This window comes from Cololabis saira, chromosome 17 (assembly GCF_033807715.1).
Source record: "Cololabis saira isolate AMF1-May2022 chromosome 17, fColSai1.1, whole genome shotgun sequence".
Lineage (NCBI taxonomy): Eukaryota > Metazoa > Chordata > Actinopteri > Beloniformes > Belonidae > Cololabis > Cololabis saira.
The window spans coordinates 1,517,665-1,652,664 of record NC_084603.1 but is presented as its reverse complement, the minus strand read 5'-3'; the positions used below and the strand labels follow the sequence as shown (position 1 = coordinate 1,652,664).

At 43.0% G+C, this 135,000-nt stretch overlaps 3 protein-coding genes across 4 annotated transcripts; all 3 read left to right on the top strand.

The window, feature by feature from the left end:
- Positions 1–1,415: 1,415 nt before the first annotated feature.
- Positions 1,416–7,305, top strand: LOC133463331 (elongation of very long chain fatty acids protein 6-like). Of its 2 annotated transcripts, XR_009784348.1 has the most exons (5): positions 1,416–1,719; positions 4,204–4,335; positions 5,129–5,280; positions 6,419–6,948; positions 6,981–7,305. XR_009784348.1 is itself a non-coding variant. In XM_061744817.1 (4 exons), exons 1-4 carry the CDS (start codon positions 1,499–1,501, stop codon positions 6,832–6,834), a joined length of 921 nt encoding a protein of 306 aa, XP_061600801.1. In that variant the 5' UTR covers positions 1,416–1,498; the 3' UTR covers positions 6,835–7,304. The 2 variants fall into 2 exon arrangements, 1 of the variants encoding a protein (XP_061600801.1); XM_061744817.1 differs by having other exon boundaries at positions 6,419–7,304.
- Positions 7,306–13,740: 6,435 nt separating this feature from the next.
- Positions 13,741–94,006, top strand: psda (pleckstrin and Sec7 domain containing a). The gene is made up of 19 exons (XM_061744816.1): positions 13,741–13,892; positions 22,470–24,515; positions 27,677–27,779; positions 28,810–29,090; positions 29,840–30,132; positions 35,964–36,198; positions 37,259–37,551; positions 64,689–64,886; positions 67,757–67,837; positions 68,023–68,135; positions 68,446–68,504; positions 70,717–70,806; positions 74,251–74,294; positions 80,587–80,777; positions 81,324–81,394; positions 81,671–81,828; positions 86,932–87,076; positions 87,251–87,394; positions 92,032–94,006. Exons 2-19 carry the CDS (start codon positions 22,617–22,619, stop codon positions 92,374–92,376), a joined length of 4,743 nt encoding a protein of 1,580 aa, XP_061600800.1. The 5' UTR covers positions 13,741–13,892; positions 22,470–22,616; the 3' UTR covers positions 92,377–94,006.
- An 18,109-nt stretch (positions 94,007–112,115) lies between these two features.
- On the top strand, positions 112,116–130,324 carry LOC133464067 (NACHT, LRR and PYD domains-containing protein 3-like). The gene is made up of 12 exons (XM_061746034.1): positions 112,116–112,198; positions 114,712–114,816; positions 115,546–115,650; positions 116,096–116,200; positions 119,378–119,517; positions 121,483–121,973; positions 122,789–123,172; positions 123,944–124,845; positions 125,666–125,839; positions 128,289–128,462; positions 128,762–128,808; positions 129,786–130,324. The coding sequence occupies exons 1-12, from the start codon at positions 112,116–112,118 to the stop codon at positions 130,322–130,324; spliced, it is 3,249 nt and encodes a 1,082-aa protein (XP_061602018.1).
- Positions 130,325–135,000: the final 4,676 nt, after the last annotated feature.

The window sequence follows — 135,000 nt, the reverse complement described above, 5'->3', positions numbered from 1 at the left end:
CATGGTCGTACCTGGGGAGGGTTCCACCTGCCGACGTGCTGATCTTTATCTGTAGAACACCAGAGCTGAACTCTGTCTGTTTCTGCTTCTAGGAATCTTCCAACCTGACCAGACCGGATTCCAGCAACAATGTTGGAGTCACTGACTACGTTTACATCAGTCAAAATTGGGGTTCAGGTCAATATTCCGGTTCCTGAAACATTGGGAATAATGTGTTTCCATGCTGAGCTGACAGGGTTATCCCTGTATCCATGGTGATGAATCATTTATCTGGATCAAACCAGCGACGCACGGAGAACATCATAACGCAATTACCGTCATTTCTGCTTTTTCTTCCTGGATCCAAATCCACAACAACAACAATAACCAGCGTGTTTTTGACGTTTTCCAGTCCAGCGTCTTCCAGCGGAGCTTGATCTGGTGTGGCGTTCCTACAAATGCTGCTGAAAACTTTTCTCTCACCTTCTTGTAAATCTTCTATCCCGGTACTTTCTACCGTCTACAAATGCAGAAATGTTCATATCCTTCATTCCATTTATGAAGTGATTAGTCTCCTCCTGGTCTTGTTTTCTCCAGGTTTAGAAGAACTTGCTGAAAAAAGGGAAAAAAAAGAGGAAAAAGATGAAAAAAAAGAGATGAAAAAAAGGGAAAAAAAAGATGAAAAAAAGGGAAAAAAAGAGATGAAAAAAGGAAAAAAAGAAAGAGGGAAAACAATGAAAAAAGAGGGAAAAAAGAGATAAAAAAGATGAATAAAAGGGGAAAAAAAGGAAAAAAAGATGAAAAAATATGAAAGAGGAAAAAAAGGGAAAAGATGAAAAAAGTGAAAAAAGAGATGAAAAAAAGAGGAAAAAAATATCAAAAAAGACAAAGAGGAAAAAAGATAAAAAAAGAAGAAAGATGAAAAAAGAGGAAAAAAGTTTTTAAAAAAATGATGAAAAAAGAGGACAAAGGAGAAAAGAGATGAAAAAAAGGAAAAAGTGATGAAAAAAAGGAAAGATGATAAAGAGGAAAAAAAGGAAGGCAAAAGTGATGAAAAAAAAGGAAAAATGATAAAGAGGCAAAAAAGAAAGGAAAAAAAGATAAAGAGGAAAAAGAGAAAAAAATTGGAAAAAAATGAAGAAAAAAAAAATAGGAATGACGCAATTCCCGTCATTTCTGCTTCTTCTTTGCTCTACTTTATATATATATATATATATATATATATATATATATATATATATATATATATATATATATATATATATATATATATATATATATATATATATATATATATATATAAATATATATAACTATACACACATAGTCGTTCTTCACCACCCGTGACGTCACGGATGGAGGTTATAACTTTATATCCAGTAAATTTCTTGATGTGTGAACTTTCCACACTGGTGGTGAGCTCATCAGCCAGGTATGAATGACACGCGGACAGGTGTGTCTCCAGGCCCCGCCCCCGACAGGTGTGTCCCGAAGCCCCGCCCCCTCGACAGCAGCTTAAATGCGGCAGCAGGTGCGCGTGGGACAGAGGATCGAACCTGCGAGAAGTGACTGCTGTTTATTACCCACGAGGATCGCAATGATGCTGCACCTGGACCTGGACCAGAACCTGGACCTGAACCAGAACCACTCGGACCTCCAGCCTCACCTGGACCTGGAGGAGTTCGGGTTCGAGCAGCGCTTCGACGAGCGCGGGGCGCATGCGTGGATGCAGGAGAACTGGTGAGTGGACCGAAACCCGCGTGGATCCGTCCAGGTGTGTCGGACCCGCGTGGATCCGTCCAGGTGTGTCGTGACGCGGCTGGTCCCGTCACCGTGATTGAAGCTTGATTTATGGTTCTGCGTTAAATCGACGCCGTAGGTTACGCGGCGACGCACACCATATTGTTTGCGTCGCCGCGTAACCTACGCCGTAGGCTCTGCGTTTGTGTGACGCGGAACCATAAATCAGCCTTCACCCGCTGCAGGTTCTGAATCAGGTGTCGGACCCCAGTCCTCCAGGGCCGGTGTCCTGGACCTGGTTCTGGGCCGGTGTCCTGCAGGTTTTACATGCGTCCCTTTTTTAATCACACCGTGATAAAGGAGCTGCGTCCTCAACAGAACTATCAGACTCTGATGAGCTGGTGATTAATCAGAATCAGGTGTTAAATCAGTGAAACATCTGAACCTGCAGCCCAGAATTTTTGGCAGGTAAAGACCCACCAGGACCAGAACCGGTACCGTGTCGTGCCAAAAAGTGATTCCTGCCAGAATCTGATTTCTGGCCGCAGGAGCACTACTTTTATTATTATCACTAATAATATTATTATTATATTATTATACAGCAGCCCGTTGAGCGATTGCGCTAAAACGTCAGATTTTCAGATTATGAAGCTCAAGAATGAAATCAAATCATATTTAGGCAGAAACAACTTTTCATTAGCTGTATTTGGCCTTCAATCAATTTTTGGCAGGTGAAAATGCCTATTTTGTGTTGTAATGGCCCTTTTAAAAGAGTTAACAGCAATCCTGTGAGCTCTAGTGTTTATATTATGAAGCTCAAGAAGATGAAGTTTGTTTGGTCGATCAGTTTCCATTGATAAATACATTGCATTTCATTTGCTTTTGTAGGAAAGAAATAATAAAAAAAGAAGTAGGGAATAAATCACAGAGCAAATCATATTTTTAGGTAGAAACAACTTTTGTATTTGGCCTTCAATCAATTTTTGGCAGGTAAAGACCCATTTAGGGGAGAAATCAGATTCTGGCAGGAAATCAATTTTTGGAACGACACCGGTGCTGGTCCCGGTGCTGGTTCTGGTGCTGGTCCCGGTCCCGGTCTGGGTCCGGGTCCTGGATGTCTCCACGGGATCCTCCTCCCTCGTCTGTTTCTCCGCTCCGGTTCGGGGTGACGTCACGGCCCAGGTATGCAGGTCTCACCTGAGATCCAGTCGGTCCGGTTCGTTCTGGTTCGGCCCCGGGCGGAGCTGCAGGATCATTCATGGAGTCATTCATGGACTATCTGGTGGACCCGGTTCTGCAGAACCCTGATTGGACCTGACAGGGGGGCGGGGTCCGTTGGCATGACGACGTGTTTTTAATTGCTTAAATGTGTTATTGTGTCTGAGGTGTGACTGGACAAGCCCCGCCCCCTCCGAGATGGACCAATCAGTGTTACCCCCCCCTCGGTTCTGTCTGGTCCCGGTCCGGTAGTTGGATTAGTGGTAAAAGCAAAAAATAAATGTATATAATAAAAAATAATCAGGCCAGCTGACAGTCCTGCCGGGGCCCCGGACAAAATAATCTAAGATTGGCCCCCCTGGTCCCGGATCTCTCCTTCTCCTCTTCCTCTCCTCTTCCTCTCCTCTCTCTCTGCTCATCAGGTTTTTATACAAGCTAATGGACGTTAACATTAGAGCTAGCCAGTTAGGTTAAGTTACAAGGTTGGTAAACGTAACTGTTTCTTACCTTGCTCTACGCTGACTTTATTAATTCCAGCTTCACCGTCACCACCTTTTTAAAATATTTGTGTAGAGAATCTCTGAGGCCTCTATTTTCTTCTTCTCTTCTTCTCTTTTCTCTTCTTTTCTGAGCACCGGACTTGTGCTGACCGGACATTTTGACCGTTCTAATGGTTGAACGTTATCAGAAATGATAACGTCAAATTTTGATCAGCGGCCAAACCATTTTTGTGTTGGGGGTTCTTGACCGCAAGGACAATTAGGAAGAAAACAAATAACAAGCTTTTATGTAACTCAAATACTACATATTTTCCACAAATAGGCATATTTTGAAACATTTTGAAAAATGATTCCATAATTTAATGAGACTGTATTTTTTTTTTTTTTTTTTTTTTTTTTTTTTTTCCAGTTCTGGGCCCCCACCCTGGGCCCGGGACAACAGACCCGTTTGTCCCCCCCTATCGATGTGTGTGTGTGTGTGTGTATATATGTGTATATATATATATATATATATATATATATCACACACACACACACACACACATATACGTGTGTGTGTGAAATGTATATATGCGCCTTAGGTTTTTAACAACATGGTATTAAGCAGGTGGAAGCAGCAGCGAGATGACCAGAGGCGGGTGGGCATCCCGCTGCTTAGCTCTGGGACCGGATTTGGACCCGGGTCCACCACCTTCAGTCTAACTGGTTCTTCTCTGGTTCCAGGTCCTGCTGGTTCTAACTGGTTCTGTTCTGGTTCTGGTTCCAGGTCCTGCTCGTTCCTCTTCAGTCTCGTCTACGCCGCCCTGGTGTTCGGGGGGCGGAGCTACATGAAGCCCCGCCCCCGCATGGATCTGCGCCTGCCACTGGTTCTGTGGTCGCTGAGTCTGGCCCTGTTCAGGTAAACCACAAACCTTTCAGGTCCAGAACCCCCCGGGACCACCGGGGTCATGGTCCTGGGGGGGTTCTGCTCCTCGGTTCTGGACAGATCTGATTAGAGCCAACGTTGAATCGGGTCAGTTAGCATCAGAAGTTAGCGTCAGATAGCAGAACTGGTAAATTATGATTGACAGAAGTGGGTGTGTCCCAGGCAGGAAAGGTGTGGATGACATCACGGGGGGGGGGGGGTGTGTCCAGTTCGGTCTTGCTGATCAACGAGGTTCTCAAAGTATACTTATGTTTGGCAAACTTTTGAGTAAATATCAGTAGTAGCATTAATTTGGACATACTACTTCCTGCCGTTGGGAGGGGGAGATGTTACCATGGTAACAGCAGCACTTCCTGCCGTTGGGAGGGGGAGTTGTTACCATGGTAACAGCAGCACTTCCTGCCGTTGGGAGGGGGAGTTGTTACCACGGTAACAGCAGCACTTCCCGCCGTTGGGAGGGGGAGTTGTTACCACGGTAACGGCAGCACTTCCTGCCGTTGGGAGGGGGAGTTGTTACCACGGTAACGGCAGCACTTCCTGCCGTTGGGAGGGGGAGTTGTTACCATGGTAACGGCAGCACTTCCTGCCGTTGGGAGGGGGAGTTTTCCGGTTTATCCTGGCCCAAACAAGATGACATTAAATAATATTATTATATACGAATATTATAGGTATCTGACATCCCTGGTGTTTGTGTTTTTAGCACCGGACCGGGTCGTTCTGGTCCAGGTGTAACTGGTTTCTGACGGGTGTTTGTTTGTGTTTTTAGCATCGGCGGCGCGGTCCGGACCGGGTCCTACATGCTCCACGTCCTCCGGTCCGGCGGGTTCCGCTGCTCCATCTGTGACCAGAGTTTCTACAACGGACCCGTCAGCAAGTTCTGGGCCTACGCCTTCGTGCTGAGCAAAGCCCCGGAGCTGGGTGAGTGAGGGGGCGGGGCCTGAGGAGGGGCGGGGCCTGGAGGAGGGGGATAATTATCATATAGAGCAGGGGTCTTCAACCGTTTAAATGTTGTGCATACCCCGCCTGTCAAAGTCACATTTTATGAATCCCAACACCTATGTCTACATTCTGACCAAAAATTATTTGTCTCCTTTTTACGGTTTGGCCGTGAGCTCGAGTTACAAATAAAAATTCAGGTTATTTTTTTTACTGTTTCTCCCACTCTACCAACTGACATTCCGCACTCTAGATTTGACGAAAAAGTGATTTCCAGTCCTCGCTTGAGTGCTCATATTTTGAGAAGTGTACATCTTAGGAAAAAACAGTTTGGTGTTTTGGAGAGAAGAGAAGTTTTCCTCCGTTTTCAAGTTTGAATGACATTTCTATGTGCAAGTATGAGAAAGTTAGGTGACTTAGAAAAAAGGTGAATTTTCAGCTTTTTTTTTTTACCTTTTCCCATCCACTTTGAATGGGTTTTTTTTGGCCTGTTTTTTGGGAATAACTTAGGGTAAAAATGGGAATTTCAACACCAAAAGTCATAGCACACTATTCCCGATCGAGACGCACTTTTTGATACATGATTCGCCTGGGTCCTCCTAAATCTGTAGTAGAAGTAGCAAACCGAAATCTGTCCGGAAAATGAATAATAAACATGCAGGATAACAATAGTGCTCCTCCTCCATTGCTATTACATAGCTGTGGAGGAGGCGTGCCTCGTGGCACAGCTGTGGCACTAATAACATCCTAATATAACATAATTTTATAATACAACAAAATGATATCCCCATACTATATACATACATATATCATGATAATGCCAGGAATATTTATTAGAACTGGTAAAATATGTATATCTTGCCACTAAATATTGGATCTGAGGTTTTTAAGTCATTTTGAAAACGTATTTCTTTTCATTGGCTTGAAAAGAATTGTACACTTTGTCTTATTTTTATTACTATTTTAAAGATCACCCTAGTACATTAGTGATTTCATTGTTTCTGCACTTTGTACTGTATTTTCTTTTGGTATTGTTTAATGTTCACCGTACAGCACTTTGATCGACCTGGGTTGTATTTAAATGTGCTACATAAATAAACTTGACCTCCCTGTATTCCAGGCGACACGGCGTTCGTGGTTCTGCGTAAGCAGAAGCTGCTGTTCCTGCACTGGTACCACCACATCACGGTGCTGCTGTACTCCTGGTACTCCTACAAGGACATGGTGGCCGGCGGCGGCTGGTTCATGACCATGAACTACACGGTGCACGCGCTCATGTACAGCTACTACGCCGCCCGCGCCGCGGGGCTGCGCGTGCCCCGCCCGCTGGCCGTGTGCATCACCAGCGCCCAGATCCTGCAGATGCTGATGGGCGTGGCCGTGAGCGCGCTGGTGTTCACCTGGATGGAGCAGGGCGACTGCCCGTCGCGGCTGCAGAACATCGGCTGGGCGGCGGCCATGTACCTCAGCTACCTGCTGCTGTTCTGCAACTTCTTCTACCAGACATACCTGCGGCGCCGCGCCAAGGCCGAGTAGAGGGGGCGGGGCCTGGACCTCACCTCGGCGGTGCTCATGTACCTCAGCTACCTGCTGCTCTTCTACCAGACTTACCTGCCGCGCCAAGGCCGAGTAGAGGGGGCGGGGCCTCACCTGAGGGCCGGGGCCTTCAGCCCCAGCCTCACCTGGGGTGAGGTGTCTCGTTCCCGCCTCATCCTCGCCCGAATCGTTTACATGGCAACCGTCTACCTGCTACAAACTAGCCCCGCCCCCTCTGTATGATGGCGCCTGATTGGCTGCTGGAGTCTGAGGCTTCCGGGGGAATTTATTTATTTTAAAGATCTTTAAAAGCTAAATGTTTCTTATTTATAAAGACCTTTAAAAGCTAAATGTTGTTTCTTATTTATAAATGTATTTAACGTGATAAATGTGTCTGAGTTCGGTGGAAAACAGAACAATGAAGACCTGAAGTGTTTACTGGAAAAGTCCTCAATGTTTTTTTTGTGTTTTTATTGAGAAAAATAAAGCCTTTTTTGTCACTTTTGTATATTCTGTCTGGACTTGGTTTCTGACATGCCCCTTTTTCACCAAACCGGTTCCAGTTCTGGTTCTGCTCGGGGGGGGGGGGTTATGTTTATGTTCTGGATCTCTGGAAAGCGTCTAGAGACAACATCTGTTGTATTAGACGCTATACAATAAAATTGAATGAACCAACGGCAACAGCAAGACTGGGAGACGGAGACATTTTTAAATAAGAATGAATCTGGATGCAGCAAAGCATCATGGGTCTGAGGAGGAGACAACCTGTCTTTTAGAGATGTGTCCACAGAGGAGCTACGTGGACCAAGTCCTATTGGAGCAGGTTCCTGCTTGTTGCTGCAACGTAACTGACGTTTGCAGAGACGTAGATTATTTACAAGACCTGATAGTGCCTTATGTTCCTGGCAGAGCTCTCCGCTCTCAGAGTGCAGGTTTACTCGTAGTTACTAGAGTATCTAAATGTAGATTTGGAGGGCGGGCGTTCTGCTATCAGGCACCACTACTATGGAACCAACTTCCAATCTGGGTTAAGGAGGCTGACACCACCTCCACCTTTTTAAAACTAAACTTAAAACCTCTCTGTTTAGTAAAGCCTATAGTTAGTGTTTAGTAAACCTCTAGCTGGTGTTGGTGAATCTCTAGGTAGTGTAAACTCTAGTGTTGGAGTCAGTAGTCATATGGCCCTTTTGCACTAGTACCACCTCGGTTCTACCCGCCACGGCCCCGTCTTGCGCTTTTGCACTAGGGGCTGAGACGGGTAGAGCCGCTCCAAGCCGATACTTTTTCTGTAACCATTCTGGCGAGGTTCTATCTGGACTGAGCCGGGACTTTCTTTTTTTTGGGCTCTAGTGGCCCTTTATTGAAGATGCAGACTGGAAAGGGGTAGAGAGAGAGAATGGGGACGACACGCAACAAAGGTGCGCAGGCCGGGATTCAAACCTGCGACCGCTGCAGGAGGACTAGCCTCAGTATATGAGCCGCTGCTTAACCCACTGCGCCACCGAGCGGCCCGAGCCGGGACTATTTCTGACGTCACCACCCTCGGCGCCACTGATTGGTCGGGGGGCGGGGCCGTCAGACATTTGAATCAGGAAGCGGGAGTCAGCGCGGCTCGCGGCGATGTTATACTAAAGCACAAAACATTGTTTGGTGATCCAACTCTGAGGTGCAGATGTTCATAAACCTGGTGACTGACGAGAGAATTAAAAAAGGGATGTAGACGGGCTGTTTTACTCTCAGCCGCTCGCGGCTCCAGCTGATTTCTGATCAGCGCCGACATGAACAAAGCGGTTGCGCAATCGAGTACGTGACAGCAGCTTCACCCCAACCTGCACACTTCTCACCTGGCAGTGGAAAAACACACGGGGACAAAACGGGTAGAGGCGTGACGAGCCGAGGCCGGGCCGAGTAAGGACTAGTGCAAAAGGGCCAATAATTGCAGCTATAGAACAAGACTATAATAGTTAGTCTCAAATATAGCTTGGTGGTAGATATGCTGCTATAGGCCTATGCTGCAGGGGGGACCGACATGATCCGCTGGGCGGTGCCTCTCACCCTTCTTCTCCTCTCCTCTTCCCTGCCTCTCTTCTCCATTACCATTTTTATTTATTATAAATATCTCATAGCTATCATTTTTGTCCATCGCTCCTGTAGTTTCTTGTGCTGCCCCCCTTTTTTCTCTTTTGTGCATGTTTGCAGGCCGGAGCCTCGGGAGCTGCGTTCTGGCCTGGCCTGCCCCCCCCCCCCCTCTGGTCATCCCGCTGCTGCTTCCACCTGCCTGCACCCCCCCCCCTCTGGTCATCCCGCTGCTGCTTCCACCTGCCTGCTGTGCTGCTGACGTCCCAGACCCCCCCAGTCTGGCCTTCGGCAGGAGGGTCCCCCCTTATGATCCAGGTCCTGCTCAAGGTTTCTTCCTCCTAAAGGGGAGTTTTTCTTGCCACTGTTTGGCTTAAGGTTTTTCTCGCACTAGGGGAGTTTTTATCTGCCATTGTTTGTAATAATTGCTCGGGGGTTTATGTTCATGTTCTGGTTCTGGAAACATCCAGGAGACAACTATGCTGTATTAGATGCTATATAAATAAAACTGAAGTTTCACCAGGCTCTTCTGAGTGATGAGTCACGTCACCAGCGGTTTAACCAGTTCTTCTTACACAATCTCTGTCTCACAGTAACTTCCTAGTAACACGCTGCCCCCATGTGGTCGGATGTGGTGTTACACACTTAAGAAAACACAAAGCTGAAATAAATTTCACCAAATGCCACAGTAAATGTCCAGAGAGAGAAAATCACTGAATACTTAGAAATTAAAGTTATTTATGAGAAATCTTCCATTAAAGTGAATTTAAATCCGAACTTTCTTTCTAATTTCCACTGGAGCTTTTAGAGAGAGATAATGATATGATGATAAAAGAGAGACTGAAATCTGTCACATGATGTTCACAAGGAGACAGACAGTTAAAGACACAGGACGCTATAATTATTAGACTAAAATTAACCTCAACAGAGACTTAGTGGTCCTGGAAGAGACGAGGACACGCCCACATTGTGTTTATATATATATATATATATATATATATATATATATATATATATATATATATATATATATATATATATATATATATATATATGTGTGTGTATATGTATATCAATGTGTATACATATATATATATTTACATATGTATATATATATATGTATATATATATATATATATATATATATGTATATATACACACACACATATATATATATATATATGTATATATACACACACACATATATATGTATATATATGTATATTACGTTTAATGGAAAGTGTTTTTTTTTAATTGCGTAATTTGTAATTTGTTTTTATTATTACATTAATTTCTTCATAATTTCTTAGGGGAAAGGGACAGATAAAAAAAGCTTAGTCTTCTTTCTGTTCCCTTTCATTCAAGGAAAGAGATTTGTTGTAATTATATTGAACTGTTTTGTTTTTCTCTTAATGAATGAAATAAAGAATAAATTATATATATATATATATATATATATATATATATATATATATATATATATATATATATATATATATATATATATATATATATATATATACATATGTATATATGTATATTTACTGACTGTTTTCATTACCGACGTGACTTCTGGTTGGTCCAGTTTTGGTCTGGTTGGTTTGACGTCACTTCACATGGCCGTGACGTCAGGCGGAGATGCGGAAGTGGAGTCACCGTGGAGAAACGTAAACTAAAGTGAAGCCGAGCTGGAAATAAACCCGAGAACCACATACAGGGACGGAACCGAGCCGGCCTGAACCGAGCCGGCCTGGACCGAACCCTCGGACCCCGAACCCCTGGTCCCGGTGCAGCTTCACGGTCCACCGGTACCGGTAACGCGGTACCGACGGCGTTACCGTTACCGGCCCCGCGTTACATCAGTGGCCCTGCTGGCCCGGTACATGGACCGAACCGCTGAGTCAGAGTCCGGGTCCAGGTCCGGGTCCAGGTCCCGGTCCGGGTCCTGAAGAACATCCATCCATCCTCATCAAGGTAAGCGGCGCTGTGCCGAACTCCTTTGAAAAACCATGAGATTTAACGTTATTTCCTCGTTACCCAAAATAACTACATGCCAGAATAAAACCGTGACATGCATCCAACGCAGAAGCGTCTCTTAAATAAATCGGCGTGCACGTGATTTCAGTTAAAAGCAGCTTTTTCCAGTAAAATTATGAATTTTACTGTCATCCTTGTTCTGAGATGTAAGCGGCGCTGTTGCGAAACTCCTTTGAAAAACTACCCGGTTTAACATTATTCTCTTGTTACCCAAATTAACTAAATGCCAGAATAAAACCGTGACATGCATCCAGCGCAGAAGCCTCCCCTAAATAAATCGGCGTGCACGTGATAGCAGTTAAAAGCAGCCCTTTCCAGTAAAATTATGACTTTTATTGCGCTCCTTGTTGTGAGGAACCAGGTCCACCCTGCTGAGCGCCGCCGACGGCAGCGCGAGTCCGCTGCAAAAGTCCACATTTCGGCCAGTAATGGCGTAGTTTGGACGACTACATGCTCGCCGAACCGTAAAATAAACCTCTTTGACTCAAATGGCTGCATTATAATGTCCGACCTGATGTTTACTGTTGACCTTTTTTCAGTGGCGGGGAAAAAACTACTAGTTTGTGAAAGGAGATCTGCGGTCCCGGCTGCTGCTCAGAGGGGCAGAAAGAAACGGCTGTATTTATTAAACACAGTCTTCATATAACCACTTTACTTTGCGATAAAGTGGATTTAAGGAGGTTAACTTTTGTTTTTCATTGTTTTTATGAATGAAAATACAGATTAAATGGCAGGAAATGTCCACACTGGGACAGCTCCATCAGTCAGGATGAGGGATGAGGATGAGGATGAGGGTCAGGATCAGGACCAGGATCAGGGATGTAGAATCAGTATCACTCATCACCAGTTCATCTGTTTGTTTCTTATTAAAGCTGAACTTTATTTAGATTGTTATCTTTTATTTGTGGAAATCCTGATATTTAAATTACTTCCAGGGTTCAGGCCGAGGCGGGCGTCATCCCAGATCCACAATCGTTACTAAACACACATAATTACAATAAAACCATCAAAAACTGCTGGAATTAAAGTCTAAAATTATATCTGACAGACACAACTTATTAATAATTATCAATACCTATCGATACTTATTGATACTTCAAGAGTCATTATAAACTGGTGCCGAAGACTTTGAGGTTTGTGATGAAGTTCAAACTCCATGGTACCAGGTCTCTAGACTTCTGGGCGTCCTATTGGTCCGGTCGTGGCTCCGCCCACATCACATACTGCTCTCTGATTGGTTGAACGTTTACGTCCTAAAGTCCTAAAGATCACGTGTCCGTGTCGGTTTGCCGGGTCGTTTTTCCTGCCGGTGACCCGTCACTTCCTGGTGGTCTGGTTGCTTAGCAACCGCGCGGCCGAGCTTGGGGGCGTGGCCTAAAACCACTAGAAACGGGACGTGACCTTTGACCTCTACGATGGCGTGAGGGTCGTCTCCATGACGACGCCTGAAGGACCCGGACCCTCGATACTAGTGTAGTCCCGATCGATCGATTGATCGATCGGCCCGATCACGGCATTTTCAAAACATCAGTATCGGCCAAAAAAGTATCGGGACATTCATAGTTATTAATGTTTTTAATATATATTAAATCCTTTTACATATCGTTGCAGTAAGTGAAACTAACATGGTTTAATGTTTGAATTGTGAAATGTTCCATATGTTCATGTGCATTAAACTGCTGCTATTCATTCATTCATTCATTCATTCATTCATTCATTCATTCATTCATTCATTCATTCATTCATTCATTCATTCATTCAGAATGTTGCACTAAGGTTAAGACAAAAAGTATTTTATTTTCTTGTGTTTGTGAGTTTGACTGGACGTCATTCAACGACCTCTTTTGAAGTTAAATTAATTTATTTTTGTTATTGCACTATTCTACACTTTTAGTTTTAGTTTACAATTTCATGTTTTTACACTTTGTGGCACCAGAGCTGTCCATGTTGTTTCCAATGGACAAGAAAAGAAACATATAATTTGAGATTAAGATAATTTGAGTTTTAGTCCTGTGAAAAAGTTTAAATGTTGAGAAAAAAAGTCAAAATTTTGTGAAAAAAGTTTAAATGTCGAGAAAAAAAGTCAAAAATTTGTGAAAAAAGTTTAAATGTCGAGAAAAAAAGTCAACATTTTGTGAAAAATGTCGAGAAAAAAAGTCGAAATGGCGAGAAAAAAGTCGAAATGTCGAGAAAAAAAGTCGAAATGTCAAGAAAAAAGTCGTCTGGTTTTTTTTTTAAATTCATTGCCAAAATGTATCTGATTGGGAAAAAGTATCGGGAGCCAAAAAAAGTGATAGGATCGGGAAAAATCGGGATCGGCAGAAACTCAAACTCAAGTGATCGGGAGATAAAAAATCCTGATCGGGACAAACCTGCCGGTACTCTGTCCGGGTCTGGGTTCTGGTCCCGGGGGAGGATGTTCTGGTCGGAACCAGACGAGGAACCAGAAGAACCGCCGGTAAGACTGTTTCCTCAGGTTCAGCCCTCTGATTGGCCGCCGGGCCCTGGGACGGTCATGTGACGTGTTGTTGTGTCTCCAGCTGGACCCGGGGCCGAGCAGGTCCGTCTGCCGGGTCGGGGGGGGGCCCGGGGGGCCCGCCGGGCCCCGGCCATCTGCCAGGGCCGCCCTGATTGGCCCAGGGAGCTGATCCCCGGCCAGCGCGGCCTCTGATTGGCCGGCAGGCCTCCTGGCCTCAGATAAGAACCTGAACAGCAGGAAGGGGAGGGGCCTGAGCAGGAAGGGGAGGGGCTTGTGGGTAAATCCATGAGCCGCTCGGCTGCAGACAACAAGTGTTGGGAGGAAGAGGAGGAAGAAGAGGAAGAGGAGGAGGAAGAGAGGAGGAACAGGAGGAGAGAGAGGACGAGGAGGACGGAGGACAAGGTGACTCCAACCAGAGGGGGTTGCCACGGCAACGAGGAGCGAGCGAGGAGAGCAGAACGTACAGGTGAGATACTCGCAGAGCTGAGTGTGTGTGTGTGTGTGTGTGTGTGTGTGTGTGTGTGTATGTATGTATATGTGTGTGTGTGTGTGTGTGTGTGCATATGTGTGTGTGTGTGTGTGTGCATATGTGTGTGTGTGTGTGTGTGTGTGTGTGCATGCATATGTGTGTGTGTGTGTGCTGGCAGATGGAGCGTTGCATGCTGGGAGCAGGATTGAGAAGGGAGTGTCACAGAATCCTATTAACGGTCCTGGAAGTAGCTGTTGCTTATCTGTTTACTTCAGATTACACACACACACACACGCACATATACACCTACACATATACACACACACACACACACACACACACACACACACACACACACACACACACTTACACACACCTACATGCTGAGACGTGACCAAAGTCCAGGTCTTTTATTGTGAAGCCGTCAGACGGTAGACTCTAGGAAGACGGTCTGGGACAGAACCAGGACCAGGACCTGGACCCGGTTCTGATCCCGGGGCTTCTAGGTTCCAGGTCCAGGTCTGGACTCGAGAACTCGGCCAGAACGACTCAGGGAACTGAGACCATGGGGGAGGCTGCTCTCCCTCAGGTGTTTTTTAAACTACCTCTGAGCTTTTAATGGATTTCCCCTGTTGTATTTCGTCCGTGTTACAAATAAAGTTTGATTGATGTGAAAAAAACGTCATTTAAAAAGTCTCCGTCTGCAGAAGCAGAAATATCTGGTTGTATTGACTGTGTTCTTGCATGAAAACGTCTTCCAACTACTTCCTGTTTGCCATTTGCTTGTTATGGGACCGGGTTCAGGACCAGGACCTGCAGGGGCTCGGGGGAGCAGGATGTCCAAGTAATTTGCTGAATAGGCTCCAGCTGATCCAGAATGCAGCAGCATGAGTGCTGACAGGAATCAGCAGGAGAGACCACGTCTCTCCAGTGTTAGCGTCGCTCCATTGGCTACCTGTAAAATTCAGAATTCAATTAAAAATGTTATTACTTGCATATAAAGCCCAAAACGGCTTAGCTCTGCATTATTTGCAAGACCTGATAGTGCCTTATGTTCCTGGCAGAGCTCTCCGTTCTCAGAGTGCAGGTTTACTCGTAGTTCCTAGAGTATCTAAATGTAGATTTGGAGGGCGGGCGTTCTGCTATCAGGCACCATTACTATGGAACCAACTTCCAATCTGGGTTAAGGAGGCTGACACCACCTCCACCTTTAAAACTAAACTTAAAACCTTTCTGTTTAGTAAAGCCTATAGTTAGTGTTTAGTAAACCTCTAGCTGGTGTTGGTAAATCTCTAGGTAGTGTAAACTCTAGTGTGTTAGAGTCAGTAGTCATAGTTGCAGCTATAGAACAAGACTATAATAGTTAGTCTCAAATATAGCTTGGTGGTAGATATGCTGCTATAGGCCTATGCTGCAGGGGGCACCGACATGATCCGCTGGGCGGGGCCTCTCACCCTTCTCCTCTCCTCTTCCCTTCCTCTCTTCTCCATTTCCATTTTTATTTATTATAAATATCTCATAGCTATCATTTTTGTCCATCGCTCCTGTAGTTTCTTGTGCCGGCCCCCCTTTTTTATCTTTTTTCTCTTTTGTACATGGTGCAGCATCCTCTGCCGGTGGTGAAGAGCATCTCTGAATGCAAAACACCGGATCCTGCCGCGTGGGAGTGAGAGGGGCAGGGTAACAGCCCGGTCAGGGTAACGGCCCGGTTAGGCGGGGGAGAGATTTGTCCGTCAAGCCTCCTCTCCCTGGCCCTGCCCCTTCTCAACCTTTCCCCGATCCTGAACCTAACCTGGGGCTTGCCTGGTCATCCCGCTGTTGCTTCCACCTGCCTGCTGTGCAGTTGACGTCCCCGACCCCCCAGTCTGGCCTTCGGCAGGAGGGTCCCCCCTTATGGTCCTGGTCCTGGTCCAGGTTTCTTTCCTCCTAAAGGGGAGTTTTTCTTGCCACTGTTTGGATTAAGGCTTTTCTCCCACTAGGGGAGTTTTTACCTGCCATTGTTCATGTATCTGGAAAGCGTCTGGAGACAACTTTTGTGGTATAAAGGCTGAATTATGGTTCTGTGTCAAACCAACGCAGAGCACATGCCGTCACCGTGACACCGTCATGAACCTTCGGACTTCTCCATCACTCCATTTCTCCACGGTGCAGTTCCCCCCGCGACCGCTAATTCGCGATCTTTTCCTGAATGGTTTATCCGACTTTTTCCGGTCACAGTAAATCAAAGAGATAAGGACAACTATTGTGCAAAAAACCAAAACAAAAAAAATCACACATAAACGAAGAAAAGAGGCTGAAAGTTCACGACTGCTTCAAACCGGAAACTGGAAATGCGTTGCTACCAAGTGAACCAATCACAGCCCTCTCGCCTGCGTGTGGTCTGCGTCGCCTCCACGCGTAGTTACAATTTTTGGGAGGTGGCGTCAGTGACGGCGTCAGTGACGGCGTCAGTGACGGCGTCAGTGATGGCGTGTGGTACGCGTCAATGCAAACCACACGCCGTAGGCACGGCGTCATTTTGACGCAGAACCATAACTCAAGCTTTAGACGCTATATAAATTGAATTGAATGAGGGGACAGCAGCTTGGCTTCTTTCAGCTTCGGTTCGGTCCAAAGGCGTTCACGTCGAGGCTGCAGGGTCCCTAGTTCGGCTCTCTGGGCTCGGAACCGTGTGGGTCACTCGTGCAGCGCTGCAAAACGGACGCTCCTTCGGTCACGAAAGGAGAAAGCCGGTCCTCGGCTGGTCCTGGTGCTACAGCAGACCTGTAGGGGAGAGTAAAAAGCAGAGAAGAGAGAAGAGAGAAGGGCCTTCTCTTCTCTAGCTGCGCCCAGGAAGTCCATGCTCCTTCCTGCAGCTTGGGGTCCTTGTCCAATCAGAGTGTGGTCCCTTATCAGCAAGGGGCCACATATGCAAATCCTGGCTGAGCTTCGTGTCCAGGGGTTTTTCCGTTGTTCCAAGCCGTGTGGCTACGGTGTCGTAAACTTTAGGTAGCCCAACATATGGATGATTGATGGATGGATGTATTTATGGATGGATGATGAATTGATGATGGATGGATGATGGATGGATGTATTTATGGATGTATTTATGGATGGATGATGGATGGATGGATGATGGATGAATGGATGATGGATGGATGGATGATGGATGGATGATGGATGGATGGATGATGGATGGATGTATTTATGGATGGATGATGAATTGATGATGGATGGATGGATGATGGATGGATGATGGATGGATGATGGATGGATGGATGTATTTATGGATGGATGATGGATGGATGATGGATGTATTTATGGATGGATGATGGATGGATGGATGATGGATGGATGGATGATGGATGGATGGATGGATGAATGGATGATGGATGGATGGATGGATGGATGATGGATGGATGATGGATGGATGATGGATGGATGATGGATGGATGGATGATGGATGGATGATAGATGGATGGATGATGGATGGATGTATTTATGGATGGATGGATGATGGATGGATGGATGATGGATGGATGATGGATGGATGGATGGATGGATGGATGATGGATGGATGATGGATGGATGATGGATGGATGATAGATGGATGGATGATGGATGGATGATAGATGGATGGATGATTGATGGATGGATGATGGATGGATGTATTTATGGATGGATGGATGATGGATGGATGGATGATTGATGGATGTATTGATGGATGGATGGATGGATGAGTGAGTGATCTGGTTCCTCCTGGGAAACATGACTCCATTCAGTTTATAATCAGAGCTGTGTGTGTGTGTGTGTGTGTGTGTGTGTGTGTGTGTGTGTGTGTGTGTGTGTGTGTGTGTGTGTTCATGTTTGTGTGTGTGTGTGTGTGTGTGTGTTCATGTTTGTGTGTGTGTGTGTGTGTGTGTGTGTGTGTGTGTGTGTGTGTGTGTGTGTGTGTGTGTGTGTGTGTGTGTGCGTGTGTGTGTGTGTGTGTGTGTGTGTGTTCGTGTGTTTGTGTGTGTGTGTGTGTGTGTGTGTGTGTGTTCATGTGACTCCTCATGACTCAAACTGCTGACCTTCATCAGTGAAACAGCATAAAAACTGGCGCCGTGTAACTGCAGTCTGGTCCAGTTCCATCTGTAATAAAACAACTTTCATATATATATATATATATATATATATATATATATATATATATATATATATATATATATATATATATATATATATATATACAACTTTCAGTTGTTTTATTACAACTTTCAGTTTAGAAAGTTGTAATAAAACAGTTTCCTGAGCAGTTTGAGTCCAGAGTTCTGCAGCGATGAAGGTCGTCCTCAAGTAAGAAAACACTTGATACAACCAGATGTTTCTGTTTCTGCAGACGGAGACTGTTTTAAATGTTGGGTTTAGATCGGACACCCGTAACTGAACCCGGGTCAGATACCAGACCTGAACCCAGGTCAGATACCAGACCTGAACCCGGGTCAGATACCAGACTACAGGAATCTTCCTGCAACCAGAACCATGACATCTGAGGCTGGAAGAGTCTCGTGTTCCACACCAGGAAGTAAAAGAGGCTCCAAAAGCACCTTGGGGTGACATCACCTGGGGGTGTGTTTTAGAAGAAATCTCACTTATGGTTCGGCAGCGGTCGGCTGTGCAAAAATGAATCAGACACACACTCGCTTTTGCTATAATGAATACATTAATTAAAAGCAGTGCACACAAAAAGACTCACACACAACTGCCCTTCGGATAACTCTGTGTCAAGTTATCCCCCGCAAATGACAGAACAACAGACAATTAGAAAGGGGCTAGGAGATGTACCTCTTACCTTAACACAGAAGGACTGGAGAGTCGGAACAGTCCAGGCAGAGCAGCGATAAAAACCCTGGCTGGGCGTCCGTGCACTAGACCCACAGCAGACTCTGATCTGAACTTCCGGCTTTCTCCGTCTTTATACCTTTCCTAGCTGGTGGGGGCGGGAAAAGGCCCCTTCACCCCTACGCGAGCTCCCACACCAAGTCGCTTCCCACGGGAACCCGGCCCCGTGTGAACAAGCCACACATCACAGCTACATTTGTTAACAAACAGCAGGTGCAGACTGTGCTTTGGGAATTCAGGACATCTTCAGGACACAAAATATATTTTTTCTCCCTTCAGGGTGACATCACAGGGGGCGTGGCCTCTACCTGGGGGTGACATCACAGGGGGCGTGGCCTGTACTTGCTCCACCCAGCAGTTTCTCCCCAACATGGGGCTCGTTGGCCGCTGGGGATCCATTCAAATGTTAGGAATCGATTCAATTACGATTCTTAAGATTCAGAATCGATTATCAGGCTTTGATCCGATTCAAATATTGATTTGTGTTAGTGTTATTAAAACAGTTTTTTGAGCTGTTGCATGAATTATATGACTGTAGTTCTGCAACATATTAATACTAGTATTATATTGAGATTCAACAGCAAGTATTGCAGCTAATGATGCTGTAAGGACCAATCAGCTCCCAGAATGCTGATAGAACTGTATATATATATATATATATATATATATATATATATATATATATATATATATATATATATATATATATATATAACAAACATCGTGGGTCAGAATTACCAAACAGATCCAGGGAGGAAACAGAGATCCAGGAAATCGGTTTTATTTTGTCCCAGATTCCAGTTTTATTTTTTTCCATTTTCGGTCTATTTCAGTTTTTAACTTTTGAGAATTTGGTTTTAAGCATTTTATGCAAATGTAACCCCAAGACAGTATATTAAGTAATGAAATATAGACAATTAATGCAACTATAACTGAAAACATTAATGTTTTCATACCTTATAACATATTTAAAGGCAAAAACATGGCACCAGTTATTCTCGTGTCCAACAAAACATTCCTTTTTTGGGCATAAACAAAAAAAATACCAAAAGTTGTAATATAATGATGAGAAAAAAAAAATACATAAATAAATCATAAAAAAAAAAAACATAAAAAAAATCGATCTTTAGACATACGAATTGATTTTTAGGAATTAATATGAGAATATGATTTGGAATCGGAAAATCGTTTATTTTTTTCAACACTGGCCTAGTCAGTTGTAGCTCCAACGTTGGGCTGCAGGAGCTCCAGAGACGCCGGGTCAGAACCTCAGGTAGAATTAAACGCCGGCCGGTTCAGATGGGTCTTAAGAGGAGCTTTGAACACGTAAACGGTTCTGGACCCAGACCTGATCTGGGAACATCCAGGACCGTCTGAGCCCTGGAGCTGTAGGAGGATGGAGAAGTCAGAGGTGAAGCCAGCAAGGGTGACGGGTTCGAGAGCTTCACGCCGGCGGCGGCTCTGATCCCGCGAACAGAGGATTACTGTAATCCAGCGGCGCTTATAGACTCATTCTTACTCACACGGTGTTTCACTTCAGCCAAAAGTCTGAATGAGAAGCTGCTTTTAAACACACCTGATGTGTTAAATTGAAAAGGTTCAAACACCAGCTGATCAGAGTATCAGGGTGGAAGGATCCAACACCTGGACACGCCCCCCTGTGATGTCATCCACAGGTGTCTGAAGGGACTGTCTTACAATGGTTATTAATATTTACCGTATCGGCCTGAATATAAGACGACCCTGATTATTAGACGACCCTATTTTTCAAGACTCAAGTTTGAAAAGACCAAATTCAATTTTTACACAGAAAATAATGACAGTACATCTGAAACAAATGATTATAACAATATATTGGAGAGAAAAAGCCTGTTATTTTGCCTCATGAAACCATCATGTTGAAGTTTGCATCATAACTTCTCCTCAGCTGCCGGTTCACCTGCCGATCTTTCACCCACTTTTGGAGAAAATTGGAGAAACTACGTTTTTCCATTTTCTGTTATCTCTTCTCTCATTTTCTTCTCTTTTCTTTCTTACTGCTATTTTTATTTTTCTTCTTGGTGACAGGGGTTTGCTTTGTCCTGGGGAGTTCAGTTCAGTGTTTACAGATATCTGGCTCCATCTAGTGGTGTAATGGTATAATGTCTAGACCCCGAATGGAAGACGACGCCCACTTTTTCAGTCTTATTTACATGCAGAAAACACCGTCTTATATTTGGGCCAATACGGTAATAAAGAAGATGACTTATCAGAATGAATCAATCACAACAGGGCACACTCTGAATTTATCAGGAAATAATAACTAAACAGCAAAATCAGTCTCAAAGTAGCTGTTATTCCATACGTGCCAGCTAACTTCACATGTAGCTCTGGTCATCCAACTGGGACATGAGGAACTGGAAACCGTTGTGTTTGGCGATTCTGTCTGTCGAGGACGTTGAAGATGCTTCATAATTGGATTTATGATAGCAGGATTTCTCTTGATTATCCCCTTGATAGGAGGAGGGGGATTCCTGGTCTACCGACAAACGCGTAAGTCGTCGACAGCTGTTCTGGCTCTTTCAGAGCTGCCGGACGTGGCTGAAGGGACAAGCAAGGTGACCAACACTCAGACTTTAACGTTGGGGGAGCAAAGCCGTAAGCTGGATGTGATTCTTGAACAGAATCGCAGGCTGGCGGCGTCTTTGAGCTCATTGGCAAGATGGATAAGACCTTGGAGAAGTTGGAAGCTCGGCTTGGCGAAAATTGATCACAAATTCGTCTGATTGGAGTCGCCATTGATGAACCAGAGACTAAAGGCAGACGGAAAATTACTGAGGCTGCCTGTTTTTGCAATATAATTGTTGATTCTATAATCTGGCCTTGACAGAGCGGTTTGGCCGATCGCTCTGGTCACAATCTCCCTGGTGGAATGTAAACAAATGACTCTGCCCCCACTAACCCTCCCCTCTCTCAGGAACATCTGTGGACCTGTTTCAGAACTGACCGAGCCGTCTGATAACATCAAGGACATTGGCTGAGGAGCAGCTCTGAGCGAAGTTCACGGACTTACCGCTACACACACAGACACAATGATAAATACACCTCCCTTCATAGTCAACGCCTTCCTCGGCCCCCCCCTCTTATCAGCCCCCCCCCAACAGTCTCCGGGTTTCGAGCGCCACGAAGTCGCGGCCTCATGAGTGGTGCATTATGGGTACAGCAGCTGGGCCTCCTCCAGCTCCAGGTCGGTCCGAAGGCGTTCACGTCGTCCGGGCAGCAAGGGTTCCTGGTTCGGCTCTTCTGGGGCTCAGATCGTTGGCAGGTCACTGTTCGCAGCGCTGCAGACTGTGGTTGCCACGGCAACCAGACGATTCTTCAGGCACGATAATAGACATGGCCCATAGCTAGTAGCTCTTCATGCTAAAGGTGGCACTGTGGCCTCCTGGGGGTCTATGCACAATGAGGGAGCTATTCCTTATCACCGAAGGGCCGTAAATGCAAAACCTGCTGGGACTTTGAGTCAGTTTGGAGGTTCCTTAGTTACAAACCATGTGGTCAACGTTAAGAAATCGAGGCTGGACTCAGAACTGAGCTGTGGCTGGTGTTATGGGGATGTTTGCTGCTGAATGCTGAATGAATGATGTCGTGAAAGATCTTCAACAATCTAATTGTCCAAGATGCTTCAGATGAACATCAGACTGATTCTGTCTCTCTCTTCTTCTGCTGCAGGTTTGAGTAGAGGATGGATCAAATACTCCGGCCCCCCCTCTGACCCCCAGTCCAGACTCTCTGACCCCCTAGCTGGGTCCTGGGGGGTCCAGGGACCCCCTGCCTGCCTAGCCCGGGTCCCCAGACCCAGTCCCAGCAGCAGCAATCATGTCCCAGGCAGGGAAGGTGCTGCACCTGTACGTGGAGGTGCGGTCCGTCTCCGAGGAGGATGAGAAGCTGCTGGGCCGAGGAGACGGAGGCTCCGCCCACCTGATGCTGCCGTGTCCGGACGTCCTGGCCCGCTCCGGCCCGGCCCGGCCCCCGGAGCCCCCCCCGGCCGGCGGGGACCGCTACCTCAGCCTGCCGTCCCCCAAGCCCTCGTCCCGCCACTCCGTCAGCTTCCAGCTGGACCCCGGCCGGTCCCCGTCCCCCTTCCAGAGCCAGGACCTGTTCGACAGCTTCGGCCACTTACTGGAGGTCTTCGCCCCCAAGACCCCCAACAATCCGGGTCCTGCCGGCCCAGCGGGACCCGGCCCCGTCTCCCCGGACCCGGGACGGGGCTCCGTGTCCCCGTCCTTCTCCGGGAGACTCAGCTCGAGCCTCCGGCCCGGCGAGGACGAGGACGGCAGGACGTCGGTGGTTTCCTTCGGGTTCATAGAGAAGTCCAGCGTCCAGAGCGCGGCCGCGCGCCGCTGCTCGCTGTGCGCTAACGGGCTAACGGACCCCCGGCGGGCCGCCCACCTGCACCAGAGGACCAGTGACCCGGCCTGGTTCCAGGAGGGGGACCCGTCCCGGAGACACCCCCCCCCGGGCCGGTCCGGCGCCCATAGGACGGCCCTGGAGGCCCACAGCGCCACCAGCCGGGCCCTGGACGAGTTCGGGTCCCCGGAGCTCCGGCGGAGGTTCGGAGGAAGCTACGGTCCACGGAACCACCAGGGTCCGTCCCCCCGCAGCCGGTCCCTGGGCGGGTCCCCCGGGGGGTCCCCGGTGCCGTCCCACTGCACCCTGCCCTCCCGGGCCCAGCTCCTGGACCTGGACCGGCAGCTCTGCCGCGGATCCATGAACGGATTACCCAGAAGCCCCGGCTCCGACCACCTGTACAACCAGTCCTTGTACGCGGCGACTTCCACACCGGCGCTGAGCTCGGCACGGTCCGGTTCCAGCCGGTTCCACCCGCCGCTACACGCCGGGAGGCCCACGGACATCCAGCACCAGGTCCAGCACCAGGTCCAGGTCCAGGTCCAGGTCCCGGTCCAGAACCAGCTGCAGGTCCAGGTCCCGGCCGGCGGGTGGAACAGCAGAACCAGCGTGGAAAGTCTCCTCAGCGACCGAACCAGCGCCTCCCCGTCCCCGTCCCCGAACCCTGACCTGCCCGGCGCCGTCTCTCCGGCTTCGTCCCACGCCGAGCTGCCGAGGTCCGAGAGTCCAAACCCGTTCGGTCCCGCTCACTGCCGAAGTGCCCTTGAGCCTCAGCTGGACGACCACAGCGACGGCAGGGGAGCAGAAACCACCAAACCAGGACAAATCTCCCCCCTCGGGGGCCCGTCCGGCCCGGCGTCCCCGGCCCTGGCGGCCCGGTGGACCCGCCCCCCTGCCTGTCACTCATCGGCGCCGGACCTGCGGCACAAACGGACCCCTTCTTCCCCCACCAGAGACCTGGCCTCGCTGCACCGGTACCAGCCGGCACAGTACACCGGGAACCTGGTACCGGCCGGGGACCGGAGACACCTGTCCAGCACCGAGGCCCTGCAGGACCTGAGCTGGACCTGCAGGACCCCGCAGGACTGGAGGGGACCGGGAACGACCCGGGAGGGAGGGGGACCCTCCGAAGAGAAGCCTTGCCCGTTCTCCCCGGGGTACCAGGGGCACCAGGGGCTCGGGTACCAGGGGCAGCCCGTTCCGGGCACCTTGAACGGCCGGGGGGAGGCCCAGGATCCCGGCGGGGGGGCCGGGTCGCCCTCCCAGACCTCCAGCGGGGTGACGGGGAGCCTCAGAGACGGGAGTCTGACCCCTGACCCCTGGAGCCAGTCCAGCCACGACGCCACGGCCGACGGTTCTGGGACGCAGGTCGGCTGGGACGGTCTTGATTGTGTTTGGTTGTGTTCCCTGTAGCGGTTCCCTGTAGCGGTTCCCTGTAGCGGTTCCCTGTAGGGTTCCCTGTAGCAGTTCCCTGTAGCGCAGGGGTGGCCAACCCGCGGCTCGCGAGCCACATTGCCCGGTGTCATGCGGCTCTTTTCCTGGTGTCATGCGGCTCTTTTCCTGGAGTCATGCGGCTCTTTTCCCGGTGTCATGCGGCTCTTTTCCCGGTGTCATGCGGCTCTTTTCCTGGTGTCATGCGGCTCTTTGCTCGGTGTCATGCGGCTCTTTGCTCGGTGTCATGCAACTCTTTTCCCGGTGTCATGCGGCTCTTTTCCTGGTGTCATGCGGCTCTTTTCCCGGTGTCATGCAACTCTTTTCCCGGTGTAATGCGGCTCTTTTCCTGGTGTAATGCGGCTCTTTTCCCGGTGTCATGCGGCTCTTTTCCCGGTGTCATGCGGCTCTTTTCCCGGTGTCATGCGGCTCTTTTCCCGGTGTCATGCGACTCTTTTCCCGGTGTCATGCGGCTCTTTTCCCGGTGTCATGCAACTTTTGCGACTTTATTTGATGGTGCAGTGAAAGACAGACAGTGGGGGCAACATATGCCGCGACTGAAATCGAACCCGCGTCGCTGTACAGGGGAAGGTTTACATAAGTTACTGCTCAACCCGTTGAACCATACGGGCGCTAGCGCTCGTGTTTGTGACAGAAATGACTTGGAGGGAAAAAAATCCACTCTCAAAATGGCAGAGAAAAAATGAATGCAAGTCATCCCGGCAGGCCGTGGTTTACGCTCATTATATCACAGCTGAGCGGCGTCTCCGGCCCGACGACAAGTGATGTGTTGCATTTATAAAACGGTTACCAATAATGTAAATATGAAAGATGAATACACAATCTATTGTATGTAGTTTTTAATTAATCAGAAATACATATTATCCAGTAAAAATATCCCACTGTGTAAAACAATAGTCTCCAGATAGCTCCGCATGTCGGAGACAGGAACTCCTCCATCCATCATCCATCGTTAGCTCCTCCCCGCTAACGTTAGCTCCTCCCCGCTAACATTAGCTCCTCCCCACTAACGTTAGCTCCTCCCCGCTAACGTTAGCTCCTCCCCACTAACGTTAGCTCCTCCCCGCTAACGTTAGCTCCTCCCCGCTAACGTTAGCTCCTCCCCGCTAACGTTAGCTCCTCCCCGGAGATCAACGTTTACCCTCAACATGACTCATTAATGTTAGCGAAAATACAAAATAAACTTTAACACCAGCTACTTTTTTCTACCTGCTGTAACCGTCAATAATCTGTACCAGTTGGTTGTTGTCATGGAAACATTGTTGCTTCCCTGACGTGGAATGATCTGCTGTGGTGAGGCTTTAGAATAGAAGCCGTGGTATAAGCTCATTATACCACAGTTAACAACCAATCAGATCATTATACCACAGTTAACAACCAATCAGATCATTATACCACAGTTAACAACCAATCAGATCATTATACCACAGTTAACAACCAATCAGATCATTATACCACAGTTAACAACCAATCAGATCATTATACCACAGTTAACAACCAATCAGATCATTATACCACAGTTAACAACCAATCAGATCATTTTACCACAGTTAACAACCAATCAGATCATTATAACACAGTTAACAACCAATCAGATCATTATAACACAGTTAACAACCAATCAGATCATTATACCACAGTTAACAACCAATCAGATCATTATACCACAGTTAACAACCAATCAGATCATTATACCACAGTTAACAACCAATCAGATCATTATACCACAGTTAACAACCAATCAGATCATTATACCACAGTTAACAACCAATCAGATCATTATAGCACAGTTAACAACCAATCAGATCATTATAGCACAGTTAACAACCAATCAGATCATTATAGCACAGTTAACAACCAATCAGATTGCAGGATTTCACCTTTCTGTTTTCTAATGGTATTTTTATGTCTCAGAGAGAGCAGGGAGTGAAGGATCATGGGTAGTTGATGGAGTGAAGGATCATGGGTAGTTGATGTGGCTCTTTGCAGTAACACAGTAACCAATCGTTGCTCTTATCCCCTGACTGGTTGGCCACCCCTGATGTAACGGTTCCCTGTAAAGTCCAGATCCCAATAAATCCTTCCCAGAAGCCCTCAATTCTTCTGTCTCCTGGTGTTTTTACAGTTTTCTGCCTCCAGATCTCGTTTAAAATGAGACATTAAAGGGGCGGAGCCTGCAGTCACATGACTGGTTTAGGGAACCAATCAGAGCAGAGTGAGCGGGAGCAGTGGGAGGTCAAACCTCGTTAGGGACCGAAACAATGCCGAGACGTTTCCAGCTGGACCAGAATGATGCTAATGATCGCCACGGCGACGGGGGCGGAGTTACGCCACAACAAATGTTTCAAACGTTTATTTAAAATCCGTCCGTTTGCTGCCAACTTCAATAATTAAATATTTATGTTAAAATAGGTGCGTCAGCCTCCGTCTGCTGCCAGAAACTCTTAAAATTAATAATGTTCCGCCTTTTGAATTAAGCCTTATTATTTTCTTCATGGATGATTTGGAATTTTCTGTTTCTGATATTATTAATATCATTTTGTTACTGGGTAAGAACCATATTCACTGTGCCAAATGGAGAAATTGTAAACCCCCGTTCCCTCCGGGGTTTTATTAACGTTTTTAACATTTTTTTCACAAAAGAGTAGGAAACAAAAATGCGTCTTTTTCTCAAAAGAGTAGAAAACAAAAATGCAAGTAAAATAGGTATAGACATTGCTCTTTATCTGTTAGACTAATTTAATAATTCCTCTCCTTTTCTATGCGCCATTATGTTAATTTAAATGATTCATATGCACCTTTTAATTCTTAGAACGCCTTGTTTTTTTGTTTTTTATATTCCTTACAAGAATCCTAATTTATTTTTTATTTTCCTTTCTTTTCATTTTGCAATTAAATTGATATTTGTCTATTATATTCTTTGAGAGTTTATATATTTTCAATAAAGTTTTGTTTATAAAAAAGAAACAGCAAAATACTATAAATCGCAGTAAATGACAGTTTAGTTGAACGTAAAAGTTCCTTCTTGATGTTTTTGATCCATTTCGTTGGAAAAACCTGATTTTCTTGTTCTGCAGGCTGACGGCTCGGCGCTAACCGCGGCGTCGCGCCAGCAGAGGATCGCCCGCGCCAAGTGGGAGTTCCTGTTCGGGGGCCCGGACGACGCTCGCCGCAGCAGAGGTAGGAAGTGTGGCCTCTGGTGGCCCCTGGTGGCCCCTGGAGGTCCCTGGTACCCTGCAGTAAACTCTGGTGGCCCTTGATAGCCTATGGTGGCCTCTTGTGGCCCCTGATGATATGTTGGTACCACAGCCCATAAAAATGGAAAAATTAAATGAAAAAGTCTTAAAAAGTCTTAAATTCCACTTTCCTAAAAAAAGGCCTTTAAATTTCTTAATTTGTCTTAAATCTCAATCCAAGGGTCTTAATTTTAGAATCTTAACTTGAGAGGGAGTTTATCCGGTCATCATTAAAACGTTTTCTTACACTTTGAAAATGAAAAATGTATTAAAATTAAATAGTTTTGAGGAGAAATAAACCTGTTTCCAGTTGTTCGACGCCTCAGTCAGGGTTGCCAGGTTGGGCGGGTTTCAGCACAATTGGGCTGAAAAATACCAGACTGGGTGGGTTGATAAAATCTAGGCTGCTTTTCCTGTTTTTTACTAAATATTTAGCAGAAATTATTAAGAAAAAAGTTTCTATTATGGCAGAGAAAAGTAGAAACTTACACAATAAACTCACAGATATTATAGTTGCTTTAATATACTCAATTTAATTGTAGTCTTTATTTGGAGCCTGAACTTTTTTGGCTGTTTAGTGGTGTTGTGAAGCTTCATTTGCTTATTCCTCATGTAATAATTGTTGGTTTTAACATAGAGAATGATTCGAGCTGGTTTTTCATTATTTGGGTTTTACGTCGCGTTTGCGCTGGAACCTGTCAGATCTGGCAACCTCGACCTCGGCGCTGGATTTATTAGTCCTAGTAGTCTGGAGACGAGACAAGCAAATTGTATATGGTAAATTTAGCGACAAATGGCTTGAAATTTCCAGTTTCTCTGGACATTTGGTTCAAAATGTCTTTTTGGTCTTAAATTTTGTTTGAAAATGGTTTTAAAAAGTCTTAAATTTAACTTGGTCCAACCTGCAGACACGCTGATTTAAATCCTCTACCAGTATTTCCGTCGCCGTGACAACTGTCCGGTTTGTCTTGCAGGAACCTCGTCGCTCGACGCCAGCCCCTCCCGAAGCCCCGCCCCCCCCGCCTCGCTCCGCCTGACGCCGGCCTATCAGAGGAGCGGGCGGGACCCGGAGGCTCCCAGGGTGTCGCATTACGAGGTCCGGCAGGTGGAGGTGGAGCTGGTGACGCCCGGCCGAGGCCCCGCCCCCCGAGGCCCCGCCCCCAAGACCGGCATCATCCGCCGCTCGCTCAAATACTCGGAGACGGATCTGGACGCCGTGCCGCTGCGCTGCTACCGGGAGACGGACCTGGACGAGGTGGGGGTCAGGGGTCAGGGGGGGTCAAAGGTTAACGTGGTCCCCGTGTGTGCAGGTCTGGGGGTCACCGGGGTCAAAGGTTAACGTAGTGCCGTGTGTGCAGGTCTGGGGGTCAAAGGTTAACGTGTGTTGAGGAATTTATCAAAACCAGTTCAGAAGTCCGCTTTGTGGTATAGTGAGTTTTATTCAGCCGGCGGTGAGCACGTCTACACAGACCAAAGTCTGGTTGAAATGCTGACCCAGATTGATCTGGCCACAGGGTTTTTATACAAAAGTTCAATCAACAAAGACAGGAATAAACAAGCCAAGTGAGAGACAGTCAGGTGTGAACTTTCAGTTTTGGGACTACCCCTGAGTAGTCAGGAAGTCCATATATGGTCCTCGTCCCTGCAGGGGCTGGAAGTCAAATCCACTCCCACGGTGCCTGTCTCGGCAGGGATGCAAGACGCCGGAACTTGCATGACAATGTCTTGAGCATTGAACGAGACTGGAGCTGCCTGCAAGTCCTCGTCCCTGCAGGGGTCGTCAGGAGCTGGAACTTGCATGACAATGCGTCAAGCAGGGTATGAGGCTGGGGCAATCTGCAAGGTGTCGTTGTCCCTGCAGGGGCCACGTGCTGTTGGAATGCTTCATCACATGGTGCCGTGTGTGCAGGTCTGGGGTCACCGGGGTCAAAGGTTAACGTGGTGCCGGTGTGTGCAGGTCTGGGGTCACCGGGGTTAAAGGTTAACGTGTCCCCGTGTCTGCAGGTGATGCGGGCCGAGGAAGCCGAGGCCACCGAGGAGGCGGACTCGGCCTTCGGCAGCAACCGCAGCATCCTGGGAAACTGCAGCTTCAGCCCCACAGACTCCTCCCCCCAGTCCAGGGGGCGGGGCCAGGAGGGAGGGCGGGGCCAGGAGGGGGAGGAAGAGGAGGAGGAGGAGGAGGAAGAGGAGGACGAGGGGGGTGTGGTCAGCTGGGCCAGCGTACGCATGCAGGGGGACCGGCAGAGACAACGGGCCACCAGGGAGGAGGACGAGGTCTTCAGCCTGCTGCTCAAGGGGTGAGGGGTCGGACCGGCGGTTATTAGACTATTAGACAGGTATAAGCGAGGTATTAGACAGGTATTAATAATTGACTACGTTTCCATGCATCAATAACCCTTTTCTAACCGGAATATTAGCAATAAGCCGGTTTTGTACGGCCATGTAAACACCATAACAGCTGATTCTGGGCTTAAATTAGCATCAGTTGGACTTGACAGTGACCCGTACAGTTTCCCCAAGAACCAGTGGTCCATGGACATTAATATTTGGTACAGTTACCATGAACCAGTGGTCCATGGACATTAATATTTGGTACAGCTACCAAGAACCAGTGGTCCATGGACATTAATATTTGGTACAGTTACCAAGAACCAGTGGTCCATGGACATTAATATTTGGTACAGTTACCAAGAACCAGTGGTCCATGGACATTAATATTTGGTACAGTTACCCCAAGAACCAGTGGTCCATGGACATTAATATTTGGTACAGTTACCCCAAGAACCAGTTGTCCATGGACATTAATATTTGGTACAGTTACCAAGAACCAGTGGTCCATGGACATTAATATTTGGTACAGTTACCAAGAACCAGTGGTCCATGGACATTAATATTTGGTACAATTACCCCAAGAACCAGTGGTCCATGGACATTAATATTTGGTACAATTACCCCAAGAACCAGTGGTCCATGGACATTAATATTTGGTACAATTACCCCAAGAACCAGTGGTCCATGGACATTAATATTTGGTACAATTACCCCAAGAACCAGTGGTCCATGGACATTAATATTTGGTACAGTTACCAAGAACCAGTGGTCCATGGACATTAATATTTGGTACAGTTACCCCAAGAACCAGTGGTCCATGGATATTAATATTTGGTACAGTTACCAAGAACCAGTGGTCCATGGACATTAATATTTGGTACAGTTACCCCAAGAACCAGTGGTCCATGGACATTAATATTTGGTACAATTACCAAGAACCAGTGGTTCATGGACATTAATATTTGGTACAGTTATCAAGAACCAGTGGTCCATGGACATTAATATTTGGTACAGTTACCAAGAACCAGTGGTCCATGGACATTAATATTTGGTACAGTTACCAAGAACCAGTGGTCCATGGACATTAATATTTGGTACAGTTACCAAGAACCAGTGGTCCATGGACATTAATATTTAGTACAGTTACCCCAAGAACCAGTGGTCCATGGACATTAATATTTGGTACAGTTACCAAGAACCAGTGGTCCATGGACATTAATATTTGGTACAGTTACCAAGAACCAGTGGTCCATGGACATTAATATTTGGTACAGTTACCAAGAACCAGTGGTCCATGGACATTAATATTTGGTACAGTTACCAAGAACCAGTGGTCCATGGACATTAATATTTGGTACAGTTACCCCAAGAACCAGTGGTCCATGGACATTAATATTTGGTACAGTTACCAAGAACCAGTGGTCCATGGACATTAATATTTGGTACAGTTACCAAGAACCAGTGGTCCATGGACATTAATATTTGGTACAGTTACCCCAAGAACCAGTGGTCCATGGACATTAATATTTGGTACAGTTACCAAGAACCAGTGGTCCATGGACATTTATATTTGGTACAGTTACCCCAAGAACCAGTGGTCCATGGACATTAATATTTGGTACAATTACCAAGAACCAGTGGTTCATGGACATTAATATTTGGTACAGTTATCAAGAACCAGTGGTCCATGGACATTAATATTTGGTACAGTTACCAAGAACCAGTGGTCCATGGACATTAATATTTGGTACAATTACCCCAAGAACCAGTGGTCCATGGACATTAATATTTGGTACAGTTACCAAATACCAGTGGTCCATGGACATTCATATTTGGTACAATTACCCCAAGAACCAGTGGTCCATGGACATTAATATTTGGTACAGTTACCAAGAACCAGTGGTCCATGGACATTAATATTTGGTACAGTTACCCCAAGAACCAGTGGTCCATGGACATTAATATTTGGTACAGTTACCAAGAACCAGTGGTCCATGGACATTAATATTTGGTACAGTTACCAAGAACCAGTGGTCCATGGACATTAATATTTGGAACAGTTACCAAGAACCAGTGGTCCATGGACATTAATATTTGGTACAATTACCCCAAGAACCAGTGGTCCATGGACATTAATATTTGGTACAGTTACCCCAAGAACCAGTGGTCCATGGATATTAATATTTGGTACAGTTACCAAGAACCAGTGGTCCATGGACATTAATATTTGGTACAGTTACCCCAAGAACCAGTGGTCCATGGACATTAATATTTGGTACATGTAGCACGGTGAGTGCCACGGGGCCCGACCGACAGGATGGAGAGACACAGAGTTTAATGCAGACCCTCTTTATTTACCCACAAACACCACACACAGTGCAGAAGCACCTTCACAGCAGCTCCCCAGCACCTTTCTGCTGTGCAGCTATGCCTTATGAAGGCTGGCAGAGTGGAGAGGCTGATTGGGCCCACCTGTGCCCTAATCAGCCTGAGTGGCTGCAGCTCCTCCACCCTGCCACAGTACAATTACCAAGAACCAGTGGTTCATGGACATTAATATTTGGTACAATTACCCCAAGAACCAGTGGTCCATGGACATTAATATTTGGTACAATTACCCCAAGAACCAGTGGTCCATGGACATTAATATTTGGTACAATTACCAAGAACCAGTGGTCCATGGACATTAATATTTGGTACAGTTATCAAGAACCAGTGGTCCATGGACATTAATATTTGGTACAGTTACCAAGAACCAGTGGTCCATGGACATTAATATTTGGTACAGTTACCAAGAACCAGTGGTCCATGGACATTAATATTTGGTACAATTACCCCAAGAACCAGTGGTCCATGGACATTAATATTTGGTACAATTACCCCAAGAACCAGTGGTCCATGGACATTAATATTTGGTACAATTACCCCAAGAACCAGTGGTCCATGGACATTAATATTTGGTACAATTACCCCAAGAACCAGTGGTCCATGGACATTAATATTTGGTACAATTACCCCAAGAACCAGTGGTCCATGGACATTAATATTTGGTACAGTTACCAAGAACCAGTGGTCCATGGACATTAATATTTGGTACAGTTACCCCAAGAACCAGTGGTCCATGGATATTAATATTTGGTACAGTTACCAAGAACCAGTGGTCCATGGACATTAATATTTGGTACAGTTACCCCAAGAACCAGTGGTCCATGGACATTAATATTTGGTACAATTACCAAGAACCAGTGGTTCATGGACATTAATATTTGGTACAGTTATCAAGAACCAGTGGTCCATGGACATTAATATTTGGTACAGTTACCAAGAACCAGTGGTCCATGGACATTAATATTTGGTACAGTTACCAAGAACCAGTGGTCCATGGACATTAATATTTGGTACAGTTACCCCAAGAACCAGTGGTCCATGGACATTAATATTTGGTACAGTTACCAAGAACCAGTGGTCCATGGACATTAATATTTGGTACAGTTACCAAGAACCAGTGGTCCATGGACATTAATATTTGGTACAGTTACCAAGAACCAGTGGTCCATGGACATTAATATTTGGTACAGTTACCAAGAACCAGTGGTCCATGGACATTAATATTTGGTACAGTTACCCCAAGAACCAGTGGTCCATGGACATTAATATTTGGTACAGTTACCAAGAACCAGTGGTCCATGGACATTAATATTTGGTACAGTTACCAAGAACCAGTGGTCCATGGACATTAATATTTGGTACAGTTACCCCAAGAACCAGTGGTCCATGGACATTAATATTTGGTACAGTTACCAAGAACCAGTGGTCCATGGACATTAATATTTGGTACAGTTACCAAGAACCAGTGGTCCATGGACATTAATATTTGGTACAGTTACCCCAAGAACCAGTGGTCCATGGACATTAATATTTGGTACAGTTACCAAGAACCAGTGGTCCATGGACATTAATATTTGGTACAGTTACCCCAAGAACCAGTGGTCCATGGACATTAATATTTGGTACAATTACCAAGAACCAGTGGTTCATGGACATTAATATTTGGTACAGTTATCAAGAACCAGTGGTCCATGGACATTAATATTTGGTACAGTTACCAAGAACCAGTGGTCCATGGACATTAATATTTGGTACAATTACCCCAAGAACCAGTGGTCCATGGACATTAATATTTGGTACAGTTACCAAATACCAGTGGTCCATGGACATTCATATTTGGTACAATTACCCCAAGAACCAGTGGTCCATGGACATTAATATTTGGTACAGTTACCAAGAACCAGTGGTCCATGGACATTAATATTTGGTACAGTTACCCCAAGAACCAGTGGTCCATGGACATTAATATTTGGTACAGTTACCAAGAACCAGTGGTCCATGGACATTAATATTTGGTACAGTTACCAAGAACCAGTGGTCCATGGACATTAATATTTGGTACAGTTACCAAGAACCAGTGGTCCATGGACATTAATATTTGGTACAGTTACCCCAAGAACCAGTGGTCCATGGACATTAATATTTGGTACAGTTACCAAGAACCAGTGGTCCATGGACATTAATATTTGGAACAGTTACCAAGAACCAGTGGTCCATGGACATTAATATTTGGTACAGTTACCAAGAACCAGTGGTCCATGGACATTAATATTTGGTACAGTTACCAAGAACCAGTGGTCCATGGACATTAATATTTGGTACAGTTACCAAGAACCAGTGGTCCATGGACATTAATATTTGGTACAGTTACCAAGAACCAGTGGTCCATGGACATTAATATTTGGTACAGTTACCAAGAACCAGTGGTCCATGGACATTAATATTTGGTACAGTTACCAAGAACCAGTGGTCCATGGACATTAATATTTGGTACAGTTACCAAGAACCAGTGGTCCATGGACATTAATATTTGGTACAGTTACCAAGAACCAGTGGTCCATAGACATTAATATTTGGTACAGTTACCAAGAACCAGTGGTCCATGGACATTAATATTTGGTACAGTTACCAAGAACCAGTGGTCCATGGACATTAATATTTGGTACAGTTACCCCAAGAACCAGTGGTCCATGGACATTAATATTTGGTACAGTTACCAAGAACCAGTGGTCCATGGACATTAATATTTGGTACAGTTACCCCAAGAACCAGTGGTCCATGGACATTAATATTTGGTACAGTTACCAAGAACCAGTGGTCCATGGACATTAATATTTGGTACAGTTACCAAGAACCAGTGGTCCATGGACATTAATATTTGGTACAGTTACCAAGAACCAGTGGTCCATGGACATTAATATTTGGTACAGTTACCCCAAGAACCAGTGGTCCATGGACATTAATATTTGGTACAGTTACCAAGAACCAGTGGTCCATGGACATTAATATTTGGTACAATTACCCCAAGAACCAGTGGTCCATGGACATTAATATTTGGTACAGTTACCATGAACCAGTGGTCCATGGACATTAATATTTGGTACAGTTACCATGAACCAGTGGTCCATGGACATTAATATTTGGTACAGTTACCAAGAACCAGTGGTCCATGGACATTAATATTTGGTACAGTTACCCCAAGAACCAGTGGTCCATGGACATTAATATTTGGTACAGTTACCCCAAGAACCAGTGGTCCATGGACATTAATATTTGGTACAGTTACCAAGAACCATTGGTCCATGGACATTAATATTTGGTACAGTTACCAAGAACCAGTGGTCCATGGACATTAATATTTGGTACAGTTACCCCAAGAAGTAACCCTGAAGTCTCTTTCCCCCACCAGGACGTTGGGCCTTTCCCCGGAGCCCCACGGGGGCCTGAAGTCCCCGGTGCCGGTGGGGGGCCCCCGCCGGCCCTCGGACAGCTTGGACTCCTTCAGCCGACACTTTGAGAGCATCATGGAGTCTCACCGGGCCAAGGGGACGAGCTACAGCAGCCTGGACAGCGTGGACCTGCTGACCTCGGGGTCCACGTCCGTGTTCACCTTCGACCTGCCCACGCTGACGCCCGAGATCCAGGTAGGGGGGGCCGAATAACATTTGATTAAAATGTGGTTTAACGTGCGGTAAGGAACGTTATTCTCTCTGTGTTGGTCCAAAACACACCTGTGTCTATTTAATACCTGATGGTGTGACATGACCCATTACCAGGTGATTGCTGCCCCTAGTGGCCCCTTGGTTTATTAGTAACACCAAAATATATTAACTAGTCTTCCAACCAAACATATATGAACTAGTCTTCCAACCAAACATATATTAACTAATCTTCCAACCAAAACAAACCAAACACCCATACTGGCTCCAACAACCAGGTCTGCAAACAATCTCCATCCACCTTTTTCAGGACGACTTTTTCCCAATTTTCAACTAGATTCAGAGTTTCTCTTTATTGGAACATCTTACCACCGTATTAGAGAACGCTCGACTACAAATACTTTCAGAAAACAAATCACAACATTTTTACTATTCCAAGTTAGCAAAGCTTAACCTTTCATTTCCAGAACTTCTCCCTCATTAGATCCCTGTTTTTGTTTTCCAGTAATTTAACTTATTTTCCTTAGTTGTCCTGTGTTTTACATATTTCCGTAGATATTGTTAGTTTTTCTACAGGAGGAAACATCGACGAGCCCTTATGAGGTTTTCTGGTTCCTCCTGCACATTTTCTGATATATTGTATTTCTTTTTTATTTCCTTTTTTTTCTTCTACATACTGTTTGTCTGTACTTTTTAAAACGGTTGTATATCTTTATGTGCAAATAAACTAATAACTAAAATAATAATAATAATTAAAGCTGCAAGCAGCAATGAACGGATGAACGGGCCCTCGCTCGTGCAATTTTCACCAATAAAGGTCAAGGACTCAAAACTGAGTCCGATGACACCACCACGACTCTTTATGTCAAACCATTCAAAAGTTATAGCAGAAAGTAGGAACTATCACATATGGACCAATCAGATGAATTTGAAGATGAATTTTTGCACACTTTACTGTTCGTCTGTACTTTTTAAAACTGTTGCATATCTTTATGTGCAAATAAACTAATAACTAATAATAATTCTGTCCCGGTTCTGTCCCCAGAGCCAGATCTGCGCCAGCGCCAAGCAGATAGAGCTGAGCTTCGCCCCGCTGGGCCGTCTGGACCCGGCCGGGCCCTCGGAGCTGTCCCGGTCCGAGCTGGCCCTGAGCGGGTCTGGGCCCGGCCTGGGGGGCCTGGGGGGCCTGGGGGGCCCGCTGGGCCTACGGCCCCGGCACCACGACGACTCCAGCCCCCCGGCCCGGTCCCGGTCGGAGAAGGAGGCCTGGCGCCGCTCCATCCTCAAGGACGGGTTCAGGAAGGCCAGCTCGGTGCCGGCGCTGCACCCTGGTGTCAGGTGAGTCCGGCCCGCGGGCCACACGAGGGGGAGGGGGTCTGGGAGGCCCGGCAGGTCCGGATCAGTCTGGTTCTGGTCCGGTTCAGTCCGGCTGAAGCCAGAACCCAGGACCAGTGGCCTTGTTACCTTTAAACCCGTTTGTTCTCCAGACCAGGGATTGCCCTCCGGTGGTCTGTGTCGGTATTGCAGGTGGTTCGTGAAATTGTAAATGGAAAACTAATAATTTAAAAAAAATATATTTATTTAGACTCAATTTATTTTCCATTTACTATTCATTTTTGTGAATAATTTACCCATCCAAATGATGTCAAATGAGTGAGAGTGAACTTTGTAATATTATAAGCCCTTTTGGCTTCCTATTGTTCATTTTTCATTTTTCATCTACTGTTTTTTGTTTTTTTATTTATAGCAAAAGGTGCAAATAAAAATAGACACTGATGCAAATAAATATCCTCTATAGGCCCGTACTCTTATTTAAAATCAAGGTGCAAAATAAAACAAACATCCCCAAAAGCAGTTTGTCCCCGAGTCTCTTCCTGGTTCTAATGGTGGGACTGGGACAAAACCAGTTAAAACCTCTGATTCAGATCATTGGATAGTAAACGTTTAATTGCGAGTCCAGAGAAAAGTCATCAGGTTCTGTTCACTCCTGACTAATTTATTCATTTTTTTATGCAACTGTTAAGATGCAGGTTCATTAATGTTAAAGTTATACATAATTTCAGGCACATTTGAGCAAAAAATTATAATAAAAATAATATTTTTTTTAGAATAAAAGCCATTTATCAGATAAAAGTTACATAGAACAGTTTCCAATCAGAAGCTGATGGATGGAAAAAGCAGAAAAGAAGCAGAAAAAACAGATTTTATTTTTTATTTTTTCATCTGCTAATAATCGAAGCACTTTTTGATGTTTAGATTTAGATTTAAATTAGATGTCTTTATTGTCGCTGGACAAGTTCAGTGAAATTGAGATTGCACCTTTTGGTTTGCAAAGAAAAAGAAAAAAACAACAACAGCAACAATACAATAAGATACTTTAAAGTACAATAAAATACAGAACTCGGTCTGACTCGGACCTTGTTTGGTCCTATTGGACCCATGAAGTCCAGAAACCAGGACCAGCTGGTTGTTGGTTCTGTAAAAGCAGCTCGGTTCTACCACGGATCAGTCCAGACCTCGTTACCTTTAAACCAGGGCTGGGACTTTATCACGTTAATTACGATTTGATTAATTACAGAAAAATAACACGCCAAAAAATTTTTTGCATTTAATCGCAATTTACTTTTGCACTCCAAACAGTGCAGAACGTTTCTCATTGCATGAGTTCCCGGTAAGAGTTCCCGGTAAGAGTTCCCGGTAAGAGTTCCCGGTAAGAGTTCCCGGTAATACTGACGCACAGAACTCAACACTAGAAACAACAATGGAAACTGAAACGATGGAAGTTGTTGCTGGTTCACTGGGCGGAAACTTTAGTTTTTAAAAAACTACCGAGTTACAACCTGGATAAAATCACAGTTGAGTGCAAATTGTGCAAGAAAGAATTTGCCGGAATCAGCGGAATCCCCGGAGCCCTACCAGCCTCCGCTACCAATTCACTGCCAAACATGTTGCAGCTAGCTGTTTTTTAATTTTACTAAACAAAAAAAATGTGTTTAAGACTTAGAAAGTTTACAAAAAGTCCTGAAAAAACTTGAATATAGCTAACTTGAATTTAAGTTTGTGCCTTGTGGACGATGCTAATCATATTCCTATTATTCATATTGCACTTTATGTTAACACTCAGTTATCAAAATAAACACAATTTTGTTGTTTAAGTTAATTTATGTGTCAGTTCAATGATTCAGTCATAAACCAGAATCCATTTATATTGAAAAATGTTGCTTCTCGTGTCAAATATTCATATGCGATTAATTAATTACAAAGCCTCTAATTACATAAATTATTTTAATCGAGTCCCACCACTACTTTAAACCCGTTTGTTCTTCAAATCATATGATAGTTAACATTTAATTGCGAGTCCATAGAAAAGTCCTCAGGTTCTGTTCGTTCATGACTCGGTTCTGGTCGTGTTGTTTCAGAATTCTCTCAGTCTTCTGGAGGATTTCAGGTTTCTGTAATTTACCTGTGATATGTTTCACTCTTTTTTTTGTGATCAAATGTTTTTATTTATATATATATTTCATTTTTTGTTATTATAAACGGTGGCATCCGCAATGATGTCAAACAAACATTAACACATATTTTCACTCCCTTCCAAACCCCTCGGACCTAAGCATTTGATGAAAACAATTCATAATTAATAATAAGTAGAAAAAAAAAGATATACAACAGATAAAACAATAAAATATACAACAATAAAAAACAAACAAACAAAAAAAGGTCAAAATAAAACAAAGGCAAAACATAATAATGTCAAACACTGGACAAGGATTAGCTGCAACGAGGTCGTCTAAATACATTTTAAATACATCTTTCAAGTTTGGCTTTAATTAGATCTGTTGCCATAAACCAAAATAAAATATTTAGTTGTTTTGCATGATGGGTTCGATAGAGATGTTTACTAGAGATGTTTTACTCTTTAAATCAGTGATGAACCGGTCTGGTCCTGAGAGCTGTTGCAGTTCCGCCGAGCCGCCACCAGGGGGCAGCAGAGCTGCTGGTGCTGCTGCAGTCTCAACATGCTGGAATGGATGGATGGATGAATGAATGAATGAATGAATGAATGAATGAATGATCTTAATTTGAACTGCTGTAGCTCAGTATTTCATGCTGTTGTTGGTAACTTCCTCCTCATCAGTGATCAATATCAAATATAAATATAACAATCATCTCTCTCAGTCGATCTAGTGAAGTTTATAATTAGACTTTTATTTGTTTTTTATGCAACTGTTAAAGTGCAAGTTAATTAATGTTTTAGTAAAACATCATTTCAGGCACATTTGAGCAAAAGTTATGATAAAAAGAATCTTTTTTTAGAATAAAAGCCATTTATCCGATAAAAGTTACACAGAACAGTTTCTAATAAGAAGCTGATGATGGAAAAAGCAAAAAAGAAGCAGAAATTATCTTTTTTCTTTGCAGCAAAACCAAATATTTTTTGTTTTTTCTCATCTGCTAATATTCGTAGCACTTTCTGATATTTAGATTTAGATTAGATGTCTTTATTGTCAGACAAGAAAAGAACACCAGCAACAATACAATAAAATACTTTAAGATACTTCAAAATTAAATTAAATACTTTAAGATACTTCAAAATACAATAAAATACGTTAAGATAGTTTAAAATACAAGAAAATACTGTAAAATACAATGAAATACAATAAATTACTTTAATATACGATAAAATACAATAAAATACTTTAAGATACTTTAAAATTCAATAAAATACAAGAAAAATACTGTAAAATACAATAAAATACAATAAATTACTTTAATATACAATACAATTCAATAAAATACTTTAAGATACTTTAAAATACAAGAAAATACTTAAAAATACAGTAAAATATTATATTTTTAAATGCAATGAAAAAGTGCATGTGTAGCTTCTGGAATCTTCTTCTGGATTTGTTTCCGGATCTGGTTCTGGAATGTTCTCCTGGATCAGCTCCTCCGGTCCCTCTCTCCTCCGGTCTCTCTCTCCTCCGTTCCTACTCTAGTCTGAATAAACCATCACCACGTTTTCAGGGAGATCACTTCTGCTTCCATGGCGTTGCCACGGCGACCAGGCCGCCTCTTTATCGTCACGGTAACCGACTCTGGAACCTGAAACCCAGAACTGGGACTCGGTTGGACCTGGTTCCTGAAACTGAGTTTCAGCCGTCGTTCAGGAGATCAGGAGGTTCTGGTTCTGAAGTCCAACTACAGTCCTGTGGTGCGTCCGAAATGCCGTACAGTATATACTAAAAAGTATATACTAAAAAGTATACTTAAGTTCAGCACACCTTTGAGTAAATATCAGTAGTATGCATTAATTCAGACGTACTACTCAGAGCCACACGGCACTTCCTGCCGTAGGGAGGGGGGGGAGTTGTTACCATGGTAACCTGACACAGCAGCAGTAGCAGCACCGCTCTTTACCGTTTATTCTGGCCCAAACAAGATTACATTATATAATATTATTAAATACGAATATTATAATATTAATATTATATAATAATATTATTATACTTAATATTATACTTATGACATGTACGTATCACTTAGCAACCAAACGCCGCTGCATTGCATTGTGGGAAGTTTCTGTTCGGCTAGTGTCATCAATCCACACTAAAAAAAATTCTCTGGAATGAGTATGGATAGTACATACTATTGAGTATGGATAGTGCATACTACTGAGTATGGATAGTACATACTACTGAGTATGAATAGTGCATACTATTGAGTACGTTCTAATGTTTCGGACGCACTAAAAAATCTTGCATACTCATTTTCATAGTCTGTACTGACTGAGTCATGTGACCAGTTCTGGCTGAATGAGTCAGCAGCTGAGCTCTGGTTGCCCCGGCAACAAGAACCTCGACTTCAGAACCTTCCGGTTTGGCTGTGAGAAAAACCCAGATTTTGCCTTGTGACAAGGTCTCAAATCACTCCGATTTGTGAGAAAACCGTAGCTCGTAGCAGAGAAACGAAAACATTGTGAGAGACACAGAACCCGGCAGATTCTGATAATCTTAATTTTATTCAGATATTCCTTAAAATGATTGAATAAGCTCAGTGCGAAGACAGAGTGAGATTCTTTTGAAGAAAACTTTTGATTACATTACAGTCAATGGAGACTGAGACAGGTATTGGCGCTCTAGCCCCCCCGTTTAAATTTTGTGCATACCCCGCCTGTCAAAGTCACATTTTATGAATCTCAACACCTATGTCTACATTCTGACTAAAAATTATTTGTCCCCTTTTTACGGTTTGGCCGTGAGCTCGAGTTACAATCCCAGTAACAAATAAAATAAATAAAAAACAAATAAAAATTCTGGTTATTTTTTACTGTTTCTCACACTCTACCAACCGACACCCGCACTCTAGATTTGACAAAAAAGTGATTTCCAGTCCTCACTTGAGTGCTCATATCTTGAAAAGTTTACATCTTAGGAAAAAACAGTTTCAGGTTTGGAGAGAAGAGACGCTTTCCTCCGTTTTGAAGTTTGAATTACATTTCTACGTGCAGGTATGAGAAAGTTATGTGACTCTGAAAAAAGGTGAATTTGGCTTTTTTTTTTTTACTTTTTCCCATCCACTTTGAATGGGTTTCTTTGGCAATAACTTTGGGGAAAATGGGAATTTCAACACCAAAGGTCATAGCACACTATTCCCGATCGAGCCGCACGTTTTGATATATGATGCACCTGGGTCTTCCGAAATCTGTAGGAGGAGCAGCGAACCGAAATCTGTCCGGAAAATTAATAAAAAAAATAAACACGCAGGATAACAATGGCTGCGCCAGAGGCACTAATAATAATATTATTGTACTTAATATTATACTTATGACATATACGTATCACTTAGCAACCAAACACCGCTGCATTGCATTGTGGGAAGTTTCTGCTTAGTTAGTGTCCATCAATCCACACTAATACATTTCTCCAGAATGAGTATGAATAGATGTTTCGGATGCACTAAACAATCTCACTTACTAATTTTGCTACTCATTAGGGTGGAAGTATGCGATTTCGGACACAACCTGGTTCTTGTTCCCTCCCAGGGGGCGGGGCCTCTCAAGTGGGCGTGGCCCCAGAATCCACATTCAAGCCCAGACTTTATTGTCAGGAATTCAGGCCCAAAAAAACAAAACCAGGATCACACCCACTAGCTGCTGCTGCTGCACGGAAACCTCAGACCTCACGTGCACGCTTTCACGTGCACGTGCACGCCCTCATGTGCACGCTCTCACGTGCACGCCCTCACGTGCACACCCTCACGTGCACGCCCTCACGTGCACGCCTTCACGTGCACGCCCTCACGTGCACGCCCTCACACTCCAGCCTCTCAGGGGAAGTCCAGATGGGTTCACTCCCCCATCACCATTCAAGATTCTCTTTATTGTCATTGTAACAAGTGCAAGGAAAGGTGCAGGCCTTCAGTACAACAAAAACCAGAGTGCAATATTAACAATAAAGATATAAAACAATATAAAAACAACAATATAAAAACAATATACAGACTTACAGAATGTTTGAGACATTTATGGCTCTGACAGCGGTTGGAAAAAACTATTTTTCAGTCTTCAACCATCACCCCCCCCATCACTCCTTCATCTGGGTCATTCATGCTGATCCTCCATCTGCTGTCTCTGACCTCCGACCTCCGACCCGCTTCTCTGTGGAGTCTCTGCTCGTCTCAACAATCCCAGAATCCCACTCTCTGTTCTGGAGACATTTTTCCACGTTTTAGATCCAGTTTCTGGTTCTAACTCCAACTTTCTCCGTGTGTGAGAGTTCAGATCAACAACAGCCTCCTCATTCCTCTCAGGGCGGGTCAGAAACATCTTGAGAGGGTTTTCCAGCCTCTCGGAGGGAAAGGGGGGAATAGGAGGGGCAGAAGGGAGTATTTGAGAGTATTCTGGGTTTTATTGTTCCTGGAGGAATAACTGTGGTCTGAAACCAGAGTCCTGCAGGAGAAAGAGGGGGAGAAACTTCCAGGAAGACGAACCGGAGGGAGAGGAAGGTAAGATGAGACAAAGAGAGGAAGAGGGGAGGAGGAGGAGGAGGAGGAGGAGAGGAGGAGGGGCGACCCGGGTTCGGCTGGCCGGGGGAGGAAACACATACCTCCGTCCCCCCGGAGGAGGAGGAAGAGGAGGAGGAGGAACAGCTGATGGAAGACAGGACGGAGGACGCAGGGAAAGTTGGGAGACGCCGCGGCCGAGAGGAAAGAACAGAGGAAAGAAGGGAGGAAAAGAGAGAGGAAAAGAGTTTCTGAGGAAGAGAAGGAGAACTGGGAGGAAGAGGAGGAGAAGCAGCGCCCAGACGGAGGAGGAGGAGGAGAGGAAAACCAGACGGAGGAGGGAATCCGACGCTGGGAAACACAAAGCCAGATGGAGAGCTGGCAGGAGATGATGTCATCCCCCTGTGATGTCATCGGCCCCGCCCCCTGCCGGCCGAGGGGTGTGGCTGCCGTTTGATTGGCGGCTGCGTTGCCATGGCGAGATACCTGCTGTGCTGGGGGGGCGGAGCTCTGGAGGACCGGTACCTGGAGGCCCCGCCCTTCCCCGCCGTCTACAGGTGAGCTGGCTCCTGATTGGTCCGTCCCGCTGTCACTCTGGGGGGTCGCTATGGTAACCAGGACACGCCTCGTCGGTATATATATATATATATATATATATATGTATATATATATATATATATATATATATATATATATATATATACAGTGTGCGAAATACCCATCCATATATTCGGGGGGGTCCTTAAATCGCGTTTTGTTTTGTTTTTTAAACAGTGTGGCCCTATACAATAAACCAATACAATCAGCCTACTATAGCCTATGACAAATACACGCACACTTTTAACCATTTTTTTTTTTTTTTTTTTTTTTTTAAATATTTTTATCCCAGTTTTTTTCCCATTTTTTTACCACCCCGTGCCCCCCCGTACCTACTGACAGTCCTGGGCATTGCCATCCTCTACCAACCCCGGGAGGGCCCTGCACTGAGCTCAGGTCTCCTCCTTAACCTGAGGAGTGAGCAGGCCGCATCTTTTCACCAGACAGGGTGGGGCTTCTCCGGCCGAACGTAGCGCGTGGAAGGATCACGTTATTCCGTTCGGATCCTCCCCACCCCATCTGGCGCCCCGGTTGGCCAGAGGAGGCAGTAGAGCCCAGGACTGTGTGCATGTTTTTGTGAGGGTAGCTCACACTAGCTACCCAGGGGAACACGGGGAGAACATACAAACTCCACACAGAAAGATCCTTTCGCCAACCCCACCCATGGTGTGGGCACCGAAGTCATGGGGGAACTAACACGCACTTCAGCACCCACAGCGTCCCCCGGCGGGAATCGAACCCAGAACCTGTGAGACCGCTGCACTACCAGCTGCGCCACCGTGCCCCCTCCTTTTAACCATTTTAGATGTACGTTGTGTTACAAACAGGAGGTAAAATTGCGCATTACGATGCAGAATGTTATTGACAAATTAAATCTGATAATTAAAATAAATAAAAGTCATTAATTGGCACCACACTAGTGCACTTAATGAATAAATGCCAGGTATAAGACACTGGCGCACGACCAGTGCATTGCAGAAACGAATAAAAAATTAAAATAGGCTAATGTATTTTTTTAGATAAATAAAAAAAAATACAATAAAAAGGAATTGTGCATTCAAATTAAACAGATCCTCAGCCTGCACAATGATTACTGATTATTTAACGTTATGTAACCATCCAGGAAATTATGTTTTAACACAGCTGTGTGAACACATTCACAAATTCCACTCATAACAGGTGATCACGCAAAATTAAAAAAAAAAAAAACATGATGGCTCTAAACAGGTGGGTTCACGCAGCTTACACATAAATCACACTCATAACAGGCCATAACGAAAATAATAATAACAATAATTAAAAAAAACATTAGCTCTCAGGTGGGTTCAGGCCATATTGAGCAGGCTGGCCTCTTACCTTAAGTTAAAGCAAGTCTCTAGCAGCGGGGGCGCAGTAGCATCTGCCCCGGAGCACTCGGCCTCGACTTACCTTCCTTCACCAGAGGGGGGAGAGGAACGGACTTCACTTCCTTCACCAGAGGGGGGAGAGGAACGGACTTCACTTCCTTCACCAGAGGGGGGAGAGGAACGGACTTACCTTCCTTCACCAGAGGGGGGGAGAGGAACGGACTTCACTTCCTTCACCAGAGGGGGGAGAGGAACGGACTTACCTTCCTTCACCAGAGGGGGGGAGAGGAACGGACTTCACTTCCTTCACCAGAGGGGGGAGAGGAACGGACTTACCTTCCTTCACCAGAGGGGGGAGAGGAACGGACTTCACTTCCTTCACCAGAGGGGGGAGAGGAACGGGACCCTCTGTTGTGACATCGTCTCTCTCCTCATCTCTGGCTCACACTCACACCTTTTTTGATGTGAACCCAAAGTGTGCAAGTGACACATTCTGAGTTAGCTTCCGCTTAGCCATCACCAAACGGCTTTTCCAAATCCAACTCAGCCTGGATCATTTCTCCTCTGCTTTTCCCCACATTCCAGTAATGATCTGACATGCTGACATGTTTGCTGAATTTAACACCACACGCCGCTCACTCACTCCACGCTGTTCCCTGTTTGATTGCGTCACCACGCCGTTATTAATTGTTCATTTTTTTCCCCACTTATTCCACTGAACATAAAATGTTTTTTTGCTATTTTCCGCCGAACAATTTGGGTTACCGAACGTTTGTTGCATCACTAGTAATTTCAGAACAGTGGTTTGGGTTTTGGGACCAGAGGAGGGACCGCTGAGTTCTGTGTTCTGGACTCTGGGTTCTGGACTCTGGACTCTGGACTCTGGGTTCTGCTGGGCCCGGGGGGGCGGACCTCGGTTCTCCCTGTTGGCCGTGTTGGTCTTCGTCGGTGACTCAGCTGCCGGCGGTCGGGCTGTTGTGGTTCTGCCGGGTCGACCCGCCCTGGAAAATAACAGCGTGTTTCTGCTGCTCACGTTCCTCTCATCTGCTGGATTTGAGAGAGATATTTAATGTTTCTCATACAGACTTGGAGCTCTCCAATCTCCTGAAGGCTCTGGTTGGACGGCCCTACAAACCATCTCTGTTTTCTTTACGAGATCACCAGAAAAGCAGAGAGTGATCTCCTCTCCATCCGAGTTGCTGTTTGGTTTATTTATCTTTACTCCACCAACTCCAAATATTTAATCACTTTACTCAACAAACAATGCAAATGCAGTTCAAACAGCAGGTGTATCGTCCCTTTAATCTGATTGGTTTAGAGTAAATCGTCCCCCACGTGGGGTGAGCTCTTATTATTGGCTGAAATAAAGGAAGACATCTGATTGGTTGCAGATCCTTCCGTGTTAAAAAAACATATTTGTGGATCGAGTCACGTCAGGGGAGTCTCAAAACTCACACACAAATCCAGCGCAGCTCACAGACAAAAAAACGTTTATAAATCAGGTTATATTTGTGTTTGCATCAAAAATACATTTATATATCTTGTCCTACGCATTTGTGGGTCGGTCTGTGCATTTGTGGATCGGTCTGTGCATTTGTGAATGTTGTCCTGTGCATTTGTGGATCGTCGTGTGCATTTGTGGATCGGTCTGTGCATTTGTGGATCGGTCTGTGCATTTGTGGATCGGTCTGTGCATTTGTGGATCGTCGTGTGCATTTGTGGATCGGTCTGTGCATTTGTGGATCGGTCTGTGCATTTGTGGATCGGTCTGTGCATTTGTGAATTGGTCTGTGCATTTGTGGATCGGTCTGTGCATTTGTGGATCGGTCTGTGCATTTGTGGATCGGTCTGTGCATTTGTGGATCGGTCTGTGCATTTGTGGATCGGTCTGTGCATTTGTGGATCGGTCTGTGCATTTGTGGATTGGTCTGTGCATTTGTGGATCGGTCTGTGCATTTGTGGATCGGTCTGTGCATTTGTGGATCGGCGTGTGCATTTGTGGATCAGCGTGTGCATTTGTGGATTGGTCTGTGCATTTGTGGATTGGTCTGTGCATTTGTGGATCGGTCTGTGCATTTGTGGATCGGTCTGTGCATTTGTGAATGTTGTCCTGTGCATTTGTGGATCGTCGTGTGCATTTGTGGATCGGTCTGTGCATTTGTGGATCGGTCTGTGCATTTGTGGATCGGTCTGTGCATTTGTGGATCGTCGTGTGCATTTGTGGATCGGTCTGTGCATTTGTGGATCGGTCTGTGCATTTGTGGATCGGTCTGTGCATTTGTGAATTGGTCTGTGCATTTGTGGATCGGTCTGTGCATTTGTGGATCGGTCTGTGCATTTGTGGATCGGTCTGTGCATTTGTGGATCGGTCTGTGCATTTGTGGATCGGTCTGTGCATTTGTGAATTGGTCTGTGCATTTGTGGATCGGTCTGTGCATTTGTGGATCGGTCTGTGCATTTGTGGATCGGTCTGTGCATTTGTGGATCGGTCTGTGCATTTGTGGATCGGTCTGTGCATTTGTGGATTGGTCTGTGCATTTGTGGATCGGTCTGTGCATTTGTGGATCGGTCTGTGCATTTGTGGATCGGCGTGTGCATTTGTGGATCAGCGTGTGCATTTGTGGATTGGTCTGTGCATTTGTGGATTGGTCTGTGCATTTGTGGATCGGTCTGTGCATTTGTGGATCGGTCTGTGCATTTGTGAATGTTGTCCTGTGCATTTGTGGATCGGTCTGTGCATTTGTGGATCGGTCTGTGCATTTGTGGATCGGTCTGTGCATTTGTGGATCGGTCTGTGCATTTGTGGATCGGTCTGTGCATTTGTGGATCGGTCTGTGCATTTGTGGATCGGTCTGTGCATTTGTGGATCGGTCTGTGCATTTGTGGATTGGTCTGTGCATTTGTGGATCGGTCTGTGCATTTGTGGATCGGTCTGTGCATTTGTGAATGTTGTCCTGTGCATTTGTGGATCAGCGTGTGCATTTGTGGATTGGTCTGTGCATTTGTGAATCGGTCTGTGCATTTGTGGATTGGTCTGTGCATTTGTGGATCGGTCTGTGCATTTGTGGATCGGTCTGTGCATTTGTGGATCGGTCTGTGCATTTGTGGATCGGTCTGTGCATTTGTGGATCGGTCTGTGCATTTGTGAATTGGTCTGTGCATTTGTGGATCGGTCTGTGCATTTGTGGATTGGTCTGTGCATTTGTGGATTGGTCTGTGGGTCAAAGACGTGACGCTTACTTTTTCTGTCCGATGGAACTTTCTACCTAATAATAAACATAAAAATGAATAAAAAATATAACATGTATGTCTAATACGTTCCTTCTACATGTGCCCACTCTTATTTTATTTAAACATGTTGGTTATTGGTCATTTTCTGCCATCTGAAGTGTGAAAACATCATGTGGGGTGACCGTCCGGCCTTGACTTCTGTTTGGACAACTGGTTTTAAATCACATTAAAACAATTTAAAAATAATGCTTGCCCTATTGGGCATACTTTCAAACTTGTTTTAGATTTATTGACAAAGTTATGGAACATTTGTACACACATTTCAATCATAATACACAAACTAATCTTGTACGAATATGTTCATTGTCTGAATTATCATCTGGGGTGACCATGAAAAAAATACAATTGAGGGACTTTTATATTGACAATCATCTCAAAGAGGATGTTGCATCAGCCAGTTACTCCATGAGGGTCCCAGAGAGACAACCTGCAGGTCAGTAGTCTCTCTCTCCTTTACAAATAAATCCTCTTTCTAACTGCTGCAGTGTATACGTCACATTTTGATATCATGTGGGGTGACCACCCTATTCATTTTGAGATAAATGGTCGCCCCAAATGACGGTTTAAAGGTTTAAAAACACTAAAATACCTTTGTTTGAAGTTTTCACATACATGTATGTGTACACTACATTTCAAATGTTTGGAAAATGGCCAAAAATATCTTTATTTTAAGTATTTTAAAAATGGGCTACTCAAAGGCCTTATACGTCTTTGACCCCTGTGCATTTGTGGATTGGTCTGTGCATTTGTGGATCGGTCTGTGCATTTGTGGATCGGCATGTGCATTTGTGGATCGGTCTGTGCATTTGTGGATCGGCATGTGCATTTGTGGATCGCCGTGTGCATTTGTGGATCGGTCTGTGCATTTGTAGATCGGCATGTGCATTTGTGGATCGGTCTGTGCATTTGTGGATCGGCATGTGCATTTGTGGATCGGTCTGTGCATTTGTGGATCGCCGTGTGCATTTGTGGATCGGTCTGTGCATTTGTAGATCGGCATGTGCATTTGTGGATCGGTCTGTGCATTTGTGGATCGGCATGTGCATTTGTGGATCGGCATGTGCATTTGTGGATCGCCGTGTGCATTTGTGGATCGGTCTGTGCATTTGTAGATCGGCATGTGCATTTGTGGATCGGTCTGTGCGTTTGTGGAACTTCCGTTGGGCGGTTATTTCTGTTATTTCTGTTATTTCTGTTATTTGTGTCCTGGTGAACGAACTGCTGACGGCAGGAAGGAACCGTCTACAGAAACATCCGGATGCTGGTCCCTCATTGGTGGCAGGAAGATGGATGGATGGATGAATGAATGAATGAATGAATGAATGAATGAATGAATGAATGAATGAATGAATGAATGAATGAATGAATGAATGAATGAATGAATGAATGAATGAATGAATGAACGAATGAATGGTCTTTATTTCGGTTATTTTACACAACAAAATTACATAAACATTGATTTTACTGAAAAGCTGCAGCTGAAGCCGAAGCTTCTGCCCTTTTATCTGATCAACTTGAATCAGAAACATTAGCATTAATCCATGAAAACAAACGATGCATAAAGAAGACAAAATATAAAATTGACGTTTCACATTCTAGAACGTTTTTGATAATATACTTTATAGCGGCCAGAAGTAAGCGAAACTAACATGGTTTACATATCGCATTTTGTAATTAATAAAAGTTTAAGATGCTTGGTAGTTTTTCAGTTGGTTAATGATTCATTGGACAGAGTTTATGTTAATCTCTGCTAGAGATGTTTTTACTACTTCAGATTTTTTGCCAGTGTTGCACAGTGATAAAGTTTGTCACATTATTTGTTATTAACTCCGTTTATAGAGGACTTGTTTACATCATTAGGCTTCTAGGATTGGCCTGAAATGTTTTTCATTTGAATCTCTAAATGAGGACTTTGCATTTCAGATTAACTTCTAAACCTCCTATAATTTCATGATTGTTTTGTTTTGCTGATATAAAGCACAGATGTGTCATTAATAAAGGAGCTTATGGTTAATATTTTGGTTGCTTATTTATAACATCAAACTGGCTACTATGGACTGAAATGCTTAATATAATATTAAAATAAGGAAATGTTGGTGGAAAGTGGTGCTTTGTCATTATGGCGTGTTTTATTAAAAGTAGGTCAATATCAACTTCATTCATCAAAATAATATTTCTTTATCTGAATATTATATTTAACATTCACAATGACTAAATCTGGAGACAATTAATACATAATTCATATGTAAACTAGACAGATATTCTCCTGCTCATTCCTGAGCACAAATGTATTATATACATAAATCTTCGTCTTTGAGTGCAAAAAACATTTTGAAAACCCCAAAATGTTTCGCCTGCGCGGTTTGTGGCCCCCTGAATAATCTAGTTGAATATCCCTGAATAATCTAGTGGAATATCCCTGAATAATCTAGTGGAATATCCCTGAATAATCTAGTGGAATATCCCTGAATAATCTGATTAAATATCCCTGAATAATCTAGTTAATATTCCTGAATAATCTAGTGGAATATCCCTGAATAATCTAGTTGAATATTCCTGAATAATCTAGTGGAATATTCCTGAATAATCTAGTGGAATATCCCTGAATAATCTAGTGGAATATCCCTGAATAATCTAGTGGAATATCCCTGAATAATCTAGTGGAATATCCCTGAATAATCTAGTGGAATATCCCTGAATAATCTAGTGGAATATCCCTGAATAATCTAGTGGAATATCCCTGAATAATCTAGTGGAATATTCCTGAATAATCTAGTGGAATATCCCTGAATAATCTAGTGGAATATCCCTGAATAATCTAGTGGAATATCCCTGAATAATCTAGTGGAATATTCCTGAATAATCTAGTGGAATATCCCTGAATAATCTAGTGGAATATCCCTGAATAATCTAGTGGAATATCCCTAAATAATCTAGTTAAATATTCCTGAATAATCTAGTTTAATATTCCTGAATAATCTAGTTAAATATCCCTAAATAATCTAGTTAAATATTCCTGAATAATCTAGTTTAATATTCCTGAATAATCTAGTTAAATATTCCTGAATAATCTAGTGGAATATCCCTGAATAATCTAGTTAAATATTCCTGAATAATCTAGTTTAATATTCCTGAATAATCTAGTTAAATATTCCTGAATAATCTAGTGGAATATCCTGAATAATCTAGTGGAATATCCTGAATAATCTAGTTAATATTCCTGAATAATCTAGTGGAATATCCCTGAATAATCTAGTGGAATATCCCTGAATAATCTAGTGGAATATTCCTGAATAATCTAGTGGAATATTCCTGAATAATCTAGTTAATATTCCTGAATAATCTAGTGGAATATCCTGAATAATCTAGTGGAATATTCCTGAATAATCTAGTGGAATATCCCTGAATAATCTAGTGGAATATCCCTGAATAATCTAGTTAATATCCCTGAATAATCTAGTGGAATATCCCTGAATAATCTAGTGGAATATCCCTGAATAATCTAGTGGAATATCCCTGAATAATCTGATTAAATATCCCTGAATAATCTAGTTAATATTCCTGAATAATCTAGTGGAATATCCCTGAATAATCTAGTTGAATATTCCTGAATAATCTAGTGGAATATTCCTGAATAATCTAGTGGAATATCCCTGAATAATCTAGTGGAATATCCCTGAATAATCTAGTGGAATATCCCTGAATAATCTAGTGGAATATCCCTGAATAATCTAGTGGAATATCCCTGAATAATCTAGTGGAATATTCCTGAATAATCTAGTTAATATCCCTGAATAATCTAGTGGAATATCCCTGAATAATCTAGTGGAATATCCCTGAATAATCTAGTGGAATATTCCTGAATAATCTAGTGGAATATCCCTGAATAATCTAGTGGAATATCCCTGAATAATCTAGTGGAATATTCCTGAATAATCTAGTGGAATATCCCTGAATAATCTAGTGGAATATCCCTGAATAATCTAGTGGAATATCCCTAAATAATCTAGTTAAATATTCCTGAATAATCTAGTTTAATATTCCTGAATAATCTAGTTAAATATCCCTAAATAATCTAGTTAAATATTCCTGAATAATCTAGTTTAATATTCCTGAATAATCTAGTTAAATATTCCTGAATAATCTAGTGGAATATCCCTGAATAATCTAGTTAAATATTCCTGAATAATCTAGTTTAATATTCCTGAATAATCTAGTTAAATATTCCTGAATAATCTAGTGGAATATCCTGAATAATCTAGTGGAATATCCTGAATAATCTAGTTAATATTCCTGAATAATCTAGTGGAATATCCCTGAATAATCTAGTGGAATATCCCTGAATAATCTAGTGGAATATTCCTGAATAATCTAGTGGAATATTCCTGAATAATCTAGTTAATATTCCTGAATAATCTAGTGGAATATCCTGAATAATCTAGTGGAATATTCCTGAATAATCTAGTGGAATATCCCTGAATAATCTAGTGGAATATCCCTGAATAATCTAGTTAATATCCCTGAATAATCTAGTGGAATATCCCTGAATAATCTAGTGGAATATCCCTGAATAATCCAGTGGAATATCCCTGAATAATCTAGTGGAATATCCCTGAATAATCCAGTGGAATATCCCTGAATAATCTAGTGGAATATTCCTGAATAATCCAGTGGAATATCCCTGAATAATCTAGTGGAATATCCCTGAATAATCCAGTGGAATATCCCTGAATAATCTAGTGGAATATTCCTGAATAATCCAGTGGAATATCCCTGAATAATCTAGTGGAATATCCCTGAATAATCCAGTGGAATATCCCTGAATAATCTAGTGGAATATTCCTGAATAATCTAGTTAATATCCCTGAATAATCTAGTTAATATTCCTGAATAATCTAGTGGAATATCCCTGAATAATCTAGTTAATATTCCTGAATAATCTAGTGGAATATCCCTGAATAATCTAGTGGAATATCCCTGAATAATCTAGTTAATATTCCTGAATAATCTAGTGGAATATCCCTGAATAATCTAGTTAATATTCCTGAATAATCTAGTGGAATATCCCTGAATAATCTAGTGGAATATCCCTGAATAATCTAGTTAATATTCCTGAATAATCTAGTGGAATATCCCTGAATAATCTAGTGGAATATTCCTGAATAATCTAGTGGAATATTCCTGAATAATCTAGTGGAATATCCCTGAATAATCTAGTGGAATATCCCTGAATAATCTAGTGGAATATCCCTGAATAATCTAGTGGAATATCCTGAATAATCTAGTGGAATATTCCTGAATAATCTAGTTAATATCCCTGAATAATCTAGTGGAATATCCCTGAATAATCTAGTTAATATTCCTGAATAATCTAGTGGAATATCCCTGAATAATCTAGTTAATATTCCTGAATAATCTAGTTGAATATCCCTGAATAATCTAGTGGAATATCCCTGAATAATCTAGTGGAATATTCCTGAATAATCTAGTGGAATATCCCTGAATAATCTAGTGGAATATCCCTGAATAATCTAGTGGAATATCCCTGAATAATCTAGTGGAATATCCCTGAATAATCTAGTGGAATATTCCTGAATAATCTAGTGGAATATTCCTGAATAATCTAGTGGAATATCCCTGAATAATCTAGTGGAATATCCCTGAATAATCTAGTGGAATATCCCTGAATAATCTAGTGGAATATCCCTGAATAATCTAGTTAATATCCCTGAATAATCTAGTGGAATATCCCTGAATAATCTAGTGGAATATCCCTGAATAATCTAGTGGAATATCCCTGAATAATCTAGTGGAATATCCCTGAATAATCTAGTTAATATCCCTGAATAATCTAGTGGAATATCCCTGAATAATCTAGTTAATATTCCTGAATAATCTAGTGGAATATCCCTGAATAATCTAGTGGAATATCCCTGAATAATCTAGTTAATATTCCTGAATAATCTAGTGGAATATCCCTGAATAATCTAGTTAATATTCCTGAATAATCTAGTGGAATATCCCTGAATAATCTAGTTAATATTCCTGAATAATCTAGTGGAATATCCCTGAATAATCTAGTTAATATTCCTGAATAATCTAGTTGAATATCCCTGAATAATCTAGTGGAATATCCCTGAATAATCTAGTGGAATATCCCTGAATAATCTAGTGGAATATCCCTGAATAATCTAGTGGAATATCCCTGAATAATCTAGTGGAATATCCCTGAATAATCTAGTGGAATATCCCTGAATATTCCTGAATAATCTAATGGAATATCCCTGAATAATCTAGTGGAATATCCCTGAATATTCCTGAATAATCTAGTGGAATATCCCTGAATAATCTAGTTAATATCCCTGAATAATCTAGTGGAATATCCCTGAATAATCTAGTGGAATATTCCTGAATAATCTAGTTAATATCCCTGAATAATCTAGTGGAATATCCCTGAATAATCTAGTGGAATATTCCTGAATATTCCTGAATAATCTAGTGGAATATCCCTGAATAATCTAGTGGAATATCCCTGAATAATCTAGTGGAATATCCCTGAATAATCTAGTGGAATATCCCTGAATAATCTAGTGGAATATTCCTGAATAATCTAGTGGAATATTCCTGAATATTCCTGAATAATCTAGTGGAATATTCCTGAATAATCTAGTGGAATATCCCTGAATAATCTAGTGGAATATTCCTGAATAATCTAGTGGAATATTCCTGAATATTCCTGAATAATCTAGTGGAATATCCCTGAATAATCTAGTGGAATATCCTGAATAATCTAGTGGAATATTCCTGAATATTCCTGAATAATCTAGTGGAATATCCCTGAATAATCTAGTGGAATATTCCTGAATAATCTAGTTAATATTCCTGAATAATCTAGTGGAATATCCCTGAATAATCTAGTGGAATATCCCTGAATAATCTAGTTGAATATCCCTGAATAATCTAGTGGAATATCCCTGAATAATCTAGTGGAATATTCCTGAATAATCTAGTTAAATATCCCTGAATAATCTAGTGGAATATCCCTGAATAATCTAGTTGAATATTCCTGAATAATCTAGTTAATATCCTGAATAATCTAGTGGAATATCCCTGAATAATCTAGTTAATATCCCTGAATAATCTAGTTAATATCCCTGAATAATCTAGTGGAATATCCCTGAATAATCTAGTGGAATATCCCTGAATAATCTAGTGGAATATTCCTGAATAATCTAGTTGAATATCCCTGAATAATCTAGTGGAATATCCCTGAATAATCTAGTGGAATATCCCTGAATAATCTAGTGGAATATTCCTGAATAATCTAGTGGAATATCCCTGAATAATCTAGTGGAATATCCCTGAATAATCTAGTGGAATATCCCTGAATAATGTTGTGGAAACCCCTGAATAATCTAGTTAATATTCCTGAATAATCTAGTGGAATATCCCTGAATAATTTAGTTAATATTCCTGAATAATCTAGTTGAATATCCCTGAATAATCTAGTGGAATATCCCTGAATAATCTAGTTAATATCCCTGAATAATCTAGTGGAATATCCCTGAATAATCTAGTGGAATATCCTGAATAATCTAGTGGAATATCCCTGAATAATCTAGTGGAATATCCTGAATAATCTAGTGGAATATCCCTGAATATTCCTGAATAATCTAATGGAATATCCCTGAATAATCTAGTGGAATATCCCTGAATAATCTAGTTAATATCCTGAATAATCTAGTGGAATATTCCTGAATAATCTAGTGGAATATCCCTGAATAATCTAGTTAATATCCCTGAATAATCTAGTGGAATATCCCTGAATAATCTAGTGGAATATCCCTGAATAATCTAGTTGAATATCCCTGAATAATCTAGTGGAATATCCCTGAATAATCTAGTGGAATATTCCTGAATAATCTAGTGGAATATCCCTGAATAATCTAGTGGAATATTCCTGAAAAATCTAGTGGAATATCCTGAATAATCTAGTGGAATATCCTGAATAATCTAGTGGAATATCCCTGAATAATCTAGTGGAATATTCCTGAATATTCCTGAATAATCTAGTGGAATATCCCTGAATAATCTAGTGGAATATTCCTGAATAATCTAGTGGAATATCCCTGAATAATCTAGTGGAATATTCCTGAATAATCTAGTGGAATATTCCTGAATAATCTAGTTAATATCCCTGAATAATCTAGTTAATATCCCTGAATAATCTAGTGGAATATTCCTGAATAATCTAGTGGAATATTCCTGAATAATCTAGTTAATATCCCTGAATAATCTAGTTAATATCCCTGAATAATCTAGTGGAATATCCCTGAATAATCTAGTGGAATATTCCTGAATAATTTAGTGGAATATCCCTGAATAATCTAGTGGAATATCCCTGAATAATCTAGTGGAATATCCCTGAATAATCTAGTGGAATATTCCTGAATAATCTAGTGGAATATCCCTGAATAATCTAGTGGAATATCCCTGAATAATCTAGTGGAATATTCCTGAATAATCTAGTGGAATATTCCTGAATAATCTAGTGGAATATTCCTGAATAATCTAGTTAATACCCTGAATAATCTAGTGGAATATTCCTGAATAATCTAGTGGAATATCCCTGAATAATCTAGTTAATATCCCTGAATAATCTAGTGGAATATCCCTGAATAATCTAGTGGAATATCCCTGAATAATCTAGTTGAATATCCCTGAATAATCTAGTGGAATATCCCTGAATAATCTAGTGGAATATTCCTGAATAATCTAGTGGAATATCCCTGAATAATCTAGTGGAATATTCCTGAATAATCTAGTGGAATATCCTGAATAATCTAGTGGAATATCCTGAATAATCTAGTGGAATATCCCTGAATAATCTAGTGGAATATTCCTGAATATTCCTGAATAATCTAGTGGAATATCCCTGAATAATCTAGTGGAATATTCCTGAATAATCTAGTGGAATATCCCTGAATAATCTAGTGGAATATTCCTGAATAATCTAGTGGAATATTCCTGAATAATCTAGTTAATATCCCTGAATAATCTAGTTAATATCCCTGAATAATCTAGTGGAATATTCCTGAATAATCTAGTGGAATATTCCTGAATAATCTAGTTAATATCCCTGAATAATCTAGTTAATATCCCTGAATAATCTAGTGGAATATCCCTGAATAATCTAGTGGAATATTCCTGAATAATTTAGTGGAATATCCCTGAATAATCTAGTGGAATATCCCTGAATAATCTAGTGGAATATCCCTGAATAATCTAGTGGAATATTCCTGAATAATCTAGTGGAATATCCCTGAATAATCTAGTGGAATATCCCTGAATAATCTAGTGGAATATTCCTGAATAATCTAGTGGAATATTCCTGAATAATCTAGTGGAATATTCCTGAATAATCTAGTTAATACCCCTGGGGTAGATGGTGAAGAGAAGAGGACCCAACACTGACCCCTGGGGGACACCCGTGCACCCAGATTAATGGTTCTTTAATTGTAAAATAATAATAAAAAATAATAATAAAAAAAAGTAAATAAATAAAAATAAATAAATAAAAAATTAATTAAAAAAAAATAAAATAAAAAATAAAATTTAAAAAATTTAAATTTGTAAAATAATGATCTGAACAATAATGAACTGAACATGGACGATGTAAATCAGTTTATGGGTCGTGGTTCAACAGAATGGGGTCGGTTGCCGTATAGTTGACCTGGTTGACCTAGAGATGCACCGATTGATCGGCAACTGATCGATATCAGCCCAATAACGGCCCGATAACGGCCCTATCGGTTTTGATCGGAGATCGTAAAATAATAGTTCAGAACGGGCCGATCCAATAACGTTTACAACAACAGCAGATGCTACCGCTAAAGCTTTCACATAGCTTAATAATTCATAATTAATTTTTATTTTAAGATGTAATTCCTCTTTCCACAGGAAAACTAAAGTTTATAGTTTACAACTTGTATCAACTTTTAGAGAGTGACATGTCTGTGTTGTCTGTGTTGGTTCGTGTTGGACATAATTACATAATTATTACCACAGGAAGATGAAGCTACAAGGGTCTGAGAGTCTCTAGAGGGAAATATTGCTCATCAGTCTGCAATAAAACAATCAATTCATGAAACTTTCTCATCTCCTAATGTTTATACCTAATAATACGATGTCAGTGTTGAACACGAGACAATAATATTGAAGAATTTATGGATTTCACGCTGTGATCGGTGATCAGCAACGTCGGGATCAGCAGATACTGGTTTTGGTGATCGTTGATCGGTGATCAGCTCTCAGAATCCTGATGGGTTCATCTCTGGTTGAGCAGAACCGGCTCCTCGGTGCTCAGAGCGGCGGGTCTCCAGTGGTTCTGCCCCGGTTCTGCTGGAGCGTCTCTCTCGATTCTCTCTCGGTTCTGCAGCTCCAGCAGGAAGTGACCGACTCTTCACTTCCCACTTTCTGACTCGCTCTCTTCACTTCCTGCTGGTTTTACCGTCAACGTTGATCTGAGGATCAGCAGCTCAGAGAGCTGGTTCTGGTTCTGGTTCTGGTTCTGATGGAGGACGGAGACGTTTCCACGGAGACGGAGGAGGACAGGTGGGTTCGGGTTCTGGTTCTGGTTCTGGTTCTGGAAGCAGAGGTGTACAGGTCTGTCTCAGAAAATTAGAATATTGTGATAAAGTTCTCTATTTTCTGTAATGCAATTAAAAAAACAAAAATATCATCCATTCTGGATTCATTACAAACCAACTGAAATATTGCAAGCCTTTTATTATTTTAATATTGCTGATTATGGTTTAAAGTTTAAGATTAAGATTCCCAGAATATTCTAATTTTTTGAGATAGGATATTTGAGTTTTCTTGAATGTATGACATTTTTGTTTTTTTAATTGCATTACAGGAAATAAAGGATTTTATCACAATATTCTAATTTTCTGAGACAGTCCTGTATAATCCAGGTTCCGTAAAGTAAAAACGCTGCTGTTTCTGGATCAGCCAGTACATTTAGAACAGGAGTTTTCACTAACGACCATTTACCTGCAGGAGCTGCTTTAGTGATGGTTGGAACAACTGATGGACTGGACTTTTACTTTATGGACCTGGATTATAAACCTCTGTCTGGAAGGTCTGGCTGCAGGTTCTGGTTCTGGTTGTGGAGGGTCAGGCTGCAGGTTCTGGTTCTGGTTCTGGTTCTGGTTCTGGTTCTGGAAGGTCTGGCTGAAGGTCCGGGTTGATCCGGGTCGGTTCTGTTTTAGTTTGAACTCTTTAGACCCAGCAGAACTTTGGTTACTGTGTTGTTGCATCACCTGCTGTTTGTTGTGTTTCCACGGCAACCGTCTCCCAGCAACTGCTGATGCTGCAGAAACGGCTGGATTGAGACACGTGTGACGCAAGAGGCTCGTTCTCGTTCAGAACATCAGAGCAGCGTTTCCACAAACTTCTACAGCTTTTTTATATTTGTTTATTTATTTATTAGCACTTCTCAAGCTAAAGCTGCGTCCAGGTGTCATGGTGATGTCATCACATCCCTGCTCTGCCATTGGCTGATGCTTTGGGGTTGCCCCGGCGTACTGGCGGGTAATTTACCCCCAAACCGGTCCAGGACTTCCCTGGACCGACCCGGACCCTCAACATGATTGACATGCGAGTGGGCGACGCCCCCATCCTACATCACTTCCTGTTCTTCACTTGAACTATTGAGGGGTTTTTATCACCTGTAGTGTTGTTTCTGTCATCCTGTTTCAGTTTAGTCTAGAGATGCACCATCAGGATTCTGAGGGCTGATCACCGATCACCAAAACCAGTATTTGCCGATCACCGATCACAGCGTGAAATCCATAAATTCTTCAATATTATTGTCTCATGTTCAACACTGACATTGTATTATTAGGTATAGAGATTAGTAGATGAGAAATTATCATGAATTGACTATTTTATTTCAGGCTGATGTGCAATATTTCACTCTAGAGCAGGGATCGGCAACCCGCGGCTCTAGAGCCGCATGCGGCTCTTTAGCGCCGCCCTAGTGGCTCCTGTAAGTTTTTTTTCTTCTTTTTTTTTTTCTTTTTTTCTTCTTTTTTCCCTTTTTTTTTCTTTTTTTTCTTTTTTCCTTTTTCTTCTCTTTTTTCTTCCTTTTTCCTTTCTTTTTTAATCTCAACATTTTGACTTTTTTCTCGGAAACTTTGACTTTTTTCTCAACATTTCGACTTTTTTCTCGACATTTCGACTTTTTTCTCAAGATTGTACTTCAACATTAATCTCGACATTTCGCCTTTTTTTTTTTTTCGAAATTTTGACTTTTTTCTCAACATTTCGACTTTTTTCATGAAATTTTGACCATTTCCTCGACATTTCGACTTTTTTCTCGACATTTCGACTTTTTTCTCAAAGTGCATAATGAAAAAAAAATCTTCCTCCAGTTATAACTAATATAGAAACATGCAGCATGTGTTGTCTTCATTCTAATTCTGATACAAGACTTTTCATTTTTTGCGGCTCCAGACATATTAGTTTTTTGTGTTTTTGGTCCAATATGGATCTAAAACATTTTGGGTTGCCGACCCCTGGACTAGAGACTCTTAGAGATTCATGTAGCTCCAGCTTCATCTTCCTGTGGTGATAATTATGATGTACAACAACAGCAGACATGTCATTCTCTACAAGACGATACAAGCTGTAAACTATAAACCTTAGTTTTCCTGTGGACAAAGGAATTAAATCTTAAAATAAAAATGAATTATGAAATTTGCGAAAGCTTTAGCGGTAGCATCCACTGCGTGTGATGAAACTCTTGTGAGGAAACTCTTCACACTAGAATCCACATGTCCCTGGTGAAGCGACTGACACGACTGTCGTCCTGAGTCTTTGGATGTAAATATTCGGGTAAAACTCCGGCAGACATTTATCAGTGAAATATTTATGACTCTGCAGAGCGTACCGGGGTCCAAACAGCTAACGACGCGTTTGAACCCGACGTCTGCTACAACAGAAATGTATGAATCCATTACCTGACGATATAGTTCCTTATTTTTCTTGCTGTCGTTTATATGTCTCTTTCAAACATCCTATCAGCTTCGTTGTGTTGAAATTATTTTATAACTTTCCTCCTCGGGGTATTTCCTTTAAACACCTTGCAAACTGCAAATCTGTTGTCCTTTTCTGACATTGTAAATTCCCAGACCGGCGAGGCCATTTTCAGTGTTGATGTTTTGTAGAGAGGCCACGCCCCCTTCTAGAGGCCACGCCCCCTCAGGTCACCTGGGTCAGGTGTGGGAACAGCAGCGCTGGCGGTGGTTTGTTGTTGTAAACGTCATCTGATCGGCTGCTCTGAACTATTATTTTTGATCTCCAATCAAAACCGATAGGGCCGTTATCAGCAGATACCGATCGGTTATCAATCGGTGCATCTCTAGTCTAGTCTTTAGGTCCAGCATCATTTTAGTTTTTATTAGTTTTAGTCTCCTTCATTCTCCTTTTAGTCGTGTCAAGTTTCAGTCGACTAAAAGTTTGAGCATTTTAGTCTTATTTTAGTCAGAATTGTCCATTTTAGTCTAGTTTTAGTCAAAGATTGTATTGATCCAAACCCATTTTACAATTCAAACAAGGTTATCTTATTATTCTATTATTGTTACCTTAAAGACTCAAGAATACATTCATTCCAGATACAGAAGACTCTCATTTGAGTTTACAACTTATTTATTTTTATCTTTTTCTTTTTCCACGACACATTGGGTTTTCTTTTCCACGTCTCTGTAGGAAAGTGAATCCAAAGATGGATCTTCTTCTTCTACTTAGGAAAGAAACTACTGAAAACATGGACATTAAGATCTTTGCTAGAACATTTCGTCTGGTTTTGGTCAACGAAAATGAAGACTCATTTTAGCAGAGTTTTTATTTTGTAATCTACATTTTAGTCTGGTTTCTTATTCCTCTACAATATTGCATCATGTATTTAATTATCGTTATTGTCACATGACCAGCATGTTCATTGCGTCTCGTTTTCTTCAGGTGATAAAGGTTCGGTGATGATATTTAGTCAGAATTTTCATTGATGAAAGCAACTTTAGTCTGGTCAAAGAGGTGATGCAAGTCTGGATCTGGTGTTTACTGGTCAGAACCTGGGACGGGTTTAAACCTGGTGGTTTGGAGGAGCTGTTGGGACGGGTTCATCGGACCGCCGGTACCAGACTGGTCTGGTATCAGTCTGGTACTAGGACTCTGACATGTACATGATGTTTCAGTCAGAAGGAGGAACTTCTGTAACAGGAAGTTCTGAACTTTTGTTCTTCAGGAAAAAGGATCTGAAAGTCCCCAAATAACCCACGTGCGTGCGTGCGTGCGTGCGTGCGTGCGTGCGTGCGTGCGTGCGTGCGTGCGTGCGTGCGTGCGTGCGTGCGTGCGTGCGTGCGTGCGTGCGTGCGTGCGTGCGTGCGTGCGTGCGTGCGTACACACACATGGGTGTGGGTGTGTTTTTTATTTTTTGCACATTTTTTTAAAGAAGAAAATAAAAAAATACAATGGAGTGTGTTTAGAGAAAATTAAAAGATTAAACAAAACAACATAAAAGAGAATGTGGTGTAGAGGTCAGAGATCAGAAACCTGAGAGGTTTGTGGAGTGGCCTCCCCTCTATGATTCACTTAGACAGTAAAACAAGAAATACTTTAGAAAAAAAACACAAGATAATTGAATAATGTTTTTTTTTGTTTTATTTTGCACCTTGCTTTTAAATAAGAGTCTGGGCCTATAGGCTATTTATTTGCATCAGTGTATATTTTTATTTGCACCTTTTGCTATAAAAAAAAAAAAAAAAAAACAGTTAATGAAAAATGAACAATAGGAAGCCAAGAGGCTTATAATATTACAAAGTTCACTCTCACTCATTTGACATAATTTGGATAGGTAAATGATTCACAAAAATGAATAGTAAATGGAAAATAAATTGAGTGTAAAAAATACATATATATTTTTTAAATTATTATTGTTTTCCATTTACAATTTCAGGGAACAGCTGATTTTCCTAATGATTCCTATCGACTTCCACACCTTTCTGGCCACAGTGTTCATGTGTTCATGTAGGTTCATGTGTTCATGTGTATTCATGTGTTCATGTCCCCCCCCAGGGAGCGTCCGGTCCTCCGCCCCCCCGAGCTGCTGTTCATGTGTGTTTCTGTGTATATGTGTGTGTGTGTATATTCATGTGTTCATGTGTTCATCCCCAGGGAGCGCCCCGTCCTCCGCCCCCCCGAGCTGCTCCACCCCCAGCCTGACGTAGCGGAGCGGCTAGCGCTAGGCGGTAGCGACGAGGGCCTGGCTAACGGGCTGAAGCCGGACCTGCAGGCGGCCCGGCGGCTAGCTAAACGGCTCTACAGCCTGGACGGGTTCAAGAAGTCGGACGTGGCCCCACACCTCAGCAAGAAGTGAGTGCTAGGAACTCTGGGTAATGGAGGGGGATAAGGGGGGGGGCTAAGGGGGCCCCTTAACCATGGGGGCGGGGCTAAGCTTTGAGTTTGAATTTAAATCTTTATTTCGAGCATAAAATAATTATAAAAACAGAAAACAAATTACACAAAACATCAGAAAAAGTCATTAAACAAAAAAAACCTTGCCCGAGAGGGAGTAGGAGGAAGTAAAAGCTTATGAGGTCCTACCGCTTGTTTCTATTTCAATTTTACTCTAATACAACATAGAAAAAAAATATATAACAGCAAACTTTACCTTATCAAAAGAAAATATACCTATTATTACATTATAAAAATATTACAGAACTTCATTACAATATTATACCTGAGCATTCTAAATAAATGATATACCAGAGCAATTATGAACTAGACACAAAATTCCCTGGAAATTTTGAAGTACCATGGTAACAGCAGCATTAGCAGCTGTTACCATGGTAACAGGAGTTGTTACCATGGTAACAGCTGCAGTAGCAGCACCGTTCCGCTATTTCCCGTTTATTCTGGCCGAAACAAGATGACATTATATAATATTATTATATACGAATATTATAATATTAATATTATACTTATGACATATATACGTATCACTTAGCAACCAAACACCGCTGCATTGCATTGTGGGAAGTTTCTGCTCGGCTAGTGTCCATCAATCCACACTAATACATTTCTCCAGAAAGAGTATGGATAGTACATACTAGTGAGTATGGATAGTACATACTACTGAGTACGTTCTAATGTTTCGGACGCACTAAAAAATCTCGCATACTCATTTTGCTACTCATTAAGGTGGAAATATGCGATTTCGGACGCAGCCTATATGAAGACTTTAGTGACTGAGTCATGTGACCAGTTCTGGCTGAGGCAATCAGTCAGCAGCTAAGCTCTGGTTGCCACGGTGATATAAGAATCTTTCTGGTTTTGCTGTGAGAAAAACCCAGATTTTGGCTTCTGACAAGGTCTCAAATAACTCAGATATGTGATCAAACCGTAGCTCGTAGCCAAAAAACGAAAACATGGTGAGAGACACAGAACCCGGCAGATTCTGACAATCTTAATTTTATTCAGATATTCCTTATAATGATTGAGTAAGCTCAGTGCGAAGACAGAGTGAGATTCTTTTGAAGAAAACGTTTGATTACATTACAGTGAATGGGGACTAAGTCAGGTATTGGCGCCGCTCTATCCTCCCCCGTTTAAATTTTGTGCAGACCCCGCCTGTCAAAGTCACATTTTATGAATCCCAACACCTATGTCTACATTCTGACCAAAAATGATTGGTCTCCTTTTTACCGTTTGGCTGTGAGCTCAAGTTACAAATAAAAATTCTGGTTATTTTTAACGGCTTCTCACACTCTACCAACCGACATTCCGCACTCTAGATTTGACCAAAAAGTGATTACCAGTCCTCGCTTGAGTGCTCATATCTTGAAAAGTTTACATCTTAGGAAAAAAATGTTTGGTGTTTGGAGAGAGAAGAGAAGTTTTCCTCCGTTTTGAAGTTTGAATGACATTTCTACGTACAGGTATGAGAAAGCTAGGTGACTCAGAAAAAAGGTGAATTTTGGCTTTTTTTTACCTCCTCTCATCCACTGTTACATTCCGCGCCACACACATACATGGGAAAATCTCCCCATTAGTTTGGAAATCTGGAAATGTTTTTGCACTTCGTGCGAAAACTATTTGTGCCACCGCTCTGAAAATCCACAGGACTGTAGTTAAATTCAGGGCCTACAACTTTCTAAATCGGTTCAGAATTTTTCGAGGAACGGTGTGCGAGTGGTGAGGCCCCAAAGTTCTCCCAATGCGTTCCGGATGGGCCAAAAAGGGCACGTTTTCCCACAACGTGCAAAAACGTGCGAACCTATGGCTAATAAAAGTCATGCCACTCGATTCCCGATTAGGGCGCACATTTCTACATTTTTACTTTTCGCGTTTTCTCAAAGCTGCTGGACTAGTTACACGCTGAAGTTTACACGGAAGAATAAATAATAAGCCAGATCCATTGCTATTGCATAGCCGTGGAGGAGGAGTGCCTCGTGGCGCAGCCGTGGCACTGATAATATTCATATAAAAAAAAATATATGTATATGTGTATATATATATATATATATATATATATATATATATATATATATATATATATATATATATATATATACATAAACAATATACCTGAGCATTATAGGACCGCCCCTTAACCATGTGGGCGGGGCTAAATACCTCCATGATTCAGCAGGACTTCAGGACATCAGACCATCTAAGATTAGATTATCCTTTATTTCTCCCTCAATGGGGAAACTCACTTTGTTCAGCAGCAGTAACTCAACACACACATGCAGGGGAGGGGTAAAAAAGTAAATATATAATCACAAATTCTAAACAGTATATACATTGGAATGAAGAATAAAAAGTAGTGCAGTACAGGAAATAAAGAAAAACAGTACAAAAAAAGCAGGTAGGATGTGTGTGAGGTAGACAAATATTGCACATGTTATTGTCCGTTAGCTACTGAGATCAGCCTGGTTGTTCAGTCTGATGGCAGCGGGGAGGAAGGACCTGCGATGCCTCTCAGGGATGCATCATGGGTGACGAAGCCGGTCGCTTCAGACCTCCATCAGACCACATCTGCAGACAAATGTCTCACGAATAACTGGACGTCTCAGAGACGAAGGTTTCTCTCTGCAGATGATGACGTTACTGCGTCCGTGTAACACTTCCTGTTTGTAACACTTCCTGTTTGTAACACTTCCTGTTTGTAACACTTCCTGTTTGTAACACTTCCTGTTTGTAACACTTCCTGTTTGTAACACTTCCTGTTTGTTTCCTAGCAACGACTTCAGTCAGCTGGTGGCCGAGGAATATCTCAGTCACTTCGACTTCAGCGGTTTCACCCTGGACCAGGCGCTCAGGTCGGTTCTGATCAGCCCAGATCCCCATCCCCGTTTCAGAGACACCGCGCACCGATATGATCAGTTCTGATCAGAACTGATCAGAACTGATCAAATCTGATCATATCTGATCAGAATTGATCAGATATGATCAGAACTGATCAATAATCTCTTCCTGATCAATAATCTCTTCTCTGGACCTCCAGGATGTTTCTGATGCATTTTGCTCTGATGGGCGAGACGCAGGAGAGAGAGAGAGTCCTCACTCACTTCTCCAGGAGGTTTAGAACCTGCAACCCCGAGAGTCTGATCATGGAAGGTACGACTGGCTCACCTTTACCTGTCTCACCTGTTTACCTGGTCCTGTTTACCTGGTCCTGTCTCACCTTCACCTGTTTAACTGTCTACCTGTTTACCTGTTTACCTGTTTACCTGTTCCTGTCTCACCTGGCTCACCTTTACCTGTTTACCTGTCTCACCTTCACCTGGCTCACCTTTACCTGTTTACCTGGTTACCTGTTCACCTGGCTCACCGGTTTACCTGTCTCACCTGTCTCACCTTTACCTGTTTACCTGTTTACCTGTTTACCTGTTCCTGTCTCACCTGTTTACCTGTCTTGTGTCTCCAGACAGCGTCCACACCTTGACGTGTGCCATCATGCTGCTGAACACAGACCTGCATGGAAATGTGAGTCTCACACACACACACACACACACACACACACACACACACACACACACACACAGGTTGCCGTGGCTACGGGGGGCGTGGCTACTGTCCCCGTGGCTATAGTGGCTGTGGCTACGGTGTATTACGGGTCTCTCTAGCCCTGCAGGCTGTCTCTTGCTGCTCCCAGACTTGGTCTTGGTTCCGGGTTTCCACCTGCCATGGGGAACTAATAATAATAATAATAACTAGAAAATTTCCTTGCAGACATTTGGAGAGTGCCACGGGGGGCTGCTGCCCATTTGTGTACATTGCTGCATTTTTCAGCAATAAAGGTGAAGGACTCAAAACTAAGTCCAATGACACCACCCATGACTCTCTATGTCAAACCATTCAAAAGATATAGCATTTACTGGGGTTATTTTTTATTTATTATGTGTGTGTGTGTGTGTGTGTGTGTAAGGGGGGGTATTTAATATATATGAAATATATATATACCATGAACCGGTTCCCAGCAGGACTGGGGATCGGCAAAGGTCAGGGGTTAGATTTCTCCATTTTACAGGTTAAAGTATATGAAGTCTTTATTGCATGGATCTATTATATTACTGGATGGAAGACCGAAAATGGCCGCCCATTCATTTCAATGTAAGTTGCTCGCCTGGCGCATACGCCGAAATGAGTTCCTGACTTCCGGGTTTACTTCTGCGTTAAGGGGCCCATAGAGCATGCGCAGTTGAGTCACCTCCCATGATGCTCTGGGGCCTCCCATCATGCCCCGCGGCAATGACACGAATATTAATATAATATGTATTAATATAATATAATTATATAATATATATTAATATAATACATCAATGGCACTGACACGGCCGTGACGTCACGCCCAGAAAGAGACTTTTCTTTTACTTTTCTGGCCGTTATAAAACATTTTTGACGGATATAAAGTCCATGACTTAAAAATATAGAATACAAAGATTAGTAATTGCCGGTGATTACAGCTGGAGGTTCCTGTGAACAGTTTTAGAGGACGATCTTTTACTATTGCGGTCTATGGGCAAAAAGCTTTCTGGGCCGCATGGGATTTTCTGTTGCAGTACCGCGGCTGGACACTGGGGGAAATCGGCGTGCCTGCTGAGTGCGAGACCCGGGGGGCTGGTTTATTGACTGAGTAATGTGACCAGTTCTGGGTGAAGGAATGAGTCAGCAGTGACTCCTGGTTGCTAGGGGCAACAAGAACCTCTCTTCAGAACCTTCCAGTTTGGCTGTGAGAAAAACCCAGATTTTGGCTTCTGATAAGGTCTCAAATAACTCAGATTTGTGATCAAACCGTAGCTCGTAGCAGAAAAACAAAGACATTGTGAGAGACACAGAACCCGGCAGATTCTGACAATCTTAATTTTATTCAGATATTTCTTAAAATGAGTGAGTAAGCTCAGTGCGAAGACAAAGTGAGATTTTTTTTTAAGAAGACTTTTGATTACATTACAGTCAATGGAGACGGAGGCAGGTATTCGCGCCGCTCTAGCCCCCCCCGTTTAAATTTTGTGCATACCCCGCCTGTCAAAGTCACATTTTATGAATCCCAACACCTACTGTATGTCTACATTCTGACCAAAAATTATTGGTCTAGCTTTTACGTTTTGGCCGTGAGCTCGAGTTACAAATAAAAACTCAGGTTATTTTTTTACTGTTTCTCCCACTCTAGCAACCGACATCCGCACTCTAGATTTGACAAAAAAGTGATTTCCAGTCCTCGCTTGAGTGCTCATATTTTTAAAAGTGTAAATCTTAGGAAAAAACTGTTTGGTGTTTTGGAGAGAAGAGAAGTTTTGAAGTTTGAATGACATTCCTACGTGCAAGTATGAGAAAGTTAGGTGACTCAGAAAAAAGGTAAATTTTGACGTTTTCCCATCCGCTTTGAATGGGTTTTTTTGTCCGTTTCTTTCGGGAATAACTTTGGGAAAAATGGGAATTTCAACACCAAAAGTCATAGCGCACTATTCCCGATCAAGCCGCACGTTTTGATATATGATGCGCCTCGGTCCTCTGAAATCTGTAGGAGGAGTAGCGAACCGAAATCTGCCCGGAAAATCTTTGTCACTAGCGGGCCCGGTTTGTGACGGTGTGCGTGTGCGTGTATGTGTGTGTATATATATGTGTAAATCTTTGAGATCTTTTAAAAGCGCTATATAAATAAAATTAATTATTATTATTATGTGTGTGTGTGCAGAACGTGGGGAAGAGAATGTCCTGCACTCAGTTCATCACCAACCTGGAGGGACTGAACAATGGGAAAGACTTTCCTAAGGACCTGCTGAAGGTACACACACACACACACACACACACACACACACACACACACACACACACACACACACACACACACACACACACACACACACACACACACACACACACACACACACACACACACACACACACACACACACACACACACACACACACACACACACACACACACACACACACACACACACTGGAATAAACAAGACCTGGACCTGTAGCAGCCCCTGGCGGCCTCTGGCGGCCTCTAGTGGCCAGTGGATAAAACTGCAGTTGGTCTCAGTCCCTCACGAGACTCAAGCCTGGATTATAGTTCTGCATTAAACCAATGCGGAGCCTACGTTGCCGTGACAGCGTTGCCGTGACGGCGTTGCCGTGACGACGTTGCCATGACGGACAACTATTGTGCAAAAAAACAAACAAACCAAAAAAATGAATCCCACACACACGAAGAAAAGAGGCTGAAAGTTCACGACTGCTTCAAACCGGAACCGGAAATGCGTTGCTTCCAAACGAACTATGGAGTGGAGTGGTCATCGCGGCGCGACCTGCGCCGTGTGCGTGCGTGCGTGCGTGCGTGCGTGCGTGCGTGCGTGCGTGCGTGCGTGCGTGCGTGCGTGCGTGCGTGCGTGCGTGCTTGCAAGTTGGACTATTCCGGGTGAGAGTTGGAGCATCAATCACACTGATCATCAATCAGACTGATCATCAATCAGACTGATCATCAATCCATCAATCAACTAATCATCAATCAGCCGATCATCGATCAGCTGATCAGGTTCAGACCGGTGGATCCTGAGTGATTGACAGCTCAGAGAGAGCAGGGGGCGGGTCCTTCCTCCATTCCTGCGCTCTGATTGGCTGATGCAGCCCAGACAGAAAATGCGCAGTGCCAGAGAGAGAGAGGAAGAGCGAGAGAGGGAGGGGGGAGAGAGAGAGAGCTCCCCTGATGGGAGGAAGAGGAGGAGGAGAGGACGGACAGACACCTGAGAGAACAACGAAGATTCAACAGGAGAAACTTGTTTTGTCTCCGTCACCTCATCCCTCCGTTCTGGTTCCACCTGTTCCCTCCTCCATCCCTCCATCTCTTCTTCATCTCCCCTTCCAGTCCTTTCCATCCCTCCATCGGGGGGTGACGTCAGTCTGGGGGAGCTCTCTCACTCTCTCTCTCTCTCTCTCTTTTTCTCTCTCCCTCCCTCTCTCTCTCCGTCTGTCTGCCTGTGTGGGCGAGCTGCTCCTCCTCCTCTTCTTCTTCTTCTTCTTCTTCTCCTCCTCCTCTTCCTCGCGAAGCTTCGTCACGCAGTTTATTCTGGTCGGGGATTCTGTTGGTGCAGCAGAGTCTGGAGGACCCACCTGGATCTGGATCTGGACCCCCTAAAGTCCTAGACCTGGACTAGAACCTGGACCTGGACCTGGATCTGAACTTGGACTAGGACCTGGACCTGGACCAGAACCTGGACCAGAACCTGGACCAGAACCGCCCCCATGATCGGGGTCAACAGCATCCACTCGGCCGGCCGGGTCCGGTCCCGCTCTCTGTGCTCGGTCCGGTCCGGCCGGGACTCCCGGGACTCCCGGGGCTCGGACCGGTACCCGCCCCGGAACCGGAACCCGCGGTCCCGGTCCCTGAAGCCGCTGGCCTTCCCGGACCTGCTGGGCCGGGCCCAGGACGGGCAGAACCACCGGCAGAACCGCAAGAGCAAGGTAGAACCGGGTCCTGAAACTGGGTCGTGGTCCGGAACCGGGACCCCCCGGTCCTGGTCCGGGATGTTGGGGTGGATGTTGTGGTTTCCGTGGAAACGGACCGTCTCCAGGCGACCTGCAGGGATGAACCTGCCGTGGGCGGAGCCAGCAGACCTGGGACACGCCCACTTGTTGTTGTGCTGAAGTTCTGGTTTGAACTCCAGACCAGCGGAGTTGAAGCTCCGCCCCTTTTCAGCCATGTTTCCCAGAATGCATTTGTGATGTCGTTTTAAGGCCGGGATATACTTGCTGTTGGTGTCCGTTCTCGTCCGTTCTCGTCCGTTCTCGTCCGTCCGTTGGCGTCCGTCCGTTCACCTAGTGCTGGGCGGTATACCGGTCCATACCGAATACCGGTGTTTATTTTTCTTATGATATGAATTTTTCATATACCGTAATACCGGTGAGTATGTGCAGTAGCGTACACAACGTTGGGAACGCTGCGCGGCGCTACGTTCCGCCGCGACAGTGTTTCCCCTACCACTGTATGGGCCAGGCGGGGCCGCCTGCCAGGCCTAAAAAAAAAAACAAATCAATGATCATTTACGTTTAGGAGCGCCTCTGCAGCTGTTCTGCAACGGGAGTCAACCTGCTTCGTTGCCTAGTAAAGCCTGAATTACGGTTCGCCGTTAAATCGATGTAGAGCCTACGCTGTAGGGTACGCAGCGACGTGCACCGTACAGCCGCTCGCTGCGTACTCTACGCCCTCTGCGTGGGTGTAACGCGGAACCATAAATCAGCCGTAACGATGCGAGTACCGCTGCTGAGAGCGCAGGCATATTATTATACATTATGGGATGTATAGAGTTTGTAGCTAGCCAACTATGGCGCCGGCCAAAAAAAGAAAAAATATGGCGGGCGACAGACAACATGATATAAAGAAATGTTTCTGCAGGTCCGTGTGTTTGTGTTTGCATGCGATGCTGCAGGGAAGCATGAAGGAAAACACCGCCCGACGATACACCAGGCGTCCGCGGGGTCCTAGTGCCGGCACACGAGAGGCCATGCAAACCTGTATTTATACTAGTGTGGACATTAATGTTTTTCTGCAATATTTCCTCCTCATGACAGTAAAATAGTCCATTCTAAGCCAATTTACTGCAGCAATTCCTTTCCAAATCATTAGAAAATGTGGTTAACACCCAGTTGTGCATGAAAAAAAGAATACCGTGATATACATTTTTGGTCATACCGCCCAGCGCTACGTTCACGTCCGTCCGTTCTCGTCCGTTAGCATCTCGGCAAAGGAAACGGCGCCAGCAACCATTGCTAGCTGGTCTGTAGAGGACCTGCAGGTCTGGATCTGGACCCTAGTGGTCTGTAGAGGACCTGCAGGTCTGGATCTGGACCCTAGTGGTCTGTAGAGGACCTGCAGGTCTGGATCTGGACCCTAGTGGTCTGTAGAGGACCTGCAGGTCTGGATCTGGACCCTAGTGGTCTGTAGAGGACCTGCAGGTCTGGATCTGGACCCTAGTGGTCTGTAGAGGACCTGCAGGTCTGGATCTGGACCCTAGTGGTCTGTAGAGGACCTGCAGGTCTGGATCTGGACCCTAGTGGTCTGTAGAGGACCTGCAGGTCTGGATCTGGACCCTAGTGGTCTGTAGAGGACCTGCAGGTCTGGATCTGGACCCTAGTGGTCTGTAGAGGACCTGCAGGTCTGGATCTGGACCCTAGTGGTCTGTAGAGGACCTGGATCTGGATCTGACCGTCTCTCTCTCTGCAGACTCTCTACTCGTCCATCAAGACGGAGAAGCTGCAGTGGACGATGTAAGTACCGCTCTCTGTTGCCGTGGTAACGGCTCCCTCGCCGTGTGTGTGTGTGTGTGCGTGTGTGTGTGCGTGTGTGTGTGTGTGTGTGTGTGTGTGTGTGTGTGTGTGTGTGTGTGTGTGTGTGTGTGTGTGTGTGTGTGTGTGTGTGTGTGTGTTCAGTCCTTGAGATGAATTGTTAATACAGTGTGAAGCAGGAATTAAATAAATAGGACATCAGCATCTACTGAGTTAGGAACTATCTACTGAGTTAGGAACTATCTACTGAGTTAGGAACTATCTACTGAGTTAGGAACTATCTACTGAGTTAGGAACTATCTACTGAGTTAGGAACCATCTACTGAGTTAGGAACTATCTACTGAGGGTTAGGAACTATCTACTGAGTTAGGAACTATCTACTGAGTTAGGAACTATCTACTGAGTTAGGAACCATCTACTGAGTTAGGAACTATCTACTGAGGGTTAGGAACTATCTACTGAGTTAGGAACTATCTACTGAGTTAGGAACCATCTACTGAGTTAGGAACTATCTACTGAGTTAGGAACTATCTACTGAGTTAGGAACCATCTACTGAGTTAGGAACTATCTACTGAGTTAGGAACTATCTACTGAGTTAGGAACTATCTACTGAGTTAGGAACCATCTACTGAGTTAGGAACTATCTACTGAGTTAGGAACTATCTACTGAGTTAGGAACTATCTACTGAGGGTTAGGAACCATCTACTGAGTTAGGAACTATCTACTGAGTTAGGAACCATCTACTGAGTTAGGAACCATCTACTGAGTTAGGAACTATCTACTGAGTTAGGAACTATCTACTGAGTTAGGAACCATCTACTGAGTTAGGAACCATCTACTGAGTTAGGAACCATCTACTGAGGGTTAGGAACCATCTACTGAGTTAGGAACTATCTACTGAGTTAGGAACTATCTACTGAGTTAGGAACTATCTACTGAGTTAGGAACTATCTACTGAGTTAGGAACTATCTACTGAGTTAGGAACTATCTACTGAGTTAGGAACTATCTACTGAGTTAGGAACTATCTACTGAGTTAGGAACCATCTACTGAGTTAGGAACTATCTACTGAGGGTTAGGAACCATCTACTGAGTTAGGAACTATCTACTGAGTTAGGAACTATCTACTGAGTTAGGAACTATCTACTGAGTTAGGAACCATCTACTGAGTTAGGAACCATCTACTGAGGGTTAGGAACCATCTACTGAGTTAGGAACCATCTACTGAGTTAGGAACCATCTACTGAGTTAGGAACTATCTACTGAGTTAGGAACTATCTACTGAGTTAGGAACTATCTACTGAGTTAGGAACCATCTACTGAGTTAGGAACCATCTACTGAGGGTTAGGAACCATCTACTGAGTTAGGAACTATCTACTGAGTTAGGAACTATCTACTGAGTTAGGAACTATCTACTGAGTTAGGAACCATCTACTGAGTTAGGAACCATCTACTGAGGGTTAGGAACCATCTACTGAGTTAGGAACCATCTACTGAGTTAGGAACTATCTACTGAGTTAGGAACTATCTACTGAGTTAGGAACTATCTACTGAGTTAGGAACCATCTACTGAGTTAGGAACTATCTACTGAGTTAGGAACTATCTACTGAGTTAGGAACTATCTACTGAGTTAGGAACCATCTACTGAGTTAGGAACTATCTACTGAGTTAGGAACTATCTACTGAGTTAGGAACTATCTACTGAGTTAGGAACTATCTACTGAGTTAGGAACTATCTACTGAGTTAGGAACTATCTACTGAGTTAGGAACTATCTACTGAGTTAGGAACTATCTACTGAGTTAGGAACCATCTACTGAGTTAGGAACCATCTACTGAGTTAGGAACCATCTACTGAGTTAGGAACTATCTACTGAGTTAGGAACTATCTACTGAGTTAGGAACTATCTACTGAGTTAGGAACTATCTACTGAGTTAGGAACTATCTACTGAGTTAGGAACCATCTACTGAGTTAGGAACCATCTACTGAGTTAGGAACTATCTACTGAGTTAGGAACTATCTACTGAGTTAGGAACTATCTACTGAGTTAGGAACCATCTACTGAGGGTTAGGAACTATCTACTGAGTTAGGAACTATCTACTGAGTTAGGAACTATCTACTGAGTTAGGAACTATCTACTGAGTTAGGAACCATCTACTGAGTTAGGAACTATCTACTGAGGGTTAGGAACTATCTACTGAGTTAGGAACTATCTACTGAGTTAGGAACCATCTACTGAGTTAGGAACTATCTACTGAGGGTTAGGAACTATCTACTGAGTTAGGAACTATCTACTGAGGGTTAGGAACTATCTACTGAGTTAGGAACTATCTACTGAGTTAGGAACTATCTACTGAGTTAGGAACTATCTACTGAGTTAGGAACTATCTACTGAGTTAGGAACTATCTACTGAGTTAGGAACCATCTACTGAGTTAGGAACCATCTACTGAGTTAGGAACTATCTACTGAGTTAGGAACTATCTACTGAGTTAGGAACTATCTACTGAGGGTTAGGAACTATCTACTGAGTTAGGAACTATCTACTGAGTTAGGAACTATCTACTGAGTTAGGAACCATCTACTGAGTTAGGAACCATCTACTGAGTTAGGAACTATCTACTGAGGGTTAGGAACTATCTACTGAGTTAGGAACTATCTACTGAGTTAGGAACTATCTACTGAGTTAGGAACTATCTACTGAGTTAGGAACCATCTACTGAGTTAGGAACTATCTACTGAGGGTTAGGAACTATCTACTGAGGGTTAGGAACTATCTACTGAGTTAGGAACTATCTACTGAGTTAGGAACCATCTACTGAGTTAGGAACTATCTACTGAGTTAGGAACTATCTACTGAGTTAGGAACTATCTACTGAGTTAGGAACCATCTACTGAGTTAGGAACTATCTACTGAGTTAGGAACTATCTACTGAGGGTTAGGAACTATCTACTGAGGGTTAGGAACTATCTACTGAGTTAGGAACTATCTACTGAGTTAGGAACTATCTACTGAGTTAGGAACTATCTACTGAGTTAGGAACTATCTACTGAGTTAGGAACTATCTACTGAGTTAGGAACCATCTACTGAGTTAGGAACTATCTACTGAGTTAGGAACTATCTACTGAGGGTTAGGAACTATCTACTGAGTTAGGAACTATCTACTGAGTTAGGAACTATCTACTGAGTTAGGAACTATCTACTGAGTTAGGAACTATCTACTGAGTTAGGAACCATCTACTGAGTTAGGAACTATCTACTGAGTTAGGAACTATCTACTGAGTTAGGAACCATCTACTGAGTTAGGAACCATCTACTGAGTTAGGAACCATCTACTGAGGGTTAGGAACTATCTACTGAGTTAGGAACTATCTACTGAGGGTTAGGAACTATCTACTGAGGGTTAGGAACCATCTACTGAGTTAGGAACTATCTACTGAGTTAGGAACTATCTACTGAGGGTTAGGAACCATCTACTGAGTTAGGAACTATCTACTGAGTTAGGAACTATCTACTGAGTTAGGAACCATCTACTGAGTTAGGAACCATCTACTGAGTTAGGAACTATCTACTGAGTTAGGAACTATCTACTGAGTTAGGAACTATCTACTGAGTTAGGAACTATCTACTGAGTTAGGAACTATCTACTGAGGGTTAGGAACTATCTACTGAGTTAGGAACCATCTACTGAGGGTTAGGAACTATCTACTGAGTTAGGAACTATCTACTGAGTTAGGAACCATCTACTGAGGGTTAGGAACTATCTACTGAGTTAGGAACCATTTACTGAGTTAGGAACCATCTACTGAGGGTTAGGAACTATCTACTGAGTTAGGAACTATCTACTGAGTTAGGAACTATCTACTGAGTTAGGAACTATCTACTGAGTTAGGAACTATCTACTGAGTTAGGAACCATCTACTGAGTTCGGAACCATCTACTGAGTTAGGAACTATCTACTGAGTTAGGAACTATCTACTGAGTTAGGAACTATCTACTGAGTTAGGAACTATCTACTGAGTTAGGAACCATCTACTGAGTTAGGAACTATCTACTGAGTTAGGAACTATCTACTGAGTTAGGAACTATCTACTGAGTTAGGAACCATCTACTGAGTTAGGAACTATCTACTGAGTTAGGAACCATCTACTGAGTTAGGAACTATCTACTGAGTTAGGAACCATCTACTGAGTTAGGAACTATCTACTGAGTTAGGAACTATCTACTGAGGGTTAGGAACTATCTACTGAGTTAGGAACTATCTACTGAGTTAGGAACTATCTACTGAGTTAGGAACCATCTACTGAGTTAGGAACTATCTACTGAGTTAGGAACTATCTACTGAGTTAGGAACCATCTACTGAGTTAGGAACCATCTACTGAGTTAGGAACTATCTACTGAGTTAGGAACCATCTACTGAGTTAGGAACCATCTACTGAGTTAGGAACCATCTACTGAGTTAGGAACTATCTACTGAGTTAGGAACTATCTACTGAGTTAGGAACCATCTACTGAGTTAGGAACTATCTACTGAGTTAGGAACTATCTACTGAGTTAGGAACTATCTACTGAGTTAGGAACTATCTACTGAGTTAGGAACCATCTACTGAGTTAGGAACTATCTACTGAGTTAGGAACCATCTACTGAGTTAGGAACTATCTACTGAGTTAGGAACCATCTACTGAGTTAGGAACTATCTACTGAGTTAGGAACTATCTACTGAGTTAGGAACCATCTACTGAGTTAGGAACTATCTACTGAGGGTTAGGAACTATCTACTGAGTTAGGAACTATCTACTGAGGGTTAGGAACTATCTACTGAGGGTTAGGAACCATCTACTGAGTTAGGAACTATCTACTGAGTTAGGAACTATCTACTGAGGGTTAGGAACCATCTACTGAGTTAGGAACTATCTACTGAGTTAGGAACCATCTACTGAGTTAGGAACTATCTACTGAGTTAGGAACTATCTACTGAGTTAGGAACCATCTACTGAGTTAGGAACCATCTACTGAGTTAGGAACTATCTACTGAGTTAGGAACTATCTACTGAGTTAGGAACTATCTACTGAGGGTTAGGAACTATCTACTGAGTTAGGAACCATCTACTGAGGGTTAGGAACTATCTACTGAGTTAGGAACTATCTACTGAGTTAGGAACCATCTACTGAGGGTTAGGAACTATCTACTGAGTTAGGAACCATTTACTGAGTTAGGAACCATCTACTGAGGGTTAGGAACTATCTACTGAGTTAGGAACTATCTACTGAGTTAGGAACTATCTACTGAGTTAGGAACTATCTACTGAGTTAGGAACCATCTACTGAGTTAGGAACCATCTACTGAGTTAGGAACTATCTACTGAGTTAGGAACCATCTACTGAGTTAGGAACTATCTACTGAGTTAGGAACTATCTACTGAGTTAGGAACTATCTACTGAGTTAGGAACTATCTACTGAGTTAGGAACTATCTACTGAGTTAGGAACCATCTACTGAGTTAGGAACTATCTACTGAGTTAGGAACTATCTACTGAGTTAGGAACTATCTACTGAGTTAGGAACTATCTACTGAGTTAGGAACTATCTACTGAGTTAGGAACTATCTACTGAGTTAGGAACCATCTACTGAGTTAGGAACTATCTACTGAGTTAGGAACCATCTACTGAGTTAGGAACTATCTACTGAGTTAGGAACCATCTACTGAGTTAGGAACTATCTACTGAGTTAGGAACCATCTACTGAGTTAGGAACTATCTACTGAGTTAGGAACCATCTACTGAGTTAGGAACTATCTACTGAGTTAGGAACTATCTACTGAGTTAGGAACTATCTACTGAGTTAGGAACCATCTACTGAGTTAGGAACTATCTACTGAGTTAGGAACTATCTACTGAGTTAGGAACTATCTACTGAGTTAGGAACTATCTACTGAGGGTTAGGAACTATCTACTGAGTTAGGAACTATCTACTGAGTTAGGAACTATCTACTGAGTTAGGAACTATCTACTGAGTTAGGAACTATCTACTGAGTTAGGAACTATCTACTGAGTTAGGAACTATCTACTGAGTTAGGAACTATCTACTGAGTTAGGAACCATCTACTGAGGGTTAGGAACCATCTACTGAGTTAGGAACTATCTACTGAGTTAGGAACCATCTACTGAGGGTTAGGAACCATCTACTGTTGTGTCTAATGTGGTGGTGAGGTCAGGGGTCAGGGGTCAGAGGTCAGGGCTCAGACGGTGTCTCTTCTCCTCCAGAGATGAGGAGGAGTTGAGGAAGTCGATGTCGGAGCTGGCCGACGTCCGGACCGACTCCGCCTCCCACACCATGAGGCGGCTGGGGAGTGGGCGGAACCCGCTGGTGGGCGTCGCCCATCAGGCCGACGGCGAGCTCTACAAGAGCGGCTTCCTGGTCCGCAAGGTCCACGCCGACCCGGACGGCAAGAGAAGTACTGCCACTTCCTGTTGTTGTCACTTCCTGTCTGCTGGTGTCACTTCCTGTCTGCTGTTTTCACTTCCTGTCTGGTGTTGTCACTTCCTGTCTGCTGTCACTTCCTGTCTGCTGTCAATTCCTGTCTGCTGTTGTCACTTCCTGTCTGCTGTTGTCACTTCCTGTCTGCTTTCACTTCCTGTCTGGTGTTGTCACTTCCTGTCTGTTGTCATTTCCTGTCTGTTGTTGTCACTTCCTGTCTGCTGGTGTCACTTCCTGTCTGGTGGTGTCACTTCCTGTCTGGTGGTGTCACTTCCTGTCTGTTGGTGTCACTTCCTGTCTGCTGTTGTCACTTCCTGTCTGCTGTTGTCACTTCCTGCTTGTTGTTACTTCCTGTCTGTTGTTGTCACTTCCTGCTTGTCGTCACTTCCTGTCTGTTGTTGTCACTTCCTGTTTGTTGTTTTCACTTCCTGTTGTCACTTCCTGTTGTTGCCACTTCCTGTCTGTTGTTGTCACTTCCTGTCTGTTGTTGTCACTGATCTCCCATGATGCCTTGCTCCTGCAGCGCCGCGGGGGAAGCGGGGCTGGAAGTCGTACTACGCGCTGCTGAAGGGGCTGGTGCTGTACCTGCAGAAGGTAGGAATTACCCAGCATTCCCTCTGGCTGGGGGGCGGGGCCTCATTACCCAGTTTTCCTCTGGCTGGGGGGCGGGGCCTCATTACCCAGCATTCCCTCTGGCTGTGATCTCATCAGGTCATTACCCAGCATTCCCTCTGGCTGGAGGTTCCTGACCCCCACCTGCAGGTCCACCAGGTTCTGGTCTAACTGGTCTAACTGGTTCTAACTGGTTGTAACTGGTTGTAACCGGTTCTAACCGGTTCTAACTGGTTCTAACGGTTCTGTGGTCCCCAGGACGAGTACCGGGCGGAGCGCGAGCTGACGGAGGAGGACGTGAAGAACGCCGTGTCGGTCCATCACGCCCTCGCCATGCGGGCCGCCGACTACCGGAAGAGACCGCACGTCTTCTACCTGAGGACGGCGGACTGGAGGGTCTTCCTGTTCCAGGCCCCGTAAGAACTAGTTAACTAACACTAACTAGAGGTTTACTAACACTAACTAGATGTTAGACTGGAGGGTCTTCCTGTTCCAGGCCCCGTGAGTTACTGACACTAACTAGAACACTAACTAGAGGTTTACTAACACTAACTAGAGGTTAACTAACACTAACTAGAGGTTTACTAACACTAACTAGAGGTTAACTAGAACACTAACTAGAGGTTTACTAACACTAACTAGAGGTTTAATAAACACTAACTAGAGGTTTACTAACACTAACTAGAACAATAACTACAACACTAACTAACAACTAACTAACTAACACTAACTAGAGGTTTACTAAACTAACTAGAGGTTTACTAACACTAACTAGAACAATAACTACCAACTACTAACTAACACTAACTAGAACAATAACTACAACACTAACTAACAACTAACTAGAGGTTTACTAACACTAACTAGAGGTTTACTAACACTAACTAGAGGTTTACTAACACTAACTAGAGGTTTACTAACACTAACTAGAGGTTAACTAACACTAACTAGAGGTTTATTAACACTAACTAGAGGTTTACTAAACACTAACTAGAGGTTAACTAACACTAACTAGAACACTAACTAGATGTTTACTAACACTAACTAGAGGTTTACTAAACACTAACTAGAGGTTTACTAAACACTAACTAGAGGTTTACTAAACACTAACTAGAGGTTTACTAAACACTAACTAGAGGTTAACTAACACTAACTAGAACACTAACTAGATGTTTACTAACACTAACTAGAGGTTTACTAACACTAACTAGAGGTTTACTAACACTAACTAGAGGTTTACTAAACACTAACCAGAGGTTAACTAACACTAACTAGAGGTTTACTAACACTAACTAGATGCTTTACTAAACACTAACTAGAGGTTTACTAACACTAACTAGAGGTTTACTAACACTAACTAGAGGTTTACTAAACTAACTAAAGGTTAACTAACACTAACTAGAGGTTAACTAACACTAACTAGAGGTTTACTAACACTAACTAGAGGTTAACTAACACTAACTAGAGGTTTACTAAACTAACTAAAGGTTAACTAACACTAACTAGAGGTTTACTAACACTAACTAGAGGTTTACTAACACTAACTAGAGGTTTACTAAACACTAACCAGAGGTTAACTAACACTAACTAGAGGTTTACTAAACACTAACTAGAGGTTTACTAAACACTAACTAGAGGTTAACTAACACTAACTAGAACACTAACTAGAGGTTTACTAACACTAACTAGAGGTTTACTGACACTAACTAGAGGTTTACTAACACTAACTAGAGGTTTACTAAACTAACTAGAGGTTTATTAACACTAACTAGAGGTTTACTAACACTAACTAGAGGTTTACTAACACTAACTAGAGGTTTACTAAACACTAACCAGAGGTTAACTAACACTAACTAGAGGTTTACTAAACACTAACTAGAGGTTTACCAACACTAACTAGAGGTTTACTAAACACTAACTAGAGGTTAACTAGCACTAACTAGAGGTTTACTAAACTAACTAGAGGTTTACTAAACACTAACTAGAGGTTTACTAAATACTAACTAGAGGTTTACTAAACACTAACTAGAGGTTTACTAAACTAACTAGAGGTTTACCGACACTAACTAGAGGTTTACTAAACACTAACTAGAGGTTTACTAAACACTAACTAGAGGTTTACTAAACACTAACTAGAGGTTTACTAAACACTAACTAGAGGTTTACTAAACTAACTAGAGGTTTACTAAACACTAACTAGAGGTTAACTAACACTAACTAGAGGTTTACTAAACACTAACTAGAGGTTTACTAACACTAACTAGAGGTTAACTAACACTAAATAGAGGTTTACTAAACACTAACTAGAGGTTTACTAAACACTAACTAGAGGTTAACTAACACTAACTAGAGGTTTATTAACACTAACTAGAGGTTTATTAACACTAACTAGAGGTTAACTAACACTAAATAGAGGTTTACTAAACACTAACTAGAGGTTTACTAAACACTAACTAGAGGTTTACTAACACTAACTAGAGGTTTACTAAACACTAACTAGAGGTTAACTAAACACTAACTAGAGGTTTACTAACACTAACTAGAGGTTTACCGACACTAAATAGAGGTTTACTAAACACTAACTAGAGGTTTACTAACACTAACTAGAGGTTTACTAACACTAACTAGAGGTTTATTAACACTAACTAGAGGTTTATTAACACTAACTAGAGGTTTACTAAACACTAACTAGAGGTTTATTAACACTAACTAGAGGTTTACTAAACACTAACCAGAGGTTAACTAACACTAACTAGAGGTTTACTAACACTAACTAGATGTTTACTAAACACTAACTAGAGGTTTACTAAACACTAACTAGAGGTTAACTAAACTAACTAGATGTTTACTAACACTAACTAGAGGTTAACTAACACTAACTAGAGGTTAACTAACACTAACTAGAGGTTTACTAAACTAACTAGAGGTTTACTAAACACTAACTAGAGGTTAACTAACACTAACTAGAGGTTTACTAAACTAACTAGAGGTTTACTAACACTAACTAGAGGTTTACTAAACTAACTAGAGGTTTACTAAACACTAACTAGAGGTTAACTAACACTTACTAGAGGTTTACTAACACTAACTAGAGGTTAACTAACACTAACTAGAGGTTAACTAACACTAACTAGAGGTTTACTAAACTAACTAGAGGTTTACTAACACTAACTAGAGGTTTACTAAACTAACTAGAGGTTAACTAACACTAACTAGAGGTTTACTAAACTAACTAGAGGTTTACTAACACTAACTAGAGGTTTACTAACACTAACTAGAGGTTTATTAACACTAACTAGAGGTTTACTAACACTAACTAGAGGTTTACTAACACTAACTAGAGGTTTACTAAACACTAACTAGAGGTTTACTAACACTAACTAGAGGTTAACACTAACTAGAGGTTTACTAAACACTAACTAGAGGTTTACTAACACTAACTAGAGGTTTACTAAACACTAACTAGAGGTTTACTAACACTAACTAGAGGTTTATTAACACTAACTAGAGGTTTACTAAACACTAACTAGAGGTTTACTAACACTAACTAGAGGTTTACTAAACACTAACTAGAGGTTTACTAACACTAACTAGAGGTTTACTAAACACTAACTAGAGGTTTACTAACACTAACTAGAGGTTTACTAAACACTAACTAGAGGTTTACTAACACTAACTAGAGGTTTACTGACACTAACTAGAGGTTTACTAACACTAACTAGAGGTTTACTAACACTAACTAGAGGTTTATTAACACTAACTAGAGGTTTATTAACACTAACTAGAGGTTTACTAACACTAACTAGAGGTTTACTAACACTAACTAGAGGTTTACTAACACTAACTAGAGGTTAGACTGGAGGGTCCTCCTGTTCCAGGCCCCCTAAGTTACCGACACTGTTGAGGAATTTATCAAAACCAGTTCATAAGTCGCTTGTGGTGTAGTGAGTTTTAATTTCAGCCGGCGGTGAGCATGACCTACTCAGACGCGTGTCTGGGTTGATATGCTGACCCAGAGTGATTTTGCAACAGGGTTTTTATACAAAAAGATTCAAAGCACAGACGGTAAGAATCAACAACCCAAAGGTAAAAGACAAGGAGCAATTAAAAGCTATTTACAGTCAGATGCGACCGTTCAGTTTGGGACTACCCCCTGAGGAGTCAGGAAGTCCATGATATGGATCCTCCGTGGATCAAGTCCTCGTCTCTGCAGGGGCTGGAAGTCAAAGCCACTTCCACGGTGCCGTCTCAGCAGGGACAATGTGTCTCAAGCATCGTATGAGACTGGAGCCAGTCGTCTTCCCTGCAGGGGGTAGGAAGCTGACATTCAGGTCGACCACGGTGCTGTCACAATGCTTCATCAACACTAACTAGAACACTAACTAGAGGTTAACTAACACTAGCTACCAACTATTAACTAACACTAACTGAAGGTTTACTAACACTAACAACCAACTATTAACTAACACTAACTAGATGTTAACTAACACTAACTAGAGGTTAACTAACACTAACTAGAGGTTAACTAACACTAACTAGAGGTTAACTAACACTAACTACCAACTATTAACTAACACTAACTAGATGTTAACTAACACTAACTAGAGGTTAACTAACACTAACTAGAGGTTAACTAACACTAACTACCAACTATTAACTAACACTAACCAAAAGTTTACTAACACTAACTAGAGGTTTACTGAACACTAAGTAGAGGTTTACTAACACTAACTAGATGTTAACTAACACTAACTAGAGGTTTACTAACACTAACTAACACTAACTAGACGTTTACTAACACTAACTAGAACACTAACTAAAGGTTTACTAACACTAACTAGAGGTTTACTGAACACTAAGTAGAACACTAACTACCAACTATTAACTAACACTAAGTAGACGTTTACTAACACTAACTAGATCACTAACTACTAACTATTAACTAACACTAACTAGAGGTTTACTAACACTAACTACTAACACTAACTAGAGGTTTACTAACACTAACTAGAGGTTAACTAGCACTAACTAGAGGTTTATTAACACTAACTAGAGGTTTACTAACACTAACTAGAGGTACACTACCACTAACAGAACTGGTACCAGCAGGGGGCCGGTACACTACCACTAACAGAACTGGTACCAGCAGGGGGCCGGTACACTACCACTAACAGAACTGGTACCAGCAGGGGGCCGGTACACTACCACTAACAGAACTGGTACCAGCAGGGGGCCGGTACACTACCACTAACAGAACTGGTACCAGCAGGGGGCCGGTACACTACCACTAACAGAACTGGTACCAGCAGGGGGCCGGTACTGGTACCACTAACAGAACTGGTACCAGCACAGGGCCGGTACACTACCACTAACTAAACTGGTACCAGCAGGGGGCCGGTACACTACCACTAACAGAACTGGTACCAGCAGGGGGCCGGTACACTACCACTAACAGAACTGGATTTAGTTTGTTTGAAGACTGGAGTTGTAAACTGCTGTTTCTCCGTTTGTCTCCGTAGCAACGGCGAGCAGATGCAGTCCTGGATCACGCGCATCAACGTGGTGGCGGCCATGTTCTCTGCTCCGCCCTTCCCCGCCGCCATCGGCTCCCAGAAACGCTTCAGCCGCCCGTTACTGCCGGGATCCAACACCAAGTTAACGCAGGTACGAGCGCCAGCTTCAGCTCTGCTGTTAATTCAGTTCAATTTTATTTTATTTGTATAGCGTCTATTACAACGGAAGTGTCTCCAGGATCTTTCCAGAGACCAGAACATGAACATAAACCCCTGAGAAATTATTACAGAAACAATAGCAGGTAAAAACTGTCCCCCCCCCCAGGAGGAGCAGGCCAAGTCCCACGAGAGCCGGTTCCGGTCGGTTTCCTCGGAGCTGCTGGAGCTGAACGGGTCGGCGCCGGAGCGGCGGGGGAAGAACCGGGAGCTGGAGGAGACGAAACTCCGGAGAGAATACCTGGAGTTTGAGGTGAGGGGGGGGGCCGGGTCGGAACCGGTGTTCTGTGGTTCTGCCCACATAGCTGGGAGGGAATTCATAAAGATTGTGCACTTGTTGACAAGTTTTTGATATTTGGCATGTTAGTTATGGACATAAAGTTTTCAAAAACCACCGCAAACAAATTGGGAAAATGTCCCCCTAGTGGCCGGTTTGCAGAAAATTCAAAATGTGTGTTATTTTAATGAAATCCTATTCTTTCACTGTGCCCGGCAAGAGACAAGGAAGTGGTTTAGGGAGTAAAACACAGTAAAGGAAGTGGTTTATGAAGTAAAACACAGTAAAGGAAGTGGTTTAGGGAGTAAAACGCAGTAAAGGAAGTGGTTTAGGGAGTAAAGGAAGTGGTTTAGGGAGTAAAACAGTAAAGGAAGTGGTTTAGGGAGTAAAACACAGTAAAGGAAGTGGTTTAGGGAGTAAAACGTAGTAAAGGAAGTGGTTTAGGGAGTAAAACACAGTAAAGGAAGTGGTTTAGGGAGTAAAACACAGTAAAGGAAGTGGTTTAGGGAGTAAAACACAGTAAAGGAAGTGGTTTAGGGAGTAAAACACAGTAAAGGAAGTGGTTTAGGGAGTAAAACACAGTAAAGGAAGTGGTTTAGGGAGTAAAACAGTAAAGGAAGTGGTTTAGGGAGTAAAACACAGTAAAGGAAGTGGTTTAGGGAGTAAAACACAGTAAAGGAAGTGGTTTAGGGAGTAAAACACAGTAAAGGAAGTGATTTAGGGAGTAAAACACAGTAAAGGAAGTGGTTTAGGGAGTAAAACGCAGTAAAGGAAGTGGTTTAGGGAGTAAAACACAGTAAAGGAAGTGGTTTAGGGAGTAAAACACAGTAAAGGAAGTGATTTAGGGAGTAAAACACAGTAAAGGAAGTGGTTTAGGGAGTAAAACGCAGTAAAGGAAGTGGTTTAGGGAGTAAAACACAGTAAAGGAAGTGGTTTAGGGAGTAAAACACAGTAAAGGAAGTGGTTTAGGGAGTAAAACACAGTAAAGGAAGTGGTTTAGGGAGTAAAACACAGTAAAGGAAGTGGTTTAGGGAGTAAAACGCAGTAAAGGAAGTGGTTTAGGGAGTAAAACACAGTAAAGGAAGTGGTTTAGGGAGTAAAACGCAGTAAAGGAAGTGGTTTAGGGAGTAAAACACAGTAAAGGAAGTGGTTTAGGGAGTAAAACAGAGTAAAGGAAGTGGTTTAGGGAGTAAAACACAGTAAAGGAAGTGGTTTAGGGAGTAAAACGCAGTAAAGGAAGTGGTTTAGGGAGTAAAACGCAGTAAAGGAAGTGGTTTAGGGAGTAAAACGCAGTAAAGGAAGTGGTTTAGGGAGTAAAACACAGTAAAGGAAGTGGTTTAGGGAGTAAAACGCAGTAAAGGAAGTGGTTTAGGGAGTAAAACGCAGTAAAGTGGTTTAGGGAGTAAAACACAGTAAAGGAAGTGGTTTAGGGAGTAAAACGCAGTAAAGGAAGTGGTTTAGGGAGTAAAACGCAGTAAAGGAAGTGGTTTAGGGAGTAAAACGCAGTAAAGGAAGTGGTTTAGGGAGTAAAACACAGTAAAGGAAGTGGTTTAGGGAGTAAAACGCAGTAAAGGAAGTGGTTTAGGGAGTAAAACGCAGTAAAGGAAGTGGTTTAGGGAGTAAAACAGTAAAAGAAGTGGTTTAGGGAGTAAAACACAGTAAAGGAAGTGGTTTAGGGAGTAAAACGCAGTAAAGGAAGTGGTTTAGGGAGTAAAACACAGTAAAACACAGTAAAGGAAGTGGTTTAGGGAGTAAAACACAGTAAAGGAAGTGGTTGAGGGAGTAAAACGCAGTAAAGGAAGTGGTTTAGGGAGTAAAACGCAGTAGGAAGTGGTTTAAGGAGTAAAACACAGTAAAGGAAGTGGTTTAGGGAGTAAAACACAGTAAAGGAAGTGGTTTAGGGAGTAGAACGCAGTAAAGGAAGTGGTTTAGGGAGTAAAACACAATGAAGGAAGTGGTTTAGGGAGTAAAACACAGTAAAGGAAGTGGTTTAGGGAGTAAAACACAGTAAAGTGGTTTAGGGAGTAAAACGCAGTAAAACACAGTAAAGGAAGTGGTTTAGGGAGTAAAACACAGTAAAGGAAGTGGTTGAGGGAGTAAAACGCAGTAAAGGAAGTGGTTTAGGGAGTAAAACGCAGTAAAGGAAGTGGTTTAGGGAGTAAAACAGTAAAAGAAGTGGTTTAGGGAGTAAAACACAGTAAAACACAGTAAAGGAAGTGGTTTAGGGAGTAAAACACAGTAAAGGAAGTGGTTTAGGGAGTAAAACGCAGTAAAGGAAGTGGTTTAGGGAGTAAAACACAGTAAAACACAGTAAAGGAAGTGGTTTAGGGAGTAAAACACAGTAAAGGAAGTGGTTGAGGGAGTAAAACGCAGTAAAGTGGTTTAGGGAGTAAAACGCAGTAAAACACAGTAAAGGAAGTGGTTTAGGGAGTAAAACACAGTAAAGGAAGTGGTTGAGGGAGTAAAACACAATGAAGGAAGTGGTTTAGGGAGTAAAACACAGTAAAGGAAGTGGTTTAGGGAGTAAAACACAGTAAAGTGGTTTAGGGAGTAAAACGCAGTAAAACACAGTAAAGGAAGTGGTTTAGGGAGTAAAACACAGTAAAGGAAGTGGTTGAGGGAGTAAAACGCAGTAAAGGAAGTGGTTTAGGGAGTAAAACGCAGTAAAGGAAGTGGTTTAGGGAGTAAAACAGTAAAAGAAGTGGTTTAGGGAGTAAAACACAGTAAAGGAAGTGGTTTAGGGAGTAAAACGCAGTAAAGGAAGTGGTTTAGGGAGTAAAACACAGTAAAACACAGTAAAGGAAGTGGTTTAGGGAGTAAAACACAGTAAAGGAAGTGGTTGAGGGAGTAAAACGCAGTAAAGGAAGTGGTTTAGGGAGTAAAACACAATGAAGGAAGTGGTTTAGGGAGTAAAACACAGTAAAGGAAGTGGTTTAGGGAGTAAAACACAGTAAAGTGGTTTAGGGAGTAAAACGCAGTAAAACACAGTAAAGGAAGTGGTTTAGGGAGTAAAACACAGTAAAGGAAGTGGTTGAGGGAGTAAAACGCAGTAAAGGAAGTGGTTTAGGGAGTAAAACACAATGAAGGAAGTGGTTTAGGGAGTAAAACACAGTAAAGGAAGTGGTTTAGGGAGTAAAACACAGTAAAACACAGTAAAGGAAGTGGTTTAGGGAGTAAAACACAGTAAAGTGGTTTAGGGAGTAAAACACAGTAAAACACAATGAAGGAAGTGGTTTAGGGAGTAAAACACAGTAAAGGAAGTGGTTTAGGGAGTAAAACACAGTAAAACGCAGTAAAGGAAGTGGTTTAGGGAGTAAAACACAGTAAAACGCAGTAAAGGAAGTGGTTTAGGGAGTAAAACAGTAAAGGAAGTGGTTTAGGGAGTAAAACACAGTAAAAGTGGTTTAGGGAGTAAAACACTGTAAAGGAAGTGGTTTAGGGAGTAAAACACGATAAAGGAAGTGGTTTAGGGAGTAAAACGCAGTAAAGGAAGTGGTTTAGGGAGTAAAACACAGTAAAGGAAGTGGTTTAGGGAGTAAAACGCAGTAAAGGAAGTGGTTTAGGGAGTAAAACACAGTAAAAGTGGTTTAGGGAGTAAAACGCAGTAAAGGAAGTGGTTTAGGGAGTAAAACGCAGTAAAGGAAGTGGTTTAGGGAGTAAAACGCAGTAAAGGAAGTGGTTTAGGGAGTAAAACACAGTAAAGGAAGTGGTTTAGGGAGTAAAACACAGTAAAGGAAGTGGTTTAGGGAGTAAAACACAGTAAAACACAGTAAAGGAAGTGGTTTAGGGAGTAAAACGCAGTAAAGGAAGTGGTTTAGGGAGTAAAACACAGTAAAAGTGGTTTAGGGAGTAAAACGCAGTAAAGGAAGTGGTTTAGGGAGTAAAACACAGTAGTAAAGGAAGTGGTTTAGGGAGTAAAACACAGTAAAACGCAGTAAAGGAAGTGGTTTAGGGAGTAAAACGCAGTAAAGGAAGTGGTTTAGGGAGTAAAACACAGTAAAGGAAGTGGTTTAGGGAGTAAAACACAGTAAAACGCAGTAAAGGAAGTGGTTTAGGGAGTAAAACGCAGTAAAGGAAGTGGTTTAGGGAGTAAAACACAGTAAAGGAAGTGGTTTAGGGAGTAAAACACAGTAAAGGAAGTGGTTTAGGGAGTAAAGGAAGTGGTTTAGGGAGTAAAACACAGTAAAGGAAGTGGTTTAGGGAGTAAAACACAGTAAAGGAAGTGGTTTAGGGAGTAAAGGAAGTGGTTTAGGGAATAAAACACAGTAAAGGAAGTGGTTTAGGGAGTAAAACACAGTAAAGGAAGTGGTTTAGGGAGTAAAACACAGTAAAGGAAGTGGTTTAGGGAGTAAAACACAGTAAAGGAAGTGGTTTAGGGAGTAAAACGCAGTAAAGGAAGTGGTTTAGGGAGTAAAACACAGTAAAGGAAATGGTTTAGGGAGTAAAACGTAGTAAAGGAAGTGGTTTAGGGAGTAAAACAGTAAAGGAAGTGGTTTAGGGAGTAAAACACAGTAAAGGAAGTGGTTTAGGGAGTAAAACACAGTAAAAGTGGTTTAGGGAGTAAAACACAGTAGCATGTTTCCACTCTCTGACGTCTCCGTCTCGTCCTGCAGAAGACGCGCTACGGCACGTACGCCATGCTTCTCCGGGCCAAGCTGTCCAGCGGCGCCGAGGACCTGGCGGCGTTCGAGACGCGTCTGTACGACGACGGCGGCCTGCAGAGGGCGCACTCCAGCCCGGCGCTGCCGCAGGACCACGCCGGCAACGCCAAGGCCCGCGGGGCCAAGACGTCCAAGAGCCTGAAGGTCACGACCTCGGCGACCTCTGCGACCTCCGTGACCTCGGCGACCTCCGCGACCTCCCTGACCCGGAGCTCCAGCAGCGGCGGCGGGAGGAAGAACGGCGGCGGGAACAGCCAGCAGGAGCTGCAGAGCAGCCGACAGGAAGAGGCGGCGTAGCGACCCGGACCAGGGACGGGGTCGCCACGGCAACGGCAGCCTCTGGGGAACCTGCTCCCGATTGGCCGAGGGAGTTTCCTTCCGGTGAGACGTTTTCAGGGTCGCTGGGAGAGGCCACGCCCACCGGGAGGGGGCGGGGCTACGAGCTGCAGCCGCAGACTTTCACAATAAAAGCTTCATTTTTTTCCTGCGAGACTCGGTTGTTCAGCGTTTTGCTGTGAAAGGACCAACAGGAAGTGCTTCCAGGAACTTCCTCTCCGCCGCTGCTCTGCCCCCCCGCTAAACCCCCGCCGGTCGCCACGGCGACCACGAGTGTGTGGGACGGTTGTCACGGTGACGGAGCTGAGAGACTGAGCCGTCGCCACGGCAACTAGAACAAAACAGACAAAAGCCCCGCGACGCAGGAACACATTAGTGTGTGTGTGTGTGTGTGTGTGTGTGTGTGTGTGTGTGTGTGTGTGTGTGTGTGTGTGTGTGTGTGTGTGTGTGTGTGTGTGTGTGTGTGTGTGTGTGTGTGTGTGCGTGCGTGCGTGCGTGCGTGCGTGCGTGTGTGCGCGTGCGCGTGCGCGTGCGCGTGCGCGTGCGCGTGCGCGTGCGTGTGTGCGTGTGTGCGTGTGTGCGTGTGTGTGTGCGTGTGTGTGTGTGTGTTTCCTCTCACGGTTTTGCTGGAATCAAACAGGAAGTACGGAAGAGCGTTAGTGTCGAAACATCAGCATCAAAACAAACTTCAGTCACCGATCAATACGGCAGCAGGTGATCAGATAATCGATCAATCGATCGATCGATTGATTGATTGATTCTTTTACAATCAAGTGTTTAAACAGAAGTTTAGTTTTTTCTGTTGTCGTTTTCATCAAAGCGAACATGAATATACATTTTGACTATATTATTTATTCAAACCACTAAAAATAATAATAATAAAAACATAAAATAAGAATTCAATAAATTAAAACATTTTAATAACTGCTGACAGGAAATGAAACAGTGAAACTTTAAAAAGTAAGAGAACCTAAACCTGGACCAGTTTTCCTGCTCGTTCATGAACAATCAGAAACTTCTAACACTATTTTAATAAATCACTAAATGTCAGTCCAAAAATCTATTTAATGCGCTGCCAGATAATAATGTAAAAGTGAAGCTGTGCTGCTGATGTTTGGCCCTGACGAGCTTCCGTAGTTCCCTCGCTGGAATCGTCTAAATCCGTCCAAGATTCTTTATTTTTTCCATGTAAATTCTGTACATGCTGGTTAGTGGTTGCTCAAGGCTGTGTGTGTGTGTGTGTGTGTGTGTGTGTGTGTGTGTGTGTGTGTGTGTGTGTGTGTGTGTGTGTGTGTGTGTGTGTGTGTGTGTGTGTGTGTGTGTGTGTGTGTGTGTGTGTGTGTGTGTGTGTGTGTGTGTGTAAATAGCTGAAGAAGCCATACAGCTGCACTTTGCTTTTAGAGCTTTTAGAAGGACCGTTATTTATTCCTCGGCCGGTTCTGACTGGCCGGTTCTGCCGGTTCCACCGGCCCGGTTCTGGTTCTGCCGGCCCGACCAGCTGTACAGACGTCACTTCCCGCTGGTTCCGCCGCGGTGGAACAAACCTGTGGTTCTGGAGCCTTAGAGACCAAATTAAAACGTTTTCAAATCAGTTTTGTGTGTTTTTCTTCTGTTTAGTTGTTGATCTCGTGGTTGTTAAAGAAAACAAGCTCCATCTTTTAGTTCTAATGTTTTCCAGAGATCCAGAACATGAACATAAACCCCCGAGCAATTATTACATAAACAATGGCAAGAAAAACTCCCCTTTAGGAGGGAAGAAACCTGGACCAGGATCATAAGGGGGGACCCTCCTGCCGAAGGCCAGACTGGGGGGTCAGGGACGTCAGCAGCACAGCAGGCAGGTGGAAGCAGCAGCGGGATGACCGAGGATGGGGGGGGGGGGGGACCGGGACTGCAGGCCAGAACGCAGCTCCCGAGGCTCCGGCCTGCAAACATGCACAAAAGAGAAAAAAGGGGGGCCGGCACAAGAAACTACAGGAACGATGGACAAAAATGATAACTATGAGATATTTATAATGAATAAAAATGGAAATGGAGAAGAGAGGAAGGGAAGAGGAGAGGAGAAGAAGGGTGAGAGGCACCGCCCAGCGGATCATGTCGGTCCCCCCTGCAGCATAGGCCTATAGCATCATATCTACCACCAAGCTATATTTGAGACTAACTATTATAGTCTTGTTCTATAGCTGCAACTATGACTACTGACTCTAACACACTAGAGTTTACACTACCTAGAGATTTACCAACACCAGCTAGAGGTTTACTAAACACTAACTATAGGCTTTACTAAACAGAAATGTTTTAAGTTTAGTTTTAAAGGTGGAGGTGGTGTCAGCCTCCTTAACCCAGATTGGAAGTTGGTTCCATAGTAATGGTGCCTGATAGCAGAACGCCCGCCCTCCAAATCTACATCTAGATACTCTAGGAACTACGAGTAAACCTGCACTCTGAGAACGGAGAGCTCTACCAGGAACATAAGGCACTATCAGGTCTTGTAAATACTGCAGAGCTAAGCCGTTTTGGGCTTTATATGCAAGTAATAATATTTTAAATTGGATTCACATTTTAGCTTCACACCAGTGAAAGATCCAGTGTTCGTTTGTCTGGCAAACCATAAGAAAACCAGTGAAATAGAATCAAAGTTAATACAAGCTTTTATTATATCAATCACAATGTTTTTCCGGTCGGAGGTTCAATTGTTTCAGACCACAAGGTAGGAGAGAAATGCACAACGTTTTCATGAATCTAGTTGAATTTACACTAAAAAAAGGGAGGTGTTCTTAGTACCTGAACCTCATTGGTGGAGCTGCTGCGGGAAAGACCCCCGAACATGTTTCACCTCCAGCCCCAAATATCCTTTGAGTGACTGCGTTTCCATGCATCAATAACCCTTTTAAAACCCAAATATCGGCAATAACCCGAATTTTGACTGCATGTAAACGTAGTCAGTGTTTCCCACCTGGGGTGTCAACCCAGATCACTGATCAGACCCCCCAATGCTAAAACATCTGTTTCTCCCCATTGTCTTCTCTCAACAAATGGTATGTGTATTTGTTATTTAACCCCTACATCTAAAGTAGTCTAGCAGTAACAGGTTGACTCCGTGACTAGATGAAAGCAGCTGTCCTGGGGCCTCATTCAAAATGGAGTGCGTAGGATTCATACTAAAATTGCACGTACGCCCAAAAGCCGAAAATGCCGGGCGCAAAAAAAAAATCCGGATCAATAAAACCATGTGCACGCAATCTTGCACGCAATGTTCGCTTTATGAATCATAGTCCAGCTGGAAGGCTCCGCAGCTGAATCCGCCTCATATCCCGCCCTCTACACGCCCACTTTTTACCATAAATGCATATGAATGAGCCTACTGAGCATGTGCAGTGGCTCCTGCAGCCTGTTTGGCGTCAGAATGAATGAGAGGGTGTCGAGCCACCATGACACTGACTTTCACAGAGACTTAGATCTAGATGTTGTAGATGATGAGGGGACAGGAAAACGACATTAGTTGGTGGACACAGTAAAAGTTCGAATAAGTACAGGTATATAAACAGTATGAAATAAAGCGAGTGAGTGGCAGCACGCCGTTGCTGCGCTAAACGCCGTGAGTTCCCCGGCGCAACAGGGGGACACACGTCCCCCCGTCTTTTCAAAATCATGTTTTTTTTCCCCTTACTTTTTACAGTTTAAAAACTAACGGTAGGCTCAGCCTTAAATTGCAAATTATCAAGACACTCTATGAAAGCGATGCAAGAACAGCCCGGCAGCCCCGCTTCACCCCCCGCTCCCCGTCCTCCCTCCTCCCCTCAGAGCTGCTCAGGGCGGGTTTATGGTTCTGCGTCACCAACGCAGAGCCTACGGCGTAGCTGCGCGTCGCCGCGTACCCTACGCCGTAGGCTCTGCGTCGTTTTAACGCGGGACCGTAATTTAGGCACCATACACCTGCACGTAAAGGTTTCACGCGCGCGTAAAACTCATATATATGAAAAAAAAATCTGAGTCCCTTTAGGGGCTTAGTGGGGCTCCCTAAACGCAGCCCCTCATTTGTTCTGTCCTAAAGTGGTGGGTGACGAGGTTCCCCGCGTGTCACCGCGGCTGCAGCTCCAGCAGCAGCAGAGTCCTGACTGAGACAATGTTGACTTAGTTTCACTCTGGAGTGTAAAAGGTTTAATTACTGGCCACGCCCCCTGTGATGTCATCAGTGATAGTTGAAGCCTCGTTTCTCCGAGCAGCGTGACGTCACAGTGACGTAGTAATATGATAATAAAATAATTATTAATGATTGTTTACGTTCAAACTGAAGGTAGGACGAGTTCTGATGGAATTCTGATGGTTCCATCAGAACTCTGGCGGTTCCATCAGAGTTCTGATGGAACCGCGAGCAGCTGAGGATCCATCTGCTCCGTGAGCGTTTTTATCCTCATTATCCTGATTAATGAGTCAATAAAATTCAGACTTTTACTGTTTTTCATCTTCTGTGCTCAAACAAACTCTTTAAAAACTTGAATAAAACCACAGTACATAAATGTGTTTACACACAGACTTTTATTTATAAGCTGCAAAAGACAAATGAAAAAGTTAAACGGATTAAATCTGCTGTAACGGAACAGTTTGTGTAAACACTGATGGATATGATGTGATGGATGTTGGATGGAGCTTGAATGGCTTCTTGACATGTTACTCCACAAGCTGACGTGTTCAGTAACAGATCCAGCTCTCATCTCGCTGAATTATTACAGTCGGACATCAGTACCAGCCGCCCCAAAAACCAGTAGAGGAGAGGGGGGTAAGTAGTGCCATTTCTTAACTTTTTTAAGTTTTTTAGTGCCTTTAAAGCAAGGGATTACAGCAAAGCCTCCAACTAAAATTGGTACGTATAGTTAGGATGTTGTGCATCTCTGGGAACAAGCACTTTGAATCTAAAGTAAACTGTTTGAGAAATATAGCTTTTGAAAGAAAGTGGTTTTGTGCCACCGAGCTGAGTTCTGGGTCAAACTGGTAGTTGATATTCATGACGTCACCATATTCTGTTATCCTTTCACACAATCATCCACCAATCTGTCTGCCATAGTTTTGCCACCAGATCTCGTTTTTCTTGTTGCATACTATAAAAATATTTTTACACTATGTTCAATGCCTGTTCAGGTTACTTTCCCCAATTTCTAATATACTTATTGTAATTTTGCCTCAACTTTCTCCTTTGCTTCTTTTAACCTCTACTTTTTGTTTGTACTGAGCATACAGGACTGTCTCAGAAAATTAGAATATTGTGATAAAGTTCTTTATTTTCTGTAATGCAATTTAAAAAACAAAAATGTCATACATTCTGGATTCATTACAAATCAACTGAAATATTGCAAGCCTTTTATTATTTTAATATTGCTGATTATGGTTTACAGTTTAAGATTAAGATTCCCAGAATATTCTAATTTTTTGAGATAGGATATTTGAGTTTTCTTAAGCTGTAAACCATAATCAGCAATATTAAAATAATAAAAGGCTTGCAATATTTCAGTTGATTTGTAATGAATCCAGAATGGATGATATTTTTGTTTTTGTAATTGAATTACAGAAAATCACAATATTCTAATTTTCTGAGACAGTCCTGTACATTGACCATAAGAATGTGGGTGCGCAAAAATAAAACAACGTGCCAAGTGTTAAACCATGGCTGTTCACTGTAAACTCTGAACAATTGTTTCTATCCTACTCTAAAAAGTAATCTAATCTCTCATTCCTATGGTAACAAGCTGCACATAGAACTTCATGAAGAGATGGAGCGCTAACCTGAAAAAAATAAAAAAGGCTTTGGACAGTGAGTTTGAGGAATCAGTCATCAGTACAATGAAATACAATTCTTTCCTCAGTCTGAAGACGTTGCTTTCCAAGTTCACCAGCAGGGGGAGCCAGAGACAAACATGAAGAAGACAGAGAGAAAACAGAAACTGGAAAAGTCGAAAAAGGAAACACAGGAACTTGGAAATGTGCCCAGCTACGAATTTCACACCCAACGAGGACAAAAAGGTCAGGAAATGGGAAAATAAATGTCACCACAAGTTCCTATGTCTAAGGCTGAAACCAAATATGCAGAGATAAAGAAATGTTTGGCGAGTGTATGGGCCTGTGAAAGGTTTGAGAGGAACCTGCGTGGCCTTCTAACATATAAGTTGGTCTCACTCTCACTGTCGCTGACCCTAAACTCAGACTGTAAAGACAGATACAGTATCAGACCAAAACCTACAGGTAGGGCTGCAGAAATCAGGTCAGGGTGGCCAAGAGTAAATGTAACGTGGCAGAGGCGATCAAGGAGTACTTTCCTATTAAGAATACAATGAGATCGTCATCAGAGGAAGCCGGATGGTGATTCTAGATGTGTTGAGAGCAGAGATCGTAGACATGATTGTTGTGTGTGTTTCCGTTGCCCTGGTTACGCTGCAGTTGTTACAACTGGCGTTCTATGTCAGTTGGTGTTGGGGGATGTAGACGCCTGTTTTTCAGTCTTACGCTCTGGTTTTACTGTGATCGTTACCCAGTAAAGTTCAGTTGGATCGGTGTTCTGCTGTAGTAGCTGTGGAAATGCTGTCCTCTCTGTCATGATGGCGGCAGGTAGCAGCAGGGTGGCAGGTACTGCTGTTGCCTCACCTCCCTTAAACTACACTGGGGGACCGCTAGATTATCATAAATGGCATGGAACCTGGGCGCCTTGGCCTCACTACAACAGTATCCGAACCAAAAGGATTTCTCGCCTAATCACCCTGGTGCTGTACCTGTTCTTTCTGCTGGGTACGCAAATGTGGGGAAGCTGGCGTTCTGCTCGTAAGCGCGAGACCCTGATCGCGAGCTCACCTGGAACACCTGCCGTCGGCCTCCCGCTGGATTCCTGGAGCCAGTATGCCATATTCTCCAAAGTGCTGGATAATGGCCGAGCGCGGTGGGTGCAGCGTGAGCGGCATCGACACCCAACAGTCTCTGCGTCGACAAGGCGAGACCCAGCCGTCATTTTTTGCGTGATCCTGCTTATATGCGGGGATGTCCATTTAAATCCCGGACCGATGACTCTGGACGCTTGCCAATCAGCTGATCCCGAACCTCCTCAGCCGGCTGTTGCTGTCACCAGCGCAGGACTTCGAGGTAACACTCCAGCAAACATCATGTCTGATTGCAATATTGGTCAAATGCTGACAACTCCAGCCGCGAGCAGACTTATCCCAACTAAATCCACACAAGCCATCTCGTGCCTTAAACAACAGCAGATGAAACTGTTCCAGACTGTCAATCATGCACGCGTGTTGTGGGACACGAAAACGAAACCGAAAGGCATTTTTGGTGGACATTTAAATATAAGAAGTATCATCTCAAAGACCGAACAACTTGAACATTTACTGACGGACTCTAACATCGACTACCTATGCCTCACAGAGACTTGGTTAACCCCTAAAATCCCCTCATCTGTCCTCACTGTCCTAGGATATAATGTGTACAGACGGGATAGAAGTAAAGGAAAAGGGGGAGGTGTTCTCATATACGTGAAAGACAGTATTCAAAGCCAACAAATCGCTATTCCTGAAAATACCTTGGAATGCGTGGGGGTGAAAATTACTTTATCCCCTCAGATGTCCTTCACTGTTTTTGCAGTTTATCGCCCCCCCACTGCCACAACTGATTTCTTTGATTGTTTAAATGTCATCCTTAAACAACATGAAAAGACGGAAGTTATCCTTATGGGTGACTTCAATTTAAACTGGCAGGATAAAAAACGTAGAAAGAAACTTAAAGATATAGCTAAAACATTTCAGATGACCCAGATGATATTAAAACCCACTAGAATAACAAAATCTTCTCAAACACTCATAGATTTAATTTTTACAAACAAGCCAGACAGGATTAAAAAGGTGTATAATCTTATTACTGGGTTATCAGATCATAACCTTACTCTGGCTTCTAGAAAGTTGACTAAAGTACGTTATAGAAACGAAAACTCAATGAGGGAAAAATCAAGCATGCCTTTTATCTCCCAAAAAGACATGGCCCTCATTGAAAATGAAATAAAACAATTAAATTGGAATGACACCATTGGTAATATGTCCTGTGAGGAAGCTTGTACTGATTTTATGTCAACTGTTAAAGATATTCTTCTGAAATACACAAAAATCAGGGGCAAAAAAACTAATACAAAACGAAATCTACCCTGGTTTAATAGTAATCTCTGGGAGTTAATGAAAAAAAGAGATGCTTCACTCAAAAAGTTCTTGAAATCAAAACTGAGTACTGATCACCTGATTTTTAAAGGTCTCAGAAATAAAGTCACACAACAACTTAGAAAGGCTCGAGCAAATTTTTTCCTTGATATTATTAATGATGCAAAAGGAAACTGTAAGAAATTATGGAAGAGTATGGACAAGTTACTTGGAAAGGAAAAAACTACTAATAGAAGTGTTAAGCTTAAGATAAATGGTTGTATCCAGAATGATGACCATGTTGTTGGTAAATGTTTTAATGATTATTTTATAAATTCAGTACAAGAACTGAGTGGGACCTTTCCAAAAGTCCAACTCCCACAGTCCTTGGTCTGTGATGACTTGGCCTTCAAGCTATCTCCTATTGATGTGGCGAAGGTTGAAAAAATTATCTCAACCCTGGCAAATAGTAAAGCCAAAGATATACATGGTCTTGATACAGTATTTTTAAAACAACATAAGGCCATTATGCCACCTTTAGTTATGATTATTAATAAATCTATTGATGAGAGCATTTTTCCTAGTGTGCTTAAACCTGCCATAGTTACCCCTGTGCACAAATCTGGTGATACACAGGTGGTCAGTAATTACCGACCTATCAGCATACTCTCAGCCATCTCAAAGGTCATTGAAAAGGTCGTAGCAGAGCAACTAGCTGCACATCTGGATTCTAGGTCCTTTTTACATCCAATGCAGTTTGGTTTCAGAAAGAAACATTCTACTGAATCTGCTTGCTGCTACTTCCTTGAGGAAATTAAAATCAGCCTAGATCAGGGAGGAGTGGTGGGAGCAGTCTTCCTTGATCTACGCAAGGCCTTTGATACAGTAAATCACGAGGTGCTGTTACATAAATTAAAAAATTATGAATTTTCTATCAATGTACATAACTGGGTGAAATCTTACCTAAGTGGTCGACACCAGTGTGTACGAGTGAATGGTATACTATCTCCATTTCTAGCATCCACACTGGGAGTCCCACAAGGGTCAATTTTAGGGCCGCTGCTGTTTAGTTTATATATTAATGACTTGCCTTCTGTCTGTCAGGATGTTAACACTATAATGTATGCCGATGATACTGTATTGTATACTCATGGGAAAAATGTAACAGAGGTGGCTGTGAAATTAACAAAGGCAATGAACAAGGTTAGTGATTGGTTATACAACTCATGCCTCACGTTAAATGTGGAAAAAACTGTGACCATGTTCTTTACAAATAGGTATAAACTTAAAAGTTACCCTGATATTGTAGTAAATGGGCAAAAAATAAAACACGTAGAACAATTTAAATACCTGGGGGTAACGTTGGATTCAACACTTAGTTTTAAAGGGCATGTCAAAAAGCTGAGTAACACGTTGAAATATAGTTTAGCTAATTTCAGATATATAAGAAATTATCTCACCCTTGAGGCATCAAGTATATATTTAAATGCAATGATTAAGCCCCATTTTTTGTACTGTGTTACATCCTGGTCTCAGGCATGTAAAACAGTTACAAAACCACTAGAGTTATTGTACAAAAGTGGTCTTAAGATCCATGCCAAAAAACCACGACATTACCATCATTGCCATGTACTTGCCAAATATGATATTTTGAGCTTTGAAAACTTGATTATACATTCAAATGTTTGTCTACTTCACAAAATTATTCATAATGCTTATGCCCCCCCTCTGAAAAAGTTTGTGACACTGTGCTCTGAAAACACAGTACGTCTAACTAGATCTGTTACGAGGGGTGAGTGTAGTATTCCTCAACGTAGAACTCAGTTTGGCAGCTCTTCTTTTTCCTGTGTGGCCATGGGTCAGTGGAATGTCCTTCCCACAGAACTTATTCTATGTACAAATCCTCACACATTCTCATGCTTGTCAAAGCGCTGGTTACTAAGTAAGCAAGTTTGCACACATTGTTGAGTATTATGTGAGTGTGTGTATGTGTCTGGTTATGAGTGTGGTTGAGGATGAGGATGATTGTTATCTGTGTATTGTATGTGTATATGTTTGAATGTGTGATGAGAGTGGGAGAGAGTGTATGTGCTGTTGGTCTCTATTGTGCACTTTATGATATGGCGCTCTTGTTTCCGTGCTTTTATCTATTTATTAGGGCATTCTGTCAATTTTTTAAATATTATGGTTATTATGTCTTATTTCAATTAAATCTTAATATTGTATCTGTTTAGCACTTTACCTGCCCAGGGACTACAGGCGGAAATTAGCAATTGTTGCTATAACCTGGCTCAAAGCATCTCTTCTTGTTTTACAAGATTAATGTTTTTTTTTGTGCATTGTCCCTGTTTTAAATAAATAAATTCAATCAAATTCAATCAATAGTGTCTCGCTGATGGACAACAAGGTCTCTCAACCCTTCAATCTGACTGGCCTTGGAGAAGACTTGCCATTGACAAATGTGATCATAACAAACACACTTAACGTTGGGTCCAGACTATTTCCTTGAGATACTCAACTTGCGACAGTCACCGTCACTGGGTTTGCTTGAAATTTAAGGCAGTGTTAGTGAGACAAGGTTGTCCAGGTGAGGTTTTATCTCTCAAAGAGCCTTAATTCTTATGGCATGAGTTTAAGAAGCATGCTGCATGCCAGTGAAGCTGCATCGTCAGAAGACTTTGGGTAACACCCTGTTATCAACAGCAATAGTGCCACACTACACTCTTATGCCCGGGAAACACCCCAGGAAGAAGAATTCAGATGCAACCGTCATAATCTACAACAGGCTCCTGTAACAGATGGAGTCAGGACGCTAATCTCGGCCAGTAAGGGTTTTGTAACGCTGGGCTATTGGATGCTGGTTATTGTATGCGAAAATGGCAAAATGAAATAATTCCCAAAAAGATGGAGAATGTGCAACTTAATAATCACGTAATACATCATTTTGCACTTTTAGGTGTAATTAATTCCTCCACTAATTTACAATAATTGATTGTATACTTACAGGCTAAACATGTTCCCATTCTGCTTATTCTCAATAGTTCTGGGTTGAGGGGGTTTTCATTGAGTTACTCAACCTTTAATAAAAGTATTTACAGTTTAAGATTAAGATTCCCAGAATATTCAACTTTTTTGAGATAGGATATTTGAGTTTTTCTTAAACTGTAAACCATGATCAGCAAAATTAAAATAATAAAAGGCTTGCAATATTTCAGTTGATTTGTAATGAATCCAGAATGTATGACATTTTTGTTTTTTTAATTGTATTACAGAAAATAAAGAACTTTATCACAATATTCAAATTTTCTGAGACAGTCCTGTATGTATGTATGTATATATATATATATATATATATATATATATATATATATACACATATATACATATACACATATATATATATATATATACACATATATACATATACACATATATATATATATATATATATATATTTTTTTTATATATATATTTTTTTGGGGGGTGGGCGTATCCCACACCTTTTTTTTTTTTTTTTTGGGCGTATCCCACACCTGCGCAGGTAAACAGGTGACAGAGCCTAGAGCTTCATTAGCAGTGGGATCAGAAGCATCGTGGTCTCACATGAGCCTCGATCGGCATAATCACCAACTGGTAAGCAACTTTATTTTGCTTGTTAACTTATTTGCTTGTGTTGTTGCTTCCCTGCTGCTGTCATGCTGTCCGCGGCTTTGCTTTGCTTTTGTGTTTACAATTCCCCACGTGAAAACACACAATTAATATCTTTCATAAACTTATTGGCAACGCCGAATTAGTTAAGAATAACGTGCAGTATTTTTTGCGTTGCGATCCGCGTTCATTTGACAGCGTTTGTGGTGTTAATTTGTGGTAAAAGTTTGCTGCGGGAAATCATGCACTTCCTGGTTTCCAGCGCGTGATGCATGCTGGGACTTGGTGTTTTCTTTTGCAGTAAACGCCATTCATTCACATAGTAAAGAAACTACAAGCTCGGTTTTTGGGCAAGTTTTCATTATATTACTTATATTACTTAGATATATTCGTTATATTGTTTAAAAATACATTTGATATGTTACTTTGTAGCTTTATTGCTGTTATTTTGTCTGTTATTCTTTGATAGATAAACACGTGGTATTTGGTTTGATTATAGACAACCTTTATTATGGATTGATGAACTAATTATTTATGATTAAAGTGATTTGATGCTTTATGAAAGTTTATTATGGGTTGACGCATAACATTATTGCTATGTTAATTGGCATAAAAGGCTTCATAATGTATATTTATTATTTATTTGGATTATATGACACACATTAGAATGGCTTTATGGTCATAATTGTTATTTATTTTATCATCATTTTAGGTTATTACCTGGCAACTTTTGAAAAATTATCTCAAAGGAAAATAAAGGAAGAAAAAGTGAAAATCCTGGGTAATACCCATTTTTTTATGCCGATTGAGAGCCCCGTTCCGTGGGGAGAGTCCAATAAAACGTAATAGACACAATATATGCACATCAATATGTATAAGAGGGAGAGATCTGGCTACATAACCTGAAAGCCTGAAAGTGCAGCAGAAACCGTCAGCACAAACAAACCGGTCTAAACTGGCTGAAGTTTACTCTGCAAAAGGGACAAAACATTGTTCAGTCAATTAAAACTTCATGAAACACATTCTTATCCTTAAAGAATCACTTCCCACTTTCCGCAGTACTCATCACTCATCTTCTCCCGCTTCATCCGTTACCGGGTCGCGGGGGCAGCAGCCTCAGCAGGGATGCCCAGACTTCCTTCACCCCAGACACTTCCTCCAGCTCTTCCGGGGGGAGTCCGAGGCGTTCCCAGGCCAGCCGAGAGACATAGTCTCTCCAGCGTGTCCTGGGTCTTCCCCGGGGTCTCCTCCCGGAGGGACATGCCTGGAACACCTCCCTAGGGAGGAGGGACATGCCTGGAACACCTCCCTAGGGAGGAGGGACATGCCTGGAACACCTCCCTAGGGAGGATCCAGGAGGATCCGGTACAGATGCCCAAGCCACCTCAGCTGACTCCTCTCAATGTGAAGGAGTAGCGGCTCGACTCCGAGCTCCTCCCGGGTGACCGAACTCCTCACCCTATCTCTAAGGGAGGAAACTCATCTCTAAGGGAGCGTCCAGCCACCCTGCGGAGGAAACTCATCTCTAAGGGAGCGTCCAGCCACCCTGCGGAGGAAACTCATCTCTAAGGGAGCGTCCAGCCACCCTGCGGAGGAAACTCATCTCTAAGGGAGCGTCCAGCCACCCTGCGGAGGAAACTCATCTCTAAGGGAGCGTCCAGCCACCCTGCGGAGGAAACTCATCTCTAAGGGAGCGTCCAGCCACCCTGCGGAGGAAACTCATCTCTAAGGGAGGAAACTCATCTCTAAGGGAGCGTCCAGCCACCCTGCGGAGGAAACTCATCTCGGCCGCTTGTATCCGCGATCTTGTCCTTTCGGTCACTACCCAAAGTTCATGACCATAGGTGAGGGTAGGGGCGTACTACTTTCCGCAGTAGCTGAACTATAAATCATATGTTTGTACTGCAAGTCCTTGTTGCGTCACTTCCGGTATTCAGGCGGTTCCTTTTCATTTTTGTTCATTTGTTTCGGGATAAGTACAAGTATCTTCTAAAATGTTAATTTGTTTCTTATAAAAGTTGTACGTTTGTTTTTAAATTTGCAAATTTGTTAAATGAAATTTACATTTTGAAATATAAAAGCAGTTTGCACTTCTCAAAAAAAACAACCCACAATGATCACTGAAATAACTTGAAACAGACAAAAGTAAAAATAATTATGTAACAAACAAACTAATGACAATGGGACTAAAAACACAAAAACAACACGTAAAGAGACATATGTGTTAACGTGCTTGTCCGACATGCTGATACCGGTCCAGGCCCGGACCGGCCACAGGGAGAACTGGGAGTATTTCTGGCCCGCCGGTCTAGGATTGGCCTGCTGGCACATAGACGTGTGTGTGTGTGTGTGTGTGTGTGTGTGTGTGTGTGTGTGTGTGTGTGTGTGTGTGTGTGTGTGTGTGTGTGTGTATATATATATATATATATATATATATATATATATATATATATATATATATATATATAGGGCTTTAAGTGGACAAAAATACTCTCCTTATTCAACTGATGTCAGGTAAATTCTTTTTTTTTTTTTTTTTTTTAAAGAAAATTGTTTTATTGAATTTTCCAAACAAATGATGTGTACACAAGGGAGGTGTTCAGGGGGGTGGCCCTCAGGTAGCAGAGAGGCTGATGCACAACCGAACTAATATCTCATAGCTATCGTTTTTGTCCATCGTTCCTGTAGTTTCTTGTTCCCCTTTTTTCTCTTTTGTGCATGTTTGCAGGCCGGAGCTTCGGGAGCTGCGTTCTGGCCTGCGCCCCCCCCCCCCCCCCCTCTGGTCATCCCGCTGCTGCTTCCACCTGCCTGCTGTGCTGTTGACGTCCCTGACTCCCCCAGTCTGGCCCTCGGCAGGAGGGTCCCCCCTTATGATCCAGGTCCTGGTCCAGGTTTCTTCCTCCTAAAGGGGAGTTTTTCTTGCCACTGTTTGGTTTAAGGTTTTTCTCCCACTAGGGGAGTTTTTACCTGCCATTGTTTCTGTAATAATTGCTCAGGGGTTCATGTTCATGTTCTGGGTCTCTGGAAAGCGTCTAGAGACATCTGTTGTATTAGATGCTATATAAATAAAATTGAATTAAATTGAACTAACTGATATACAACCCAACTAACTGGCACCTAGAGTTCCCTGTGGACAGACACATGAGAGACACACATAGATAAAATATGGAGACGAGGCATGGAGAAAATAACACACAGACCCATAATAAACATAAAGAAGAATCATAATTTTTCAGACAACAAATGTTAAAAACTACGAAGCTTTTTTAAGTAGAATTCATAGCAGTGTTGCTGTTCTGGTTTGCATTATATTGTACAAATGTATCAAAAGAAGTGAATATATATAAGACAGTTGTGATTATATTTCAACCTACTTAGAAAAGGCTCCAGCAGGTCTTGGGGACATCTTTGCTCCAACGGCTTGGAGCTTCACATTCCCGTCTTCTGCGCTTCGTCTCCCCTTCGCCAGCCGTGACATCACATAGCTTTGTAGACTGAACTGTTCTAATGGTGGCCCATTACATTTCAGAAAGATCAGGTTTGAAAGTCTGGTAACATCCAGGTTCCCGGGTGGTTTGGGAGCTGGGTCCTCGGGGGTCTGTCCCAGGCTGGACCAGCTTCACCCTCCGAGATTTTCAGCCAAATCTGTCGGTTTGATCCCCGGTAACGGGCGATGCGACGCGGATGCGCTCCGGAGCCGATCTGTGCGCCCGCTGTGGGGTTGCGGCGCCCGTCGCGCAGCATCCGCCGGGCAGATCCGGCTGAAATTCCGCTGGTCGGTCCCCGGGAGTCCCTGCTACCAGTCCAGGCCGGTTCCTGCGGTCCCGGCCGGTCGGAACCGGTCAGATTCCCTGGTTAAAGCCGCGGTGATGCGCGCTGCTCCAGCCTACTTCCTGGTTCCCAAAGCGGGGTCCGTCCGACTAAATTGTCCAGGTTCCCAGCCGCTTTGGGAGCAGGGATTTCTGGGGTACGTCCCAGGCTGGACCAGCTTTACCCTCCGAGATTTTCAGCGAAATCTGTTGATTTGATCCCCGGTAACGGGCGATGCGCCCCGGAGCCACGCTGGGCGCCCAGCGTGGCTCCAGGGCCAGCGTTCAGCATCCGCCGGGCAGATCTGGCTGAAATAGTGCATAAATGTTATTTATATACAACTCATATTTTATTTTTTTAACAATAAAGTTTCCATTTGTGAAAATTCAGTGTTGTATTTATTTACAGGCTCGGGCTGCTCTGGCGGAGCGAGGTTTATTCTCCTCCCGTGCTACACGTCATTCAGGGAGCCAATCAGCACAGAGCCTCATTATCATACCCCCGCCTTCCCTAAGAATGAGGCGCAGAAAAAGAGGTTAGAAGCGGTAAAACTAGTGACAGGGCTCACAGGCTGGATTTCTGATTTATGTAGAAAAAACAAGCTTTAGATTGTTTTTAAGACATTCAAGGCCTGTTTAAAATATACATTTAATGCCATAATATGTCTCCTTTAAAGCATTGCGTATATATGTCTATGTGCTGGCCTGCCGCCGGCGTCTCTCTCTTTTTTTTTTTTTTTAAAGGCTGTTGGTTTCGCCGCAGCAGCGGCTATCTGACTGTTTTTCTAAGTTAGTCAGGCCAATCAGAGGCCACTCCGGCCAGCAGCATGTGAGGAGGGCAAGATGATTGGTTTGTTCCAAGTCACAGTTCCAGAGACAAGCAGAAACTTGCAGACAAGCGAAGATACAAGTGTGATGTGAACTTTAAACCCGTGATTACCTGGTCGTGTTTGCTGATGACGGGATGAACTCGAGTTTCTGTTTGCAGGTCGACACCGTAATATAATAGATCCATGGTCGACACGGATGTAATTATTTGCAGAAGGATAATTCGACAGTATTCTTCAATGGTAAATAAACACAAATTAAACAAAGCGCATTCCAAATTTATTAAATGCCCTATTTTGCCTAAAGTTAAAGAAGTACATTTTAAAGTTATGAATAAGGTTTATCCTGTGGCAGAATTTCTTAAAAAAAGATTTAAATTTGAGGTAGATCAATGTTCCTTCTGCAAAAAGGATGAAGAAACTGTTTTATGAATGTCCTTTGTCTCATTGTTCCTGGACAAACAGACACAATTGGATTTCTCTTAAAATTAATAATGTTCCACCTTTTGAATTAGGCCATATTATTTTCTTCATGGATGATTTGGAATTTTCTGTTTCTGATATTAATATAATTTTGTTACTAGTAAGTACCATATTCATTGTGCCAAATGGATAAAACTGTAAACTCTCCTTCCGGGCTTTTATTAACGATTTTTTTCACATGTCAGCGTAGAAAACAAAAATGCAAGTAAAATAAGTCTACACATTGCTCGTTATTTGTTATTCTAATTTAATAATTCCTTTCCTTTTCTATGCTCCATTATGTGAATTTAAATGCTTAATTTATTTTGTTATTCATATTCATGCACCTTTTTAATTATTAGAGCGCCTTGTTTTTTGTTTTTTTGTATTCCTTACAAGAATCCCCATTTTTTTATTCCTTTCTTTTCATATTGTATTTAAATTGATATTTGTCCATTATCCTCTTTGAGAGTTTGTATATTTTCAATAAAGTTTTGTTTAAAAAAAAAAGTTGCAAAATAAACTGTTATTAAACGGTTACTTTGACAGCAGAAGACACGCAGAACACATGGCTGTGGATAATATGGAAATGTATAAATAAAGAAAACATGTCCATGTCTCCTCCTTCCATGGAGCTGCTGCGATACGTCAACGTCGCCGCCATATTGGATGTGGCAAGACTGCGCTGTAAACTAACCCTGCTTTCAGGGGCGTCATAGGTGTCCGGCTGCCCTTCATTGTCTATGAAAACGGGCGGCGGGACCGGCGGGAGCAGAGCGTCAATTTAAAGTTGAAAAATCTGAACTTTATGCAAATGAGCAGCGTTGACGCCGAGGCAGCGTCCAATCACAGACCGGGATTCCCGAAGCGAGAACTCTCAATGCAGATTGTACTTTCATGTTCACACAAACGTTCACTCATTCACATGCGTACAGGAGCAGAGCTGTGCACTAACACACTTATTTTATCAGGAATTAATATATTTCATCCAGCAAACTGACATTTTTGCTGATTTAACTGCTGTTTTTACCTGAACTGATCATGTGAAACATGTATCTGATGGTTGAGGAGCTGGATGGTCCCAACTATTTTATTTGCTACATCGATCCAACGAAAATTCATTAAAACCCGTGCTTATTAATCACAAAACACAGTTTAAACATCATGACCAAATCCGCTCTGACCCGGTGTGTCAGGATCAGCGCAGACAGACTGCAGCTTCGCCTGAATTATGGTTCTGCGTTAAATCGACGGCGTAGCTGACGGCGTAGGGTCGCGGTGCGGTGTGCGTCGCCGCGTAACCTATGCCGTCGGCTCTGCGTTGGTGTGACGCGGAACCATAAATCAGCCTAGGCGGATTTATGGTTCACCGGGAGCAAGGGCTCCGGCGGTTGATGTTGATCCGCAGACCAAACTTGTTAAGGATCAAACTCACTCTTATCTACGCGGAAATAACGCTAAAATATAAAGAAGGTTCCCAAACTGTGATCTATGGTGAAATAGGAAACTGAAGATGTGTACGCTATATGTGTAGGCTGTTCCCAATGTTCCCTCCAGTTCTGCAGCGCAGCTCTAGCCCCGCCAACTGCAGCTTTAGCCCCGCCCACTGCAGCTCTAACCCCGCCCACTGCAGCTCTAGCCCCGCCCACTGCAGCCGTCGACAGTACATGCAGCTTTAGGTGTGAACGCTCCAAACAGAGATGCTGGCGTCGGGAGATTTTTGACGCTTTCAGTGTGAACGCAGGGTAATACAAGTAAATTGACTTATTTTCATAAAGCGTTTCTACAAAGAAAATTTACGTTTTACGTCTCTGTAGCACGGCGAGTGCCACGGGGCCCGACCGACAGGATAGAGAGGACACGGAGTTTAGTGCAGAACCCTTTTATTTACCACACCCAGGTCACACGTGCTTCAGCAGCCTCTCAACATCAACAGCAGCTTCAGTCTCCCACCAACCCTTGCTGCTGTCAGGCCCCGCCTTATAAGGCTGGCAGGGTGGAGAGGCTGACGGGCCACACCTGTGTCCTGTCAGCCTGAGTGGCTGCACCTCCTCCACCCTGCCACAGTCTCATTTATTCATTCACACACGCAATAGTATACTTGGGAAACAGTTAGGCACCAAATATAATATATTTAATTTTCTGAGATGGCAAAAATAAGAACTTTATTGATCCCACATAGGAGTAATTCATGTTATATCAACTATAGAGAACAAGGTAGTGCCCAAAAACTATATATATCCCCCTCACAAAAATAAGAGCGTCAGGTGAGGGATGAAGATGCTGCTGCAAAGTGCATGACTGTGAAGAGATTGTAAATGACTAACTTGTCACGTAACTGTGAGATGTTGGATGTAGTTAGATAAACTCAGGTTCTGTACAACAGCTCCATCTAGTGATTGATGAAAAGATTGAAAACAGTACAGTTAATTACTTGTAATTAAGATGCCAGTTCCTGCATAATCTGCTCTGATAATTCTAAATGAAAACAAAAAATGATTAGCCGTGAATATTTTTAAAAGAACTGATGTCAGCACTTTACTGTAAATCTGGTCTTCTTTACATTAAGGTCAATAATTAGATCATTATTCATGTGAATGTAGTTTATGAAGAGAATCAAGTGGGTTGTTTGTGGGCGGAGAAAATCCCGATTAATCAGCAGAATGATCAGTAAACACCAGGAAGTCTCTGTTATGTTGCAGTTTGCTTTTACCAAACCTTATTGTTTTGTTGTTATTATTGCAGTAGTTTCAGCTGCTTCTGAGGAAACGTCAGACGGGAGGATGAAGAGGATGAAGAGACGGAGAGACTCTCAGTCGTCCGGAGAGCCAGCCAGCAGCTCTAGCTCCAGCGATCTACCTGACAGGTGACGGGTTTATCCTCCCTCACCATGTCCTCCATGTCTGCGTTGGTTAATCTGAATTTACCTTCTTCCTGCTGCAGCTCTCAGAGCAGTGACGATGACTTTCCCAAACCAAGCGATGCCTAAAGCTGGGCATACATTGAACGATATTTTAAATCGTTTGATTCAGTCCCATCTCAAACTGCACGACTAGATCGCTGAGTTCAAAAGTTCACAGCCCACGATTTATGTTCTCACACTGTACGACCCGATGCTCTGATGCTCCGTCTGCTCACACTATACGATCATAATCCTCACACTATACGATCATAATCCTCCCGCAAAAGTTGTGTCTCGGCGGAGGGACCCGACGTCCCAGCAAAATGAGCACAACAGAGAAGTTCAGAACAGGAGACAGAGACACACTAAAGGCTGATTTATGGTTCTGCGTTACACTAACGCAGAGCCTACGGAGTAGGTTACGCGGCGTTGCGCCCCGTACGCTGTGTTGGTGTAACGCAGAACCATAAATCAGCCTTTAGCAATTTGTGCCATTCTGTGTGGCGATAAATGAAAAAAGATTAGACAATGTCGTGATTGGACAAGGAATTCTTTTTTTTCTGCTATTAAAACATGATTTGTAATGTGAATATGCAACACTTAAACTACAAATAATAGTTTTTGACGTGACATCAGAGATTGCGCATGCTCTCTGTGAAAGGATGAGGCAAATCGGGTCGTAGCACGACCAGGATTTCAAACATGTTTGATTTTCTTGCGACCTCACGATTTGTGATCGGGAGCTCGTTGTGAGGTGTTAATCTCTCGTAGTGAGGTGTTAATCTCTAGTCGTGAGGTGTTAATCTCTAGTCGTGAGGTGTTAATCTCTCGTAGTGAGGTGTTAATCTCTAGTCGTGAGGTGTTAATCTCTAGTCGTGAGGTGTTAATCTCTCAACGTGAGGTGTTAATCTCTCGTCGTGAGGTGTTAATCTCTCGTCGTGAGGTGTTACTCTCTCGTCGTGAGGTGTTAATCTCTCGTCGTGAGGTGTTACTCTCTCGTCGTGAGTTGTTACTCTCTCGTCGTGAGGTGTTAATCTCTCGTCGTGAGGTGTTACTCTCTCATCGTGAGTTGTTACTCTCTCGTCGTGAGGTGTTAATCTCTCGTCGTGAGGTGTTAATCTCTCGTCGTGAGGTGTTACTCTCTCGTCGTGAGGTGTTACTCTCTAGTCGTGAGGTGTTACTCTCTAGTCGTGAGGTGTTACTCTCTCGTCGTGAGGCGTTACTCTCTCGTCGTGAGGTGTTACTCTCTTGTCGTGAGGTGTTACTCTCTCGTCGTGAGGTGTTACTCTCTTGTCGTGAGGTGTTACACTCTCGTCGTGAGGTGTTACTCTCTCGTCGTGAGGTGTTACTCTCTAGTCGTGAGGTGTTAATCTCTCGTCGTGAGGTGTTACTCTCTCGTCGTGAGGTGTTACTCTCTAGTCGTGAGGTGTTAATCTCTCGTCGTGAGGTGTTACTCTCTCGTCGTGAGGTGTTACTCTCTAGTCGTGAGGTGTTAATCTCTAGTCGTGAGGTGTTACTCTCTAGTCGTGAGGTGTTAATCTCTCGTCGTGAGGTGTTACTCTCTAGTCGTGAGGTGTTACTCTCTAGTCGTGAGGTGTTACTCTCTCGTCGTGAGGTGTTACTCTCTCGTCGTGAGGTGTTACTCTCTAGTCGTGAGGTGTTACTCTCTAGTCGTGAGGTGTTACTCTCTAGTCGTGAGGTGTTACTCTCTTGTCGTGAGGTGTTACTCTCTTGTCGTGAGGTGTTAATCTCTTGTCGTGAGGTGTTAATCTCTTGTCGTGAGGTGTTACTCTCTAGTCGTGAGGTGTTACTCTCTAGTCGTGAGGTGTTACTCTCTAGTCGTGAGGTGTTAATCTCTTGTCGTGAGGTGTTAATCTCTTGTCGTGAGGTGTTACTCTCTAGTCGTGAGGTGTTACTCTCTAGTCGTGAAGTGTCTCGATCGATTGGGTCAAAATCCGGCCCGATACAAAAAATAGTCGCACGACTGGAAAATCGGCTCAAAACGAGCCGATAATCGCACAGTGTCTGCCCGCCTTAAGGTAAACCTAGATTTATCTTTGCATCATTGTTGTAATGTTTTCACACGGATTTCAAAGAGCTGGAAGTCTTTGAAACATTTTATAACCAGGTGCAACTAGGACTGGTACCTTTTTTATTTATTCTTTTAATTTTCGGTACTAGTGCCGATACCGGTTCCCTAACTGTACTTTTTTTAGATACTAATCTTACAAAACACCTCTAACCTATAAAACTAAACTTAAAACCTTTCTGTTTAGTAAAGCCTATAGTTAGTGTTTAGTAAACCTCTAGCTGGTGTTGGTAAATCTCTAGTTGGTGTAAACTCTAGTGTGTTTTTGGGTATTTTAGTTTGAAATGCATTTAAAGATCAACAGAACTCATCTTCTTTTTCCATTTCTGAACTGCATCCGAGAGTGTCCAGCTGAGTGAATGCAGCAGTTGTTCATCTCTGTTTGCAGTTTGCGGTCCAGGGATATTGAACCTGCAGCTCCCAGCATCCTGTCTCTGAAGAGTGATAACTCCATGTACCGACCACTCAACTTTAGTGGGGAAGAGACGGAACGGTACGTTTCTAAATGAATTGTAAAGAGTAATTAATATCATGACACATTACTTTACTGATGTTGATTTATTTTTCAGCTTTGGTAATCTGACTCTTAAGAACTCATGTTCTTTTTCCATTTCTGAACTGCATCAGAGAGTGACTACGTTTCCATTCAGTCATTGGGGTTAAGGTCAATATTCCGGTTATTGAAACATTGGGAATAATGTGTTTCCATGCTGAGCTAACAGGGTTATCCCTGTTTCCATGGTGATTAATCATTTATCTGGATCAAACCAACGACGCACGGAGAACGTCATGACACAATAACTGTCATTTCTGCTTCTCCTTCCTGGATCCAAATCCACAACAACAACAACAACAATAACAGCAGCACGGAGGATAATCAACATAATCAACTGGTCTTGGTTTCTCCGTGTTTATAAGAACTTCCTGGACTCAAAAGACCAGGATTCCTTGTAAACAGAGCATGTGCAGAAAACAGATTCCTGTTCCGTTTGATGGGGATATTCTGTTTGGTGTTTACATGACCCAATATTCAGTTTAAAAGGAGTAACCCAAGGGTCATATTGGGTTTTTAAAAACCGGAATATGAGCAAAGTCGGGTTATTCAAAGGGGTTATTGGTGTTTACATGGCGTGTAACCGGGTTATTGATCATATTTCGGTTTTAAAAGGGTTATTCAGTGTCCAGCTGAGTGAATGCAGCAGTTGTTCATCTCTGTTTGCAGTTTGCAGTCCAGGGATATTGAACCTGCAGCTCCCAGCATCCTGTCTCTGAAGAGCGATAAGTCCATGTACCAACCAGTCAACTTTAGGCGGGAAGAGACGGAAAGGTACATTTCTAAATTAATTGTAAAGAGTAAATAATATCATGACACATTACTGTACTAATGTTGACTTATTTTTCAGCTTTGGTAATCTGACTCTTAAGAAGTTTCTGCTAATAATTTTTGTGCAAACAAACATAAATAAATCGTTTATAGTGCAAAAGAAGATTAGCAAACGGTCACATAAAAGCAACTTTTGCAAACAAGTACCATCCGTGTTTAGAGACTGCAGGGCTGCGTACTTTCCGCCGGCGTCTCCAGCAGTAGAAACCTACGCTCTGACGTTGTGGACGATGCTGGACACACAGATACCTGGTTGCCAGATCTGTCCCTCCAGTCCACCACCAGGGCCCAGGGGGGTACTGGACTGATGGAGGTCCGGGTCCAGGGCAGAGCTCTGCACTGGACCCGGACCTCCGTGAAGGCAGAAGTTGTTCATCTCTGTTTGCAGTTTGCAGTCCAGGGATATTGAACCTGCAACTCCCAGCATCCTGTCTCTGAAGAGCGATTCATCCAAGTACCAACCACTCAACTTTAGTGGGGAAGAGACGGAAAGGTACATTTCTAAATGCTCTTTTAAACACGAGCATAGCCAGCTGATTTCCAGTGGGACAAGTTTATTTGTATGCATTTACATTTTCTAAACAGTTACTGGGTTTTTGGGAAGTTCCTGACCGAACCTTCAACCAGAGATTTGGTGGTTTTTTTCTTTAAAGAATTTGCTAGTTCCGTGAGACATCTGGAAATAGAAGAAATGCGTTATCTGGGTAAAAAATATCAATTATTTCTGTTACTAAAATTTGAATGTTAAAAATAAAAAGATTAATTATGGTATCCCAATCCAACTGTTAAGAAGTTGCTAATCAGACTAAAGTTATACTGTCGTCCACTATGACCCTTAACTGCAACCATTATTGCTTTTTTTAGTTTTTTACATGTTTAAAGTGTCAGCTGTGTCCCAAAGGCCCAACTAAAATTCACATTTGATCTTTTTCTGGTTTACGAGGTAATTCTAAGTTTGCCACTGTTGAAGAATATTATCAAAACCAGTTCAGAAGTCCGCTGTGGTGTAGAGTTTTAGGTCGTTTCCGAATTAGGACACTACCGCACTATATGCTACATACTGCAAAGTATGCACTGAATACAGCCTACTGAATGAAGGATTCAGTACGCTGCTCCAGCAGACCGTTCACACAGCAGTGTGCTACAGTGTATCCCAGAATGCATCTCGCACCAAAACGTCAGCGAAAGATGAGATTTAAAAGCAGACTAGAGTGTTTCTCAATCCTGGTCCTCGTGTTCCCTGTCCTGCATGTTTTAGATGTTTCCCTGCACCAACACACCTGATTCTAATTAAAGGTCCTAATTAGCTTGTCACCAAGGTCTGCACAACTCTGTTAATGACACAGGTACTTGTATCACGGTGCGCTGAAGCAGGGTAGCATCTAAAACATGCAGGATTGAGAAACACTGGACTAGAAGCTGTTGTAATTCCAGTTGTAGCGCTGTTAATATGCCACTTTATTACCTTTTAACATATTTTTAGGGATAAAAGTAACCGTTTAGTTTAGTAGCAAGTTTCTCCAAATAACGCCTGTTAAGAAATTTGATCCGATGTTCCGGGGATCAAAAGAGCCGCCGGTCCGGCCGCATCAGCAGCAGCTGTTACCATGGTAACAGCAGCAGCTCACGGCCGGAGAACAGACGTGATCGCCGGGTCAAACTACGGCGTCGTCCCGAGGAGAAACCTGCAGCCCTGTGGAGAATTGTCGCCGGCTGAAATAAATCATTTAGGAAAATAAATGTTGGTTTAATAGATGAAATCTAACAGTCGTAGCTCTCACGTTAGTTTGTCTGAATATAAAGTGAAGCTTCATGTTTTTACTAGATAGATAGATAGATAGATAGATAGATAGATAGATAGATAGATAGATAGATAGATAGATAGATAGATAGATAGATAGATAGATAGATAGATAGATAGATAGATAGATAGATAGAACTTTACTCATCTATCTAGTAAAAATAGAGAACATGAAGCTTCACTTTATATTCAGACAAAACTACCAACTAGAGACAAAACAAAGCTATAGCCCAACGGGTTGCGTAGGCGACTCACGTACAGCGAACGCGGGTTTGATTCCAGTCGGGCTATATTTTGCAAATTTCCCCGATGTGGGACTAATAAATGATTATTTTATCTTAAATGTTGAAATAGCAGTAAAGCCACATTCATTGATGAAATGACATAAGGGATGGAAAGGGATTTAAATAAATGTATTGAAATGAACATATCAGTCTATTGAATTTCATTTTATTTTATTATTAACAAAGTTCTCCTCTCTGTCGAGTAGCTCTCTCTCCATCTTCTCCTCCTTGTCCAAACCCTCTCTCTGCATCTATTTATTTCAGCTCCCGGACAAATTCTCTGTCAAAACACAGCAATGAAAAGTAGTTATTTCATGAAAATACAACGAACTACCGATATATAACGTTGTTATAACACTTAGTTCACTTTTATTTACGTAGCAAGCACGCTAAGATAACTAACAAAAACCTAACATACTATTAAAAACCCACAATTTTTAATCGTTGTCCTTACACTAAATTGAATTAAAAAGGTTATATATTAAAGTTACTTACATTTATATTCCTCCTTCTCCCTCTCCACAGTGTAACTAGTCCTTTCTGCCTTCACATCACATCACTGTCCGGTTGCAGCTGTTTTCTCAATAAAGCTTTGAGAAAGAAAAGAAAAAAGCGCTGCCCGGCCGAGGCCGCATTGCATTCTGGGATATAGTAGGCGAGGTAGGCTGGTCTGAAGCATGCTGCGGATTTTTTTCCAGATCAGTACAACATCCGGGTATTTTTCGCACACTGCAGATTTCCTTCTGTTCACATACAGCATACTACTTACTACACTTTGGCCAAATCAGTGTATACTTGTAGTACAGTATGCGAATTCGGAAACGACCTTAGTCTGTGGTGTAGAGAGTTTTATTCAGTAGCCGGCGGTGAGCAGACCTACAGAGCGTGTCTGGGTTGGTGTGCTGACCCAGTAAGTTACATTAGATTCAAAGCACAAAAGGCAGGAATAAACAAGCCAAGTGAGAGACAAAAACAATTTACAGTTAGATGTGATCTGTGGCCAAATGCCGTTATCGGGCATTTGGCATGAATATAATTCAGTTGGAAACTACCCCATAGCGTGTTATTCAAGTCTGTGGCATTAACATATCAGTCAGTCAGGAACTTCATCATATGGAGTTGGTATTAACATATCAGTCAGTCAGGAACTTCATCATATGGAGTTGGTATTAACATATCAGTCAGTCAGGAACTTCATCATATGGAGTTGGTATTAACATATGAGTCAGTCAGGAACTTCATCATATGGAGTTGGTATTAACATATCAGTCAGTCAGGAACTCCATCATATGGAGTTGGTATTTACATATCAGTCAGTCAGGAGTTGAAAGGTGTCGGCTCTGCAGGGGGAGGAAGCTGGAGTTTCAGGTCAGCCACGGTGTCACAATGCCTCATCACCACGATTCTTCTGAAACTTGTTTACAGTCTTGTACAGTCCTGTTTTAATGATAAAAAACTAATAAAAAGACTTTGATGAAAAAAAAACTTGTTTACAGTCTATTTTCTATAGTTTCAGTTTCGTGCTGGTATTGCAGCCAGATATACTGTATATTTACATCATGTATGTTGTATTTTCATCTTTCAGCGACCCGGCTCTCTGTTCGGGGTGTAAAGAGTCTTTGACGGATCCAGTCCAGCTCAGTTGTGGACACTCGTCGTGCAAAGAGTGTTTACCGTTGGACGCTGCCTGTCCAAAGTGTGGAAAGAAACCCAAAAATATTCCTTGTAAGTATTTAAAATACTGTATATACATCCATCCATCTATTTTCCTAAACTTATCCAAGGTCGGGTTGCAGTAGCCACTTCGTCCAGCTAATCTGGGGAGATCCCAAGATGTTCCTTTTTACCTTTTTTTTTTTTTACCCACTCAAATGTTGCCAATATGTATTTATTCACTTAAATGTATTTCTATGTCATCTGCCATTTAAAAAAAGAAGAAGAAAAAAAAAAAAGTAATCTCAGGGCACCTTTTATATAGAAAAAAAAGGGTAAGTACAAATCAAATGAATTACAATCCAATTGAATCTGAATGAATATTTAAATTGCAAAAAAAAGCGCTTCGCATCATTCATTCTGTCCCAGCCAGGGCACATACGAACGAACTGTTCATAAAGACGAAATATCTAAAACTGAGAGAGATACTTCATTTTCAGATGCTACAAACAATTTACAAAGCAACACAGGCGGCATTACCAGTAAATGTTCAGAAATTGTTCACTCTTAGTCAAAGTCCTCACAGCATGCGCAGCTCGCTGCAGTTTAAACAGAAAAAGATAAGGACAACGATGAGAAGCCATAGTTTGTCAGTAGCTGGTGTGAAAATGTGGAATAGCCTAAACAATGAATTAAAGTTAGCAAGAAATGTAACTGTTTTCAAACATGAGTTAAAGAAGCTGTTATTGAAGGAATATCAAACCTAGGTACAGGAAGGCAATGTCTGGCTATGTGTACGAAACAAGGCAATGTGGGAAAATCAGCACTGGAACACCTGGCATGGAAACAAAACATGGAAACAAAACAAAGTCACTATAAAATGTGTGTGTGTGAAATTGAGCTCTATCACAGCACAGCAGATATCACGACCAAGCAGAACATAAAATCAAGAATGGAGATTCTGAACTGGTCAGTAAATGCTATTGACAAGATTTTTTCTACACGGCGTGCTGGGACAGGGGAACCGGCCTGTCCAGATGGGACATTCTTGGCGGGGTACACTATGGACAGTTGGAACAAATGGAGAGTGGTGTGTCTTGGGGTGCTGGATATGGAAGACGTGGAGGACGTCTATATCTTCACGGGCATGACGGTGGGCCTGGTGATCCTAGGGCTTGGCGGGGTCTGGATGCTACAAAAGCTGAGAAAAGTGAGAGCTGATCAGGCAAAGCTGCTCTCTGGCCTCGCTGACATCCAGGGGAGACTGACCAATGTATGGTCGGATGTGTCCAAAGCTCGTGAGGAGATGAAGTCAGTACGAGCGGAGGGGGCAAAGGCTGTGGCGGCTAGAGAGCCAGAGGACAGCGACTAATCAAAATCTGCATTGACACACGCACCTCCATTGCAAATTGGATTGCATGCAAAAAGAGACTTGGACATAAAAATAACTGAACAGTGGACACAGTAGTAAATCACAGGAACGGTGATCAGGATGAGTGGACTGGACACGTGTACAAACATACATGCTATCTGGACTGTGAAGGATGAAATTAGACAAATTGCTATGTGGTAAACTATGTATCTTACTGAATTCTGTTGTTGATGTGATCATGAATCTTACATAGAACGGGGCGGGACTTTGATAAGCGTCAGCTTCTCCCGTACCCTTTTCGTCATGTGCTGAGTATGCAATGTATAATGTTCTGGAGATGAAATGTGTCTATATAAACATGCCGAAATAAAAAAAATAAATAAATAAAAAAAAAGAATCAATTATAAACCATTTAAATTCCATTCATACAATTCGGTTGATTATTTGGTCATGTTGATTGTAATTTTATGGAGAGGAAATAACCCTTGTAACCCTGTAGGCCCCAACTCTAGACTTTATCAAAAAAGAAGGTTTATGCCTCATTTTAAAGTTAGAGGATGTCTCTTCAACTCAAAGAGAGGAGCCTGATAGCCAAAGGTTGTTCAGATAATTTCTGATGTTTACTGTATTAATGTTATTTGTGGTCACGTATTTGATCGTTACAGACGATGACCGTCTTGGAGAAGCAAAGAAGAAACTTAAAAAAGCCACGCAAAAGAAATACACCTGGACACAGGAAGGCAACGGTGATCCGCAGACTTCCCTGGAGAGCATCTACACCTCTGTCCACATCACGGCCGGGGAGAGCGAGGAACTGTCGGGGGAACACGAGTCCAGACACCTTCAGCACAAGCTGACCACGCAGGCGTGTGATGAGACGATCAACATCGGAGACATGTTCACGTCCGGCCGGGAGGAAAACCGCCGGACCATCCTGACCAAGGGCATCGCAGGCATCGGGAAATCCTTCTCCGTGCAGAAGTTCCTCCTGGACTGGGCCCAGGACAAACAGAACCAGGACGCTGATCTGGTTTTCTGTCTGACTTTCCGGGAGCTGAGTTTGATTGGAGGAGAGAAAAGCCTCCACCAGCTCCTGGATGAGCTGCATCCCTCCGTCCACCAGCTGAAGGAGGAGGAGGATTACAGCCACGCCAAGGTGAGAGCAGGGCTGGGGATTTACCTGTACACCAAGGTGAGAGCAGGGCTGGGGATTTACCTGTACACCAAGGTGAGAGCAGGGCGGGGGATTGTTGACAACCTCAACATTCCATTCCATTTCCATTCTTTACGTTTCGATTCGATTTTTCCTTTCCTTTTTAATCTCGACATTTCAACTTTTTTCTCGAAATTTTGACTTTTTTCACGAAATTTTGACTGTTTTCTCTCGACATTTCGACTTTTTTCTCAACATTTCAACTTTTTTCTCAACATTTCAACTTTTTTCTCGAAATTTCGACTTTTCTCACGAAATTTCGACTTTTCTCACGAAATTTCGACTTTTCTCTCGACATTTCGACTTTTTTCTCAACATTTCGACTTTTTTCACGAAATTTTGACTATGTCCTCGACATTTTGACTTTTTTCTCGACATTTCGACTTTTTTCTCGACATTTTGACTTTTTTCTCGACATTTCGACTTTTTTCTGGAAATTTTGACTTTTTTCTGGAAATTTTGTCTTATTTCTCGACATTTCGACTTTTTTCTCAACATTTCAACTTTTTTCTCGAAGTGCATAATGAATAATAAAATCTTCCCCCAGTTCTAACTAATATAGAAACATGCAGCATGTGTTTCTTCATTCTAATTCTGATACAAGACTTTTAATTTTTTGCGGCTCCAGACATATTTGTTTTTTGTCTTTTTGGTCCATTATGGATCTAAAACATTTTGGGATGCCGACTACTGGCTTAATCAATATTGAATCAGGGCGGGGAGAATTGATGCATCGATTTTTCAATATTCCCCCCCAGGTGATGGTGATCCTGGACGGGCTGGACGAGAGCAGACTTAAGCTGGACTTCAAGAACACAAATGTTGTAACGTCTGCCAGCGCTGTGACGTCCGTGTCTGACCTGCTGGTGAACCTGATCCAGGGAAACCTCCTCCCGGAATCAAACCTCTGGATAACCTCCCGTCCGGCGGCCGCGCTGCAGATCCCCGCCGAGCTCGTCCACATGGTGACGGAGATACGAGGCTTCAACGACCCGCAGAAGGAGGAATACTTCAGGAAGAGGTTCGGCCATGACCCGGGTCTGGCCCAGCGGGTCACGACACACGTCCGGTCCTCCCCCACCCTGGACATCATGTGCCAGATCCCCATCTTCTGCTGGATCTCCGCCACCTTGTTCAGAGAGGTTTGTAATGGGAAATTTTGGTATAACATATATATTTTGTCTTGTATGCTTTAAGACTAATGCACAAATCCTGTTTTCAAGTGAACATTCCTATGCCAAGGTCAAGATCCTTTGACACAGTGCCTGGCATGGTTGTGTTGAGGAATTTATCAAAACCAGTTCAGAAGTCCGCTTGTGAGATCAGATCATGTCTGAGTTGGTGTGCCGACCCCGGGTGATTGTGTCATGACTTTTTATACAGTAAGCTTCAAGGTACAGAAGGCAGGAAATACACAAACCAAGTGAGAGACAAAAGTAATTTACAATCAGATGTGATCTGTGGCCAAATGTCATTATCTGGCATTTGGCCTGACTGTCACTAATTTCTAAATTATCCCATAGGGTGTTCTCGTGATTCAAGTCTGTTTGAACCAACTTCCAGGTGTCGTCTGCAGGGGAGGTGGGTAGGGAGCTGGGTAGGAATTTGGAGCTAACACAAAGGTGTTGGGTCTTAGTTCAAAGCCCTGCAGGGGGCCACGTGCTGTCACAATGCTTCATCAGTTGCCAGGGTGATATTTTGTCTTTTTGTTCCCAGCCTGGCCACTATAAGATAGCGTGTGCCTAAACATCTTGAAGGCATTTCAGGCTGACTGAGCGTCTGATCAGATCGGCACTGTGTGATCCTCCATTCATGAATGCTCTTTTTTATTAAAACTCAAGAAAGACAGCTGACGTGTCGAGACATTCTTTTTGAACACTTTTTTGAACGAACAACAATTTTTGCCACCACAGGTGTTCGGAGGAGAGGAGGAAACGGAGATCCCTCAAACGCTCACAGAGATGATGGCGTACTTCCTGTTCGCCCAGACCAAACGCAGGAGCAGGAAGTACGACAGGAAGACGGAGAAGAACAAAGAGAAGCTTCTGAAGACGCACAGAGAATTTCTCCTGAAACTCGGGAAACTTGCATTCGTCCAGCTCCAGGAGAACAAGCTGATCTTCTACCAGGAAGACCTGGAGGAGTGCGGCGTGGACGTGAACGAAGCCTCCATCTACTCCGGATTCTGCAACACGATTCTGAGGGCGGAACAAGTCCTCTCCCAGAAAAAGGTCTTCTTCTTCGTGCACCTCACTGTGCAGGAGTTCTTCGCAGCCCTCTACGTTTACGAATGTTTCACCACCAAAGACACCAAAGAGCTCCGCGGTTTCCTCAACCTGCAGGAGGAACAACACGCTCTGCTGGATCTGCTCAAGATGACCGTGGACAAAGTGATGGAGAAGAAAAACGGCCACTTGGACTTCTTCCTGCGCTTCCTCCTGGGCCTGATGGTGGAGCCCAACCGGAGAGTCCTGCAGGGCCTGCTGACGCCGCAGGACCCGGCCGAGGACGCCGGCAGGAAGATCTCCACCTACCTGGGCTCCATTCGAGGGAAGAGCCGGTCTCCGGACAGCTGCATCAACCTGTTCCAGAGCCTGGTGGAGATGAGGGACCACAGAGTCAAGGATGAGATCCAGGAGTATCTGAGAGAGGGGGGTCTGGAGAGGAAGCTGACTCCCCTGCACTGCTCGGCGCTGGCCTACATGCTGCTGATCTCCAAGCACAAGCTGCCAGAGCTGGATCTGAAGAGTTACAAGGCCTCGGAGGAGGGCAGGAAGAGGCTGATCCCCGCCGTGAGGATCAGCAGGAAAGCCTTGTAAGTTTCCTTCCACTGTCATTTATCAGGCTGGTACTGGGCATCTACACTAACGTTGCTTTCATCAACGAAAATGATGACTTAATATCGTCGTCAACGTCAAACTTAATTACCTGAGGAAAATGAGACGCAACGAAAATGCTGGTCATGTGACGATAACGATAATTAAATCTATAAGGCAATATCATAGAGGAATAAAAACCAGACTAAAATGTAGATTACAAAATAAAAACTCGTGTTGACCAAATGAAATGGAAGGAAATGTTCTAACAAAGATCCTTAATGTCCATGTTTGCAGTAGTTTCCTCTTTAGTCTTTAAACCAGTTTAATCTTTAGATCTTTGGATCCACTTTCCTACATACAGTAGACGTGGAAAAGAAAACCCAATGTGTCGTGGAAAAAGAAAAAGATGGGGAGAAATGTGGAAAAATAAATATGTTGTAAACTGAAATGAGAGTCTTCTGTATCTGGAATGAATGTATTCTTGATAAGGTAACAATAATATAATAATAATAATAAGATAACTTTGTTTGAATTGTAAAATGTGTTTGGATAAATACAATCTTTGACTAAAACTAGACTAAAATGGACAATTCTGACTAAAATAAGAGTAAAATGCTCAGACTTTTAGTCGACTGAAACTTGACACGACTAAAAGGAGAATGAACGTGACTAAAACTAATAAAAACTAAAATGATAGCTAGATTCAGCTGCATCTCTCAGAAACGCAGTGCGTCATACATGTGGACCAAACAGGAGCTTCAGGGGTCTCCGTATAACTCTGAGAAACATGAACCTATCCCTTTAACCCACATTCAGGCTGAGAGACTGCAGAGTGACGGCAGAGTGGGTCAAACATCTGGCCTTCGGTCTCAAGTTCCCCTTCTCCCCTCTCCGACATCTGGACCTGAGTGACAATGACCTGGGAGACTCGGGGGTGAAGGAGCTGTGTGGCGGCCTGATGAACCAGAGCTGCAGGCTGGAGACGCTGAGGTACCGCCGACACGTTCCTACCACCGCCGTCTCCGTGACAACGCTGCTGTAAATAGGGATGGGAATTGATACGATTTTTTACAATTCCATTTTAGATTCTGCATAACGATTCGGTTCTTTATTAGCGCCACGGCTGCGCCAGAGGCACTCCTCCACAGCTATGCAATAGTGTAGCCAGAGGCACTGTTATTATTGTTCAGGCTTATTATTTATTATTCCGTATGAACTTCGGCGCGTAACTAGTCCCGCAGCTTTGAGAAAACGCGAAAAGTAAAAACGTGCGCCTTAAGCGGAAATCGAGTGGTATGACTTTTATTAGCGATTGGTGCGCACGTTTTTGCGCAACGTGCGAAAACGTGCGCTTTTTGGCCCATCCGGAATGCATTGGGAGAACTTTGGGGCCTCACCACTCGCACACCGTTACTTGTAAAATTCTGAACCGATTTAGAAAGTTGTAGGCCCTGAATTTAACTACAGTCCTTTGGATTTTCAGAGCGATCGCACAAATAGTTTTCGCACGAAGTGCAAAAACATTTCCAAATTTCAAAACTAATGGGGAGATTTTCCCATGTATGTGTGTGGCGCGGAATGTCACCATGTGGATGGGAGGAGGTAAAAAAAAAGCCAAAATTCCCCTTTTTTCTGAGTCACCTAACTTTCTCATACCTGCACGTAGAAATGTCATTCAAACTTCAAAATGGAGGAAAACTTCTCTTCTCTCCAAAACACCAAACAGTTGTTTCCTAAGATGTACACTTTTCAAGATATGAGCCCCCAAGCGAGGACTGGAAATCACTTTTTTGTCAAATCTAGAGTGCGGGTGTCAGTTGCTAGAGTGGGAGAAACGGTAAAAAAAAATAACCCAAAATTTTATTTGTAACTTGAGCTCACAGCCAAACCGTAAAAAGGAGACAAATAATTTTTGGTCAGAATGTAGACATAGGTGTTGGGATTCATAAAATGTGACTTTAACAGGCGGGGTATGCACAAAATTTAAACGGGGGAGGCTAGAGCGGCGCCAATACCTGTCTCGGTCTCCATTGGCTGTAATGTAATCAAAAGTTTTCTTCAAAAAAATGTCACTCTGTCTTCGCACTGAGCTTATTCAATCATTTTAAGGAATATCTGAATAAAATTAAGATTGTCAGAATCTGCCGGGTTCTGTGTCTCTCATGATGTTTTTGTTTTTCTGCTACGAGCTACGGTTTGATCACAAATCGGAGTTATTTGAGACCTTGTCAGAAGCCAAAATCTGGGTTTTTCCTCACAGCAAAACCAGAAAGATTCTTCCGGGAGGTTCTTGTTGCCGGGGTAACCAGAATTCAGCTGCTGACTCTTTCCTTCAGCCAGAACTGGTCACATGACTCAATCACCAAAGTCTTCATATACTTTAACCTGTAAAATGGAGACGACTAAAAGAATTCTGGGAAATCTGACCCCTGACCTTTGACCTTAGCCGACCCCCAGTCCTGCAGCCTCACGGCCGGGAAGCTGGAACCGGTTCATGTTTTTTATATATATATATATATATATATATATATATATATATATATATATATATATATTTAATAGCCCCCCTCACACACGCATGCACACACACACACACACACACACACACAGTAAATAACCACCAATAAATGCTATAACTTGAATAGTTTGACATAGAGAGTCGTGGGTGGTGTCATCGGACTCTGTTTTGGAGTATTTGACCTTCATTGGTGAAAGTTAGCCACGCCCCTTCTTCTGATTGGTCGATATGTGATAGTTCCTATTTTCTGCAATAACTTTCGAATTTTTTGATATAGGGAATGTCATCAAAATCGCAATCTTCATCACAGTAGTCCCGTGGCACTTCAAAATTTCCAGGGAATTTTATGTCTAGTTATTTATTATCCCTTATCGATTGTCATTTGGAAAAAAGGACAATGACGTAAATGTCGCTAATATGATAGGCAGTGTTTTTTTAGGCAGTGTTTTTTTAGTTAATTAGTTATCTGCTTTATTATTAGCCAAGGACACCCTAACGTTGCTGCTGCTTGGTTGAGAATCACTGATGTTGGTCCGGAGCCGATTGAAAACGCGACATTCATTGATTGTTATTGCTGCTGTTTTTGCATGTTGGTAGTATTTCCTCCCTTTGACGGAGTATTCACTTGGCAAGTATTTCAAGTTGCCCTGTTTTTTTTTTTTACTGAAATGTAACAAGACTTTCAAGCGTTTGTATCGCTTGGGCGCCAGCTATGCAACGTGCCTGATGACGTCATTCGTACTGGAATCGAAAAGGGAATCTTTTTACAAAATTTGCAAACGATTCCAAGGAATTGAAACACTGGGAACCGGTTCTGAACAGGAACCGGTCCTGGATTCCCATCCCTAGCTGTAACACACCAACCCCTCCCTGGGTGTCTGTAACCCACCAACCCCTCCCTGGGGGTCTCTCTCTCCTCAGCCTGTCTGGGTGTCTGGTCACAGCAGAAGGCTGCCGGGACCTGGTCCTGGCTCTGACCTCCAACCCCTCCCACCTGAGGGAGCTGGACCTGAGCTACAACCATCCAGGAGACTCTGGGGTGAAGATTCTTTCCGAGCTGGTGGAGGACCAACAATACCGGCTCAGTAATCTCAGGTAATTAAAGGAAAACCCTCCCCAAAGACCTGCCAGCCATTTTTGATTTTGATTTGATTTTGATTTGTCTCAAACATGCACAAGCATAAAACAAACGGTACATATAACAATATAAAAAAGAGCACATTACGATGCAGTGCAAGTTTGAGAAGGAGCTGAAGGAAGCGAAGCTTATCAAGTTCAGCCCCCCCCCTACTTCGCGACACACATAAATACACACATATATATATACATATACACACATATACATATATACTCATACATATATCAGAGATGTACTGATGTCTCATTTCTTACAGGACCGAACACGGTGGAAGTCATCGGTTGAAACCAGGATTAAAGAAATGTTAGTATTATTTATTTATTTTAATATGGAAGCTGCAGAATCTTCTTCTTTGCCTTTTTATTTTTAGGGTTCACCCCAGCACTCCATCTTTCCTTCCTTCTGCACCTTCCTCTGCCGCACCGACCCTGCATGTCCTCTCTCCTTCTCGTAGTGTCCAAACCCTCTGTTGTTGTCCCTCCTGTACATCCGTCCATCCCCAGCTCTGTCCTGTCTCTTAGAGCTCAGAAACACCAGAGGTTGGACCAAGATGCAGCAGAAACCCTGAACAATATTCACCAGGGCGGCCGCTGGTCCTTAAAAAGTCTTAAATAAAATAAGGCCTTTAAATGTCCCAATTGGGCTGAAAAATATATATTTGGGCTGCTTTTCCTGGTTTTTACTAAATATTTAGGAGAAATGATTAACAAAAAAGTACAAACGTACACAATAAACTCACTGATATTATATTTGCTTTAATCGACTCAATTTAATTGTTGTCTTTGTTTGGAGCCTGAACTTTTCTTGACTATTTAGTGGTGTTGTGAAGCTTGAAATGTATTACTGTACGTATTTAATAATTGACGGTTTTAACATAGAGAATGTTTGATTTGGGCTGGTTTTTTATTATTTTGGTGGGTTCTACATCGTGTCTGGGCTGGAACCTGCCAGATCTGGCAACCTGGACCTCAGCCCATTTCTTAGTGACTCGTCTTTTTGGTCTTAAATTTAGTTTGAAATTGATTTTAAAAACTCTTAAATGTAAATATTTTTAGTTTTTTTTTTTTTTTTTACCTTGTCTGCACACATATATGTGTGTGTGTGTGTGTGTGTGTGTGTGTGTGTGTGTGTGTGTGTGTGTGTATATGTATATATATACATATACACACACACACACACACACACACACACACATTTTTTTTTTTTTTCTTGTAAATGTTTTAGTTTAATGTTGAGTCGCTGGTTGGATTGTCTGGTTTCATCAGTTTTCCTGGTTGCAGATTCCTGCCAGCTCTCTCTGGACCCCAGCACAGCTCACGGGGGGCTGGTCCTGTCGGAGGGCAACACCCGGGTGTCGTGGGGGGGGGACCAGGACCCCCAGCAGCCGGACCCCCGCCCCGCGGACCGGTTCCTGCCCCCACCACTGCTGTGTGAGCAGCCCCTCCGCGGCCGCTGCTACTTCGAGGTGGAGAAGGCCGAGCCCTTCAGCGTGGGGGTGACCTACCGGAGCCCTGGGGGGCCCGGGGCCCCCCCCGGCCGGCTGGGACACACCCAGGAATCGTGGGGCCTGAGCTGCTCCGGGAGCGGCTGCCACGCCCACAACGGGGGGCGGGGCGTCTGCGTGTCGTCGCTGTGTCTGCGCTGCAGCCGCCTGGGGGTTTACCTGGACTGGGAGGGGGGGCACCTGTCCTTCTACCGGGTCTCCTCCGGGGACAACCCCACCCTGCTGCACACCTTCACCCACACCTTCACCCAGGACCTGTACGCCGCCCTGGAGCTGCAGCCCAACACCCAGGCCCGGCTCTGCAGCATCAACTGATCACCAGATCACCCGGTCACCTGGTGACCTGGTCACCTGAATCCATTCGGAATCCATTTTAAAATTGTATTAGTTGCGTATAAAGCCCAAAACGGCTTAGCTCCGCATTATCATTAGACCTGGTAGTGCCTTATGTTCCTGGCAGAGCTCTCTGCTCTCAGAGTGCAGGTTTACTCGTAGTTCCTAGAGTATCTAAATGTAGATTTGGAGGGCGGGCGTTCTGCTATCAGGCACCATTACTATGGAACCAACTTCCAATCTGGGTTAAGGAGGCTGACACCACCTCCACCTTTAAAACTAAACTTAAAACCTTTCTGTTTAGTAAAGCCTATAGTTAGTGTTTAGTAAACCTCTAGCTGGTGTTGGTAAATCTCTAGGTAGTGTAAACTCTAGTGTGTTAGAGTCAGTAGTCATAGTTGCAGCTATAGAACAAGACTATAATAGTTAGTCTCAAATATAGCTTGGTGTATATGCTGCTATAGGCCTATGCTGCAGGGGGGACCGACATGATCCGCTGGGCGGTGCCTCTCACCCTTCTTCTCCTCTCCTCTTCCCTTCCTCTCTTCTCCATTTCCATTTTTATTTATTATAAATATCTCATAGCTATCGTTTTTGTCCATCGTTCCTGTAGTTTCTTGAGCTGGCCCCCCTTTTCTCCTCTTTTTTTCTCTTTTGTACATGGTGCAGCATCCTCTGTTGGTGGTGAAGAGCATCTCTGAATGCACAACACCGGATCCTGCAGCGTGGGAGTGAGAGGGGCAGGGTAATGGCCCGGTCAGGGTAACGGCCCGGTCAGGGTAACGGCCCAGTCAGGCGGGGGAGAGATTTGTCCCTCAAGACTCCTCTCCCTGGCCCTGCCCCTTCTCAACCTTTCCCCGACTCTGAACCTGGGACTTGCTGATTGGGCCGGAGCTTCGGGAGCTGCGTTCTGGCCTGTGTTCCCGGTCCCCCCCCATCCCCGGTCATCCCGTTGCTGCTTCCACCTACCTGCTGTGCTGCTGACGTCCCCGACCCCCCAGTCTGGCCCTCGGCAGGAGGGTCCCCCCTTATGGTTCAGGTCCTGTTCCAGGTTTCTTCCTCCTAAAGGGGTTTTTCTTGCCACTGTTTGGTTTAAGGTTTTTCTCCCACTAGGGGAGTGTAGCAGGGCTAGTGCTACGGGGGTCACCCTACAGGACAGAGGACACAGCGTTTCGTGCAGGAAATCTTTATTTGCACCCAAGACACACGTGCCAGACTCAGCAGCTTCCTCCCAGCAGAGACCTCTTGCTGGTGCAGCCGCTCTTTATGTAGCCAGGCAGGGTGGAGAGGTTGATTGGGCACACCTGTGCCCAATCAGCTGAGTGGCTGCTCCCCCGCAGCCCAGACCCAATCCTCCACCCTGCCACAGGGAGTTTTTACCTCCATTGTTTATGTAATAATTGCTCGGGGGTTTATGTTCATGTTCTGGTTCTGGAAACATCCTGGAGACAACTATGTTGTATTAGACGCTATATAAATAAAATTGAATTGAACCTGATCACCTGATCACCTGGGCTGGAAACGCTCCACCACCAAAACAGGTTCTTATCGTTCAGACTAGCGATGCCCCGATACCATTTTTTTCACTTACTAGTATTTTAATGTGTGTACTTGCCGATACCGAGTACCGATACGATACTTCTACCACAAGAATAACTAGGCTGAAAATGCAATGAAAAATGCAATGAATTGGAAGACAGGTTCCATTATTAACAACTATTTTTTTAAGATTTTTTGGTTTCTAGTGGCCCTTTATTGAAGTAGCAGACAGGAAGGGGGCAGAGAGAGAGAACGGGGATGACATGCAGCAAAGGTGCAGGCCGGGATTCAAACCTGCGACTGTAGCCTCAGTATATGAGCCGCTGCTGAACCCACTGACCACCGAGAGGCTCAAGTAGAATAACTATTTTAAACTAAACTCAGCCGGCTGGGCTTTCCTCCGTGGCCCAGTAGCCCCCCGGCTAGCGCCGCGCCGACAGCTCGAGTCCGAACACCGTTGGTCGTCTCTTGCCATCGTCTGTGGCTTTAGCAGAACCTGAGCTAATGTGGCTGTTGTGGTCTTGCAGTAGCATTAGCAAACTCCGTATCCTCAGCTTTATGATGCGTCTTGAGATGTTTTATCCAGTTGTTGGTATTAAACAACGTATTCTCCTTCCCTCCTCTTGACTCCTTAAGCCTGGATTAAGGTTCCGTGTTAAACCAACGCAGAGCCTACACCGTCACCGTGAATGCCGTTGTGAACCTTCGGACTTCTCCATCACTCCATTTCTCCGCGGTGCTAAACCCCCCAGAGCTCTAGCTGATACTTTGTTTAGCTTCAGGCTTTTCCGGTCAAATTGAATCAAAGAAATAAGGACAACTATTGTGCAAAAAACCAAAACCAAAAAACAATTACACATACACGAAGAAAAGAGGCTGAAAGTTCACGACTGCTTCAAACTGGAACCAGAAATGCGTTGCTACAAAGAACCAATCACAGCTGTGTTGGTCTGCGACCTCTTGACGCGTAGCTACATTTTTTGGGAGGTGCATGTCAATCATGGCATGGCGTGCGCTCAGTATCGATTTAAACGCAGAACCAGAATCCAGCTTTTAGCAGCACGTAGCTAGCAGTCTGTTGCTTCTGTCGTCCCTTATTCTGAAATATGTCCAACTGCTGATGTCCCGCTGCATTAATTGTTGCTATCTTGCCTGAAACGGCGCTGCCAGTCTCACTCATGTATCATTCCCTTCTCACTCATGTATCACTCTCTTCTCATCTCCCCCTAGAGTCACTAACCAGTAACTACAACAACGATGAAGTATCGGTGCGCGGTATCGGATAATTTTTGCGAGTACGAGTTTATGAGAGCAGCATCGGCCCAGATACCAGTACCGGTATCGGAGCATCGCTAGTTCAGAATCGGGGTTTGTTGGAGAAATTTGTTTCTGCAAGAATGAGACACAAGACAGAGACATTAGATTCAACAATCTGTAAAAGAAGTCAGGCAGCTGAACATAAGTGTCAGCTTTCTCCTGGCTGCTGAAGTTAATACAGACGTAAGCCATATATTTATATACTCTGAACCGTTATATACCGTTCTTTTTACAGAGTCTATTTTATTCTGTAATATTCTATTATTTAGACTTATTCTACTTTTTTATTTTATTTCTACTTAATCTGTTTTTGAAGGAAAGCACTACTCCGTATTGCCTTTAATTTCGTTGTGCCCTGTATAATGACAATAAAAGTCTGAATCTGAATCTGAACAATATTGACCAGGGCGGCTGCAGGTCCTGAAAAAGTCTTAAAATCCATTTTTGCTAAAATAAGGCCTTTAAATTTGTTAATTTGTCTTAAATCTCCATCTAAGGGTCTTAAGTTTAGAGGGATTTTATCCAGTCATCATTAAGAAGTGAATTTCCTGGTTTTGAGGAGAATCTCCTGCAGAGCTGTGTTGGTGAGACAAACGTCTTTAGTTCGAGCCCCAAAAGTTTGAGGAATATTTGTCAATACTTTGATATGTCCACTATTTTTAAATGTAAACATTTAACTGTTACAAACTGCTTAACAGAAGCGACTGGAACCCAGTAAAATGGCCAAACTACAACTTAAGGACAGAGATCCTGCTGGAGACGTGAGGAAGAAGCTGCTGCTATTGAACATGTTATATTCTTCCTGTGGTAAAGGGTTGTTTCCCTCTTAAATGAAGTGTTCACATTAAACCTCATTAAGTCCCAGATCTGTGTATGTTGGGTTTGTTGTAGGTGGTCCAACGGGAGTTTTCGTGTATTTAAACGATCCCCATCGAGAGAGGACCCAATTTCTTGTCAAAACGTCTACAGTTTTCAACAAATGAAATAAAAATTGTTGCCACTCGTACTTCTTGTACTTTTTTTGTACATCTGACTTTGTCCAAGTTAGTTTTTCTGGCAAAGACGGGCTTTCTCAAATAATGATTTTAAAAACAGTCGTACTACTTAGTCATTCAACCTGATAAAACACAAAATTGTCAGTATTTTAGAAGTCGTCCTGACTGTTATCCTGACTTTTCTGTGTCTTCTGTCATAACATTACTGACGTCCTCAAATGTTTTTGTGTGCTTTGCCCATAATAAATATATCTGATTTGATTTCACAATTTGAAGTCTATTGTGTTGCTTGGGAACTTCACCTTCAACTTTTTTTTTTCTCATTAAATTATGGAATCATTTTTCAAAATTTGTGGAAGAAATATGTAGTATTTGAGTTCCATAAAAGCTTGTTATTAGTTTTCTTCCTAATTGTCCTTGTGATCAAGAACCCCCAACACTAAAATGGTTTGGCCGCTGATCAAAATTTGATCATTTAATTCAACCATTAGAATGGTCAAAATGTCCGGTCAGCACAAGTCCGGTGCTCAGAAAAGAAGAGAAAAGAGAAGAAGCGAAGAAGAAAATAGAGGCCTCAGAGATTCTCTACACAAATATTTTAAAAAGGTGGTGACGGTGAAGCTGGAATTAATAAAGTCAGCGTAGAGCAAGGTAAGAAACAGTTACAACGTTTACCAACCTGTAACTTAACCTAACTGGCTAGCTCTAATGCTAACGTCCATTAGCTTGTATAAAAACCTGAAGAGCAGAGAGAGAGGAGAGGAAGAGGAGAAGGAGAGATCTGGGCGCAGGGGGCCCATCTTAGAT

Coding starts and splice junctions, on each gene's coding strand:
- LOC133464067 (XM_061746034.1), top strand. CDS start 112,116: ATGAAGAGGATGAAGAGACGGAGAGACTCTCAGTCGTCCGGAGAGCCA. Junction 115,651..116,095: donor AGGCGGGAAGAGACGGAAAG/GTACATTTCTAA, acceptor CTCTGTTTGCAG/TTTGCAGTCCAGGGATATTG. Junction 124,846..125,665: donor AGGATCAGCAGGAAAGCCTT/GTAAGTTTCCTT, acceptor ACCCACATTCAG/GCTGAGAGACTGCAGAGTGA.
- psda (XM_061744816.1), top strand. CDS start 22,617: ATGTCCCAGGCAGGGAAGGTGCTGCACCTGTACGTGGAGGTGCGGTCC. Junction 37,552..64,688: donor GCGCTGCACCCTGGTGTCAG/GTGAGTCCGGCC, acceptor GTTCATCCCCAG/GGAGCGCCCCGTCCTCCGCC. Junction 87,077..87,250: donor CCAACACCAAGTTAACGCAG/GTACGAGCGCCA, acceptor CCCCCCCCCCAG/GAGGAGCAGGCCAAGTCCCA.
- LOC133463331 (XM_061744817.1), top strand. CDS start 1,499: ATGCGGCAGCAGGTGCGCGTGGGACAGAGGATCGAACCTGCGAGAAGT. Junction 1,720..4,203: donor GCGTGGATGCAGGAGAACTG/GTGAGTGGACCG, acceptor TTCTGGTTCCAG/GTCCTGCTCGTTCCTCTTCA. Junction 5,281..6,418: donor GAGCAAAGCCCCGGAGCTGG/GTGAGTGAGGGG, acceptor CCTGTATTCCAG/GCGACACGGCGTTCGTGGTT.